Source organism: Oreochromis niloticus, linkage group LG15 (assembly GCF_001858045.2).
Source record: "Oreochromis niloticus isolate F11D_XX linkage group LG15, O_niloticus_UMD_NMBU, whole genome shotgun sequence".
Lineage (NCBI taxonomy): Eukaryota > Metazoa > Chordata > Actinopteri > Cichliformes > Cichlidae > Oreochromis > Oreochromis niloticus.
Window position 1 is genome coordinate 29,794,754 of NC_031980.2, and position 144,179 is coordinate 29,938,932.

A 144,179-nucleotide genomic window follows, 5' to 3' on the forward strand; every position below is an offset into this window, starting at 1 on the left:
GGAATGATGAGTCCAGGTACCGACTAGGAGACAGGAAGAGAGGGGTGAGTAATGCACACTGAAAAATACACAGGAACATAAGGCTGTGAACTAACTGAGGTTAGCAGACGATCTGGCGAACACTCATAGTGTGCGCTGCTCCTAAATACTGCCAGAATAATTGCCTGCAGCTGAGGAACGGGGAGGGGCAGGAAGGGCTCCACCCAGAGGAGGAGAGCTGATGCTGAGGAAAGTTACTCAGGCCCGCCCAGACCATGACACTTGCTGCCGTCCCTGGACCTAACACCATTCAACTCTAAGTACGACTGTTTCCAGTTCTCATGATTTGCTCCACAACCCACTGGTTCCTTGATAGTAAATACCGTCTCCATCTCTCTTGCTCTACTGAGTATCTGTGAATGTGCCATAAGAGGCCCTTGGCCCCACTTTCCCAAACATTACATTTTCATTTATACCCTTGTACTTGTCTTTAAATAAACAAGCTAAGCACGAATCCACTTGCCTGAGTCTGCTTCTCGGGTCCATATTAGGTTGCATTATAACGGGTGGCAGGATAACATCCTTGCAGAGAGGATACTGTTACCGGCTCTGGGTGCAGATGTTAAGATAGCTAGGGTGCAGCTGAGTGACAAGCCAGTGGGGTGAATTCATGGTCATCATGGAGTTTTTTTTTTAAGCTGGATTCACAGTTGATGTTAATAGTGACATCACCACCTGCCACTGTGCTTCCTTTTACCTACTACAGTCCAATTATCAGCAGGCTCAACGTAGGATGTAGAACTGGCTGGGGCCTTAAGTTTTGTTCCTCGGACGATCCGAGACCTGGGCAGCCTCTGAAATTTCAGTGGTAATTGAACTGGATCACCGGATAGTATTTTAACCATCCATCGTGACTGGAGTTGAGTGATTGTCGGGTGAGCAGGTCTTGTTTGTCCTGTCTTGGACATCACATCAGGAGAAACCTGTGACACAAAGATGTTTACTCTGTATACCAGCAAGACCAGAAAACTCCATTACCAGCGTGTTTTTTTTGTTTGAGTCTCCAGCAAAGGATGTCATTCATCAACTTGGACAATGTAATATGGCAAGACTCGCACATAGATCATGAAACAAAGTAAAAAATGAACACTCAAGGAATAAAAAGCTTTCATCCCGTGAAAATCCTGACAAAATTTCTGACAAAAGAATATGATGTAAAATAGTGATAAATTGTATTCAGTAAAAAAAACACAGGCAATAGAGTGTTTCTAAGAAAAGTTTGCAGGCAGGAAATGCAGTGTAGTCAGCTTTGTTCTCTGCTTTACATACATTATATACTTTTGGAATTTGGAAACCTCCCTCTTTCTGTGGTGATCTTTTAATAGCAGTGAGATGCTCCTTTTATTTAAACATCACATTGGATTAAGATATTAATTGATCCCCATAGTTATCAAATGTTCCACCAGGTGCCCTTTTTTTCATTGTTATTTTTCAAAACACAGTAACAATCATCAGTTTCAAGAGGTGTTCTTTGTAATATTTTCCAATTAAATCTGGGCTTTGAGTGATTTGCAAATCACTATTTTCAGTTTTTATTTCCATTTTGCACACTGACCTGACATTTTTGGAAACGAATGGGTACTATTCTACATTGCTTATCACTTTCTGCACTCGCACTGGACATAGCTCTAAATATGTCTTAAGTAACCCCCACTATACCACATGTTTGTTGCCCAAGCCTGAGTTACACGAGCTGCCTGTTTATCTAGTCATAAGACTGAGGATGACCCCTTTAGCTTTATCTGCCATACTTTATGTGTAAGCACATTCAGGAAGCTAGTTTACATTCAATATACCACATCAAGGTCATTAGGAGACATGTAGACTATATATCATAGCTGTTTGCTGTGAGCACTTACTCTGAGGTAGAGGGAAGCACTCACAGACTCCTCCTCCTTTTAAGCAGGAGACTTCTCAGCTGCTATACTATATCAAGATTATTTACAATATTAATTCACCTTTGTGAAACAAGGGGTCAGTGGCTCACCCCTTGTTGCAATGCTAGTAATATAACCTCATTAGGAAGCCTCATTGGGTTTATCTTGGAGACATATGGGCCCTTAGTCTAATGCCACCCCTCTCCATCAAACTCCATCCTCTAAATGTGCATCATCTTTTTCCAATCATGTATTATAGTCAGAGGTGGCAAAAGTACAGACTTTTTTTTAAAAGTAGAAGTACAGATACCCATGTTAAAAAATACTCCAAAAAACGCTGAAGTACTGAAGCAACTTTTTTACTCAACTAAAAGTGAAAAAGTAAAGAAGAAGAAAATAAAGAGAAAAATAAGAAAGTAAGAAGTAGCTTGTTGAAGGACAATTGTGCTAACCATTTTGGTTTTTACAAAGGTAACTGAACCTTGCGTTATATTAATAGAATAATAAAGTAATATTAGAATTTAGATTCAAATATTTGACTACGATGACCTGGATGACTGAGAACCTTCACAGACATTCAAATATTTGTATTATGTACCAATTCTAATGAATGTACTCAGTTTGAATCTGTTGGGACACAAGCAGTGAAAGAGAATTTTAAAAAAGTTTTGTTGTCTACATTGTAGAGGTTAACTTCGCCTCCATGCCTAAATAGTAAAATAGTACAGTCAAAGGTTACATTGGGATTCAGCAGGTGAGGGAACCCTAAGATCTGTGTAGTGTCTCAGCATGGGGAAATGGAAACCTGGCTGATTTCCATTTGCTACACTGATACTATACTGTACATTATCTTTATACTACACAGTATATAATTGGTATAAAGGTGAAATTTAGTGAATGAATCTAACAATCATCATCTTAGATGTAAATCAGTCTACTACAGTTAATGTAAACCAACATTGACCATGGGCACAGCCACTGTTCACCAGTCCAACACGGTGCCTTACAATAAATTTACCACAGTACAGCAAGCTTATCCCAAATAAACTACTGAGTATTTTCATGCTGTTAATATAAGTTAATATAGCTGAGTGTATTTTACAGGAATTCCTGATATGTTATAAAATTATGACATTACATGTAAGCTTTAAATTTGCAGTTTGTCAAACGTCACTGAGCAGTCTTTACTTTTAAATCTAACATCGTTTTTCCTCTCCTGTCTTTTATTACATCTTTCTCCATCTAAAGTTAGCTCTCTTTCTTTTCTCTACCTGTGAAATAAGCAGCTGGACCTTCAGCTAGCAACACACTGTGCAACGAACTGCACACAAACAGGTTGTGTGTTTGCTGAGATGACAGAAATGTTGAATTTGAAATTATCTGCCACTTAAAAAAACTGAAGTACTCTGAACACAACTTAGGGACATCTGCACTAGTACCAGCCCACTTTACCTCCCAAGTATAAAAGCTATAAATAACACAACCATTTTTTAAAATGTTTTTTTTAAATAACAAAGCTAAAGTGTTGTCTATAGTGCATATTCAGCCAGAAAATTGGCTGAAAACATATATTTTAGTTTTACATTTAAAGATTTTAAATTCTCTATCTGCTCTTAAATCCTCCAATAGACTGACCAAGAGTGCTGGGAATTTCCATTTCACAGTAACATCCTTTAGGGTGGCACTGTCACTTGGTGTTCGCTCTCTCTGGGGTAGAATATCACTTCCTGCTCCTGTTCCAACACACAGTGGTGTTTTTGTTTAGCTTATCTGCATAGTAGTGATGTGTGATACCACTAATTTTCCTTTCCGATCCAATACCAAGTAAAATTCAGGGTGGTATTGATGATACTGTTCCGATACCGAAAAACTTATTGTTTTATTGTATTTCAAATTACAGCTTCATAATGATTACAAGACATCAGGCCACTTGTTCTTATTGTTTAATTATAAAGAATTATCATATAGAAATAAAAAAGTTGTTGTTTAATTGATGCTATTTGAACACGTAGTATATCTTGTCATTTAATATATACATACTTGCCTGGACATTTCAACAAAAGCATTTAACTTTCACATTTTTCCTCATTCACAGTAGTGCTACAAATTTTGGTATCGATCCAATACCAAGTAAATACAGGGCCAGTATTGCTTATTCAGGCAGCTAATTGGGGGAGAGTAGTGTGCAATGACTTATGGGATGAATTCTCAATTTGAAAATTCTGAACACATTTTAATCACCACTATATCACTGATTGTTACTTTCCACGATAAGTAATTAACACAATAAAACACACATTTCAGCTTTTCATATGTTTTGAAACTGGGTTTTTGTAGATCTGAAATGTAAATGTTTCTTTCTCTAAAGCACAAAAAAGGTTCACACATTTTTCATAGTGTATGTCTGAGGTTTGATTTTTGGCGCTGTATAAATAAAATTGCAATTGAATTGAATCTGAACCTGAAAAGCTACATGCCAGTTGGTAATGACTGTATTAACAAAATTGATTAAGCTGTAGCTGACAGTTCTTTTACAGCTTTTACTTCCTGTTAGGGCTACTGCATTTTCATGGATAACAAGGGTCTTCAAAGCCCAGGAAACATAATACTCTCTAATTGCATTGTTGCTGAAATCCTGTTACAAACATGTGAATCCATGCTTAGAATCAACACACAATATATTTTCTTTAGCTCTTCTGCTGTGTTAAAACTGACCTTAAATGATATACATAAAGACTAAAGACAACATCTATACATATGCACATTTCACAGCACATGACAACCATTTAACTGTCCCCCACCCAAAAAAAAAAAAAAAAAAATCCATCTAGTGAGTCTAACTTCACAAACATATGTAATCCGAATATGGCTGCATAGTATGCAGATGATTAGGTTATTGAACTTGGCTCCATGTTAGAGAATAAAAACAGGCGATATACTACATTAAGTGAAGACCGAAACATAAGACAGGCTTTTGGTTTTTGATTGAACTTTTGAACACATTCATAAACTAAATCCAAAATTACTGAAAAACAAATAGAGTCACCATAAAGCACAACCAAGCTTTTAACAAAAACTATATCTTAAAAATATATAGATAAAGATATATCTGTAAAACTTAATGTTGTTTGTTCTGTGGCCAAAAATCTGAGTTTTACTTAATGCTCCTAAATTGAGTAAGTTGCAATACATGCTGAGACCAGTTTTTTTTTTTTTTTTTTTGTTAAAGTCTAACTAATGTAGGCCCGTTAGTGGGCTTCCTTCACTAACAGCTGTTAGTGAAGGAGAGGAAAGATAGAAAACAACAGATAACAGCTACAACTAACATAACGTCGACACAAGTGGTCCAGCAGAGTCCACACCAATTGTAGAAGAATGCTTGACACTGAGACTTGTTTTGGACTCTGGTTTGGGTTTTCTGTGGTGATGGGCAAAGCGAGGCTTAGTGAAATACTAAAATGTTTGACACAATTGTGCCAGAACTGTATTGAGGTTTGGACAAAAATTTGAAACCCATCTCTACAGTGACACCTACTAGCTACTTTGCCTATCGCCATAAAAATGTTAATGCTATTCTGTAAAAACAATGGTGCACACAAGTGTTTTGCAAGCTACCTCCCTTGCCTTGGGGAAAAAAACGCTCAAAGTTTGGATGTGTTTGGTTAACTTTTAAGCTATCTTGGAGTTAGTAACATCAGGTTTGTTCTGACTGTCAAAGAAAACTAGAAGCTGCTGTGGTGTTTGTGTGTGGGCCTATATGGCCAGGGCCCATCCACTTGACACACAACTCCAGTCTGAAGGTCTGTGAGAAGTGATTTCCAGTGAGAAGTGTAGGTTTTACTTAAAATTAATTTAAAATATACAGTATATATTTAAATAAACAAAACGGAATGTATCTTCTCTCTATATATGGCAGTATTTATTTAATTACACATGGTATCTCAGTGTTTAATGGATGGCCTGTTGATCTTTACAGTCCACAGCAAAAATGATACTGAGTGTAATGTGCAAGTGTAGTGCAAGAACATTAACTCATTCATTATAAGCCCAATTTACTCTGGTCTGTTCAAAATGGGAATCTTGGCACCAGGTAAGCCACATGCCAAAATTGGGGTGAAATGTGTCAAAACCTCAATTAACCATGGTCACTTTGAACCACACTTTGGAGCAGTGTTTCGAAACATCTACACTTTGTACACTTGACACAGTTTTGAAGTGTTGAAATGTCAGTATTAAGTGTCTCAACTGTAGTTTTCTGCACTAAACAACACTGCATATATTTTTTCACTCATTTACACTACTGATTGTACTGATTACACACACCATGGTTAAGTTAAGTTCTTTCTTGTTTCTCCATGTAAAATAAACAGTTTTTGTTTTAACTGGCATTTGTGTTCGTCTCCCTTTTTGCCATGACTGTGTGGTCTGCTTTGTGACATCTAAATCTGCATTGGTTGTTTGTTTATTTGTTTGTTTTTGTGTCCAGTTGTTTCCAGGGTATTAGGCTTTCTGACAGGAATACAATGTGGAATATTTTCTCTGTAATCTGTGTCCAGGTTACAATTGAATTTTTTGATTTTGTTTGGTTAATGTAGCAGAAAGGACTTGATGCACACAGTGTTGCCAGACAAGAAAATGTTTATTTGTAGTGTTTCTTTGATCTCTCTGCTTTTGCAGCTTTCGAGATCCCTTATTTCAGTGAGGTCCTCGGCATCCCATCCAGATAGGGGAGGTATGATTATATGATGAAGATTGATTGATTGGTTGATTGATTGATTGATTGATTGATTGATTGATTGATTGATTGATATAGTGCCTCAAGGCACTTTATATTGACCCTACAATAATACAGCAGAGAAAACCCAACAATCATATGACCCCCTATGAGCAAGCACTTTGGTGACACTGGGAAGGAAAAACTGCCTTTTAACTAGAAGAAACCTCCTGCAGAACCAGAACCAGGCTCAGAGAGGGGTGGCCAAGTTTTAATCCTTATCTTACAAGTAGAGATAGTGTCTGTCTCCCGAATCCAAACTGGAAGCTGGTTCCACAGAAGAGGGGCCTGAAAACTGAAGGCTCTCCCTCCCATTCTACTTTTAAATACTCTAGGAACAACAAGTAAGCCTGGACTGAGAGAGCGAAGTGCTTTAATGCGGTGATATGGTACTATAAGGTCATTAAGATAATATGGGGCCTGATTATTTAAGACTTGTATGTGAGTAACAAAATTTTGAATTCTGGATTTAACATGGAGCCAATGAAGGGAAGCCAATATAGGAGAAATATGCTCTCTCTTTCTAGTCCCTGTCAGTACTCTTGCTGCAGTATTTTGGAGTAACTGAAGGCTTTTCTGGGAGTTTTTAGGACATCTTGATAATAATAAATTATAGTAGTCCAGCCTTGAAGTAATAAAAGCATGAAGTTTTTCAGCATCACTCTGAGACAGGATATTTCTCATTTTAGAGATGTTGCACAAATGGAAAAAAGCTGTCCTACATATTTGTTTAATATGTGCATTGAAGGACATATCCTGACTAAAAATGAATCCAAGGTTCCTCACAGTGTTACTGGAGGCCAAGGTAATGCCATCCAGAGTAAGATTCTGGTTAGATACCATATTTCTAAGATTTTCTGGGCCGAGTACAATAACCTCAGTTTTATCTGAATTTAGAAACAGAAAATTAGAGGCCATCCAGGTCTTTATGTCTTTCAGACATTCCTGCAGTTTAACCAATTGGTGTGTGTTATCTGGCTTCATGGATAGATAAAGTTGTGTGTCATCTGCATAGCAGTGAAAATTGATGCTATGCCTTCTGATGATACTGGAAGCATGTATAATGTAAACAGAATCGGTCCCAGCACAGAACCCTGTTAACTCCATAATTAACCTTAGTGTGTGAAGAGGACTCTCCATTTGTTCTCATTTTTGCTCCCCTTAGACTAAGTAAGAATACGTGCATACTAATTCCTGTAATGGTTGACAAAGTACTTTTCATTAATTGGTCAAAGAACCAGTAATGGCTTAAAACTAATGGTCCAACTCCAGTTTTTCAGATATGGTTGAAACATACTTATTTCACTTGTAAATTGCCACTAAGAATGGAGCCTTTAGGGTTTTAAGGCTCTGAACAGCTAAAATGGACAATGCAGAATGAAGCAGCAAAGTTCAGTTTGTTATGTCAGAGTCATTTTTCCAGGCATAAAGAAAGATGTTGGATAATTATTCACCTACAGGCGGCTGTTGAAATATTTTAGCAATACCTTCTCAGGGATTATTTGACCAGGTCTCAGATGTTCACTCATTACTTTTTTCTTGTGTTTCTGTGTATTCCATTCAGCCTGGCCTATTTCTCATGACAGTGCCGGTGCTGGTGAAGAGGCTTTTTCCAAAACCCATTCATCCCCACTTTAAGTTAAAATCAAACCCCACACCGAGCGCTCTTAATTACACTGAATATATCAACACAATAACTATTTAGCTTTTCCAGCTGTCAGTGTCTTACTGCCATTCAAGCTAATCTGTGGAACTTTTCCAGATATTGCTCCTTGGTACTACAAAAGTCAATTAGTCATTAAATCAGACCATTAATACAGACTGCTGCCATGCAAGCTGTTGGAAAAGAACAAAGATGAAAGCAGTCGACAAGGACTGGTGTACATGCTGACAATACATCTAGACTTAATGTTCAGTTGGTCTCGCTACTAATTTGCTCTAATGTCTTTGCCTTAAGAGCCCCTCAATATTGTTATTTTGTGGTGCTATTCCTATGCTAAAACACATTTGGTTTATTTCATGTGACTCCTTTTAGTGTTGCTTGAGTGACCTCCAACAAAAAGAAACTTTGGTTTCCACAGAAGAAATTAAAGTTTCCTTTGTTTCCAGCTTCATAGAGGCTCATTCTTAAAACACAAAACAAAAAGAAAACAGAGTAGCTCTTTTGTAATGGTTGTAGTGGTGGCCTCTTATGACTAAGGGAGCAGCTAAGACGAGGTTTTGAGCAGGAAATCAAGCTCACTGCTGCTCTCAGCAAACAGTGAGCTAATGGCAGTAGCACCATCACTCATTCTGCTCCACTGTGTCTTTGAAGAAACCATTGTATCTGCCAAATCCATCAACCTTTCCCACAAAGGCATTTGCCAGCCTGTGAAACTGATCATCTACCTAGGGGATTGCAGCCCACAGCTGGGGGAGCCATATTTTACTGCCTCCCTACTTAATGCAGGAAGGTGCCATAGGCCTGATTATAAAAAAGAACTCCATGAATCCACAGGGCTAGGCCACTCTCAATCAGCCAAAAGTGTCTTGAGACACTCTCAATGCAGACATTTGATTAATCTGACTCCAACTGCAACACTTAATCAGGATCAGGATTTCTTTAGGTGTTTTTCTTTCTTTTTTTTTCAGTAGAAAAGTTGGATGCAAGCTTAGTGTTCTTTAAGGTAAGAAGTTCAGATTTGCAGTAGAATCACATTAACATTTTACTTCATAGAAACAAGTGTCATCAACTTGTGGTGTACTTATTATCAGTTATGAGAAAAGCATTAACTGTAGGGAAATTTACTCATGGGAAATGACTGTGTTACTGTAGATGGGTATACATAGGTTTTATTTACATAATCATTATCGTGACTCAAATGTATTCACCAATCAATTCTTTACCAAATTAAAAAAGAGAAAAAAAGTTGCCTTGCAACTGAAATAGTTTAAGAGAAATTAATGAACACATGGTCCTGAAACAGGAAACTTAGCAGCATAGTTGAAAAGGCATTACACTCCAGCCATGGATTTAGCTGGTAAAAGGTAAGTCTTACATCACCTACCTGATTATCAATCTAATCGAATCTAATCTAATTTCACGTAAAAATAAGAATAAATAAATAAAATAATTGGCTAATCTCAAAATACAAGGACTTTTTACCATATGATGCATACAGCATTGGTTGTCCAGACATTAACATATAGCAATTTTCTATTTAATAGAAAGAATTTCATAGCTTATGTGGTAACTAATAACTTCTTTTTGCAAGATTGTATTTGATGATGTGTCTCCAATGCTCATTATTCACTCGGTTTTTCATAATCTCAATTCAATTTATTTATACAGCGCCAAATAACAACAGTCACCTCAAGGTGCTTTATATTGTAAGGTAGACCCTACAATAATAAAAGCATAGTTGCTGCTCAGGTGGTCTTCAAGCTGTCACACAGGCTCCTTAATTACCTCCAAATTGCATTATATTTCTTCACGTAAATGTACGTGACGTAGGGGTGACATGGGCCGCAAGTGCCCCCCGGGCCGTGAGTTTGAGAACTCTTCTTTAAATAATGAAACCAGAAAGAAGATTCAAATGAGACAGTATGTTTGCTTGTCAGACTATTTTTTGACATCTGACACTGAGTACCTGAATAGCTCTTTATTCAGTATCACTTATATTGCCATTAAAAAGTATTCCTGATTTCTTAGTTTATTGCATATTTGTCACACAGATCATCAAACAATATATTATTTTAATATTTAATATTAGGCAACGGTAACCCGAGTAAATGCAAAATGCAGCTTTTAAATATTGATTTAATTTATTAAGGGGAAAAAAGTTATCCAAACCTTCCTGGCCATGTGACAAAAAAAAGGTAATTACCCAGTAAGGTGTATAGCTCACTGCGCCAAAATCATTGTCCTGCTGCAAAACTCAAATGTGCTTGAGTCTCAAGCACATTTGAGTTTTGCACAACCTATGTTCATATTGTTTTGATTTGTTCTTTTTTTATATTTTACTATGTGCACTACATGATGTTGTGCTATACTATGACACCGTGACAAGTCTGATTTCTCTATATAGGGTTGCTCTTAGAGTTGTAAGATGTATTTTTCTTATCTGAAAAGTGCACAAAGTATTTGCAATTTGGTCTGATCAGCAAAATCACTTTCTACATAATACAAATGAACATAATGAAAATGGAGTGATCTTTTCCTAGTGCTAAGGTCATGAATAAACTTTGATGAAGCACTCACTTTTTTTTAGGAAACAGGGCACCTTTCCCAGAAATTACCTCCATTTTTCTTCAAGAAAAGAGCAGCATATTAGGCATGAGAAGTCTATGTTGTTGCATCTGTAAATACCACATAATATTTCCCCAAAGGCTACACCTAAACTGCGAAAAGCAAAGCTTATGTTTTGCAAATGGTTTGTGATGTATTTTCGTTGTGGAGTCCAGCAGGTAAACCATAAGGCAGGCCTGCATTTTCATCCTCTAATCAATTTATACAGTTTAAGACCATTCATCACCATATCCACGTTTGACTTCTATATTAGATGCAAAATGTCAGATACTGTAATAATGATGAAGCAGAGCTCAGGAATATTGCAGAATTGCCAAATACAAAAGATTTCTTACGGTCTTATCTTTCTCTGGCTGTCTGCCAGTTTCCTCCATTTCTTTATGGCAGTATGTCAGTGTATTGAGAAATGTAGATAAAGACGTTTTGTACTCTGAAATATAAAGATTCAATATATCATGCATTATGGGGGTGACTATGATCTGAGTGGACCTCATCCCCGCCCCCCCCCCATAAAGCACCAGGCTTAGCACAGCAGTGTCATTGGGAGTGTTAGTGACACAAAAGCTCACCACCCCACACCAATGTCACAGTCACCATGAACATATGGTTTCTTTGGTTAGTGCTATTCTTCATTTCTCAGTTTTTTTTGTTATTTGAATCTGTTTCTTGTTTTACATTATTTTGTGTCATTGGTAACTTACAAGAAAGATCCAAACTGGCTTCACCCAAGCTGTAGCTTGTCAGCCATTAAACTGTCCCTGAAAGTTTTAGACAGTGGAAACTAAAAAAATTAGAAAAGTGGGACCAGTGACCAAAGTGACTCCCATTTGATCACAGATTATGAATACGTCTTTTATCCGCTGAAGTATTCATCTTTAGATTTTCTTTTCTCCACATTTCTAAAAATGACCTAAACACTGAAGCTGAATCAGACTGTGTCGCTAACATTCATGGGGACTGAAAAATAGCCACACAGAAAAACACAAAGAGGCATGCTAAAATCATATGAATTCCAGACTTGTACCTCACAGACACAGGCGAGCAGGCTTGGAGACAGCATGGTGAGCCACTACTGGACTTAACAAAATAAATACTAGAACTGCTGAAGATGTGATCAGAAGAAATCCATTCAATCTCCTTTAAAGAACTAGAATTTATGGAAGATTATGATACGAAACAGGGGATGTTTTCAGCAATGTTTGGAGAATTTTGCCTGTCTTATCATGTATGCACATACAAACGAGTTTGCAAGTGTGTCCACACTGTTTCTCATCCCATCTTACACACACAAATCAAAGTGCTTGATAAGTATGAACAGATTTTCTGTCTCTGACTTTTTGGACCAATAACAAGTATTTCTGTCTTGCCTCTGTTCATTTCTAAAATGTTTTGAGAGATCCAGCAGTTAATGTTATCAATACAGTTTATGATATCATCCGAGGAAAGAGATAAGTATATCTGTGTACCATCTGCATAAGTATGCTAAGTTATTATGATTCTTTATGACAGTATGTGGGAGCATGTTGATGTTATACTGTAGTAGACCAAGAATTGGCACTTGAGAAATCCCTGATTACATTTTTATTTGTGCAGATCTAAAACTGCTAATTGAAACATTCAAACCTTAGATATAATGCATTCATTCTAATCCATAAAGCCTTTGTATTATAATGTCATGGTCAACAGTGTTAAAATCAGCAGTGAGGTCAAAGACTAAAACTGAAACTCTCTGTGGCTCACTGTTGCATGACTTTAGTAAGAGCTGTTTCTATGCTATGATTGGTTCTGAACCCTGACTGGTACATATCAGTTTATTTAGATGATTTATTAGTGATTTCCAAAACAAAGAGATACAGATTTAAATAGTTTGGTGGGGATGAGGGTTACAAGACTAACTGATAAGTAACGTCTTCCAGATATTTTGAAATTACAGGTGAGAATATGGACATTGTAATTTGATCATTATGTGAGGTTATGTGCTCGATTGATTTCTAGTAGACTACTTAGGCTAAGATATTACATCTAATATTAGAAACGTTGCTCTTGTTGAAAGATACAAATTCATTACACTTAGTTGCTCAGATTGAAATTCAGATTGTATGGTTTTGGAGAGGTTAAATACTTTATGAATAGATAAAAACAAAAAAGCAGACTGGTTATTGTTGATCAGTTGGGAGATGTCTGGATGATTGGATTTTTGTACCAGTAAATGTACATGTTTATACATTTCAAAATGAATTAGTAGTTTATTTTTGTAGTGTCTTTTTGCCACCTTTACCTTTTTGCTGTTTCTCCAGAGTGCTTTTGGTGGACGGCGTACATTAATAGTTTTGACAGGAGTGATGATGTGATCAATAATTTCATCACATGACGACAATAATGGTAGTGTACACTTTGAAACTCACTGCTAAATGTATTGGAGAGATCAGTTTCTATTGTTTTTGAGATGATGATTGTTTTGAGAGATGAAAAAACTATTTCTAAAATTATGCATTAATGATCAGACACAGCAACATCTAAAACATTTGTAACTGTGGCATTGAGGCCTATGGAAATAGATTGAAGCTGTAACCTTTTGTATTGTATTTTTAACTCAAAACATTAAAATAAACTGTTTGGTGTCAACATTTTTGCTGTTGTCAATATGAATGTGGAAATCACCTAAAATGATAATACAGACTAATTTTGTTGGAACTTTGGAAAAAAGTTCACCAATTTCTTCCAGGAATCCATGTCTCAGTAGTAATACAGGGGAAAAATAGAATTAATTACTAATGTTAAATATTCAGAACTCATTTAGTTTTCAATAGTGTTTAAAACTACAGTTAGTGATGTTTGGATCAACTCTATGTTGCCAGTGTCATCAAGCCAGGCTTCACTAAAGTCCAATTTATTGTTAGCAATGATTTCATTGATAATACAAATCTTATTTGCTAAACATCTGACATTTAGGAGGCCAATTTTTAAATTGCAGGCAGTGATAGCGATATTAGTGGATGGATACAGGGTGGGGTTAATGAGTATAACAGCAGAAAGTCTCTGAGGTCTGCTTATTGGCTTCCTGTTGGTAACTGGTCTGTCCTTAATTGTTACTTTAATATGAGAAGGTGGTTTGGGAAAGTTATATAATGGTGTGTTAGGAACTGTAGAGGATGAGGAGTTACAAGATGATAAGCTCCCATCATCTTTATATTTTTATCTTCATGACTTTATAATGCTAGTGGGGATCAATTAGGGCAAGGACCCAGGTGATGTCAGTAGTAGCGAGACTGGTCAGACCGAATGGATTGAGCTGAACTGATTTCACCTGCTGCAATGAGAGTACCAGAATGGAGAATGGCATAGGAGATGTTTGTAGAAAGAAGTTTTGTTCCAAGTTCATTTGGATCTGATTAGTTAACTGTGTTCCCATAACAGAATGAAATTGATGATGAAGGAGACACTGTGGGTAGCCCAGGCTGATGAGAGCCAGGTGTGCAGTAACAATAACCTCCTGAAACACCCAACACCATGGCAGAAGGGGAGGGATGGGACCAGACACGGAAATGTGACCCACAGGTCTATTTAGTGAGCAGAATAAGTGTTCAAAGTCTCTTTTGAGTAGCTCTGATTGGTGTTTCTGGACATCTTGAGCTCTTTTGTGATACCTGGCCACTTACCAAGGAGTCCAGGATGATTTTCTTCCCCGCCTCCTCTCCCCTTGGACAACAATCGAGGGTTTGGCAGGAGCTAGCAGGGAGCAGGCTTGTACTTTAGGCTTGGCTTTGAGCCTGGGCCACGGGCCCTCATCGTGGATTGAGGTTACCATGCTGGCTGCGGGTGTAAGTTTGCCTTCGATCCAAGTCACAGGAGGCACAACCTCTGCTGGACTTTCTTCTAGACAGACTCTACATGTGAGCTCCACTTGAAATCCTGTGAAAAGGTGGATCCCAGGAATCTAGAGTGATCTAGAGTAGGTACTGTATTGTTGAGGATAGTGGGAGGGGGACAGTGGGAGGGCATCTCCACAATCTTAAGCGGGTTATGCTCCAGGTGATTCTTAGTGCACCAGTGCACCAGTTGGTCCACCTCCTGTCTGTATGCAAACTCGTCATCGTTCTGTATCAGACTGCGGTGTCATCCGTGAACTTCAGGGATTTCATAGATGATTCTCCTGAGGTGCAGTCATTAGTGTAGAGCAGTGGTTCTTAACCTTGTTGAAGGTACCGAACCCCACCAGTTTCATATGCACATTCACCGAACCCCTCTTTAGTGAAAAATAAAATATGATTTTTTTCAAATTCAAGACATATATATGTTTTTTACTGTTGCACAAAATGAGCCGTGCATGTCACGGCGGAGGCTCTGCCGAACCCCTGAGACCAACTCACCGAACCCCTAGGGTTCGATCGAACCCAGGTTAAGAACCACTGGTGTAGAGGAAGGGGAGCAGCAGGGAGAACACAGATGTCAGAGTGACAGGCCTGTAATCATTTAATCCTGTGATGGGGGCCAGTTGGTCAGCACAGACTTTCAGGCAGTAGGGACACCGACCATCAAGTCCTGCAGCCTCCTTAGTCTTCTGTCTCTGGAAGAGGAGACACACATCCTCCTCACAAATTTTTAGTGAAAGGGGTCAGAGGAGAGCGGGTTGGGGAGGCAGTCTTTTACTGTAGGTGTGAGGTGAGAGTGAGCAGATGTAAGACGTGGCGGTATGTTATATGGTAAATCAGAAAATAGGGTAACTAACTCATACTAACTCATACTAGCAAGCTCAGTGAAGTACATGGGTAAATAAACTGCAAAAAACCCCAAATAGTGCTGAGAAACAGACCTTTAATACATTCGAATTTCACTTACAAAAACGGAAGTGCTACTTAAATGGGCTATATTTCCTAGTAAGATATCATAGTTATTAGGGAGTTTCATTAAACTAGCTAACAAAACAATATGTCAATGTCAATAACTTGAATTTAAAAAAGTGAAGCCTAGCAAAGACCTGCCACTTACTATGACTAGTGTCAGCACACCTGTTAATCAGTGTGGTCTTTACTTTTAAGACTTAACAGTACCTAAGTGTATGAGTTAAAAAAAATATCCACTGTTCTTCCACTGTAGACTTGTTATGAAACTTAGGTATAAAGACTAAAAATGTGTTGTCATGCTATGTTACTAGGGTTGGACATCTTAACAAGGGAGTCTGTGGGGATTTTATTTGCTTTTGGAAACAGCTTTAAGTCTCCAATAAAAAAGCTGCATTTTTTAGCACTTTCCTTTTGACCTAATTTTTCAGCCTTGGAGATTTGTTTGGTTAAGGTAGGAAGGTGGGTCTGAATGTAAATTTCTGAATTTACCTCTGCTTTTTAAATAGGGGACTATTAGTGGACTAATAAATTAATCAAGTAATGCTATGACTCCCAGTCTTGGAGTGGCTGTAGCTCAGGAGAAAGACTAGTCATCTACTAATCAGAAGGTTGGTGGTTTGAGCCCTGGCTGTTCTGAGTCTGCATACCAAATATCCTTGGACAAGACACTAGCCCCAAGTTGCTCTCCAATGTATCTATTAGAGAGTGAATGTTAGATAGAAAGTACTTACCTAGAGAAAGCACAGAAAAAGGGTGTGAATGGATGACTTAGGCAAGTTGTATAAAGCAATCTGAGTGCTCAAAGTAGAAAAGCGCTTTGTAAGAACCAGTCCATTCACCATTTACTTGGAGACACCAGGTACTCTGCATGTAGATAGCTATCTAGCATAAAAATGGATGAGAATGTACAAAGGAGATGGTAGTGGGCACATGAACCACAGAACATGCATAGAGAAGCTTCCCCTTTGATTATCTGACAAGTCCCACAATAGTAATGATCACAACAATAGGCTACAGTGTTACTGCATCTATCCATCTATGATATTCAGTTTGATTTGATTTGATTCAATTTAATTAAATTCACTTACATAGGACCAATTCACAAGAACAATCTTGTCAAAGCACTTTATAGTGTTGGGTAAAGATGCTTTATTATTAGAAAGAAACGCAAACACAAAAAGTTTTCAAGTGAATTAAAAGTCAGTCTAGGACTTTCTTTAATTGACAAGCTAGAGAGTAAGATTGCAGGAGCTCCTTGGCATGTGCTTCGAGCATTCTGATAGAGGGTGTTGATTCATTTAAAGTAATATATTCATCCTCCTCTAACCAGGTGAGGCAAACTAAACCATAATGATGATCAGTTATTAAACTTGTTACTAATTGACAGAGACTGACCTATTGTCCACATTTAACTGATTTGCTTGTATGTCCAGTTGAGGGTGTTATATTATGCTTTCTTTGTGAGTTTTTATAATTAAACCATGTTTTGTTGATTTTTTTTTTTATTTGGTTGTTGGTGGCATGGGAGCAGACAGTCTCTGGGAGGATGGAATTTTGGATGACCATCTGTAACCATGGTTTACTTGCAACTACCTCAGTCTTTATTGTAACTGAATATTTAGTTTTCTAAACTAATATTAGGAAATGTAGACTAGTTGAACCTGAACACAAGATATTTCATAATCATACCCTTACCTTTGTCCTACTCCAAAGAGAAATACGCACAATTATTATAGTGAGAATTATCAAAAAGAAAAATAGCTTTGGATGGATCCAGAATTTTGGAAAACTGATGCGTCTGTCAGAAGGGTTGCAGTAGCACACTTTTCAAGGCCTGTAACCAGCTGTACCCTATAGCCTTTTTAGCAAAATCAGAGAAGGAAAAAAAAGTTTGTGTTTAGACTCGCGTGTAGTGTGCTGGACAAGACCTGTGAGGGAATGTAATTCTGAAGCAGGACTGGGAAGGTTCATCACCTGTTGCATCACCTGTTGCACTTAATTTCATACTGAGAAACACAACTTTTCAAAAAGTCATTTTTGATCCTTGGAAACTCTGCAAGTGCAGGAACCATGTGACATTTTCAGAGCCAAAATACATACTTTTTTTTTATTATTAGATTAAATATTAGCTTTACACTTTTTTTAAAGGCTCTCTATGGTCAGTATGATGGCGTAGAGGTTAGCACTACAGACTGATATCAAAGAGGTTCTGGGTTCAAACTTTACTGGAGTCATTGACTGTTGTCTCTTGATGTTGATCAAAGATCAATGAAATCTTAAGTGGTCTGTAAAATCACAAAGGAGAATGAAATTGTTTTCTTTCATTTTGTTATACTCTCTCTGTGTATACCCATGACAGCAGATATCCTCAATATTGTCATTTCAGGTTAACAGCTGTGGCTTTGGAAGAGAAGTTTGTGACTGGAAGTTTGAAGGAAGAACTAAAACACTGTGTCTTAGCCAGAGTTCGAAGAGAAGAGCTGCACAAAGCCACTTTAAGATGAGATCCTTGTTCTTTAAGTAAAACAAGACTGCAAATGCCTGGTGTTTCCATCAAATAAAGACTCAACAGAGAACAATGATGTTGAATACCTGTGTCCACAACTAAAAATGGCAAAAAAAACATAACACAGGATAGGATAAATGGCGTATAAAGAAAAGAAAAAAAAAAACACTGCAAAGGACACTTGAAAATTATATAGATTGTATTATATTTCCAAAAATATATGTACAGTCTATTACAAAGGTTACAAAGCAAAAAGAATTGTCTATGTAACAAGAAACTGTCTAATTAAATGATCTTACAGTTCTGCTTTTGGGGAAAATACTTTTGACCAGTGAATATTCTCAGTACTGTGATCACAGAAAAATAAATAATGAATCAACATTTATATTACTGTACAATAAACTAGAAGGCAAAATCAAAACAGTCAAAGGAAAGATGGGAATCCTATTAGCTGTCTTTGGTCCTAAATGAACAAAATATGTACAACTGAAATCTTGTGGGTGACAATAGTTCATCTGTGAAATAGAAAAATATAGTGCATTTTCAATGTATCCAGAGCTCTCTACTGAGTAATATGTGTAAAAAACCAAAGAAAATCAATATAAATAAAATGTACAAGCTTTACAATTAGACCATATACAAAGATGTCCTCAAACCCAGCTCTTTCTCAAACAATTGACAGTGCTGCACTCTTTGGAAGCATCCACCACCTTGCCAAAGTGGAGAAACAAATTTCCAACTGCTGAACCACAAGATTTAAAAAATATGTTTGTATTCTATCTGCTACTCCTAAATTTCAGCCAGCACTCTATACCCTGCAGGTTCCTTTCTTTTTTTTTCTTCTTTTTTTTTTTTGCCTTTTTTCATTTTTACTTTTTTTCCCCATGAAACAGAGTCACAACAAAACTTTTTTTTTTCTCCTTTTTTTCCAGAGTTGAGCAACCTGAAGTTCAGCATGATTCAAGTTGAAACATTGTATTGATTGCATCCTGGCCTTAATCTCAGTTTGGCTCAAACTGCTGTCTCCCCAGTACAGAAAGAAAAGAGGGACAGTAGGTGTGAGGGGCCTTCTCCAGGGGTCCGCTTTGAAAATCAGAGCAGGGTGTAGGGAGTTGATGGTGAGAGACAGAGCGCTGCCTGTGAACTGGGGAGTTTTGTGCTGACTGAATGACTTCATGCCAGTATTCAATTCAAAGGCCCAAGGTCTGCTATATGGATAAAGGGAGGTTGTGTGTGACATAATGGGCTGGTCAGGGCTAATTTTGGGCATCTCATCCCAAGGTGAATCCCACTGTGAAAATGGATTTAAGCAGTGCATCCACACTAAGCCAGATGACGTTGGTCATTTTAGGACTAAACCACGTTTTTCAAACTGAGAAGGAATTTTCCATCCACACAAGCATGGTTTGAATATGCCAAACTAACAGGTGGAAATACAGCAAACACTTGAGAAAATACACAAAAAATGTGAATTTGAAATGATTTAATTGATTACATAAAGGCAAAGTTGAAGCTCTAAACCCTGTGTGTTGTCCATTGTCAAGACTATATCTTAGCCTTTTTTGGTGAGGCTTAGCATTCAATAATGTCTGAGGAGGCCTTCTTTGTCGTCTTTTCTAGATTTTTGAACCAGTTTCAGTCACAGGCTTAGTGTGGACAGAAGGTCAAAAAAGAACACTTTTTTAATGCTCGTGGCCCAATGTGGACATTTCAAAGATGACAGAGAAAATAAAGAAAGCTTCAGTCGATTTTACTGGCTGTTAGCGAGCTCAAGGTTGATTCCTGATTTGGTTGTACTTTTTTTCTATGGTGAGAAAATAAGTAAAGCTTTGAAAACACAGAGTTATGTTTAAGGTTGGAGCAGCAGTGAGAGAAGAACACCAATTCCCTTAATGTGACAGCTGAATACCTACATTTTCTTATCAAAGGACAGTGCAGTAAAACAAATTCAACATTGAAACTTTTCCTTTTTTTGGGAGTCTTTTTTGTTTGTTTGTTTGTTTGTTTTTGAAGTGGAGACAGATGGCACCAAATAGGTTGATTGGCTTTTAGCACATCCTCTGCACAGCCCCCTCTTCTCTGTTCTCCATACAAAGCCGTATGGAAGAAAAGAAGAGCAATCTTAAGAAACACTTTAATGCATGTTCTGTCACATCTGCTCCTGTGAGGGATGAGCTGCAAAGACGCATGAATAAACAAGAAGGCTGCACGGCTGCCTGCAGAGCCGGGACGGAGGGATTTAACAACACAGTCCGTGTCTGAGAGGAGCTCCATGGTTTGGTCTGGCATTTTCATACCTAGACCCTGGAAGGGGCTTGTTGATTTTTTTTTTTTGGTCAGAAAATGATATCAGCATGGCTAATTGGCACCATTTAAGTGTTTTATCTCTGCAGTCACTCAATTCAGCATTTTCATGCCACATTAGAGTCTCATCACATGTTTAACATATCATAGCGGCAAAATACAACACGATTATTTCATTTGATGAGTTGGCATGGTATTTTTCCCAAACCATTTCAGGTCAAAGAGGTACATTTGTTTCCTTTTGCAGCAGTGACTGAATCTTTCCAAAGGTTTTGTCTCAGAATAGCACACCCATGCTTTCTATGTCATCTAGCACCTTAAAAAGTCTCAGTCGAGGACAATTTCTACCTGGTAATTATTGCTCTTTTTACTCCAACTCTTTCTCACTGACTGTGTCACTTGTGGCATAAAACAGAGTCTGTGCACACAAGTTCAAGATAAAAAGACATCATGCTAAAAACAAACACACAAAAAAGGAAGTAGTACACCACTGAAATGAGCCACAGAAAGCAATGCCATTGAAGTGCCTAAAATAGTGGCAATACTTAAACACATTTTAAGGCAGTATTACGTCTCGTCAATTCTTGAACGCACTCGCAGCTAAACAATTCTTCAAAACAACCACTATGTAAAACATTTTAGGCAAAATGATGGCAAAGCACAGCTGCAACTCCAATACAATCTTTCAAACGTGCTGACACATTCTACTCAACAACCAAGTGAAACTCTGTATCCCATAGTGAACACTCAGATGAAGGATATTGCTACTCTGATAGAAAAAAATTCTGGTGATTTAAAGAACAGTTTGCTTCCTGCATCTCCATCTGTGCTGCACTCATCAAAAAATTGTTTGCTAAAAAAATGCTGAAAATTTGAAACCAGGTCAAAAGCCCACTCCAACAGGCTGCAAACAAGCGCGTGAGGATAATATTTTCACTTCAACAGCACATGAAGGAAAACAAGAGTCATTGCAAACAGACCAGTACAAAAAGTACTTTGAAATCTGCACCTAAAAAGTTCTGTCTGTGTTTGGATAAAAGAGTTACCCTGTTGTCACATCCAAAGAGGAGAGGAAAAAGAACTTTTATATGTGCCAAAACGTGTCATCGTGGCAGACACAAAGAAAAATGAAAAAAAACCCCAAAAAACGAAAAACCCAACTAAAACCGCTTCAAGATGTTGTAGTTCGTGTAAAGGAAATCCTTAGACAACGTGTGCACATAAAGAGAAATATAAGCGGCAAACTCCTTTCCAATGCGCTGTTTGATATGTGGTTTAGTTTGTAAGCGCTTCTACAAAAAGAAGGGAAAAATACATTTGTCTCATCCAGGTAGTTTCTTTTTTGTTGCCGTTTTTTGCCCTTTTCCTCTCTTTAGTGCCCTTTAAAGAGGCGGACCACAATCATTCACTGAGAAACAAAGGAATGATTTCACTCCAGGCACAGCCAGAAGAGTCAGACATCACACATGTCTGTTTGCTTTGACAATTATTCCATTTATGTCCCAAGTCAAGTTTTGTTCTCGCCCTCTCCGAAGGCAGCCAGTCAGAGATCGTCACACCTGGACACCTGTGCCGTGGAGGTGCAGCATCTGGGCTCTCATAGTCTGTATGCTGCTCATGATCTTTTTCTGATGGCCCACCAGAGTGATCCCCAAGCTCATCACATCCCTGGAAGAGAGGACGACATTATGAGTCAGTGCACCATCACAGCCTCAGCTTTTTCATTATTGTGAGTATACAGCTAAACACAGTAGGCTTGTTTATGAATCTCAATAATGAATTTTCACAAGGTGAGATAGCAAAACCCATAATCTAAAGTAGTCTAAATGTTGATTTTTTTTCCCCTTTGGGAAGTTTGGAGCTCTTTTTATGGAAATGTACTTGGTAATGAGTTTATCAAGATCACAGGTAAACAATATGGAAACAAATAAATAGGCTTATTCCCAAGACAATGTGGTTCAGAAAAAGAACTGGTTTCTCTTGGTGAAATAAAAGCTAGTATTAGCTACTTTATGGTGGGTTACAGAAACTCAAAACACATACAATGGCATTGTAGCAACAATTCTACTTCTGAATTAAGCTGAAGCTTTTACTCAAGGACAAACGGAAGTAATAAAGTGTAGATGAGAGCACAGTTTAAGCATAGTTGGTTTTAATGTTCCCTACTAATGCTTAAACCCCTTCGGGTTTCCTATCTACTCACTCGATTGACATCCTGGCCACAGATTCCAAGGAACTGTAGCCAGCTGCTGTGAAGTTGTCTCTGTATCGCTCCATCTTGATGGCTTCCAGCCACTCTCCCACTGAGCGGAAAGAAGTGAAGTCTGGTGTGCTCTGATCTAACAGGGGACTAATTGGTCTGTGGGATGAGCACAGAAAAATGGTTAAGTCTTATGCAAAAAGGAAATGTTGGGCTGAAAACACAATCAAACAAGAGATGAGACAGAGCGGTGACCAAAGGCATCCAGCAGTGCGGTAAATTATAAGCAGGGGAAAAACTTGCTGATTGGAGGCTTCGGTCAATAAGAATATCACAAATAGATGTTGCAATCCATGCTCTGCTTCTGAAAAATGTTTTTGTCAATATCCTTTCGATCTGAATACATTCCCAGGAACATACCCAGTACAGTCTCTGTACAGAAAATGCTTTTTAACCAGTTATAACCTCTGAGCCTCATCTCACAGTGGAAAGCATGTTCTGACTGCGAGAAGAATTCATTTGACAAACGTCAGAGTGAGCTCCGGAGTTCCCACTGCACTCCAAAGTACTAGAAACTCATTATAGAGATTGATTTAAAAGCCCTGCTATTGACCATAAAGGCATGAAAGCTGCTTTGGGCTATCGATCCCCCTGGATTTATCTTTCATCTTTGAACTTGAGAGGCTAAATCATCCATTGGACACTCTAGATCATCTACCAGTGTGATAAGTTGAAGTTCTATAGTTTGTGAAGCCTACATTTTATAATAAATCATTACAGGTCTTATTTCCATACCTTGTACATGTTCCCACTGGGGTTTTCAGTGTGTTAGGATTACGTATCATCTTATCAAGGATGCCAACTATTTGATCAAATTTGGGGCGTTCGGCTCGGTCTTTCTGCCAGCAGTCCAGCATTAGCTGATGTAAACCCGGTGGACAGTCCATGGGGGCTGGAAGACGGTATCCTTCCTCTATTGCCTTAATGACCTGGAAAATGTAAAACAGACGAAGAAAGTAGTATTAGCCTTTGATATCATCCTAAATCCAAAACTTGAGTATCAGTCTTTAGCATCACTCAAACCCATACCTCAAACCCTTCAGTGTCAGCCTAGCTTTTTGCCATTTAACACCAGCTTTTAGCATCAACCTAATCCCAACCTCCTTCCCTGGACTCTTACTAACAGCATTGAGTATCATTTGAAAGCCTTCAGAATCCAGTTTCATGTTAACTCTAAACCCTAACCCACAACCCTTCAGCATTAGTCTATAGTATAATATTACCACAAGCCAAGCTCACTAAGCTCTTGGTATACAGCAGTACTGTACCTCAATTATGTCATGGTTACCTAAAACACTTAGACCCGAGAAAAAATTGTCTATCATGTGCCAGCTTTGTTATAGTCAATGGGATCATGAGGATTTGATGCAAAACAATTTAGAGTAGCTACAAGCTATAAATAGCATCATTCTGCTATATAACCTCTTTCTGGAACGGTTAATGATCTCAAATTCTATCTGTGGCCAAGTGTTTTCAATTATTTGCAGAAGATTGTCACCCAGCTTGAGAGCTAAGATACCGTAAATTTAAAGCAAATATTTTTAAAGCAGTGGGCATCTTGTAGATAGACTTGACCTTTACCAAAGATGCTACATAATTAGTATGTGTATTACTAGGAGATATTTGCATGCAACTTTTATTTTATATATCTTGGCCTCTAAAGCATCAAGGAAGATTATCTTCATTTCAGTCTGTCTCCCCCTCAACTTTATGGAAAAGTGTAATACTAAACTCACTAATTACCCACTGAATAAAGTTGGCCTTATCTTGGTCACATTTTTCACCTGTTTGAACTGAGATCTATGGACACAATGGCACCAATACTAAACAACTATTTAATGTATAATTCAAGCACACACACAGATTAGGTTTGGATTATGGTGGGTGGGGGGTGCTGGATAATGTTATTCAACTTATGAGTACTATTCCTCATATGTCTGAACAAAGACCTCTTGTACAGTATTTACCAATAAACTGAAAAGAACTTCTGCAACGTTTTTTGACCTAATGCACACATATCGTTTAATACAGAGTTAATTAAAAGTCAAGGTTTTTAAAAATTGTAGGTGCAACAGGAACATTATGCAACAAACTCTCCTTCCTTTAATGTGTTGAGATGTTTATATCTCTGCATATATTCATCAGCTATTCTTGTCAGGACTGCTTAGACAAGAATGAGTCATGGAGGGAACCAGTGTCAAAACACTGAAACCGTTGGGAAAAATGCAAATAATGTTCTTCCTGTATCCCTGGAGGATGTTTGCTGACATCTTGACAAAGTGAAAAAATTTCTGACATTGATGTCTGTCAAGCAGCAGATATGGTCAAAACACCACATATCCCAGTTTCACACCCAGCCATCTTGTTTAGCATTTCTAACATCTGATTGTTCAATCAGCAGGCCTCTGCTTTGGAACGCAGCAGAATATTAATCATATTTAGCTACGATGTGGGTGCTAAAACAGGAAGCCATATAGGAATCTTAAAGCCTGAACTCACTCGCCTTTCACTATCAATCAAAATGTGTCAAGTGTCTGAGAATAAGGAACAGCTTCAAATGGTCTGGCGCTGTTGGATTATCTCAGTGGGAGTTGGCAGGAAAGAAGGCAACAGCACTCAGAGAGCTGCGGGTGAGTCAGTCATTATAGCAATTTGTGACATTTGTAAAGAGAAGAGTGGGATTGAAAAAAACAAAACAAATTTGTTCATAAAGGTAGAAAAATGTGGGTAATGTCCGGAGTCAGGAAGATGACTTGGAATTTACTTGATGGTGAGGCTGCAAGATGGGTAAAAGAATGAATCATGATTACATGTCTCTGGTTCATTAGTCAAATAAGTGGTATCCCTCTTTAAAAACACATGTGTTAGGAGTACCCTACAGAGCTTTGTGATCTTTAGCTTTGAGACACTAAGTTGTTTCAGACCGGAGTTCTTGTGGCTTCAGAGCAGTGAAATCTTTTTACTCTACTTCCTCTTTTACTTTGGGATGCTTAAAAATGTGTTCATGTTCACACCTATTTGTTTAAAAAAACAAACAAAAACGGTACAGTGCTCATTTAGTAATTAACGAGGACACCAGTGCATCATATAAATGTGCTTTGATTTAACCTTATAGGTTAATTTTCATCCGTTTTTCCTGGTTGCTCCATAACATTTGAAACATTCAAAGGAAACTTAAGTTGCAAAAGTATTTCTACTTGGATTAAAAAACTGAAACAAATAAGTGTCAAAAATAATTACATAACATAACAATTACAAACAAACATTAATTACATTGCAAAGTTCAGAAGAACAGTCAAAATCACATTATAAGAATATAAGGTGATTGATAAACAGGCACCACTTCAGGTTATGAAAGCACACTTGACTGTCCAGCAGCAACTGTTTTACACATTTGATGTTGCTGTTACTTAGTTCCTTTTGTCACCGTGTTCTAGGTATACACTGGTCTAAGGAGCTTGGAAAGAAAAGCGTCTGGACTTCTTTAAGTTTCTTGAAGACATTTCATGTTTCATCCGAGAAGCGTCTTCAGTTCTAAGAGCAAATGGTGGAGAGTCCCAGATTTTAAGCCCTATGGGAGTGTCCCCCAACAAGGTCACGGACGCCCCCATCTTCAAGAAAGTTAAAGAAGCCCAGACGCTTTTCTTTCCAAGCTCCTTAGACTATGATGACCTGGATGACAGAGAACCTTCACAGACATAGGCATACACTGCTTGATGAGAAAAGGCCGTCTTAGCGGTTGTTATATTCCACTGCATTAACTTTTTATCTAAAAATCATGGTGGCAGTAGATAAATTGATCCTTAATTGATCCTGTGTAAGTGTATTCACAAGTTTTAAAACTTGTTTTGTATTGAGTCACAGACACTTGATGTCTGGGGTGACAAGGTACAAAACCCCGAGTTGCTCATGAGTGTGAGCAGGTTGAATGTTCGATAGATGTAGAAAGACCATGCTTACTTGAATGAGACATGTTATATAAAGCACGTTGAGTGCTCAAGTAGAGCAGAAAAGTGCTATAAGAACCAGTGTGTGTTGTGAATGTATTATTATGCCAATATTTTTCTTTTCACTCACTAATGAGTCATCGTCTTACTACAAAAACATAACTAACTTACAGGGTTTGCAGTATAATATAACCAGGGGACTTAGGAAAGCTAGACAGATGACTGATCATGTAACTTCCACCAGGTCACCAGCAAACCACTTAGTTGGTTGGTTCTATTTTAGCCACACACTTCTCAAGTACAGAAGATATTACATTTCAGCTCAGCTCTCTTACTTGAACTTACTTGTTAACATCTAAAAGGCACAAGCTACCCAAGTATTGCTGCAAACAGAATATAACAGTTTTCACAGTAGTTGTAATACTACTGAGATGAATAGGCATTTATGTTTTTGCAGCAGTTCTTTAAAATTTAAGCAAAGCAAATGTCTTTGCTCTCATTGCTGACTTGTTTGCAGTGTAATTGGTTCAACACTGCTAGTCACATTGGTTCCCATTACCATAAGTCATTATAAACCTTTAAAGACGTTTGAATCAAAAGCATTCTGCATGACAAGTGTTTTCCACTCCTGTTATTTATATTAATAACACTACCAAATCCATGCTCTCAGGGCTTTATTTCAATGCATGTCCCACTTCAGGCTTGTTTCTCCTTCAAATGGATTCAAGCAGCATGATTATAGCAAGACTTCTTGAACTAATTAAGCCCAAGGTTACTGTCATCGCAGAGCTGCTCTCATGAGGATCTTGTAAGAAACCTCAAAAAAGAATTACAAACCAGAATTTCTGTCTGTGATTTTTCAATGTTTTAATGGGAGGACTTTATTAGTCATAATTAAGGGTGAACTTCTGGGGAAACTGTCATACTCTGACAACTCGTGTCTGGCTTCAGATAATATTTTATGAAATAGTAGTTTTCATTCAAGAATCTGATTGGAAGTAATGCACAGCCTTCAGTGCACTGAGACCCTTAACACTGGTTTATAATTTGAGACACTTACATTAATAAGATCTAATTGTGACTATCATTATTATTGTTATTACACGTGAAGTGTTGAAACCAGTGAATGTGTTCTCCTGTCAGTCATGTTATAAACGTACGTCCAGAAGTAACTTACATCTTGGTTGGACATGTCCCAGTAAGGCCGTTCTCCATACGACATAACCTCCCACATGACAACACCGTAACTCCACACGTCACTTGCAGAGGTGAATTTACGGTACTGGATAGCTTCTGGTGCAGTCCACCGGACGGGGATTTTTCCGCCCTGTTCAGTAAAACAGTATCAAAAGATTTTTATGCATTTTTCAGTTATATGCAAAAATACACATAAGACACAAAACAGCTTTAGCAGACTTTTAACGACTTTTAGTTATTAGCCTAGTTATTAGGATTTAATAGCTACTAAATCTTTTATCAATGCCATGAAGATTAGTGTAAATAGTTGGCTGGTCTTGCTCTTTTGCTTCTGAGGACCTTGACTAAAGTGCATCTATTCTTCTTTTTACAATGTAATAAAATGTAAGGCAAACTTAACGTTTCACCATTTTTACTGTTTTGCTGCTTACAAGACCGATATCAGCTGAAAGACTCCACACTTGAAGTACTGGCTTGGCATTTTGTGGAGTTGCAATTGAAGGCCCATCATATTTTCGAACCATCCTAAATATTACATTACACATCGTATCTTTTAGTTGATTACATTTCCAGTCCTTCCCTTCACCATAATGCTAATGAGTAAAATCCATTTTTAGTGTTGCCCTTTTATAATTTTTAAATTAATCAGATTAAATTTAAGGGTCTCTTTATTATTGAAGAATTCAGGTTGTTCCATGTTGTGAATTTATCAGATGGCCACTAATGACAGCATTTCAAACTGCTGATATTTTAATGATTTTCATTTATATAACAGTTAAAATTGAACTGTAAAGCATTAGTAAAAATTTGATTTTAATGATTTACACCTTTAAAGCATTCCAAAAGACCGTCCTGTTAGGAAGTTGTGATAAAATACACAGTTTTACATACTAAAAATGGTGTACAGTAGGCTGGTGCTCACTCTAACATTCACAAACAGTGATTTAATTAGAGAATTCAGACAAGGCTCTTGGTAGGGAGCGCAAGTGCTTTAATTGACTCACGGTTGTTGTGTAGACAGCCTCGGGATCGTCGTCTATCACCCTCGACAGGCCGAAGTCAGACACTTTACACACGAGATTGCAGTTGACCAGGATATTCCGTGCAGCCAGATCACGATGGACATATCCCATATCGGAAAGGTATCTCATTCCCGCCGCTATACCCCGCAACATTCCCACCAGCTGGATGACTGTGAACTGGCCATCGTGTTTCTGTACGGCACAGTAAAACACAGACAGGTCAGCCATTTTCACTGACCATGATGGAAATGTAGGTCACAGCACTGCAGCAGCTTCAGCACAAGATTTATGATATTTATGCACTGCACACATTCTGCTGCAGACTCCCCACTCTCTGAGACACTTTCCAGCAAACTGCAGGGAAAAGTTACAAAAGATGCCGCTCAGAGCCTCCTGCACATCGAAGGTTATACTCACCCTGAGGAAAGCATCTAATGAGCCGTTCTCCATGTACTCGATGACAATCATGACCGGTTTTCCTGGAGAAATAAAAAAGAAAGGGAATTATTAATTAACACCTAAATTTTATTTGCTCACAAAATGCTCCCTAATAAAAAGCAGTTATTTTTAACCATACTTTTCATTGCATTTAATTAAAGCTCACCATCTGCTCCTTTTATTACTGCATCTAAATGAGGAAATGCGGCTAATTTTATGTGATACGTCAGTCGAACTTTGCCAGCTAAATCTATTCTGATGATGCAGGTCTTACAGAATGTTTGAACTCCTTCATTTAGAGTTTTAAACATTGTGTTTACCTCTCGTCACGACTCCCTCCAGATGAACGACATTAGGATGGTCAAATTGTCCCATAATGCTGGCTTCACACAGGAAGTCACGCCTCTGCTTCTCAGTGTAGCCCACTTTGAGTGTCTTGATGGCAACTGACACATCCCGTTTTCCAGGCAGCTTCAGTCGGCCACTGCACACCTCTCCAAACTCTCCTGCGTGAGGTGAAACTTCATGAGTGAGGTGGAGAGTGGGTACAAAAAAACGAAGAAGCAGCACTTCAAGATGACAAATTTATTAGTGTATTTTGAGACGAAGCAGCTGTGCAGAGCAGGAATACAAATTGGAGTGTGACACCTTGTTATACTCAGGGGAATGCAGCCCACACCTATAATAAGACATGCTAGAGATGCATAGATACTGTCATTGACCGCCTCTGTAAAACCCATGTGGCAGCAATTTTTCAGCTGTGGGTAGCGCTGTGATTGCCTCTACGAATGTAGCCCACACATTAATTGCAATGAACTTTTTTCCCCTCTTTGCAATTGCTCCATCAATACACGATGCATAAAACTGTGTCCCCATTCAAGGTGTAAATATTTGGTTGTCAGTGTGATATACGAGAGCACCGACTGACTAAACACAAAGAGCTGAGAGACATGGGATGGACTCACCTGCTCCAATAACCCGCTCGATTTTAATGCAAGAGGCATCCAGCTCCTTGGCAAATTGATGGACAGCCCTGTTCGGGTCCTCATAGGTTTCGGGGTCAATGTAGGTTTTGGTGCCTGGAAATTTAACTGTAGAAAGGTAAGAGGATTACTGTTAATGATTAAATATGCACACTGCGCACCAGCGGGTGCTTGACAGGCAAACGATTGCTAAGGCCAGTGAGTCAGAGGGAATTGCTGAGCAGTCAGCGGCTGGTGTCAAAAAAAGGGAAGCTAAGATTTGAGTAACCTGTGCGTCGTGCTTTTTATGAGGTTGTCGGTTACATTTCACCTCTCTGCAGAGACTCCCTGAAAAATAATCTGTCTTACCAGCTGTATTCAACTTGGTGCTTTTCTATCCTTAATATCATTCTATGAATAGCGGGGTGTTTATATGTGTGACTGAGTGGGTGCGGGGCTATCCCACTCTTAAATCTCCCATCAGTTTGCTCACAACAATAAGCTTTAGAGGCAACAGTGAGCATGTTTTGTTTTGGGTTTTTTTGCATGGATTTGAATTTTTTGACCCATTTTTTACGTTCTGCGGTTGCTTATATTAAATGATATTGGTGTTCAGGGTTCAGGAATTTGTCAAAGAAATTGTATTGTCTTTACTGTGGAATGTATAATTTGCAGACTGATAAGCAAAGGTGTTTATTTATTTATTTATTTTAATTATTTATAAGGAAGCTGGGGCCCAAGCCATGAAGTATAATCTAATAATAATCTAAAGTATAATCTAATAAAGCATTACACAATAAAAAAGTGGATGCAAAAATATCCACATCATTTGGCTCTTATAGCCACACAGTAAGGTTTTGTAATTGTAAAAATATAAGCATGCAAATATCAATAACATTGAGGAACAATACACAAGAATCAAAAACAGGTCACAACACTGGGCTCTTACAATATTTACAATAATTTAAAACTGTGTAAACAGGCTGTTAAAATACTTTTTTTTACATTAGGAATAGTAGCTTGTTCTCTAATTGCATAAGCTCTGAATATCACAGAGTTTTTCAAAACTTTACTTTTGGCTCGAGGAATTACTACATTGCGCTTTTGTTAAAAATTGTGTATTTCATCTGGATACTGCAGCTGAACAGAGAAAGAATGTGGTGTGTTTAACAGTGTTGTTTTCTTTATAAATAAAAGTAAGCGTAGTGTAATTTAGCTTGTACTGGAAGCAAAAAAGTTTATTATGCATTTGATCAATACTGGTATAGTATGAACATCCTAACACTAGTCTGGCTGCCTTATTCTGGATCAACTGAAGTCTGTTAAGGTCTGTCTTATTAGCTGCTGACACTTCTGTTTAGACCTATCACTGTCCTAACGCTGATATCCATGTTAAAACGTTTCATCTTTAATTATGGGATCTCAATTTAGTGAATATTTGAATGACTACTTATTGACTTTACCAGTGACCAAATGGATTTAACACAGAGGTCTAGATTTAGCACTACATATCTCTGTCATAGCCCTAATCCCTAAACCCCCTTAAAGGCCAAAAACTGCATATTCTAGCACAAGGTTACGGATTTGGGATTAGGGCCATCATTAATAATTAGAGTAACAGTAAATTTACCAAACCATATGTTAGCAATATAAAGGATGTTTTGTAAACAAATGTAAATAAATTTGTTTTTGTGGCAAATTTAATAAACTATTTTTTAGAGAAGTACTTGGGTTTAGAGGTACGTCAGGTGATTAAGGAACTTGGATGATTACCCAAATCTAAACCCTTACCACCAGGACTTAAAGAACATACTTAGGTAAGTTACTGAAACTGGACCACTTGAAATAAATATCTGGGTTTTCAAGTAGGTCAAATCAAACTACATATAATGTGTTGTTTCAAACTAGCTTGCTATGAGCTGTCTAATTTCATATAAAGTTCCCATTTCAAATGCAACCATACCATATAAAGGTCACCCAAACTACAGACATACAAAGACGTATTAATATCCTGGAATGAGTCTGCCCACCTGTAGAGATCTTCTAAGAGTCGAGTATGAAAAATGTTGAAATATTGTTTTTAAAAAATGATCATCACCTTGCGCTTACACAGTCTCTCCCTATAACAGTCTTAACGAATTTCTGCTGCTACCCTGACAACTTGTCTCTAGGCTGGAAAATCAGTCGATCAATTTTTGTTTTGATTTGACAATGCACAATGACATGCTTTGAAAAAGACAATAGAAAAGAACATCAAGGAAAGATGAGATGGTAAAGAACTGATGCAAATGAAACATTTTCCATCATAAGAAATGAATGAAGCTAAATGAGATTTTGAGACAGGTTTGCTACTTTTGTTAGACTCTGGCACCCCAGGCATTTGGGAACGTCTAAAAATTAACTCTGTGCAATTTCCAACATCAGCGATAAGGGAACGGTTCATGAATATCCATTAAGTAAGACCAAAAACAGTTTGTTGAAAATAAAGCAAACAAAACAAGGTTAGGGAGAGGACGGGGGCAGGGAGGGGGTTACTATTTCAAACAGCTCTCCAAATTAACAGTAAATTACAATATTATGCACTATTAGGTTAACAGACCACTTTTGGGGGTTGTTACAGTGAGTATTTGAAATTTCCACTGATAACAACATAACCTGTCAACTTTAAAAATTTAATGAGACACTACAGCTATAAGACTCTGGTCAAAAACAACACAGCAGCACAACGAGCACATTCAGTCGGAGAGACAATTATTCTCTGAAAAGCAGTCTATCCAATGCACCAGTGTAAATACAGCTAAAGCATTGTGCTCCGGCAAGGGGACACCAGCAGCTGAGATTTCCCTCGACTTGCTTGGATAATTGCTTCGTCCATCCAAGACGTCTGGGATCTGATAGGAGATGTCTTATCATGACTTCCTCGCCTCTTCATGGCAGACAAATTGGGTCTACATGTTGGATTTATGTGCTATCTAGCTTCTCTGTCACCCTGGAAGTCTCCCGTCATTTGATATTGCACAGCAGATCTGTCCATTAAGCCCAAATCCAGCCTTGTTTGTATTTTCTCCCAGTGCTTTTTCCCCTGGCAGGTTGGGCTGAGCTGTGATCTGTTCAGGTGGATCTATCAGATACTTAGCAGTAGCCAACCTAGAACTGCCTCTGCTCTAGCAATGCACTTAGTGACACCCCTGACCCTTTGTTTCCAAATCAGCAGTTTGCCTACAGCGCGGATCATTATGGTTCCACTTGAGAAAGCTGTCTGCAGCTGGAGCTCCAGGGTTATCATTAGGGGTGGTGTATCAGTTTAAAAAAGATACCTAAATGATAAAAGTAGCAGCTACAACTGTGTGCACACCAGAAACCCTGTCAACCACTAAAACCACCTGCCTTATGGTTACATTTTTAAAGGACTCCCTTTTGTATGCTTGTCAGTCCTTTTATCCCTGCCTGGCAGCTGTCAGATTCATGTGTTTTTGGCCCCCTGACTTCTTTATCTCAACAGGCTGAGTCTAGCCAATCAGCAACAGATTTTGCTTGATAGATGAGTTGGGATGAAACAGTCATGCCTCGAAGTGCTAAAAGATTTTAAGGCCTAGACATCGATGCAATATTTGTATGTGCGTGCGTGCGTGTGTACCATCTACATACAAGTGCTGTAAGTGTGTTTGCGGATAAGGAATGCAGGCACTCACACTGGAAGTAGAGCTCCTCATCTCCCTCCTGATCAGCTTTGCTGTACCCGCAGTGCCTGTACAGGCGGAAGAGGAAGAGAGCAGCAGAATCAACTGATTGTGCAGAGGAAATAAATGCCCTAATTTACAAGAATTTTAATGCAAGACAAATCCCTCAAGAAACCCAGCTGAGCAGCAGGAGCTGTGAACCCAACAGCCTCAACTAGGAAAAGTAGCTCAAGCATCTAATCATGTAAGATATCCAATAATACATGCACTGTAAAGTACTTTTCAACACGTCTTGCAATATTAACGTGTTGAAGGTTCCCTTAAGCAAGTGATTTGCTGGACAAGGCTGGTCTTTGTGAAAAAAGGTGAATGACATAGGAAGATTAAATAAGCCACAAATGATGGACATGCACTTACTGTGGATGAAAATGCTCACGTATGTAGCATGTCTCCTTTGTTCCTACTACATGTTTTAAGATTCCAGAATTTTTTCTGTCTAAAGTGAAGTATTTTGGTTCGTCTGTCTCCAAATTCAAGGAAGACTTTTGATCTTTTTGACATGCTTTATCCAGAAATGGAGTATGCTACTCAGAAATGGTGTTAGATGGTCTTATTCACGTTATGTATGTTGTGAGTAGGTTTAAGTGGAAATTATTTGTCACACATACATAGTAGGACATATGTTGATGGGACATTCTGAGCCTTAGCAGTGTCATAAAGCTTGTATTGTTTGTCGCTTTTTTGAGACGAGAGATATTGAGGGAGCTTACGCACCACATCCCAAAGTAAAAGTACCAATTTATGTTGTGCACATGCCATGTTCAGCAGAGTTCTGTGGAGACTTAACTACTTAACATTCCACATCCACATCATGTCTTTTTTCCTGCCTTCCTCCTCTCTCCCTAACTGGGCACGGCAGATGGCCGCCCCTCCCTGAGCCTGGTTCTGCCGGAGGTTTCTTCCTATTACAAGGGAGTTTTTCCTTCCCACTGCTGCCAAAGGGCTTGCTCATAGGGGGTCATATGATTGGTGGGTTTTTCTCTGTATGTATTATTGTAGGGTCTACCTTACAATATAAAGCGCCTTGAGGCGACTGTTGTTGTGATTTGGCACTATATAAATAAAATGGAATTGAATTGAATTGAATTAACATTTAACAGCAAACCTCTTAGGCCTAGCGGTCAGGCTGCATTTCAGGCAACTACTAAAAAAAACAACACAATTTCCAAAACAACAGTTAGAGCGCCAACACATAAACATTGGTACCTTTTAAATCAAGTTTCAGAGACTTGGAGGTAGGGACCTATTTTACTATCTGCTCCTCAAATAGTTCAAAATTGAAATAATTCATTAATTGCAACAACCCTATAATGATATTTTAGTTAGCATGTGGCAAAGACGCAACTCTGAAGATGGTGTTTTATACAGTGACCTGACGCATTTATGTATTTATTTATTTTATTTTATTTTTTATGCTTTTTCTTATACAAGCAAAAGGAAAAAATAATTATGCTCTGTATCTTGTAAAACACATATTTCTAACAATGTGACTTACTCATCGGTATGTTTTCATATATTGTATATAGTTAAAAGAATGACATATGACTTGACTGAAGATGTATGAACTAACTAACTTCATTAGTACTTAATAGTAGGACCAACAAAGCTATAATAATTAAAAAGATATTTTAAAAAGAAACCTTTAGTTTTGCAAGCAATGGGGAATGCTCTCATGAATATCATTTAAAGGTTTAATTCATTTGCATCACCGATGTGATGCACACAGAAAGGGTGATGTTACCACATCACCCTTTCTGAGCTCAGTCAGAGCTCACTTTATTAATGTCATGTAAAATCATGCTGATTCTACCTGTGCGCACTGAGCCACATTTTTTTTTACACAAAAAGCCCACCTTGGATTAGAATGCTCCGATTCTGATGAATCCATCATGAAAAGCAATTTTGGATGAAATTCTACTTGTATAGATGAAAACAGATGAAATGTGTGAGGGAATGGTGATAATGACAGTGGACTGGGTGCTTTGTGATGGTGGAAAAAAACATCAGCAGCATACTTCATTTTGCCCTCAGGATTTTTCATACACTCACACACAGGAATGCAGAGCCAAAGCTTTCTCATTGTTGAGTGCTTGTTTCATAATGGTACTGCAAAAAATAGCTTAAAATTTTGTTTAGAGTGGAAAAAAAAGAAAAATGATGCCTCACAGCCCATTAGCACAGCATGCCACAAGATGACGGGTGGATGTGTGTGTATGCGTGTGCGTTGTGTGTGCGTGAGTGAGTGATGACTCCACTGGCGTGGAGGCCTTGTGAGTGACAGAAAAGCTAATTGACAAGCGCAGACTCACAGGAGCGGAGAGTCAATGGGGCCCGCGAGAGCGTACCTTCTCCCGATGATGAAGCCAAACACCATGAACACCAGTATGATGGTCCCCGCCACGGCCACCACTGCAATGATGATGACGGGGTTCTGCTCACTAGAGACGATTGCAGCTGATGAAATGGACACACACACCAAAGAAAAACGGAAACACTTTGAGTGAACTTCAGCACATCAGACTACAATCTGCAGGACATTTGGTAATTGAGCCCATTGAGTAGCATGGAGATTGATAACGTGCCCCACCCCCCACCCTTTTCCTAACCTCTGAGAGAGTGGAAGAGGGACGTTTCTATTTTTGAGCTGTCCTTATACACACGGCTCTACTGTTTCAGAAAGTGGGCTTAATAGTCCCAGACGGCGACAGCGATGCCCTTCATCTCAAACAAAGACACATTCAGGTTGAATTGTTTCCCATGCACAGCTCTCACTGTGCTCAGACAGTTTGCACTGACAAACTGGTGAGTGCTCAGGCATCGTAAAAAGTCAATGTAAGTTGTGTATAAGAAGACGATATTTGTACGTTTCAGATGAAGTGGATCTGCACTGTGTAAATACTGAGAAATGTAGTCTCAGGAAAAAAGGGGAGGCTATAAAAAAAAATCTGCCATGTGCCTTTTGCCCAATCAAAAATCAATATTAGCAATCATCTATTTGAAAAGAATTTTACTGTCATATTACACACTTGCAGGTTTTCCTCTGGAAGCTGTGGTTCACTGTCTCGGTCAAGGACACTATCACAACCATGCCTAGACTGCAAACATCTAACCTTGATACAGGACACACTCGGCATGTGGTTATGAGTAATTAACGTGTCCTTTTATGCAGAAATGTTGGATGTAAAATGGGCAAGAGTGTATTTTTGGGTGAACAGGCTGGATGGTAGATCTCAAAACTAAAGAGAAATTAATGCAAACGGAGGATTAAGGTGAAACTTTGGTTTTGGGTACGTTTTTAGGCCAAAAAGGCCAAAAAGAAACAATTCAAGCTTTATTAATGCTAAAAAAAATTAAAAAATATTTATATACTCCAACATTTGTGTTGCCAAGCTGTGAAAAATCCCTTTGGCAGTCTCAAAAAGAACAGTGTGCCTGCTTAATTTCGGGAAACATGTTAAAGATGCGCCAGACCAATATCCATTTATTGTGTTATTCCGTAACAACTCCTTCATTAAAGATTTATTCAAATTCATAACCACTAATAACTTCCAAACTATTGCTGCTGCTGTTTAAAAAGCATATTATTTGTTCTGTAATATTATAATAAATTTATAAATATCACAAAAAGAGAAAAAATGGGCATTAACAGTAACCCGGCAATGTTTCTATGTCAACAGAGGGATTGAGACCTTACCTCGTGTACGCCTTTCACAAAATCGTATAACGCTAGACTTTCTGATCCATAACACAAAAACTCCAAAGCGTCATCCCGCTTTCAATAACACACTTTAAAACTCAGGGTTGAGCTAATGTAATGGGTTTATCCTCTCGACACTACAGCAGTTTGTCCTTGTGCTTAGCGATTTTTCCCATGATGTGTTGTCAGCATAAAGTCAAAGCAATTTGTGTTTGCATTGCTTGAAAGCAACTAATTTCCCTGGGCTATTACTACAGTAGAAGGAAATATTAACAAGTTGTGCCTAAAAATTTGAGTGGGGAAAACTGTGTTACAGCCACAGAGTCCCATCTTTTAAAGCTCACACTGAATATTTTCGTCATTAGGTGTTTTGAAATTGGATGTGTTCGACCCACCCTAAAACATCTTTTTTCACTCTACTAGGGATCTCAGACTTAATCAGATGAAATCATAAACTCACCATGAAACTAGAGATTAAAGGGTGCTGAGGATCATTTTTACTATAGAATTCCATACAATCTGTATAAGATGACCAAAACAAAAAGACAGGAGTTGCCTCCTGCTGGCCGTTAGAGAGAATGCAGGTTTCATACACTTCCACAGCGCCTTCACTTCACACTGAAAACTACATCTATCTTTTGTTTACAGCTAGTGCACTGCTGTGGCCCAGCATCAGGTTAACTGGAGTCATACTACTGCACCTAACTAAACCACATACTGCTTCCACCCACATGGATCAACGCTTAACCACAATTAACTGTAAATGTATTAATTAATTATTTTTTTAATATTAGATTTTTTTTACCTTCATTATACAGGAAAGGAGGGCTGACAGAGAAAGAATGTGGGTGACTGACACATGCTTAAACCCAGGCCTATGCAGTAGTTGTCGGTATGTAGGTCACCTAATCAACCAGGTGAGCTACTGTGGCACCCTATGTGGTTCATCTTGATCAAAAATAAATCAATAAACTGTGCAAACCTAATTGCCATTTTGCCCTACTCTCTTATATCACCCTATAAATGTTGCTAAAGTAACACAGAGAAGATTAGAGTCCTCATTGGTGAGGGCCATAAAGCTAAACCCTATGCTATCAGAATATGTAGTTTTTGTGTTTTTTTATTGTGAAATTGCTCTTCCAAGTCTTGGCAATCAGGGAAAAATAGCCAGTGATACACACATCACCAACTATTTAAATTGTTTCCAAAAAGAAAAAAGTCATGTTTGCATGTCTCCAAAATATTGGTGTAGTCTTATAGTGAGCATTTATCCTTTAGGGTGAGAACTTCACCATAGCTTTGTCGTAATTGCAAACTCCACCACGACATAATCTGATGTGCACCCCCCAAGAAGTGTAACTACAACATAAACAATCATAAACAAAGATTGGGGATCCAGGAGGGAAAAAAGTCCAAGCATTCTATTTGTTTCAGCACCGCACATAAAATACCAGGACACGACCATGACTAGGCCACTTTCATAAATTAGGTCATAGACTCTATAACAATTCACTGCCTTGGACTTAGTGTTAGTCCTTGTGATGACTTGATTAGGAATGGGCAGTCTTACCAACTAAAAAAAAGGTTATGAATTGCCAGAAAGTTTTATTCTAAATTTTAAAGTCAGGTATTCTAAATGGCTACACTTGAGTATCACAAAAAGTGAAATATGGTCAGCCTTTATACTTGAGGAATATGGTGAAATCTAAGGAAGTTGTAGAGGACAGCCTTTGTTTCTACTTGGGATGATTATTACAACAATGCATAAAACTGTAAAGCACGATGACAGAAACACAAAGCCCTACCTGTGGCCTCTTCTTTGGTGGTTATCTCTAGTCTAGGCCCAAAGGTGCCATATCCTGCTTCTGTGAAAGCCCTAATCTGGAACACATAGGCTGTGCTGGGCTTTAGGTTGTTCACCGTGGCTGATGTTGACTTTGACCTCACAGTAGAGTAAATCCGGTCCTTCTGATCCTGCACAGGAAAAAAGATGGTAATTTTACCCACTTTATATAGTATAAGTTGTCTTTATTAGCATTTTGAAATGCTTTCACATTACTGCTGATGACATTTACATTCAAATTTACGTGAGTCACAACTTTTTTAAAATGACAAAGTTGGGGCAAATGAAGCTTATTAATAAGAATAATCAGTGACTGAGTTATATCACTGTAGTTTTAGCCTGGCCTTTGTTACGATTTTTGGAATTTATGTCACGAAAATGGTAAACATAACATTTTTCTGATTGTAGATTCTGGAAGACAAAAAGTTCTAACTGAAATCATTATCTACCATTAGGCAGCATGCCACGGGGAGAACATAAAGGCATCAGAAAATATCTTTTCCATCAAGGAATACATTTGGATTCACAGGCTGCACGCGCTGTGTACTTTGCTGTTGATCTGTAAATGTTTTGCTCAGCAAAAGCCCAAATGGAATGCCAGGCTCTGTTACGGGTGCGGTCATTTCTTCCAACTTTCCACTTTTACAGCTGGGCAGACCACAGCCATAGTACGTGACACAGAAGACTGATTCGTCAGTGTACACAAGAGACTGCGGCCAGTAGGACTGACATCAGCGCTCTGCTACTCTGCCTTTGATTTGCTGGGTTAAATTCACTTCGTTAAACCTCGCAGCAAAAAGCTGATGCGCTCAGTCTTGAAACACAGTGAAGCAGTAGCATAATCTATGCAGAACGGGAAAGGAGATAACAGTAACAGATTACTAATTCTAGCAGAGCAGCAGCCATGGATTGCGCGTGTGCTAACATGTGTGTGGGGGTGGCTGTGAAGGACTATAGCCTGATTAAAATCTTATGAGCATCTCATTCATTATTGCAATTATGAGACAAAGAAGGTACTTGCAGAATCTTGTGCATTGCACTCACAGCCACGTGCAAACAGAATGCAAAATGAGGAGTTGGCAAAAAAAAGAAAAAGAAAAAAAAGAAATGGTGCTTCAGGAAGAGACAAAGACAAAGAAATGTAGCGCAAACTTACTTTTTCATAATATTTGATCTCATATTCTGTGATGACACCGTTGGGTTGCTGGGGCTCCTGCCAGGAGAGGTGGACGCTGTGCTGCTGCACTCTCTCTTTGATGACCTCGCTGACCTGGGATGGAGCTGTTTAGAGAAGAACATGTCAATAAGTGCAGGGCAAACCCTCTCAGCATGCACAGGCATAAGGCCAGCCGCAAATGAGGCGCACCAGCTCCTCCACCAACACTCGCAGGCCCTCTGTACATGATGAATATTCACATGGACGCTTCTAAATGTTTACACCTCATGATCAAAATTTCAATTACACCACCAACAGCAGAAGGTGGCATTATCCCAGCCAGGAGAAAACCACGATTTGTAGCTTGTAAATGACAGTTCAGTTCAATTACTCCCAACATTTCTAGTGGAACAAGCAGACACTTACTATCCCTCATGACAGAGCTGTTCAGAAAGCCTCTCAGAGGGAGAGGGGTGTACCTGTAACCTCCTGACACCAGTCTTATGCACACCAATTATCTCGGGCTCTTTGCATGACTTATTTTAAGTGTCTGGCTGTCACTTACTGCTGCTACATTTAGTTTTGCTAAACAGTGCACAGACATTTTTTCAGTTGTTAATACCAGTAACAAAGGATAAATGATACACACTTATGTAGACAGATTTTAAGCTAACTTGTGGGCCGTGTAAAATCTCTTCACTGCTGCTTTATCAAATAAAACTGCTACTACAAAATCTTCTGCTGTAATTGCTGTATGCCTGCTCTTTCTATATAGTAATGCTGTGGCCTGATCTACTGCTATTGTCCTTCAGGTTTAAAATTCATAAAACCATAGCTCAAACCAGTCAGCTGAAATGTAGCATAAAAAAACGAAAGGGTTTGGGTCAGGTTTTAGAACCGTCATTTCATTAGATCTGTTGATGGGTAAAATATGCTGTGCAAGATGTATCAACACACGCTGACCACTTCACCTTTTCCTTGTCTGGTATTAAACTGCAGTAGAATCGGCTGTGGACACAATTTTTTATCTGTTGAACAAAGTTTTCTGTAACGTCCAACGTCTTCTAGCTCAGCAGCTGTGTTTGCAGCTTCTCGTACAGCTTCCATTACCTTTACAGTACATCATTATCATCATTTTGATTATAATCACCGTAATTTTACAGCACTTTTCATAAAGACCCCAGTGAGGAAAAAAGAGGGCAAGCTTTTTGGATTAGCAAGCTTCACCCGGAGGAGATGATGCTTTCAAAAAATATGCTTTCTGCAAATCTGCACTCTAAACAGCCCCAAAATCCTTTCTGTAAACATACGGTAAAATCTTGATGACTCACACTCCTCTAGGGGCAAAACATATTAATTAACACATCTTTTCAAGTTTGAGAAAGCTGCCCTGGGGAAGACTTGAACTGTAAGGTAAAAGCCACCTGCCAAAAGCTGTGGTTGGATTTCTTTGCTTGGTCTTTAGATCAGCAACAAGCTTTGAAATGAAGGAAAAGTGAATGAATGAAGAACAATGATACAAACTGAAATGTACTTATTGACTTAATTTTTTATCTATGTACAAATGTAATGAAAAACAACAACTGCCTTGCCTTTTGGCTGTTTGGGATATGTAAAAAATGTGTCAAACCTGTAGCCAACAAGAGACAGTCCATTCCTGTGAACAAACAGAAGCTGCTAAGTGTCTCTGTCATGCTCAGTGACCCCATGGGAGTGGACCTCTCTACCCTTAATACAGTCTGACCTTAGATTGTTTTAAGATGACCTGCCACTAATGACTCTTGGTGGATTAAAACCTCATTAGGCCTCATCAGCGCTCCTGACAGTAATGCACAAGACAGCAAACACCCGAGACCTTGTCAAAAACCTGCTGTTGTGACATGTTCCCTCATAATCCACCCAAAACAGAGAAATAATGTGTCTTTTCTCAGCACAGTTAGCCCGTCAAAGGGATGACTGAGCTTTCTCTTACAAGTCACAACAAGCAGTTACTGCTGCCTTAGCTTTGGCTGCTTTCTCTGCCCCCATTCCAATTCTGGTTCAGGTGTATAGGTCTAAAACTAAGTTTCTTGTCTGTTTGATTCATCCCCAAGTGTTTTAAGTCTTTATTTGTGACATATTTCAAGTGCCTCTAACGGTGCTTATTTCTTTCTATGATATTTTGAAATGTAACACTATTTGGGACTTTCGTTTTACTTTTATGTTTAAACGCAATCAATAACAAAGAAAAGATGCAATTTGGAGAAATAAACTGGAAAATGAGCAATGATCCATGACAGTATTGCAGGTGGGATGCTGCTGTATGGCTTTCAAATATAGAGAAAACTTTTTGTTTGATGATAATACATCCATCACTCTACAGTGACAAAAATTGGAGAGGCAAAAGAAAATCACAATTGTTATTCCCTAAACTTCTGTCCAAAAACATCAGACCTAATAACTCCCATGATACACTAGTTACACCACAGAGACCGGGTGTCTTAAACGTTTAAACTCTGTGCTTTGAATATCCTCAGATATCCTTTTGAGGTAAGCTAAAAATAAATTGGAATCCCTTAATTCCCAGTGTTTATTACACAACTTTACTTGAAAGGGCCAAACAGATGTGCTACTGAAGAGTTTCTTCACTCTTATTCTACAAGTTGGTTGGACTTGTGAAATGTCAAAGGTCAGGAAAGGTCAGGAAAATGGTCACAAGCTGGATCTGATTGGCTGCCTGCAAAGGACAACACCTATAAAGAGTCACATGTGGCTAGGGTTAGGGTTAACCATAACCTTATTAATACATACACTCTACGCATTAATTCCTGTCCTAGTTACATCCATCATCAGCACCCATTTCTGTGGATCTTTTTCATCCATCGTTTGGTAGGAGGAGCTAAAATGGCTCTTTTGATGTTGAAAGTGGTCGACCCCTGTGATACTTCAACCATGTGCAAATCTCAGATTTGTCCCAAGGATAGACTGGGCCTTTCTTAATATCAGATGTTATTTACTTTCCCTCTTCTGAAAGGGATATTCTCTAAAATGCACTTTTTCTTATGCAGCTTTGTAATGGTTTTGGTTACGCAAACCAGGCTCTTGTCCTAGGGTACACACCAAAATATCAAACATGTGCATAAGTTTTGAAAATATACAGTTCTTGCTGAGAGACAAAGCATTCTTCTCTTCTGCAACTGTGAACTTGTATGAGAGCTGTGATTCTCATGCAACAGCAGTAATACTGCCTGATCTACAAAGTTAGCTTAAAGCATGATGAGCTACTTTCCCTCACAGCTTCTTCTCCCTCCAGTATGTGATGTGAGCTCAGGCACTAGCTCTGCCCCATTTAGCCCTGTTGGCCTGTGGATGTATTAGCATTCGCTCAGGTCAAGCCCACCTCCTCCTTTACCCCTTCATGGGTGACAGAGAGCTGGGGCCTTATGTTTCCCGAGAGATCATGAGATCAGTGAATAGTATTAGCAAATGTGATGTTCCATGGGCTAAAGGTAATCATTCCACCAGGGTGATTTTCTGAATGATAAAAGAAGTCATTCTGCATTTCTCAGGGATATGAATCCAGACCACAGTTGAACGTTAATTCTAAAGGAAAAAAAATGTTCCTCGGGCTCTCTCTGCCTCCCCCGCGAATCAGTCAGGCGGCACTGTGTGACAGCCATTAATGACTGACTTGATATCATGGAGACTCAAACCAGCCAGCCACTCTCACACTTTTAGCCTACCTGTGGTGCTTAGCACAGTGGAAAATTGTATAATTGTCATGCCAGTCTTAAAGAGACCGTTTTGAAAAGCATTTGTGCATTTATTTTGCAATATTAGAAAATGTGTTAGTGACCCTGAACACCTTCTGTGAAGCTAACTGATCCAGAAGCCAGTCACCACCATGCTCTGAATTTGAATGATCTTATGAATACATTAGACAGTGCATTTCTAATATCCTCTTCTTTCATTCCACTAGCTAACTTTGAATCTGATGCAAAGAACAGAGTGGAGGTAGTTCATTACATAAGCGTCTTTATCTGCCTCTATGCTTGCCTCATGGACCATAGCAATCCTAAAAACTCATATATTAATTACTGCCATTTTCAAGATGTGCTTGTGTATCTTAACGCCTACGGCACCATCTGTGTTGAAATGCAAGAGATTGTTGGTGTTTAACAGTGTTTAAAAGTTTCCAGCAGGTTTTTCTTTTTTTTGAACTGGATATTCTAATGTTGTCTGTAGGGAAAAAGTCTTTTCCTGATTCCACAGAAGACTTTTTTTTTTTTTTAACTTTGTGCACCAACTAATGCTAAATAAAAGCATTTACACATGGGTAAACTTATTTTTTCATCCTTGAAATCTTAGGAATATATGTGACATATACTTTAAAGTACAGTTCAGCTGACTCTGTTCTTCAGCATGTCAAGTGTTTCACACATTGGCAGTAACTGATGACACAATATGTGGGTCTATTCAGTCTCCCCTTTCATCACTGCAGAAACAAATATTTACAGGGCAGCCTTGGTATTACACCAAAGGCTTTTTAACACTTCATCCTCAGCAGCCTGGGAACAAATAACCAGACACAGTTTGGTTTGACACTAACGAGGTATGACATAATCAAGATTAACTCTACTTTATGTTGTGACTCCCGTAACAGAGATAAAAGCGAGTGCCGTTACACGTTAGCAGATAAGGAGAAACCAGCTTTTAAGGGCTGATGTTTGCATAATATAAGAAATATGTCGATTACTTTTTATGGATACAAATCATTAATCTGAAGTGGATTACTGCACATTTAAGATAAATGTTGGCTCTAGCTATTGCTTTACTGTGGCCAAAGTCATCACAATGCTGAGCTCAAATCACACATTTATTGAATATTGTTTGTAGGCTGTGTCAGAAAATAGTGATATATAATGTGGGGTGTGATTGGCTGGAGGGGATGCATTCTCTTTTCATCTATATGTCCCTTCCCTGAGTCGAATTCTTTTTTATCAGCAGTGGGGACAACATTGGGCTCTACTGCTAAATGATTTTTAATGCTCTTTAACTTGAAAACATCTTAAAGTTCAAAGAGTAAGCTCATCAGAAACAGCCTGTCAGTGCTAAGCTCAGCTGAAGGAATGTTATTCTGATGTTAGTATGACATTCTTATTTTTACAAACTTATAACCAAAGCCAATTTATATGGACTCTCCATCAGTCTATTCTTAATTTGGACTTTTTAGACAAATCTTAAGTATTTGATCAGTTGAGTAGTCTGACTTTTTTTCCCCTCTGTACTTAACTAACAGTCTTCAGCATAACGCTCAGTACAAACTCATAGGTCTTCATGTTATGTTATTTCATCTGTTTGCAACTAAACAAACTAAGATCAATCTGATCCCTATAAACAGTTACCTGTTTATGAATATCTGTGGGTAAGTTGTTACCAGATGTCAACATACTAGTTAGAATGAGATAGGAGCCTTTTTTTTAAAATCCAGTGGAATTCTCCTCGAAGGTCAGAGCTAAACATTTGGGTCAAGTTGTCTTCTTGGTTAAATCTGGCATCTGGCTGCACAAAAAATGCTTGCATCGATTGAGAATAGTACACGGGTCACTGAAAGAGGGCCCCACTTTCTGCCACTCTGTTTCTGCATCAGCCTTCTGCCATTTGCTTCTGGCTGTGTCCTCTCCTGGTGGACAATGTCTGCCTCTCCCTGAGAAAAGTTCACAATTTGAATTTTGCCTAATTTCAGGTGACCCCAGCTGATGACATCATCAGCTGCCCAATGTTGTAATGTTGCAACTGCCCACAGACTTGCCCTGCTATAGTACTTTCTACAGCGCCTCCATCTTACAACAAAGCTTACTGCAGACACAGTCCCTGGTGTGGCGTGGACAGCAAACGAACGAGCCAACTCTGATCCACCATAGTAGTCACTTCTCCACAGACTAACTTATCAGATCATTTTCTTGTTTCTGTTTTTTCCTACCGCTTAGCATACACAAGACCACAGATAAACCACATAGTGGTGGAGTTACTCTACAGAATGCTCTATAGATTTAGGGTAGAATAATGTGGTTTAGAGTTAGCGCCAACAATAACTTCAGAAACTCAAGTTGAATGAACGGTATGCCAAAAAAGCCCACAAAAAACAAATGAAATCATCAGCATCTAAATCGAATCACACTGCTGATCAACTTATTGATGTTTAAAGGTTAAATGGTAACTGGAATCTTTTATTCCATCTCATTATCCTAATTTCGGTTCCCTGTCATCTGGATCATCTGGATTTTGGTCTGACATAATTAAAGTTGGAGCATGGTTACTCATCAATGACTAACCATAATATTTCAGGAACATGTTGATGGTCCAATCATTCCTATTCACCGCAGATGGTAAGGTGTAAAAATGTACCCTTCAACTGGATGCGTTTGAAAGCACTTTTAAAGAGTTTGACAGAGGACAGAGTGTTCGCTGCATAACAATGCTGGCTGAGGTAGGGACACCTTTTAGTGACCATGCTGGGAGGTCAAAGGATGCTCTGTTTGAAAGCAGTTAGTTTGGCCTGATGTAAAAGAAACCTAGGCTCTGACAGCTCTGACAGAGAGGGATTATTAACAATGGGAACATTATTAATACATATCAGATGAATTCACTGCTGACAGCCCAAGTAACCATCATGATATTGACCTGCACAATTATTTCCCAGTTCAAGGAGCCACTATCATATTCACAGCTTTTTTTTTTCTTAAAAGTAACAGACAGAGCTGATATGAAATGATGTTGGATGCGTTTGACCATAAAGTGAGCACTTTTGTTTTAAATGAGAAGTTATTCACTTAATAGAATCCCTCCTTGAATTCTCTCTGCACTCAGGCATTTTTCTTTCCTTCTTTTTTTTTTTTTAAGTGTGTGAGTCACTGAGTGCATCACACACCCCTAACAGCTTAAGTATAGCCCTATGTGCTGCTGTGAAGCCAAGAATCGGAATTGCAGTGGAAGGTCAGTGGGGGAAATTGCATTCATGCTACACTGACATGCACACACAAGGCACACTGTGCATGATTACCCCTCCAGTGCCTCCTGACAGGGAGTTCATTTTTACCCACAGTGGAGTTTCATGCTGTTCACTCTCATATAATATCAAAATGCCATTCAGTAGTGTAACAGATGCAGAAATCACTGGTCAGCTTTGTTACATAATTGTTAAACCAGCAGGGACCCCGCTTATTGAAGAAGCACTCAGCTTCCCTGTGTCAGTGTCCAAATTAGGGAGCAAGGCTGGCAGCCTATCATCAGCAGCTCACAGCACTTGATGATTTCTTCAAGTCAGCTAGAATCCGGTTTGCAAGACCCATATTTATTTTTGCTCATGCAAGGCAAAAATAGTGTCATTTTCACTCCATCGTGTGGCATCTGGAATTTGCATGAGCGTACATCTGCAATGGTGAAGTGGCAAACTTAGCCACATGGTGTGATCCTTTCACAAGCCCACATACACACTGGCATGATGTTAAATCATAGTGTAAATAAGACTAGATATGATCATTGTTTTAAAAGATTATTTTGCATTATAGCCAGAAACCAACCAATATTTAAGTCTAAAAAACCTTAGCTACTAATAATGAGACTATTATTTAATATGATGCCTGAGCCTGTTAATATCTTAACTTTATTACAGCTAAAAAATGACAAGTCAATACATAATGCAGTTGGCACTGTTCACAACATCTTCATATGTATATAACGCAAACAGCTAACTATAAACAGAACATCAAACTCTCGTAAAGATGACAGGTTTTGATTGTCAAAGTGTAAATAGCCTCAGCTTGTTTCCGGTGTTTACATGAGGGTCAAGAAAACTTCAAACGGTACTTCGAGTGGCAGTGGCAGAAAATAAAGTTCAAAGTGAAAAACAAACCAGTGAGTCAGAAACCTCTCCTCTCGTGCCTCATAGCTGTAATCTCACTGGACTAATTCAGATTCAAAGGCTGAGGCCAAATTCTCAGGGACACATATGACCAGATATAGCAAAGCCAAAGCAATCCTCTCTGCAACTACAAGTGTGCATTTCTTTTCTTTTTTTCCCATAAGTTCCCATATAAAATATAAGCAGTGAAGCAGATATGATCGCAGGCAATCAAATCAAGACTTGTTTTAATAATGCCAGGTGTGAACAGTAATTTCCTCCTCTGCCTCACAGAAATCAGGTCATGTTTAGAAAGCCATAACGATTAGCTGGAAAGAAAGAAAACGGCAGTGTGACTCAGAGAACATTGACATGGAACATAAACTAAATGTGTACTGCAGCTTGATTGTGCCAAAACCACGTATTTACCACAAGCATAAAACTGTGCTGCTTGATTTCAAATCCTTAGCCACTCACATGTTTGTTGACTTATTTTGGCAATTGCAATTATCGTGACATTACACAGCAGGCTCGCATGTGTGTGCTGGATGTAATGCGACGTAACGTGAGGTGGCGAGGAGTGTTAGGATGCAAACGAACACTGAGAGATGCAGGCTTGTTTCTCGGAGGACGCTGGAAAGACACGACACGGTCAAAAGCAGAAGGAAACACTCAGAGTTTTGTTTCCATCTGAAACCACTTAATCAGTACAAATCCCCAGGAACTGCCTGGCTGCGTGATGTAGAGTCTGATATTCTCATTCTTAATTGTTGAATTTCCTGAGATCAGCAGAATTCATTGCCCAGACAGCCTGATGAAGTCATGAAAATATGCCACGCTTGTCCAAATCCCTTTTCGCTGGTAAGCTGTGTTATAATGATGCTATCTAACTCCAGCCCAGTACATGGACTGTCAGTGACAATATACGGTAAAACAAACAGGCACAGGCCAGATGAGAAATGAAAGCACTGGTACTCGTTATAATGTACAAGCTTGGCTTTGCTTTTCTGCTGCCTCGCTGACCTTTCTGCTACAAGCGGCTGGAAGGCATGTCTTTTCAAATACATGACCAGGCTAAACAGAGATCCACGTTAGCATACACAGTATTTTTATCATTTATCTTAATGAAACAAAGGCTGCTGAGGGAAAAAAGACAGCGTGGTGAATCTGGATGCTTATAGGAGCTGCTAAGCAGCCAAACGGCCTTCCACCTCTTTGCCTTGCTTAAATGTCAAAGCACAGCCTGAGGGCCCTGTGCTCCAATCTGAAAGCCTGATTGGACATCTGAGCTCCACAGGAATTGATAAGTGAGATAAATTACCCAAAAAAATGGTGCTGTAGACTGATGGCACTCACCGGGTCAGAATCCTGAGGCTGTGCTATTATTTTGAGGTTGCAACCCCTATAGTCACACTTATCAGTGGTTTCACACAGAGGCAGCTGCTCCTAACGCTGCTTTCATTTCCTTATCATCTGCAAATAAACCAAATGTTTGGCATCCAGAATGAGAAATATTAAAATTTCAAATTAGACCCACAGCTGCTGTTTTGCAAAATGGGGGGGGGGGGCATATGATTGCTTAGGGCTGGCATCATAAACATCCATCTATTATAGAAATACATCTGTCATTAGGAAAATGATCATATTAATCAGTGCTCATGTGCTCTTTAATCACAGTCTTGGACAGGCACCATCCGAGGGAAATCACATCCAAGGCCCCTCCAGCCACCTCTGTAATTTTTATATGGCGCTCTCTCGCCCTACACACTGCTGATTGCCAGTGGAGCTAGTCCAGGTCTGCAGTTCCCCAAGACACCACACAGTTAAATTAGCATGCAGTGCAATAGAAGTGAAAATAATCCTGCTCCCCTGTTAAGGACAGCGATGTAGGGTGTATGTGTGCTTCCCTGGTGCCCTCGTTGGGTTCCCAAGAACCTTAAGTTCAGTACTCCACGAGATGAAGTGACAGATGCATATTTTATGTCTGGGTATTTCAGCACTGGGCTTCTGTTCGGATATTTCTTTTTGCAAGAGTACAGAAAACAATGTGCCACACAGCAAGTGGAACAAATCTACATGAGTGCTAATGCATGTCATTCAAAGGGGATCACCTTCATCGTGAGAAAAAAAAAAACAACCAGGACAAATAGAAAAAAATAGGCAAATTCTAAATTCTTCAACTCCACCAACCCCTCAGCTCAAGCTCTGCAATCAAGCCTATACAAATGTCTCATATTTTCTTTGAATATCTCAATGATACCAAATATTCCAGTGTGAATGTAAAGGGAATGTGTCTACACATTTCTATTTAATTGAATGTTTTGTGTTGTCAACCAAGTAACTATGACACATCTAGCTTTGAGACTTATCTTTCTAAATTATTAAGTGTTGTTCAGTAAACATAAAATATTGATGGTTTTAGTTTATATTTTCAGGCTTTTTGCTCTTAATTTAAAAGGCAGGAGCATGACAGGCACCAAGTCCTCATCTGGGATCAGCTGCTCAGCCCACACTGTCCCAAACGTGACTATGCGCACCCCTCCCAAAAATCTAACCACTGGTTCCAGCTTTGAAAAAGATGAAACTGCCATTGCTCACCCAATCCACATAGCAGAGAGAGAGAGAGACAAAGCAATACGAGGAGAAACGGCCATGCAAAGCCAAGCTGGACTGCCCATAGATGTTTTGTTAAAGAAAGTGTTAAAGGGTATCAAAGTACAGCAACTGCCAAGTTGCCAATGATGGAGTGAAGTGAAGCACGACGATCACTGCTGTTGTCAGGTCTTGCTGATAAGCTAAGGTTTGTATTGCAAGGACAGAAAATAATACTAGTAGTAGTAATAATAATAGTAAATGGTTGAATATTTCAGTACAGATTGGAAAAACACAAAAATAGATCTTTAGGTTCTTAAAACAACACAAACTATGTAAAAGCTGCAGAGCTCTGCAGCTTGTTCTTCAGTTCCTTTTTCATGTGAAGGTGAAAATAGGGCTTAGATTATTCAATAGATACTGATGTATACATATATGATCAATATGTTGGAAATGATCTGAATTTCTGGTTCTTATCTATATATGACCCCCAGTTCTACAAGCTGTTCCTTCTCGTTTTCGTGCCCCACCCTCCCTCCCTTTTTGCAATTCTTACACTTCTTCCCTTTTCATTAGTACATGGGGATCTGCCAGGCTGGCGCCAATCCCCTCCAAGGCCTTCCCCAAACCGCAGCTCAATTCATGCTTAAGGCGTTCGCCTTTATCTGTCAAACCTAAAACGAGGACGTGAGCCCAGCTAGTGAGTATACATATACATATTGATCCATATATGCAACCCTCCAAAGTATGTATTCCATTTCACACACTGTGCTCACAAGGATGTGGAATATATTTGAATTAGCCAGTCAATGTGTAGCAGAATTATTGAAAAGCCTTAAGGGTAAATAAGAGTAAATCCTAAATGATAACAAATTAATAGAAACTGACATTTCTAATGATGCAGTGACTCCTGATGCCCGTGTCACTGACGTCTCTATTTTAGAACTACCTTGTGTCTGAAGTTATTACTGCATAGGTGCCACATTTAATATGCCAGTATGTGCATTTAATATGAATTTTTTTATGTTAATGTAATCCAATCTACATCTGCCATGTCTGTGTAGCGCCATCTAAATCTGTGTGAGCAACCAGACACTGGATGCTGGCAACAACCTTACGTGGAAAATACAGAACTCATTTGCCTGCACACGCAGTTTCAGTCAAGCAAGTGCATCTGAAGGAAACCGAGTGGTGCAAAGCCTGCGTAAATGCACCTGGTGATAAAGGGATAAGACTGGAACACCCAACCGAGTCAGCGGCAGCCCTGTAATCAAGGGGACGGCCTGATGCTGGCAGCTACGCTCGTGATGAGTAACCCCCGGGCCAGACACTCTACACAGGCCTCCAGCCAGACAGCATGTGGGAGAAAGAAAAAAATAAGATTGCACAAAAGCCTACTTAGCAGTTGACTACAGTTTTAGGGACTGGCTTTTTGTGTCTGTCATCGGGATGAGCTGTTCTATCACTCAACTGTCTGCTATGAGCTCACTTGATGTCTTCTTTATGCTCAGACAAAAAGCAAATGACAGGATGTTAAGGGAACCAGACGGCAGCGCACAAATGCTTATGGCTGGGCGTGTCACTTTGTGCTCAACAAAAACGCATGCCAAGTATATTTGTCCAGAAAGAGTCATTTCTGAACCGATTGCTCATATGCAACAGCGCACAGAACGAGCTGATCTTTTCAATGGCTGACCTCCTGAGCAACTTTTCTTTTACATTTTATGTTAGCTTATGGAAACGGCTAACTGATTATGATTGATGACTTCTAAGAACAGAGACAGACACTATATGTGGGTGTGTTTTCATGCTTTTAAAACAATTTCAAAGTTTGTTTTAATCAAATTTATAACTATGATTTATTATCAAGTGTCATGCTAAAGCCGTTTGTGGTACTAAAAGGTTGCAGAGTCTAAGAAGAGCTGAATATTCCCAGACTGCCCTCTACCCTGAACATTTGAACAGCTTTCAACCAAAACTGTGCTGAGTGATCGGCTGCTTGTGGAAACAAAGCCAGCTCTCAGGTTGCCCAGCTGAACTGGGCACAGATCTGCCCCCAGCTTCTCTGTCTTTGGCTTTCAAAGGCATGGACACTGTCCTTTGTCCCATCTACATCAGCCTTATGTGCAGTAGAGACTGCTTATGCAAAAGGGCCCCAGGTATTTTGAAAAATTGCAAACCATACTATATCAAAGTCCTTACAGGCAAATTTTGTGATTCTGTAGTCCTTTTGATGAGACCATGCACCTTTGTAAAAACCGAGAAAGACCCTAACCCAAAGACCCTAACCTTAAACCCATGTATAACCAGTCAAGTGTGTTTTAAAGATGTGTTTTATTTGTGTTCTTTGCCAATAATAAAATTTAAAAAGCTTTTTTAATCCCATAGGATTATTGTTGCTACATATGAGCAATGTTTCACAACACTAACAAGCTTGCATTAAGTAGCTGCATATCGCGCTTGCTGTGACAGATCAACATCACGACCTTGGGGTGGGAGGGAAAACTGTAGAGACTTCACGCTTATTAGAGCAGCACAACTGATCAAATTTTAATCGCAATCATGATTTTGGCTTCTCATAATAAACGAACACGATCAACCAATACTGAAAACGTGTGCTTCGCCAATTGAATGAAAAGCAAAACTAAATGAAGCACTCCCTAAATCACTGCCTTGCATCCCTCAGGGTGAAGTTTAGTTGACTTAGTCTGAACCACACAAAGCTTACTTTTATGAATTGTCCACCATCAATTCAGACATCCATAAATGTAATCCTGTACAGTGTGCCAACATAACGATCAAGCTCACAAAGACTTCACCAACGAAAATGCATTCCTGTCGTCCAAAGATATATGTCTGATAACGACAGTGAGCAGAAGTGGGAAGTATCAAAGTCCAAATAATTTGTTACTGTACCTAAGTGGAATTTTCAGCTATCTGTACTTGAGTATGTACTAGTGCTGTCAGCGTTAATCTCGGTAAAATGACGTTAACACCATAACCGCATTAACACGGCAAATCTCCGTTAGCGAGTTAACGCGGATAGCCTGTGCGAGGGGCTGCACGGCGCTAACGCATTAATGAGCTAACTGCACTAATGTGTTGACGACGTGCAGCCTAGCACTAAATTATTTTTCTGACAACGATTTTTCTAACAAATAATTATACTTTCTACTCCTTACATTTTCAAAACAGGTTTGTTACTTTTGGTATATATATATATATATATATATATATAAAAAAAAACACCCAGCACGCCCCTGCGGGCGGTTTATCCTTCAAGCTCGGGTCCTCTACCAGAGGCCTGGGAGCTTGAGGGTCCTGCGCAGTATCTTAGCTGTTCCCAGGACTGCGCTCTTCTGGACAGAGATCTCCGATGTTGTTCCCGGGATCTGCTGGAGCCACTCCCCTAGCTTGGGAGTCACCGCACCCAGTGCTCCGATTACCACGGGGACCACCGTTACCTTCACCCTCCACATCCTCTCGAGCTCTTCTCTGAGCCCTTGGTATTTCTCCAGCTTCTCGTGTTCCTTCTTCCTGATATTACTGTCATTCGGAACCGCTACATCGATCACTACGGCCGTCTTCTTCTGTTTGTCTACCACCACTATGTCCGGTTGGTTAGCCACCACCATTTTGTCCGTCTGCATCTGGAAGTCCCACAGGATCTTAGCTCGGTCATTCTCCATCACCCTTGGGGGCATCTCCCATTTTGACCTCGGGACTTCCAGGTTATACTCGGCACAGATGTTCCTGTACACTATGCCGGCCACTTGGTTATGGCGTTCCATGTATGCCTTGCCTGCTAGCATCTTGCACCCTGCTGTTATGTGCTGGATTGTCTCTGGGGCATCTTTACACAGCCTGCACCTGGGGTCTTGCCTGGTGTGATAGACCCCAGCCTCTATGGATCTTGTACTCAGAGCTTGTTCTTGTGCTGCCATGATTAGTGCCTCTGTGCTGTCTTTCAGTCCAGCTTTGTCCAGCCACTGGTAGGATTTCTGGATATCAGCCACCTCCTCTATCTGCCGGTGGTACATACCGTGCAGGGGCCTGTCCTTCCATGATGGTTCCTCCTCTTCCTCCTCTTTCTTGGGTTTCTGCTGCCTGAGGTATTCACTGAGCACGCTGTCAGTTGGGGCCATCTTCGTGATGTATTCGTGGATGTTTCTTGTCTCATCCTGGACTGTGGTGCTGACACTCACCAGTCCCCGGCCCCCTTCCTTCCGCTTAGCGTACAACCTCAGGGTGCTGGACTTGGGGTGAAACCCTCCATGCATGGTCAGGAGCTTTCTTGTCTTTATGTCAGTGGCTTCTATCTCCTCCTCTGGCCAGCCTATTACCCCAGCAGGGTACCTGATCACGGGCAGGGCGTAGGTGTTGATGGCCCGGATCTTGTTCTTACCGTTCAGCTGACTCCTCAGGACTTGCCTGACCCTCTGCAGGTACTTGGTGGTTGCAGCTTTCCTAGCGGCCTCTTCATGGTTCCCATTCGCCTGTGGGATCCCCAGGTACTTGTAACTGTCCTCTATGTCTGCAATGTTGCCTTCTGGTAGTTCAATCCCCTCAGTTCTGACTACCTTCCCTCTCTTTGTTATCATCCGACTACACTTCTCCAGCCCGAACGACATTCCAATGTCATTGCTGTATAGCCTGGTAGTGTGTATCAGTGAATCGATGTCTCGTTCACTCTTGGCATACAGCTTGATGTCATCCATGTACAGGAGGTGGCTGACAACCGCTCCGTTTCGTAGTCGGTATCCGTAGCCAGTCTTGTTAATGATCTCACTGAGGGGGTTCAGGCCACTGCTGTTCAGCCTATGCAGAACAGCAGTGGGGACAGAGCATCTCCTTGGTAGATCCCGCACTTGATGGTGACTTGTGCTATGGGCTTGGAGTTGGCCTCTAGTGTTGTACGCCACATCCCCATTGAGTTCCTGATGAAGGCTCTTAGGGTCCTGTTGATCTTGTACAGTTCTAGGCATTCCAGTATCCAGCTGTGGGGCATTGAGTCATAGGCCTTCTTGTAATCAATCCAGGCTGTGCACAGGTTGGTCAGTCTGGTCTTGCAGTCTCGGCTGACTGTTCTGTCTACCAGTAGCTGGTGTTTTGCGCCCCTGGTATTCTTGCCAATCCCTTTCTGTGCCCCGCTCATGTATTGACCCATGTGCCTGTTCATCTTAGCCGATATGATGCCTGACAGGAGCTTCCATGTAGTACTGAGGCAGGTTATTGGTCGGTAGTTGGATGGGACCGGTCCCTTCTTGGGGTCCTTGGGGATCAGGACCGTCCGACCTTCGGTTAGCCATTCCGGGTGTCTCTCGTTAACTAGCAGCTGGTTCATTTGTGCTGCCAGACGCTCGTGGAGTGCAGTCAGCTTCTTCAGCCAGTAGGCGTGAACCATGTCGGGCCCTGGTGCTGTCCAATTCTTCATACTGGAGACCCTTTCTTGGATGTCTGCCACTGTGATGGTTACTGGACCCTGTTCAGGGAGGTCGCTATGGTCTGCCCTCAGATCCACTAGCCACTGAGTATTGCCGTTATGGGTTGCGTCCTTCTCCCATATGCTCTTCCAGTATTGCTCCGTCTCCAGCCTTGGTGGTGCTGTTCTGTTATTGTTCCCTGGTTTATTCTCCTGCCTTCTATCTCTCTGGTGTACCTCCTCAAGCGGGTGGCCAAGGCTGTGAGTCTTTGCTTGGCAGTTTCCAAGGCCTCAGGTATGGACAGCTTGCTGTATTTCTTATGCACCTTCTTTGTCGCGCCTTTCTGCAACTCCGTTAGTTGGCTAACCTCCCTCCGTGCTACTTTGATCTTGCCCTCTAGCCTCCTTCTCCATGGAAGGGTACTGCCCCTTGTGGCTGTTCAACTTGTAGCCAAGCATCTCACTGATCACTGCTGCCGTAGTGTAGATCAGCTTGTTGTAGGTTGTAGGTATCATCCGTAGTGCTGCATTAACATCATTTAGCAGACCTTCTGAGGGTACTTCACGTAATCTTGGTAACCGGCTAGGAGGGGTCCAGGTTTCAAGCTTGGCCACGATCCTATCTTTCAGGTCAGTTCCTCTCGCACTCAACGATCCTTCTCCTATCGCACTTGGGGCTATGTACCCAATCTCGGGTGGGGGTGATGATATCTCCCCCCTGACCTGGCGTCCTGACTCCTCCTTGCCGTAGCATTTATGTTGTACCTCGTCAATCTCTAGCTGTGAGAGCAGTCCCTTCTTTCGAATGTTGGAACACTGAGCTACTAGTTGTTTCGCCGTCATTGTGGATGTTGGGTATCGAAGAATCCATAGGTCCCTCATCCTATTCATGTAACCCCTTCCGCCAGGGTTACTTGCGTAGTAGCATTCCAACAACGCCCTGTTTTCGTCTCTTGCCCACCGATGCCTTCTTGTTCCAGTAGCCCACTTGTCGTCAGGGTGCCCTGGTTCCTCAACACCTGACGCGGACCTTGTTGATCCGGGCGACGTCCGAGCCGGCATGCCTTCATATTTATCTGTCTCGCTCATGTCTGCGGTAGGCTCACTTAGCATAGGGGGTCTAGCCTTAGGACCCTTACTGGATACAGACGCCCCAGGCAGGAATCGAACTTGCGATCTTCTGCTCCAAAGGCGTGTAGTCTAACCACTACGCTATCCAGCTGCTATATATATATATATATATATATATATTACATGAAATTACAAACTAGCAATGAGACTGTAAACAAAAAAAGCAAACTGTTTACTTAGAAAAATTTCATGTTTCAAGTCAAGTTTCATAAATATGAAAGTCATGTCCAACTCTAATACAGTCTATGGTCAGTGAATCTGGGGTTAAGGGGGGACATATTAGAAGAAAAAATTCCATTTCCCCATTTATTTCTTTTCAGGACACTTCAATTGGCTTGTCTCTAGAAAATTTGTGTTCCGGTAGTTCCATGGCTTATTTTCTTATTCAAACAGAATACAATGGTCTAGTGTGCATATTAACAAATAAGTGTTTCGCTATTCCGCAATAGAATAGGAAGTGGATGCCAGTCTCCCCAGCCACAAAAGAATACAGGAATCTTTCAGTCACTTTTCAGTCGCGGTCATGACGCTTACGTTGTCTTGACTCTTTCTTTCCACCTGTGCACAAAACCTGCAGCTGACAACAAAAAAGTTCTCACAAGCTCTCAGTAAGCTGTCAAAAAGTCTGGGAAGTGAAGGGAACTACTCTGAGCCATGTCCAAAAAAACAAAAAGTGGTAAATATTTTCTAATGTCAAAATTTAGAAATCTGTTTTGTTTTTTTCAGTCATTATCTGTTTAATGATATGGTTTCAGCAGATTAAAACTCTTGTGCAAGGAAGTATGAGTGAGTATTGTGTGAGCAAAGCTCCATTCTTCAACAGCCTGAGCCCTGGCTTCCCATCATTTTAATGATGTCATTATTGCAAGATAATTAGCCTTGAAAATGTATCTTGGGAAACAATCTCATAGTTTGTACTTTCTCCTTCAAGCAAAGTCTCCCTGTTTGCTGCCAACTGTATATTGGACTTGATAATGACTCTCTTCTTCTTTGGATGGTTACAGAAATTTAATTCACAATTTCCACCACGATTTCTCAGTGAGGGTAATACAAATAACAGACACTCTAATGGGATGTCAGAGATCATCAGTGAAGCTGGGGAGAAAATAACAGTGATATTGAAAAGGACTTCAAAACACTACGATGAGCTAAGCAACATAATGCTCCCAGTGCACTCAAGGTGGTACCTCATGGCATTAAGCAATCCAGCGAGGTAGTTTTTCCAACAGCTCTATTAGCTGTATAATGTTTTCTCAATTTGGCTGTTCCGTGGCTTTGTGGTAAGCTCAGCTGCTTAAGATGATAGAAGAAGGGAATGGCCACATAAAAACTGAGAGCAGACAAATTGCTCTCCCTACTGGGTGGAGAAGTCTGCGTGGAAAGCACTGTACCTCCTTGAAGTCGGTGCACTGATTAAGGTTTGAAGATTGGCCAGACACAAAGAAAAAAAAGAGCTCAGTCTGCACCCTAACTGCTTTCTTTCTTTTGCTGGTAATCTTATTTCTGTTTTAGTTGAAAGGGAGAAAAGAAACAGGTACAGGGTAAAGAGATGCTGTCAGGGCAGATCTATGCACAAAAGAAAAAGAAAGGCATTTCTTAATCTGTCCCCGCAGTAAAAAAACGTGCTCCGGTCACATAAATATCTCAGTCTCCACATGGAAATAATCAGCAGTCAATTCCATGAACGCACTGTGTTGTCTCTCAAAATGCCTGGCCTAATACAACTCCTATTAGTCACACAGAGACAATTAAAGAAGCTGGCCCAGCTTTGTAATCTGCCTGAATTGCCTTAATCCTTCACTATTAAACTCAAGAATAAATGGTGAGATCATTTATATCTATATGGGGCGGCTGAGCCGCGCCGTAGCTTAGTGGAGACGTGTGGATTCAAACTCAGAAAGCAGCAGCAGGGGGCGGTGGGGGTGGTGGGAGTGGGGGTGCAGCATGCTTGCTGTTTGTGATGCAGATTCCCTGCTAGAGAAGGACCACCGGCAGTGTAGAGCGCAAACACGCAGACAACACGCCACAGCTCATACAGTATGCCGTTTTATCCCGTGGCCTTGTACTATAAGTCGTACATCAACCAGCCTGCCGATGTGATGGAAGGAGGTTTAGTGTTTTAGGGAACTGCAGAGATGCCAATCTGCCTCAGCCTGCATTAATAAAGTTATGAGAGGGCTGAGTGAATCTTGCTGTAAATTTGGATGGGCTATCGGTGGTCAGAATGGAATCAGTACAAAATGAATCTATCATTTCCTGGTTAAATTCATAAGCCTCCATTCTTTCTTTGACCAGGTACTGTCCAACTGAAATAATATGTTTGACAATTTTGGACAGTTTAACTGACACAATGTCTGACATGTGACACGTACTGCACATCTTGATAAATGATAAGTCGTTTAAGTTAGACCCAATCCTCTGTTTTTGGTCCATTCAAGTCCATTATCACGTAAAACCCATCAGCTGCCAAGCATGTATGATTTAAAGAGAAACCAAAAACCTTTTTTATGGAAAAACTGTAAATACTTTTTTGATGTCAGTTCAGTTGCTTACTGTATGCATGTATATGGTTCTATTTAAACCATATTTTCACCCTAAAGTGATATGAATTACATTACACTAAACCTCACTCACCCTAAACTACCTTAATCCTTAATATACCTTAAAATACTTTCCCCAAAGTATTTAACATTAAGCCCAATAATAATAATACTACTACTTGGCAGCTAACTTAGGAACAAAAGTGTGAAAATAAAAAAAACAAACAAAAGTTTTTAACATGACACTTACACAGTCAGAGTTAATAGCTGTGAATACACACAGCCAAACTGTCTTTAGGGCAGTTTCTCTCATAACAAAGTCCAGAGAAGATAATAGGCCCATGTGAAATTGGGCCAAAGCAGCTTAAAGTCACTTAGCAAAGCAAGTGGCAGAGGCTCTGCAAATTGAGAGATGAAGCCTGACATGTTGATTAAGGCCAGCGAGGTGTCACATCATTGTCAGCTTTTGTGTATCGGCTGCTGGATTTGCCATTACTGTAATTGGTGATTTCTGTGCGATAGGAGGCCAGGGAGACGAGGCTTAAGACTTAGTGGGAGGGTCTGGTAAGAGTTTGCTTTTCAGGGTGCCGAGCTTCTCCCAGACCCCCAACCCAATTACTCCTGGGACAATGAGAGACTGCAAAGGCTTTTGCCTCTTTGTCTCAGACATCTGGCATGTTTACTTAGGGATCCTCCACCCACACTGTCCACAGTTAATTGGAGAGTTAATGAGTTATTCCAAAATAGATGCCATCGCATTCATACAATTAAAAACGAGCCACCTTTAGCTAGCTTAAGGTGGCCAAAAAAAAAAAAAAAACTGTGTTAGCAGTGTTGGGAATAAGTCTTCCCCTACAGCAGCACACCATGCATGTACTCGCTCAGTACGTGGGGTGCTTGCACTTGTCTACAGTGGTTGTCAGATGATGTACACTTTCAGGGCTTCCAGACTGAATTCATCTCATGCTATCAACAGCGATTTCATTTCAGCTAGAAAGCAGAGGATGTTATCTGTAATATGTCAGATTAACAACCCCATACAGCTGAAATACATCAACTCAATGCATTAAATCACTGAATCTCACAAGCTCGATGTAATTTAATTTTGCAAAGCAGGCTAAATCAAATAATGCCGTGACATTAATAAGCGAGTATCTCTCTTCTTAAGAAGTCATTTTATAAAAGCCAAACCTGCTGAAAACACAGGGGTCTCTGCAGGCCGTTAATTTCATCTCTCATCTAAATATCTTCTGCCAGTATACTGGTCTTAACACATTGTGACACGCTTTTTGGCAGCATCGAGTTACCAGCGTGATAGGGAGATGATTTGGGAGGGATTTACAAATTTAATTAGCTCAGTCTCTGAGGATACAGACTCTTCGAACTTTCATTTAGATGTAATCTTTCTTCTGAGAATACACTTCAGCACACAGTTGTCACAGAAGAGCTCTTCTCTGTCTTTACTACTCAATGACAAGAAATAGAACGTGGCTTCTCGCTTCCTGAGAGTGTATATGCAACATAAAGAAAGCTTTCTGCCAGGCGGGCTGTCGAGGCATGCGGTTATTATTATTGTTGAAAGGGTGTATTTTAACCCAACGCATCCTCAAAACCCCTAAACAAGTTGATTTTGGGGTGTGAATGTAACTTAAATAAGATAAAACAATAAAAAGGAAATGTTACAGAAGAAGCTTAGTGATGATATTCAACATTTATGGCTTGTGTTGGAGAGTGTGCTAACAGAATGGGCAACACTGTTCATTTTTCACAGACCAAAAACTTCAGTTAATTGGCAAAAAGAAAGACAAGAAAAAAAATGAGTGTGGCATGATTAAAACACACGGCTTTCTAATATACATTTATCAGTGATTTTCTTTTTCTGAATAATGGCAGGAACATCTTTATTTTGCTCTTCTGTACAACATTAAGGCAAAAGGCCAAATACATTCAGTTTACTATGAAATCAAAAGAAAATAGCAGATGATTGCATTTTGCAGATTTAGAGAAAAGGACTTGACGACAATGAATCCATTTTTCAATTTATTGCCTAATTATTTTCAGTCGATTGACTAATCTGTTCATTAACTAATAACTGCAGCTCTACTGTGTTCTACAAGTGCTAAGAAATTGGCCTAATTAGAGTGTATTGGGCTCACTTGACAGTAATTATTTGCTTCAGAGGGTGTAGTGAACCAAGAAAAAGTCTGCCACACTGAATGTCTTGCACTGACGAATGCTTACACCGTTCCACCCCTAAATAAATCTTCATTAAAAGATAAATATACTTCTGAAGGTTTAACATGGTTAAAAACAGGCCTGGCTGCCCTCGTCCCTTTTTATTTAGTGCTCTATTTTTCTTTTCCTTAAAAATAAATAGCCAACTAGACAATTACACAAGAAAATGCTTCAGTAATCTCAAAGATAAACCCTAAAAACCAAATTATGATTAACAAAAGGTGTGAGGGGGGTTTCTAGACTCTTCGTCCAACTCTGGCGTTCAATTTTATGGGAAGAAATCCAAGAACAGCAGAAACATCTATTTCTACACTCATTATAGCCTTAATAGATCATTAAACTACACACCAAATTAAGTGTTGTGGGAAGATAGGAATACATTAAATGAGGTAAAAGTAAAAAAGCAGGTTAAAGAAAAGAGCCAATAAGTATTACAAATGGCAAAGATGTAGCTCTGGGAAAACGTCCAAATCTATTATAAGCAAATATTCTGCCTAAACACCTGCCCGTGTGCTGTTTCTCTGAAGGTGACTGATCTGTTTCAATCTCTGAAATCACAAGGTTGAATGAGCAATTATTTTCTCCCAGCACTATGACTTCTGTCTCAGGCAGACCCAAAGACTTCTCACAAAGTCTTTGTCTCAGCTGTCCAAGGAAGTAGGAAATCATCTGAGTCAAAGGCACTGGGAAGCTCTTGGACACAACATCCCTCTTGCCCTCGCTAACTTCCCATAGCCCAGATGTGAAGCCCAAGTGTCCTTTCAAATCCTCAGCTGCCACAATCTTTTTTCCTGTTGTTTTATATAAATAATTAAATGCAATATACCAGATGGCTGTCACACACTTCCTCTGCTTTGATAACAAAAAGGTTTTGGTACAGCTCTGGTTTAAAGGCGTACGAGCGCAGACGAGGAAGCTGGCAGGTGTGCGGGTCCACAAGTTTTTGGTCGGGGCCTGAAAGAATTCGAGACGACAGCTTCGGAGGGTTGAAAGGTTGCCTGTAATTGCCGGCAGCTTGTTTGAGCGAAGGCAAATGGACTTTTCGGAATTTTCCCCCTCTTCCTTTCTAAAAGGCAAAGTGGTCTGACACAAACTCATTATGATTTCCAAGTGTGATGATCTGGATAAAAGGGGAGGGGGGTGAAGCAGGGGTTGAAGACATAATTAGTTTTCCTCACTGCAGGAGACAGTATGCTGATGAGACAATGAAAGACGGAAAAAAGCCGAGCTGTCAGTCTCCCACCATTCTTTTTCATCTCACAAAGCACCAGTGAGCAATGCTCACAGACCCCCAAAAAAATCCTCACACACCCACCCTGCAACCACAATGCACGACTGTGTTACACAATGCGGACCTCTGCCAGCACTGCAACCGCAAACTATTTCATAGACCTTATGAAAGAAGGAAAAACAAACATGTTGAAGGGAGTCGACACAAATATAAATGCCCAGCATCTCAAAATAATATCAACTCATTCTACAAAGGCTATGTTTACTTATTCCTACTTACAGACCCAAACGAGTGCTCCACTATTTATTCCTATCCCATTGTCTCTTTCATTATTTCAGTGACGTAATATTCTTCAGCTGTTCACATAACATTTACTTTTAACATGTTCCAAAATGTTCCAGAATGCTCTATAGCTGGATTATTACTGTAACGCCATACCTTAAAAGTAAATTTAAAAATATGCTCAAGTGGATTTCTCTATTATTGTTATGGAACCCAAAACACTGATATTTACACAGGTTCTTGTTTCTCTGCCACAGCTGTGATTCCTACAGGTGATAAATAACTCTGTTTAAAGTAAGTCAGACAAACTACAAACTACATGCTTTGGTCAGTAACACATCTTGGTAATAAAAGTATCACTCTTCAGGTGTTAAATGTGCCATCTTCTTTTGCCAGCCTTTACAGCAGGGGGGATAATGTACAGTAGAAAATCAAAAGAATGAGATGAAAGGTCGTAAACACTCAAAAACTCTAGGAAAAAATAAAATAGGTCCTCCCCAATAAATGCACTAATGCTTTCTATGCAAAAAAAACAACAAAAATGACATTATGATTAAAGTTTAGTTGTTGATGAAAGATTCCCGCTGTGTGTTTGTCCAGTGGGGAGAATTCTTTGCTATGGGCACCTACGGCATGCAATCCCACTTGGCTTTTATTATCCTTGGAAGTCCTTTTAACTCCTTCAGCAGGAAATGAAACACTCAAATGGCTCTATCGCAAAGTGCCGAAGCCATTTGCAGCCAGGGCTGTGACATTCCTGAGCATGTGTTCCATATAAAGAGAGGCTCGAGGAGTCACAGGTGCACACTGACTGGGTGTGTGTGATAGGTTTGTGCACTTCAGCAAGAATGCATATGAGAGAACAGACAGAGTGCAAGCAAGCGAGTGGATGAAGAAAGACAAAGAAGGAAAGTTGGGAAGTTACCGAGGCATTACGGCAACCCACGGGCACTAAACAGAGGGCAGCTGCATTCCACAGTCAAAGCAGGCTGCCTTCACTGGCTGATCAGCACTCGAAAACACAGACGCTTTAAATATAGACACTCCAGTTCACATTTTTAAAACTGGTTGGCTGCACCATTGCCAGTAACCAATCAAATTCTTTCCTGATTACTTGATGAACTGTTTAGTCTACAAAGCCTCAATCATAGGTTGATTCAGCCTAGAGTGAGCTACAAATTGATTGCCGCATGTGGCCGCGGGGTAAACACTGAAGATATGCTTCACTATAAAATCAAAGAGAAAGAAAGCAGTGCATCAACACGTCTTCCAGAATTAGGCTTTGCTCAAATGTTTAATATGTTATCAGAATTAATATAAAATATTGTTTCAGACTGTAATGTTAGAACTTGCAGTATCTGTAACTTTCTATAAAACATAATGCACACAGCAACTAACAGCCAGCAATGTCTGAAAGTGAATTTCCGTGAATTTCCCATCTCTTTTCTTTAATTCCGATGTGTCAACATCTCAGATTTGAAACCACATTAAAGCAGCTAAATCTCATCACAATAAAGGAAATAACAGTAACACGTGGTAGCAATAAAACTCTTTAATAAGAGAGCAAACAATAATAGTCGTAAAAAATGAAAACATCTAACAAAGACCGACGTTTTAAGACAGATTAAGAATATCAGGTGTGTTGCTCCACCACAGCAAAAGGCTTTTTTTTGTCAGCCTGAACACTTTGTGCTCTGGGTGCTTCATAGCTCTGCTAAATATGTATAGTCTCATCACAGCTCTTTTGTTCTCAGGTCACACTGTTATTTGTCCCACGCTTCATCTGCTGCACCAGACTGACTGCCTTAATTAGTAGCACTCACTGAGAGACATTAATAAGTGTCCAACAAACCTGTGATGGAATATATTAGAGTTCCATTTTTGTCGACAGTGACATTTCTCATCAGCTGCCCCTCAGGTCTGTAATTTCACAGAGAGAATACTCTGCTCGTGATCTGTCACCACGGAGGTGGAGGTGGCACAGACAGGGCCGAGGTGACTTAATCTGGAAAATTCAGGCTGAAACATATTTCTGTTGCTCTTATTGATGCTAAATAAGGCTTCTTTAAGCTTGTTTAAATGGATTACTTACTTTACACTTTAATAAAGCATTATATTAAAAATCAGTTTGCTTATGCATCCCCAAATAGGTGAACTGGATATTGTCATCCTCACAGCTTTAACAGTAACATAGTCCTCCATAAATTCACAGTTTTCTAAGACTACTTCCAGTGATGGTACAAGTGGTCTGTACAATCTCTCAGTATGGCTGCTATCACTCCCATGTTCCATGTACTTTCATTTAATAAAAATGCCCGACAAACACTGAATTCAACAAGAAATCATCGCTTCCATGTCACACGCCAAATCTGCCTCTTCCCTGGAATAAATATATATATAAACAGATAGTTTTCCCACAAATAAGGTCATATTATCAATTTCCTTTATCAACTGATTGTTTGCAATTGAAATACCAAAAAATTCACATCTCACATGCAAAAACAAAGCCAAAGAATCTTTCTTTTCCCATGAGAAGATTAGATTTGCTTGACATAAAGACAGAGCTACTGACACAGCGACCATAACAATCTGAGCCTTGCTGACACTTTGAATACTTTGCCTCAATTATCCGCAGCAAGAGAGCAGATTAACCGTTAAAGGCACTTCAAGAGAATATTCTGCGACTTGGATTCACAACCTTTAACTTTGGGGCCTGTCATTTGGCCAGCCCGTCGCCAGAATATAAATGTGCAGCCGAGTCTAGTCAAACATTCTTTCACGTCCAAACTTCCTGCTTTATGCATCCAGATAAATCTTTGTTTGCACAAGGGTTTAAGATATCATAGACTACAGAAGCACAAACGTAATGCCCCCTAAATATTGATAAGTGCGAGTGTACAGAAAGTTGTTTAGTGGCCAAGAAAGAGCTGTCAAATGTTTCAGCGGATAAATGAGAGCAGCCGCCATCTGTGAGAAGAAAAGAAGTGATTCCAGAAAGGTGAGGGTCTAACTGAAAGCCGTGGAAGGTAAACGCAGATAGACTGCCAAAAAATAAACATAAAAACATTGCCTCAATCTCTTTCTGGTGCCTTGCATAGGCCTGAATAATTTAAGGTGTTTCTGTGTCTGCTCCAGGGGAAAGGACCCTATAGGATGAAAATGAATGTGAATCAGCACTCCCTTTTCAACTTCCACATATTCCCAGCTAAACCTGAAACATCAGAATTTTCAGGATGAAGTCATCTCTCTCCCTGTAAATGTACCAAATTAATAATGCTGCATTCGAAAGCACAAGTAGACAGAAAAGCAGACAGAGCTTCTATGGAAACAAAATCGATAAAAAGTAATAACATTTCACAGAAAAACATACTGAAATTTCCTTTCAGTGTAGCTTTTTTGCTAATGTTAATATTGGAAGTGAAATCAAAGATGGTTCTTTCTGGATTTTTGTGATTTCACTGCCATACTATCTATCTATCTATCTATCTATCTATCTATCTATCTATCTATCTTATATATCTATCTTATATATCTATATATCTATCTATCTATATTTTATTTTGATTTTTTTTCTGTCAAACAGAAAATGTAGACAATGATAGGACATTAGCCAGGAATAAAAGCGGACACCTAAGGCTGTGAGCATTATATTTAAGTTCCAGTCGCTCCCCAAAATTCAACGTTTCTCTGAAATTCACTACTGTTCCCCAAGGAATAAAGCCTCTCTATTTCAGACTCTCTGTGACCTTTCCTCTAATGATGCTGTCAAACCAAAACATCCACTTTAACTGGGAAGACTTTTTCCTAACTCGGAGTGAAATTTTGACAAAAAAGCATTAAAAGACAACCACTAGCTGCATGCCAGGCCTCACCTCCAGTAATCTGAGACTCTTGAGCCAGTTTCTATAGAGAGATTTCTATATATTCAGCTGATTCCTTGTTTTAGCCTTGCTCTCAATACGTTACATTTCCTGAGCCCACCAATTGCTTTAAATGCCTGGGTACCACCGATAGAGGGAAAACATTGCAGGAACTACTTTTGGCTCTATATTTGGTGATTCAGTGGTTACTTAAAGCTGCAGCACAGTGTACATGGCACATAGTCCATATATCAAGTGCAGATTGTGCATTCGAGGTAATGTAGAAAGATGTTACCATGATTTGGTTTTATTAGTTTTAGAAAAAAACAATGAAATTCTGTCGCACACAAAAGGAAGATTTAGGAGACTTGTTAAAAGGGTATATTCATTGTTGGGAGTTTTCACGCAATTTGTTGACGGATCCTGAATACCAACATAAAATTGAATCGGCTCACTAAATCCGTTGTGACTGTGGCCAGTTCTTTCAGGCAGCCCTGCATGGATGTGTCTGCTTGTGTCCTTTCCAAGGTGGCGAAACAGCCAGTTGCTCTGACAGGCCGCCTGCTCTGAAAGAAAGAACTGTCCAACGGTTCCGATAGGGACCAAGTGAAGGGGAAAGAGGCGACGCCAGCTTCTGTGAGGGAGGGCTCATTCAAGCACAGCAGATTCGGGGGGGATTTAGGGAGCTCGTCTGCCAGCAATAAAAGGCTGAAACAGGATACTCGGTGAGATTAATTACCTAGATAGGCCACGATAATGCCATTTAAAATGGGAAAGTAATTAAAGTGCACCTTCCATGAAAATTATTCATTGCTGACGGATTGGGTGACAGACAAATCAGGAGGCATTTACAGAAAAGCTACAGGTTAAGTGCTCTGAGCTGCTGCATTGAGACCACCGCAGTTTTATTGCAGCTGTTGAATCTTACTGCTTTGCCTGGCTCTCATCAAATTACTGCAAGCATGTTGGATGCTGAGGGGTGGGGGCGGGGGCCGTGTTTAAAAAGAATGGGTTCCCAGGTAACGTAAAACCGGGGACAAATGCTACAAAGGGGGATCCGCTTAACTAGAAAATTACACTGGCTGGCACTGGTCAGTGGGGACTCCTCAGAATCAATCAATCCTTCTGTTTAAGGCCACCACGGCAGATTAGAACACAAAAAGGGATAAATCAATGCTCTTATTGTTCCCCAAGTGTTACTTTCACAAATGCGCTGAACAATATCCTTTTAGTGATGACTGAATGTGGATAAAATGGACATATAGGTTACCATTGAGTATCGATTCCTTGCACACGAAGCATCACTCATAGCTGTAAACAATTATCAAACCATGTATAAAACAACGCTATCGTCCTTTCTAAACTGCTGGAGGACAGTGAATCAGACTTTAACGAAAACAGCCAAACTAAATGGGAATATTTGCTTCTCACGCAGTGCAAAGGCACAAAGCCTTTTCAGATCAAAGTAAAATGCTCTGCTTACATTCTTATGTGCCTCTTTGCAATTTTTCTTCTTTTTCCTTTTGTGCTGAGAGACTGTACTGAAGGGAATAGCCTGTTGTTCTCTCTGAATGTTTAAGTAGGTTTGTACATGAGGGGGGCTATAACATCATCCTACATTCACACAGTGTTGCACAACAAATGAACCGAAGAATGGCTAAAAATAAACAGAAGATAACCCAGCTTCTCATGTAATGAGAAAAGTGTGATTATTGTAAACTACAAAAAAATGTTAAGACTCAGTCTCATCCGATGTTTTGCAATGATGATCATAATATTCTAGGGATTCAAAGTCAATCTCAAAGCTCCTTTAAGGCATTCGAGCAACAACAGCAACAACAATAATAATAATAATAATAATAATAATATATTATTATTATTATTATTATTATTATTATTATTATTATCATTATCATTATTATTATTATTATTATTATTATTATTATGGATTACAAAACAGAAAAATGAGCACAGTTAAAACAACTAAAAACAATAAGTCAAGCATGGCGAGCTGAAAGCCAAAATCCTCAGTGTCACAAAGCCTTCAGTCCCTTCACCCTGCTATATCACTCTGGCAACCCATGCTTAATGCACAGCCGAACCTGGCCAGGCTCCGAGCCACGGCCCAAAAAAGTGTCATCCACCCATCAATTCCTCTGCCTACTGGAAGAGCGAATCCCATGCATTGTGCCCAGCTGCAAAGCCATAACAGTGTAAACTGTGCACTGCAGAGTCACTAGTTTGTATTTAGTTGATAATGCAGAAAACACCCAGATGTTTTCATGCTTGGCCCCAGTGCTGCCAAAACTACAACCACTAGAGCACAGAGCAGAAATCCCATCATCTGCACCTCATTACAGGCCATTTTTGACATGGAATTAGTAGCATTGCTTAGTACACCAATTTGTAAGTAATGGTTTTTATTCATTGAGAAAACATAAAGAAGTCTGAAAATCAATGTAAAAGCATTCTGAGTGGTCATCTTTATCTTTATCTGGACAGTTGGCAGATAGAGCAATCGGGATCCCAAGGGATGCCTCATTTTGTTGAACTCTTACAGTTACAGAACTGAAATGAACAGAAGTGAAAGTTGTATGCAACATAACATTTCAAGCATCCAGTTCAATTCGATTTTAACAGAATTTTAATATGTTTTATAAAATGCTAATTCAGCAGTTGCTTCCAATTGCCTCTAATTTAGTCTAATAAAAAATAAGTGCTATTGTTTACAAGCCTGTGCTTGTTTTTCCCATCTAAAGATGAGGACAAAATTATTAATCCCCATAATAAATGTTAAGTGTTTTTTTTTTTTCAATATAGCTTTTTGAAACGCACAAATTTTTCAGAAGGCATACACACAATAGCAGAATTTTTTCAGAAAAAAATTATTATTAGCCCCCCTAATAAGCTGACCTTTGTACTGAGCCATAGAACAAACCACTGCTGTATAATGATGTGATTCAACTTTAGCAGTTTTACCTTGAAGGGACTGCATCCGAGCTGACTGACCTGGAGCAGCATATAGCTGTGTCTGAAGTAAAATAGGATTATTTTACTACTTCCATCTCATTCTGTATACAATACTGGCGCACATTTTTGAATTACAAGTGCACTCGTTGCCAAATGCAGTAATCTGATTGGTTATATCTGTTAATTCTACTGTCGAGTAAAATTACGAAGTTGGTGTAAATGGCTGCATTAAGAACAGGGGAGTCCAAAAAAAATATTTTCAATTTTCTGTAAAGGCCTTAAGAGTCAGGCTTTAAAAACTGTCCAGGTCTTTGGCTGACTGATAAGCTAGAGTAAAAGATTGCAGCCACTCCTCATCCTCAACCTGTGCTTCGGGGATTTTGACAGAATGACTTGAAGGTGTTGATTCATTTAAACTAATGCATTAATACTGCTGGGACCTGGTTTCTGTAAGCATTGGGCCCCGTACATAGAAAAGGTAAACTGTTACTTAGCTGTCCGTCCAGTTTACTTAAAAGTAAAGACATGCTGTTGTTAAGGAGGTACGCTAAAAACAAAACCCTTCTAAATCCACATTAATACCAAATACGTATGTCTAAATAAAATGTTATCGAGCATCAAAATAACATGTCTTAATCATTATGTATCTCTGTATCTGCACCAGATATTTGAAATGTTACTTATTAGATGGCATTGAAGGATTTCTAGGTAAAATCACGGCAGTCAAGATTACAGCATTAAGTAGCATTCCCTGTTCCCTGCTATGAATAAACCTGTGAATAGTTTAGAGCACTATTGTAACAGCTTCTGTAAGAGGGTAACAGGCTTTGTGCTGCTGGCAAGCATTCGACATTAAAATCAATTTCCACGGGCTCTTCCTTCCACTCCATAGTGTTTATACAAGTAACTGATTGCACCTAAACCCCATTACAATGGTCTTGTGCTGAACAGGTGTACACATCATGTACACACAAACGCAGGTCCTGCAGCCATTCCCATAACCAATTTTCAATCCTATTTCTGTGCCCCTCTCTACTGTGGATTTTTCTAGTTCAGACATGCGAACACCTCGCTTGAATAAATATTAATGGTAATTCTATGAACAGGGCCAACTTACAAGTGGCTGGTAGAACAAAAGGCCTTGTTTACAAGTGTGCTCGAGGAAAGCTGAGGCACGAAGGACCTCTGCGGGCCTCTGAGGTTGGCTGTGCAGCACCGTCAGCTCACAATGGAGTGCTGATTGAATCACACTCTTAACTTTCAGCATAGAGCAGGCAGCAAAGATGGCAAAAAATCCTCAACTTGACGAATTTCTATTGAAACTGCAAAGACGGAGCTGAAGAAATCAAGCTTACAAACTTACAGCCTCTACTTAAACTCATTTAAGACAGATCTGAGAGGCAATTAGGTTTCTGGGAACAATAAGCACTCAGAATCTTATGTAGCTCCAGCCTTGCTCCAGACACTTCCTTTGGTATAATTACGGGAGGTGTGAATTCCTCATCAGATGGATCACCATCTGTATTCACAGACTCGTTCATTTCCCCAGTCCCTAGCTACGAGTCTATGTGCTTGCTGATTATCATTTAGCAGGAGGCAATGGGAGGAATGAAGAGAGGGCCGTTTCCTTTTCAAGGTTCTTTCACTGATATGGTCCTTCTCTAAAGTTTAGTCGACTCTGAATGATGATTCAGACTCTAATGACTCTAATATCGCAGTGATTCTCTAATAAGTGGCCATGTCTGCTTGCCAGTTATTTTAAGAAGTTCTGACATCTTAAGCATTCCCCAATAGTCCAGAGAGCAGTGGAACTGCGAGTCTGGCAAAAAGGAGCTAACATCTGCTGAAGAGTGTAAATGAGAACGATCAGATCTATATAGGGCCTTCCAGTTAAAGCAAGTGCTGACAGGACGGGCTTCAACTAATGCTAGTTTTGACCCTCTTTTTATTAAACCAAGCAAAAAAAGAGCTTCCATTAAACATCACAGAGACAATAAATTTCACAGAGGATCTAATTTCGACATGAACTTTACTCATGTCCTTAATTAATACTAATTAAGAGAATTAATACTATTTTCTTGCCCCAATCTTTGCAAAATGGCCAGACAAGAGTTAAATAGTTGGGTTTCAATGGTAAAATGAAGTCACGTGACACAAGCAAACCTTAGTCTCAGTCATTGTTAAATTCTATCACTCTGGCATACTTGTTGGAAAAAAGTCATCTGGGGTTAGATAAATGATGGACAAATACTGACTTCTTATTAAATACATCACTCAGTTATGCTGTGAATGAAAAAAAAAACATATTAAACCAGTGCTGATTTTTTCTCTGCAGACTTAATTTATTCTTTTCAGTGCAGTCTTCTGTAATTCCAGCCTTCATATTAAAGGTATTATTCTGTCCTGCTGTCCTACCATTGAACAGATGGAGAGGGTCGTCTTGCCATGAAGAACTGCTAACCCTGAATGAATTTGATTAGTCTGGGTTTCAAAGAAGACTTTTAGTATTTCGTCATGGCTGAAATAAAATTTCAGAGACTTTTCCAAACCCAAGCCATAAAACACAGGCAAAAAAAAGCATTTAATATTAAAACATCGAGAAATTAACCAACAAAAGTCGATACATATAGCCCAAATGCTGTGTTTATAGAGTTAAGGCATGTTAAATGCTGCTACTTACTCAAAATTATGAACATGACAACATCTTGGCAAAGAACACTGCTCTCTTTCACAATAGCTAATGGCCTAATATTCCACCAGGTTAACTGAGTAATTGTGTGTTGTCAACATGCCACGTATAATTACGGGCAAGTCCAAAGGAGCATGTGATTATCCTCCTCCTGGTGTCCTCGTGTCCTTGGCCATTCAACACCCTGGCACATTCTAGCTTAGGTCTCTTTGACAAACCCAGGCACATGCGTTCAGCTGATCACCTCTGTCACTCCTACAGCTTGTATACGGGGACATATTCTGCTTTTGATAGCAGACAACAGCAGGCAGGCATTTACAAAGAGAGAAGTGACAAATATGCAGCATTCCTAAAGACTAAAATGATGGTGATTTAAAAGCAGCAGGACATAACTGATCATAACTGAAGTGCGCAGGTGTAGTTATCCAGAAAAAGACGTTATATTGGCAGCTATAGCATCAACACTGTCTTTGCAGTCTTATTTTTTATTATTACAGTCTTTTGGGCCAACTGTGTTTCACGGATGCTCAAGCATGAAAGAGGAATCTTGTTGAGTGGATCCATAAAAATAATGAATAAAAAAGGCTTAAGAGTTTGTCACTACAAAACACAGCATTTTAATTACGGCTGATTCCCTTGAGAATGAGCTGCAAAGACACGACTAGCTCTTTAGGTACCGCTGGGAGTCAGCATCGTTGCTAAGCTAAAAGCGTTTGCCACTGTAGTGCTGATATACACATTAAACTAATCTTGGTAATATGCATACTGGAAAATATTATGGATCATATCAGACTGGGCCCATTAATGTTAATGGGGAATCATTAATGTAGATTGCATTTGAGAGGTTTTCAGAATTAATACTGTCAATCGTCACGGTACTGATGTCAAATGCACTCTTAGTAGGAGCAAAGGCCGAGCTCTGTGCTAGTGGAAGACAAACACTTTTAACTTGAGTTTAAAAGAAATAGTTTCCACATTTTGGAAAAATAATCAGTCCATTTGTAGAACAAAGACTTTTCAGAGTTTCTACTTGTTATTCTGTGTGTGAATAGACTATAAACAAACAAGATACAATGCTTAAGCATTAGGTGCTTGATGAGTGTATCTTTAAATAAAGGAAACACTAAGAAATATATGTATTTTTTTTAAATCCACAGCATTTCCATACAATTTTAACCAATTAAAACTCACAGTTCAAAGTTGTTTAAATGCAAGACAGCATTATTAAAAATAAAATTCTTTACCTGCTTGGCCAGTAGCAATGCTAACTGCAGCAAACAGCCTCTGCGTGCGGCTGAGGTCAGACACCCCGTTGACAGCCTCCACCTCAAAAGTGTAGTTGGCGTGAGCGAGCAGATCCACAACGGTCACGTAAGTGTCCACTAATCCTGACTGAGCGGGAGAGTATCCCACATTTAGCCCACACGGAACACACTCCTCGGGTTCCCAGCTGCAGCGGCGACATATAACCCTGTAGGTGACGTCGTTGCGACCGCCGGTGTCGGCCGGTGGGCTCCACTCCAAGCTAACTGTGGTCTGGTTGATGTTGTAGACCAGGTTCTGTGGTGCAGAGGGAGGTCCTGTCAGAGGTGGATGCCAAGAAAGCAAGTGAGTGCCAAGGAAAGTGACAGTCAAGCATGTGTATTCACTGGATATGTAATTTAATTGTTCTCTGAAAAAATACATAAATAAATAAATAACAAAGCTAATAGAGGATGGCCAGCTCCAGCCCCAGATCCAAACACTGACACTCAATTATAATAAGACTCAGATCTAGAAAAAGTCATACAGGTATAATGAAAGGAAGTGAAGGTCAGGTCAGTGAGAATCCAAGCAGCAGACGATCGTTTGACAGATTTCTATGTCTTCCTTTTTTCCTCACTACACCGGCAGCAGCCCACACCTACTTCACTTTTATTTCATTATTTCATTAACATTGTTGACTCTGTGAAGTGGCAAGTCCAATCCTGATCAATCCAAATAGATCAGGATATATTACAGCTTTGTTTGCTTGCTGTTTATTTTGTGTGGTTGTGAGGGGGTTTCAAGTCTCCTCTTCCTTTTGCGTTCTCCAGCAATCGAATAAATATGCAATATCAGAAGTTAAAACTATTAGTGTTTTATCTCAAAATATTCAGGAGGCATTTTATTTGCCAAAGATTTTGTGACTGCACCTTAACGAGTTCTGTTTAAATAACTGCTAGTAAGTCTGTTTATAATTAATCAAGTTATTCACCACTTTCCATTGTTAAAAGCTACTAACTTTCTGAAGTTGCCAATGTGTTCATAATGAACTAATTGTCCTATTTTAAATTTGAATCAACCTAAAGCCGTATAGCTGTATTAGCTGTAAAACACACATTCATAGCTGGTGATTCATCCCAGTTAATGCTTTGATTACACAATGATTGTTGGTGACGGCATAAACCTGCTGCTGACATGGAAATGATTGATGCATGGTTTACTCCTCAGACTTAGCAGCCGTGGAGCCAATATCCCAGCCGCGGACAGTGGCTTTCCGGGGTTTCCTTTGAAAAACTATATCACATAGACAGCAGCACAATAAAATTTAGTGGCTTTCAAGAAGCCTGACTCACCCACAACTTTTATTAACGAGATTTAAACCTGGATTATTACCACCCTGTAACTGTCGCATACAATTCAAATTGATATACTAGAATAACGACTACCTCTGCAGCACTCACAGACCATTTGCCCATAAATATTCGCATAACAGCGAAAAGATTAGCTCATCTTGTAAAACAATGAATAACAAACGTCTGCTTTCATCCTCTCACATTCCAGACTGTTGGGTTTTATGGCCCAGGTGTTGACATAAATAAACCCCCCCCGACATAGTAAAGATGATATAATTTGTATTCTTTGTTTATGAATGTTTTAAGGAACATCTTCATTCTGTGCTGTTTTCTTAGGTAGCACTTCAATTCATTCAATTTGTGACATTACCTAACAAAATGGATACGTTCAGTGCAAAACCTATGGACCATCACAAGATTCAAGCTTATTAAATCGGCACTGGGTTGTTTTTCTTTTTTCTACACATTAGAATCAACAGCTCGACTGAGACGTCTATATTCACGGATATCAGGCGAGATAAGAACCAGGCTATGGGCTGTGAAGATGAAAGAGCCACCTGTGGCAGGTGAAGTGGAGAGGAGTGACTGCCAATAGCGCCACTCGACTTCAGCCTTGGCGCTGACACTCGACCCACACTCTCAATCTTCCTTGTGCACAAAAGGAGGGGGTGTGACTCAGCACGCACACCCACACACATGTGCACGCAAACACACTTCCCCAACATTCCTCCAGACCAGTCCTCAGGGATCTTTTATTCTACCATGATAACATCTCATTTTGCTCGTGCCACTCTCTTTCAGGTCTCAGGTGCAAGTGATGATTTTTTCAGCAACAACAAGCAAAAGGAAATTAGATCAGACTCGCCCTGGATCTGTGTAACCTTTCTGTTTTGTCGTCTTGTTCAGATGCACACTACACTAAGAGCTTTGTCTTTCCCTTATAAATGCCTTGCTATATTTCAAATCGAGTAGCAGTGACTAAAACTGTCCCTTCAATAGCTACATTCTGTAAATTTTTTGTAACAGCCAGCCTGTGTGGAGCTATGGAACCAAGCATGCCTTCTATGGGGAGACCCAGTAATAACTTCCTTTGGCTGGCCTGGAAACAGCTCTACTTCATCTGCCCTGGTGTCTCTTTGTTTCTCTGAGTGTACTCTGTCTGCACTCAGAAATACCAAACTCTTCTGGCCTCAGCTTCACCTGCAGCACAGATTTTCACATCGTGAGCCCACCACTGTCAGCCTGTCTGCTCATCCTTACAGCTCAGGGGTTTGTCACTCTCCCTCTTCTTTTTACTCTTTTTTTCTGTCTCTCACTCCCCCACTCTGTCTTATCTTTTCATGTTCTCTCCTCTCACCCCTCCTCCCAGTCAAGTTTCATTTCACGGATTAGCCTGCCACAGCCCCCACAGCCTGAAATGTCTCAATCACTTGCTAGCTGCCCTCCAACTCTGACCAAGCAGCGGTGAGAGTGTTTGTGTGAGTGCGTGTGTGTGTCTTGTTTTGTTGCTGGGTTTTTTTCTTTTTTTGGGGGGGGGCTACATAAATATGTACAAGCACACTTTACATTTCCTCCTACAACATTTGCATGCCAACATGGCGCAGATTTTAAAGCAGAAGCTGACATTTTATAGGATAAACAAAAGCATTTATTTACCATAAACAAAGGCCGCTCACTCTAAAAAGCTGTAAGAGGAAAAAGGCTTCGGTTGTGCAAATGCGTCTACAACAGCTATTAAACTACCATATAGAAAGCACAGGATAGTATTAGATGAATTTAGGTCATGTTTCATCTCCACTTGCCGCAGAGTTGTAAGACCCAAGTAAATCTGGGCTTAGCAGAGAAGAATCTTCCGCTTATCAGCCTTGAGAGGTGCTCTGGGCTAACTTAACCCTCAACAGCTAATAGCACAGCCTATTACCTGGCTGTGCTCTAATTGGGGAGCTGAGGAGAGAGGAACGGCAGGGGTGAGTGGTATTCAAATCACCCATGAGGTATTCGTCACTCTACAAATGTGCGCTATGACCTTCTGACCTTCCATCTAATGATGCGGCTGCAGTAGAACCTGTTTGAGGGGAGACATGCTAAAGAGGAAAAGAGAGGAGGGTTTTTCTGGGCCTCCCACTGCCACTCTTGTACTGAAATTTCAGTGCTACTTCAACTACTGCCAAGAATTCAATATTGGATTTGCTCCTTTTTGGCTTAAGTTTCTGGAGAGTGTATGATGGCATGTCAACATGAATGACAAATGACTAAGTCTGCGTTATAACAATTTATGTTTTGGTGTATCTCAGATGAACAAACATGGAGCTCACAGATTTCACTGTTCAGTTGTTAAAAAGCTTGAACATTTTGTGAGACAAACCTTTCTCTTAGATGTCCTTACACGTGGTAGCGTTTGAGAATATTGTTTTAAGGAAACAGGCTGTATTTACATAGCCTCCTCTAATTACAGCATGGACCCAAACACATACAGAAATTTACATTGAATTTACATGTGCAGAACCAGGATGAGAAAAGTGAATAATGGCACGGAATTTAGACGTGTGTCTCGGTCCGAATTATCGGTTCAGTGAAGTAGATCCAACTCCAATCCTACACATTTTAAAAAAAAATCATCCTCTCTGTTCTAACGGCATTAAATGAAAATTCTAGTTCATTATCTCTCGCCTTTTGTTCTTTGAGTAATGACAAAATTGCACACATAACAATGAAGGGCATTTTACCAAAGCCCCATGCCACTAAATGCCTTTATGCCACATTCAACAATTCAAATTGTGAAACTGTGAGGCTCTGATATCAGGTAACAGCTCTTTCTCTGTCCCCTAGCAACTCTATTTAGAATGGATCCTCAGATGGAATCAACTTGTTGAGGTGGCACATTTAAGAGAAGTGGGTGGGGGGTGGGGGTGGGAGAAGGAAACGAGTCACAAATGCTCCTTTCAGTCCCTGCTTGCACCAGCACCGCTCACAGCTGTTGCATGATTGATGCCCAGTACTCTGACCTGTCAACAACTCCACTGTGTGCTATGCCTCTGGAGAAAAAGGATCCTGATGCTCTTCCACACATATATATATATAGATATAGATATATATCTATATATATATGTATATACGTATATTTGCATATGAATAGCGTGGACAAATATTCAGCAAACAAAAGCATCTCTTTATACCACCCCCCTCTTAGCAAATACCACATGGGAAACAGTGTTTTTGAAGCTATGTTTTTGGAACTTGTTCCCTCATCTTTATTCAACATGGATTTGGCTTTTCATGTCCCCATATTACATCTTTATCTCATTTCCTCTCAAATCCTCATAGACACATCCTTAATCTCTGTGTGCCAGAGATCCATCTCACTGTTTTACCAAGGCCTACAATACGATAGCTTATTATAAGCAAACTCTTATTATAAAAAAAAAAAAATCTGTCAATCAAGCTATTTATTCAGGCAGTGCAAATTCATTTTCAATTACTATTCACTCCTGGTCTGGATAAGGCTTGAAAAAAGAAAATCACAGTGACTATTGGTCACAGTGACTTAATCCAACAATGAACGAGGAAATGCACGTACAGAGCTGTACAAAAATTGCGCTGTGTAAATGAGGAGGAGGAAGTCAAAAATACATATTTACATATAATGGTATGGGGTCACTAAGTGTAGACCCAAAGTTAATGAAAATGAATAATGGAAAGTGTGCAATAGGCAACTTCAGTAATTACTTCGGTACTTGGCCAAGGTGATTGCCCAAATGGGAACAGCCAGAGGACACTCAAAAAAAGTAGGAACTTTCCCCTGTTCTGTGTGTCCTGCTCTCAATCGGTTCAGTCGGGGATGTTAGAGTGAAACATTAACGTCCGATTAGGATGGTTGGAGAATAGAGTAATGGACCTGTCTTTTAGAACAAGATCTATATGGTTGCCTCCGTGCCACATGGAGAGGTTGGTGGTTTGTGGTCACTTGAGCTTGAGTTAAGTCCTTGTCTGTGTCGAGCATTTACAGTGACATGCCTAGTTTAGTTCTTGAGCCCCACCAACACCATACTTCAGATTTGGCCATTATTAGGTTAATGTTGTGCAGTCTTAACCTTACATTTTACTTGACAGCAGGTAGGTAGGTAAGCGTCAGATTTTAGGTGCATTTTGCCTCGTATTCTGTAGCAGTTGGCCTCCTATATCCAATTCTTTTTGAGAATCAAGCTGTGATTGTTATTTCCCTTTTTGAACAAATAGGAAATGACAATTCCCATTTTTACAGGCGAATAAGGGCAAAATTTGCTTGTGGCTCTTATTAACCTCGTGTTCCCACCACCCCCGTCATTGGATTTGGATGTGTGTACTCAAAAACAAATTTGCTATTCATTGTTTGACATCCAAGACACTGAGAGCGGGGATTTATGGGGGGTCTCTAGGAGTTCTGGGGTCCTGAGGCAATTGCAGTAAATCATCCTTGGAAATGACATGAGCCACATACTAATAAAACCAGCGACTTTAAAAGCAACCATTTATAATTTAAGTGTGTCAAATACTTTTATCAGTGACTCAGTATCATTTGTTGTTGATGTTGTAGCTGGTGTCACACCAATTTAGTGTGCAAGAGTAAGAGTGGTATGCAGCAGCTGTAGCCAGTAATATCTAACATGTGATTTTTTTGAGTATTCTAGCTTTTGAAAGTGCAGTTAATTACCACTATATTACTGTATGTACTGCATACTCACACACACCCTCTTGGCAATGTAAATACAGTACTGTATGTTGAAATAGATGGAAAGGCTTTTGCGGCAGGCAGAGACAGAGGCGCTGCTCAATGAGCTGCTTTTAAAGACGCCCATAAATAACAAAGAATCCTTTTGTCATATGGAATTTGCAACATTAAATCTTAACTCCAATCCCTTAAATCCCTGTTTTGATTTTCTGATTTAATACGTAGAGAAGCCAATGCAATGGTATAAAATTCTTTGTATTTGCATAATAACTATCTCTCTCTCTCTCTCTCTCTCTCACTCACACACACACACACACACACACACACACACACACACACAGACACACACACACTTAGATATTAGATATTCTGACTTGGCCTACTTTAGGTGCACAGCAAAAATGCAATGCTGCTCAGGATGTTGACTGGGCATGCAAATTGTCCAACGCATGCACAAAGCATTTTAAAATGTTAACTTATCAGCTCTCCTTAATAGAAACAACAGAAGAAGAACAGCACAAGTGTAAGTCTAACAGCCAGAAGACTGTGAACCTGTGCAGTGATACATTATCAGCAGAAAGAAGGCACACAGATAAGGTGCACAGATTATGTTTAGGGATCCTGTTTACCTCCAGAGATAAAGCATAGTGCTAACATGGCCTTCTCCCATGCACAGTAGCTCAAAGCAAAGGAGAAAAAATAAGAAAATAAATACACATTCAGTACCACTTTGAAGAAAACATGTTTGAGAACAGCTCTGGAAGCAAATGAGCCCCACCCATTCAAACAGCATCCCCCAGCCTGTGTAAATAAGCCATCGATGGCTGTCACAGAGCTGTTACACTGGCCAGGACAAATGAAGATGCAGGTTGCTGCATGGGCTGCCACTGCCGACCGTAATTGCAATCTTTCAGACGGGAAATGGCAAATTGCTCCTGTCATCATTAGCAACCAGCTACGACACAAAACAGACACGCAAGCTTGCAAACATAATTTGCAGAGGAACTGCTATGGAACACATCTGGGGCTTTCATGAGGCCACTGCAGGCTGACTGAACAGGACTAAATCAGGCTCGGGAGTGTGTTGTTTTTCCACTTGCATTAGTAGCTGTTTAAATGCATGTGATCTGCGCTGCGTTTATCCAGCAGCATGGCATACTTACTTGTGCACGCCACAGACGGAGGGTCAGAGAGTGCTCGGTAGTAGCCGTCCTCACAGTCACAGCGCCAGGAGCCTTCGCGGTCATTGAAGCTATGCGCCGGACAGCGAGAGCACTGAAGGTCCTGCGAGGAAGACTTGTAGAAACCCCGACCACATGCTGTGCGGAAGGAAGTGAAAAGGGAAAAAAACACTGAATCAAAAACACAGTGTGAAGTGTAGAAGTCTGGCAATCTGCAGGTTATTTTCTTGATAAACTAATGAATGCATTTCCTGTACAGAATGTCAGGAAACGCTCAGAAAGGTCTTAATAATGCTCTGCTGCCCAGGGCAACAGCTGGAGTGCTTCAGGTGTTTGATTTTGTCCAATCAGCAGTAAAAACAGAGAACAGAGCGTATTGTTATCACATCACATTTAAATAGATAGCAAATATGTGGCTTTAAAAATAACGAGTAATCTAAACAGCTGACAGTTTATTTAATGCCTATTGAATAATCAAATAATGTTTAACTTATTCAAACAAACTAAAACAGGTGACTCGTCAGTAAGGTTAAAAAAGTGTTATATAAATGCAAGTACAGCCTGTGCCTATCTGTTTGTGCCTGTGCTTTGCACATGCAAGCAGATGATGTAAGAACATGTAACAATAAACAATTTATAATCCATTTCCTTCGGGGCTAATTGAGATTAAACCAGAGATTTTTAGGTTTGGGAGGGGTAGTGATAATTGCACCTGAGATGTCTCACACAAATCCCACGCATGCAATGTTTCCTACCTTTGCTTTGAATGCACAGACTAGTTTGCAATAAGTATGTTTTGTGAACAGTATAACCACACTGCATTTTTGCTCACTTGGCTACAAAAATCAGCCCTTTTTCATAATCTTTTCAGTCTTTCTTATTGGATAGGATGTGCTCTCTCACTCTCTCTCTATACATCTCTGCTGTGTGAGCAAACAGTAAAGCTTCAGAGAGTGACAGAGTGGACAGTGGGAGAAGAAAAAGTGAAATGTTTTCTGCTGCTTCTAACTTTTTTCTCTGAGTGATCATTTTACATAGAAACACCCTTCCCCTCCTCTTCGCCCTTCCTCACTTGCAGGTTTGATTATTCGTTGTAGATTACTACTGAAGCTCCAAAGCCTAGAAAATTGTATTTCAAGGCAGTACTAGATATATTATATCTAATATGCAAGACTGCAAAGCAACGGTAGCTACAAATTAATGTAAAAGACTGGGCTTTGCTCTCTGATCTCCTCATCGGACCGATTTCCAACTATATTTACATTTCAAAAACTTCCATATGAATCACAGATGCCAGTTTGGAGTTATGTCTGGGATTACAGTTTTTTTTAATTGGTTTGGCGCAGTTTCCACAAGCAATTGGTACATTTTCAAAACTCTTCGTACTTATATCGCAACAGATCATCAAAAGTGCACCTTTTTCAAACATTTCAGCATATTTCCAATTGTGTTAGTACAATACACATAATGGCAAAATATCCTTTTCACTACACAAAATAAGTGTTTCATCTAAATAAATGTTTCGTTCACAGTTACTGCCTTTCATAATGTTATCCCTATAAAATTTTTGATTTGCATCTCTTATCATTCAGTTTAATACATTTGTCTGTCATTCAATTCAACTGATCTTAATGTTTAATCAATGAATCATTCATTATGTCCATGGATTTTCAACTTGACTGATTGTTGTCTGGTCATTTGTAAGTTACACATTGCTGCAAGAGCTTTCAATCTAGAAATACTAATTGCTAATTGTTTCCCCCTGATGATCACAATTAGTTACCATATAAGTAGAACTGTGTTTGAGACTTTGCACTGTTCAAATATGGAGCAGGATAGACTCGTAGGGAGAGGAAACCTTCATCGAAGAGGTGGTGGTGCTCCTCGACAGAGAGGTGGGCACGGACAAAGAGGAAGAGGTGGTGGTGCTCCTCGACAGAGAGGTGGGCACGGACAAAGAGGAAGAGGTGGTGGTGCTCCTCGACAGAGAGGTGGGCACGGACAAAGAGGAAGAGGTGGTGGTGCTCCTCGACAGAGAGGTGGGCACGGACAAAGAGGAAGAGGTGGTGGTGCTCAACGCACCATCATCTCTAATGAAGTCCGGGCCATCATTGTTGACCATGTGGTTAACAGAGGCTTTACCATGGCTGAGGCTGCCAGGTTGGTACAGCCTAATTTACAAAGGTCAACTGTCAGCTCTATCATCCAAACTTTTCGCCAAGAAAACCGGTATGTCTGCTATAGCAACTTCACTTCTAAAAAATAGTACCCTATTGTATAGATGAACAACATGTAATTGTCAGTTTACAGTAATGTGATTGGTAATACTTCAATATTGACAGTATATGATTGTCCTCAGAATTAACAGGAGACAACCTGGTGGTGGTCGCCCACGTGTTTTGACTGACCAGCAGGAGTTGGCTGTGGTGGACATGGTCAGGGCAAGGAATGACATACGGCTGTCTGAAATCAAACAGGCTATTGAGAACAGCAATGACACCTTTGCCAATGTGCCATCAATTAGCCTTCCAACGATTGCCCGGCTTTTGAAGAAGCACCAAGTTTCCATGAAACAAATTTACTTGGTTCCTTTTGAGAGGAACAATGTCCGGGTGAAACAACTGCGTTCAGAATATATTCAGGTACAACACTAAACTGGCATGCAATTACTGTAACAGTACTGACAACTATTAGTTGTAAAAAAAAACTAACTAAATTATCATTTTAGAGGGTGATGGAGCTGGACGCTGCTGTGAATCATCACAAGTATATTTTCGTTGATGAGGCCGGTTTCAATCTGGCAAAAACTAGACGCAGAGGACGTAACCTTATTGGACAAAGGGCTACCATCCAAGTCCCTGGACAACGTGGGGGAAACATCTCAATGTGTGCAGCTATATCTGAAGATGGTGTGGTAGGCTGTAGACCAGTTCTAGGGTCATACAACACTGAACACCTGATAGTTTTTTTAAATGAACTGGAGCAGGCCTGTCAGGGAGAAGACATCGTCTATGTTGTTGTGTGGGACAATGTCAGCTTCCACCATGCACAGCTGGTTCAGGAATGGTTTCAAACACATCCTCGCTTCATGACCCTCTATCTTCCACCATATTCCCCTTTCCTCAACCCAATTGAGGAATTCTTCTCTACATGGAGGTGGAAGGTGTATGATCGCCATCCCCATGAGCATGTCTCCCTTCTTCAAGCCATGTGTGAAGCTTGTGGTGATATAACTGCTGAGCAATGTCAAGCCTGGATTCGTCATGCCAGGAGATTCTTCCCACGGTGCCTGAACAATGAAGACATCCACTGTGATGTTGATGAAAATTTATGGCCCAATGTTAATGACCGGCTTGATTAATTGTGTAAAAGTGATGAGAATAAAATAAAATGAAAATATATTTTGCTTATGTAAATGACTTGTTTTTTTTCTCCCTTTTTCATGTGTGTGTGTGTGTCTGTGTGTATGTATATGTATATGTATAGTTATATAATTTTTTTTATGTCTGAACATAAGTGTAATATTTGCTGTGTACAGTTTTACAGTTCAGTTACACTCATTCATCACCAAGGACAATTTGAATCGCTTACCTTGTATTATTTTCTCCTGAATGAAATGATTGGTAAAAGTACTAAGTTGAAAAAAGAGCTTACTGTTTTGTTTGGGTGATTAAAGCAAATGTTCTCAAACTATATCACAGTGATCATGTGTTCTGATACAATGATTACGTGGAATGTAAATATGTGCAAATGCTATGAAATCATGACATCTGATTTGAAAGAATGACTAGTGGTGTTACAAATGTGATCAAATGTGAGTTTTGTACTGAGAGATTTGAAAATGCACACTTTAGTTATGAAAATAGTGCCAAACCAATTAAAAAAAACTGTAGGTGATTGATTTTTACCCATCATCACCAAGGTTGTGTGATCAGTTGTAATATCTGATATAGAATAATTATTCAAACTTGACACTACTGAGTTACACCACCACCAGACAAGACATTAAAATGACCACCAACTATAATTCTGCATTGTGCTAATATAGACAGACAGACAGACAGATAGATAGATAGATAGATAGATAGATAGATAGATAGATAGATACTACTTTTTATACAGCACTATATACATATTAAGGGAGACTTAGGCTTCTGAGAGTTAACAGAATCAATTATATGTCTGACAATGCAAACAACTCCTGAGTAACATACTGCATAATCCATTAAAGACGAGGTATGAGATATAACCTGTCACAATCCCCAACCATAAAGTCGACAGCTCTCTGAAATTCTCAGAATTTGATTTGCTATGTCCCAGCTGAGCCAGGATCATATTCACTGATGATCTCAGCAGTCATTACAAATCACTGAATGTCTCGAGGTGATATTAGTCCTGTGCAAACAGAGCCTCAAAGAGTCTTAGCTTCATAGCTGAATTCCCATCATGGAGGGGGCATGACAGAACAAACCACTGCGTTCACATCTCGATGCAGCCAGAATTTGAGCGAGCCTGCCCCCTCGGGCTTCATCAAGCAGGCTTAGCTGTGAAACGGCACTGCAAATCTCAGGTTGAAGCTTTTGCCCAGAGATGAACTCCTACCTGAGAGGGAAATAACAAGACCATTTTTATTCCGATGAATCCACAGGTCAGCGAAGGGGTTTCACTTGTTTACAACGGCTCATATTTGTGAGAGGAAATATTCTTCAGTAGACAGAAAAGCATATGTACTGTATCAAGCTCGAGCAAATTGATCATTTCAGTGCTTTACCTCTGACCGAGTAGGTAAGCAAAGAAGGCTGCTGATATGACTGATCGCTATTTGTGTTGTGGGATATTAAGAATGATGCTCCTAACCCTAACTAATTCACACATACAAATGATTTTCTGGTTCCAAGTAATGCCACCAGATATAGTGACTCATACCAACCCAGTGCGAAACACACAGTAAACGTTTAAGGACTAGCAAAGAGTCAAATCTCTATTCAGGGAAATGCAATTTTAGCCTGGAACTCAGCTAATCCACACTGGCTGGCTGTGCGTGTGCAAAACGCAGCAAAAGCATGGTGAAAAAACTGCAATCTAGGCCACGTGACTTTACAAACAATCTGAAAGAAATCTATACAGCACTGCATACAAACTAACAAATTATACTAAAAATGCATTTTTCATGAGCCACAGGGGGAAATGAGCGATGATTTTCATGCTTGCTGCCCCCTATTCCAAATCTTGATTCTGTTCCGCTAGCTTTTTCTTTCTTTCTTTTAATTTCCTTTGGCCACCTTCTCTTGAGACAGATTTGTAATAAGAAGGACAGATAAATCAGAGTATTCTGGTTTTAACACTTCCAGACCAGCATGAAAAAGAGGCCAAGGCTCAGGGTATCCCCATTTCAGCTACATGAAAGCCCTGTCATTCTCTATTTATCAGGGTGCCACAGTTTTGTGAAACAAAGGTTTTTTTTGTTGTTGTTTTCCCAAGATGAAAAACAACATGATTTTATCTTTAATCTTTTTTTCTTTACCTTTTTTGGCCAGTAATTGAAAACAGAGCCATGGAAAGGCTGTCAGCAGTGGGCCTTTAATGCTGACCAGGCAAAACTTATCAATGGAAGTGTTTAATCTTCATATCTAAGTTCTATATTGTTGTTGTTGTTGATTTAATGCACAGTTTTCATGACAACGCTTGACTTACAGCAGAATAAACCATGTCTAGTACCTGATCCTCAGTGTAAACACTCCCCATAAATGCTGATAATGATGCTTTCTACAGCAGGTTCAAAACTGCTAGATCTCACTGCCTTTGCTCAGCATGCTGGGATTTCTAACATTCTGATAAGCCAGCGTGTCTGTTTGCCTTTGGTTTCTGAGAGCTCAACTGCTGGGTGGCCTGTGTGCAGAGGGGGAAACACCCAGCTTGGACTGAGACCCCCACAGCCACCTCCCTCCCCTCCAGAGTACAGAATAACAATGCGGGCCTTCAAAGAGGACGGCTTTCAAAATTAAACACTGAATAACTCGTTTATTGTAACGTGACTCACATGTTAATGTTACAGTGTTTCTTATCAGTTAGAATTCATGACTGATTCTAGTTCCCAAATTCAAGGTGCTGGTAGTTAAACATGTTCTGATGTTATAACACTGCTTTTCCACATTTTCTGACATATATATTTATATACTGACAGAGTAACACGTCATGCCCATTGTAAAAGTAATCCCTGACTCTTCAGTCTGTGTGATTTCATAGAGAGGGGCTATCGTAAATATAGTCGTGTGAAGCGCAGAGCTCCGTCTGTGAGCGCAGCAGTCTCACTCAGCTGCTGTAACTGTTAGAGGCAAACAAGCACGAAAAAGGCGAGAGGAGCTCAAATGTGAGCAAAAACCATAACGTGTTCCCTCTATACTTACATCTAAACATTTAACTATGTTTAACCTCAGGATGAGATTTTATATAAACTTACAAACCACTTAACCTGTTTGGGTTTCTTCCAAAACTCACATCAAATGCCTCACAATACACTCCTGAATTTCCTTTGTAACCACCGTATAAAAATGTCAGCCCATGTTTATAATCCATCAAAGCTGAAAGTTTTGTTTTAAAAGTCTGTTAAAGTTTCTTAATATTCTTTGAACGGTTTATTAATGTTTTATCAAGGCCTCCAAGTAAATTCCATGGTCAACACACTGGCACTTTGCCAACTGTATCATAGAAATTCCCGTAGAGACTGACCTGAGCGCTTGTGCCTCCAGTCCATCTGCACTGCGTATGCCAGGTTACAAAAAACTGAGAGGTGCATCACAAGGCAAAACAATACCAAGGGACACTGCACCACACCGCACTGATGACAACAGCAAGCATAAACTGCCTGTTAAGCTAGATTTAGACTTCTGGGGGAAATCTATGGCGTAACTGGAAACACCTTTTAACCCTATGCTGCAGCTACACTGTACACCATTCAAGTCATTGCGGGCAGCATCGACCTGACAAGTGGTTACATTTTTCAGGAGGTGCATGTCAGGTTATGTGGAAAGCTATGGCATAGGGTTAAAAGGACTTCCCGGTTACGATTTAAGTTGTAACGTAGACGCCGACAGATGTCCAAATCAAGCATTAATGTATCTCTAAATTCTCTGGATTTAATTCTTATTTCTATTTGCTTCATGCTGAAGTCCAGTGCAATAACCCCCTCCCTTTAGTAGCACTGTGTAAAATGCAGCATTGCCCAATTTGACCTTAACAGAAACTAGAAAATAGAGACTGAATGCTCAAGAAAAAGTTTCCCTTCTCCCTTGCTCGTTGTGAGTATATTTCTACCCATACCTAATGGACTACCTAACCAAGGAAGCAAATGAAGACTCTAAAAATAGCAACTACAGGATGTGAAGAGGACATTAACATTTTAGGTGGACACTACGGTCCTAATGTAGGCTTTTACCAGCCTTCAACAAGTAATTCTGTAGCGCTATCCTCCACATGAAAAAGTAACAGTAAAAGGGTTTAAGTATGTCAAATGTGGACAGAGGAGATCCTGATCAAACTACAAAAATAATTCCCAAATTTTTTATTTTTTTTTTGTAATAAACTCAACTTGCATTTTGTGCTCGGGACTTGGTTCGGTTTCTATGCTTTTGTTTCTTTTCAGTGACAGCCCGTGTGTTTATCAGTGTGCCTGACCGGGTTTGGCACCCAGAAACGTTTACAGAAGCAACAAGGCAGCAAATGAGAATGCCTGTATGACATGGGCAACTAAGTGGTTCTGCAGCTCTTCCCATCACTAGCAGCAAGATGAGTGACAAGTACAAACACAGCCATCCTATCCCAGCATTCCTGTCCCAGCAGCAGCACGGTGACTCACTGCTGGCAAGTTCCCTTTTTCCTGGCACCAGATGCCAAAGAGAGACATTCTTAGTTGGGAAGATAGTAAGCGAGACGTTCTTTCTCCACTGACCATCTAGCAACACTTTCTTTGGAAGGATATAGCTGTGAAGCAATTGTACAGAGTCTGTTCACCCAGTAGCTTTCTTAACTGACAATTTGACTGACACCTTAGTAGCAAACACTGACACCCAAACATGTAAAAACACTGCACAAACTCTGGACTCCGTTCACTTTACAACTTGCAGTGACTTTGACAAGGCGACTCGCAGTCCGTCGTGTAATTACATTTGTAGGGATGAAGTGTTTCGGAGAGACTCTTTGGGGAAGGGCCCATTTATGTAAGTCTGATTTTCTTCTTGTGCAGATAAAGGCTGACTGCCAGCTTGACACAGGGCCTGTTAAAGAAGCTGAGCAGCAGACACAACAGCAAGCCTATTTACGACTCTAAGAAATTAGCGAGTCCTTAGAGAACTGGGCTGAGGTTTAGCACAAAGAAAGAGCGAGAGAGAGAAAAGTCTTACATTCCAGTCGGTTCCTCGGGAGTATACAGAGCCAGCATCTGTAATTTCCCATCCAGTGGTCAAGAAGTTTCATTCACTGATGTGATGGGGGGAGGGGGGCAAGCTGCAGTCAGCAATTTTACACAGAACCAGGAAGAGGGGCATGACAAAGGAGAGGTCCTCAGAGAGGCGGGATGCAGATAATCAAACACTCTTGCGACTTTAGTGTCTCTATCGGGGCAGGCACTGGCCCAGAGAGTAAACCAAAGTCTCCTTATCTTATTCAGACACACATATACAAGAGAAGACAGGGGAACAGATTTCTGTATTCTTCCAAGTTCTCCGTTTATTCCTTTTCCCTTTAAGTTGAGCTTCTTAACATTCCTGAATTACATCCAATTTTTCTCAGGCTTCAGCAGTGTCATGACACTCTGGGTGACAGACGGGGGTGTGGGGGTGGTGGGTGGTATTGGTTCCTTATTCGGCAGCCTGACATATCCCTCTTTGGCCAAAATAGAAAATGGTTATTTTCTTGTTTGGGGGGGGGCATTATTTTTCCCTTCACTTAATCTTCTGACTTTGATGACAAACTGGAATTCAAATTTGGCCCTTTAGTGCTTTTCCTGGGTTTGTTTTTTGTGCTGTGTTTGCATTGGCTGACTGGTAAAGTGCCAACTGAAATGAGTCTCTAAGATCAATAATTAAAAAGAGCAAAGTATCAACAGCTGGTCAAAATCTGACAGAGTTTGGTTTGAGGTAACTTTGGAAGCACAGCATTATATACATGTTGCGTTACTATGCAGGCACTCAGAGTTTCATTTAGGATGAAGTACAAAAACCCATGTGATTGTTTAATTATTGATGCACAAAAAATATTCTGAGCAAAAAAGATCTGAAATGAGGATTTATACAAGAAGACAGAGAGGCAGAGTGTGGTGCAAGAGTTCAAACACTGTTGCATATGATGGTTTGGGTGTGCCCTTAAACTGGACCAGACACCATGACAGGCCTAGACAGAGGCAGATCTTTAGTGCTGTATGTCCTTCTAAGGAATGAGGTAGGTGGCTCTGTGTGTTTGCCTAGATAAATGAGCTATAAATGTCATATTTTGTTTATGATCCATGTATATATAGTATTTAGGACTTACTGTAAAGGCATTGATGACAACTAGTGTGGATATGGATAGAGGAAAAATGGTAACTATACAGATTCGTGTGGCAAAGCAGATCAATGTGAATAGATGGGATCTTTGCATATAAGATATGTATGCCATGCAATAATATGTGATATTTGATTGCTTTCAAAAATATCTTATATTGCCACCAGTATTAGAAAAACCTGCCAATGATAGTCTGTCTTAAAAGAATTGGAAACTGATTTTCTTACTTGCTTACAACCCACAAATCCAATTAAGGTTACAATCCTTGTTCCTACTGAGCAAAGAGGGGACAAGTTGGTCCAAACAGGGCAGCTGGGATATTGAGTTTCCCCCCCATCTGTCTCAATATTCCTGCAGACAGGTCTAAAAGTGAGCTGGAGTGTGGGAATGTGGGAGACTCTGTCTGTTTTTTGCACACTGCCAGAGCCAAAGTGAGAATGACTAGTGCGGGCCTTTCTGTCTCCACGGTCTTCGCATGATGAGTCCTGTCAGGGCCAGGCCTTCCCCCTTTCTTCTTCGACTGCCCTCCCGTCCAGCCTGATTATGTGTTAAATCCGCCCGTGTGTCAGGATGGATGTGGAAAGAATGTATGCTGAAGTGAGCCGAGCTGGGCTGCGGAGACCCGGAGAGAGCAGCCTGGAGATAGCACCCCATTAGAGTGATAAAAGAGCCAGAGGGAGGAAAGCAGCCGACAGGACCAACATGCACAGCCACTGATGAATGCCAGGTGGAACGGGTCAAGTGTGATAAGGGAAACTGTTTATTTTCTTATTTAAAAAAAACACACTGTTTTCTGTGGCCGAAGCCACAGCGATAGGGAAATGTCTTTATAAATATCGACTCTAAACACAGGCACGGTATGGTACCATATGTGGCGCCTTTCGCCTCTGGTTTATGACTCTGTTTCCTCCCAGTGTCTTTTCCATTGTCTGCATGATTCTGACATTCACTGTCAGTTGGCACACAAGGCTGTGTATTGCTGGAAGTTTTATTTATATTCTGCAGCTGATTACAGAGTTTGGGGGATAATTGTAAACCTAACCCTAACCCTAAATAGGTGGCCTGTTCACACCTTTCTTAAGGATATGGCTTGAAATCTGTTTTCAAGGCCCTTATTTCATAAGAGTTGTGGATACAAGATTTGTATTCCTAAATGGGTGTGCTAAAATATTTAAGGACAGAAACACCAGACATGTTTCCAAGATAGTGTGAGGAACTGGGTTTAATATAAGACTGACTGCTCATTTTTTCTCCATGGCAGTTTAATCTACCCATGCTTACATGTTAAATGTTCCCTAAACACAATATATTTGCTGATGAAAAACTACCGACTCTCCAAGTAATGTAATAACATGTTTTAAGTAAAAGACATTTTTCAGGCACTGAATCCTTGGACTAACCTTGTCCTACAGACGTATTTTGGGTGGTCCGATGCCAAGAGCCACCTGTAAAACAAATTCTTCTTCTCTCTCAAATGTTTCTGATCGCTTCTATCACGCTGCACTACTGTTGCTAACATTAATACTGTCAGAAACATGGTCTGTTAGCTATTTCAGCTGCATATTCAGGGAACCATAAAATGCTATTTAAAAACCCAAATCCAACTACACGTTTTTAAGTTTTACTTTCGAGGCATGCAATTAGGATGATGACATGTTCTGAAAACCGAGCGGGCCGATGACGTCCTTCTCTGAGCTTATTTCTTATGCACTGATATAGCTCAGGGTCTACGTGCATTGTTGTGATTAGATGTGACTTATGTTCCTTGCCTCAATAAATAGTAGGCCTCGGCGTGGACATTCATCAGGCTCTGTTTTTCATCAGACGCTTTATGCATGCTGAACTATGGCTGCATCTCTTTTATGGACTAAAGCCTGTGGTGTTTTCCGCCGCAGTGTAAGAGGTAGTATATCTTTAGAGTAATCTGAGAGCTACACAGACATGTAGACCTGGAAAAATCCAAGCACAGTGTATTTCGTCTACTTTAAAAGCCAAAGGACAGCTCAATTGATCTCATCGCAGGGGTAATGTGTGGATTTTTATAGCTGCAAAGATTTTGGAAAAATCGAGTGCACCTTCAAGGATGACATACGTTATTTATTAGGTATGAGGTAGCCAAAGTCCTCTAATAAAACACTGCAGAATTTTTTGGGTCTGTAATTTTATTGTATTTTTTCCCAGTTCAAACATGATTTTGGTTTTGAGTGTGATCACAGGAATAACAAGCAGAGCAGCAAGCATTTGTTGAATTTTTTCTTCTTTCCTCTGAGTCCAGTGCACCACTCTACACCTCAGTGATTTATAAGTTAAAAAGAGACGCTCAGCAGCTGGGTTTTGCCCACAGACATGTTAATCTCACACCTATGAGAGGCAAGGCAGTTGCCCAGCCTAGGGAAACAGTGGCAGAAATACACAGAAAAGGATGAGAACAAAGTCTATTGTAAAAAAAAAAAAATCTCTTCATGGGGCAGAGATAGAGTTTCAATGTCAAACCCTTTTCAAACAAGCTAATTTTGAACAGCGACACCTCCCAAAGGCTTTGGAGGAAGCAGGGAAGCAAGGGCATTCAACAATCGGAGCCAAAAAAGAATGAATAGGAGCCACCGAAACACATACGAAATGGTTAAAGAATATGATGTCATGTTATGATGGTTCTCCCCCACCAACCCTCCCCACCCCAGCATACTTGGAATGATTATGTCTGGCTGCTGCTGCTCTCAACACATCTGCACAACCAGCCCATTCATCCGAGGTACCTGTGCTTAGTGGGAGATAAGTAGCTTTCCACGAGAAACAAAAAGAAGATTAGCTCTGCCGTACACTGTGTTGGAGGGCATGCAGCTTTGCCCTGTAAGCAGAGAAAACCTGAAGAAAGTGCCTGCTTTGGTTGTTCACATCAAAGATCAAAGCCAGAAGCTGATTAAGTCACAAAAATCAAAGTTAAAAAGTGCAGGAGACATCTAAGCCAATTCTCCTACAGTGGCAGTTAAAGAAATGCTTTTACAAAGTTTAAACTCATTAATATTTGTTTTAGATCACTCTTAGTAAAATTCCCCCTTTGAGCAGCTGAGCACGAGAAATAACATTCATTTGTTGTCATTTTATAAGACAGGGGACAATATCCCCAAAATAGAAAGAATGTAGTTGGTTTTGTTTTGCTGAAGAGAAAACATAGAATTACATTTTCAGATTAACTCTAAGCTGAACCTCACAGAGGAATTGACTTCATCAGAGCCCTCACTGACAGCTATACAAATGGCAAACAACAAACTCAATCACCTGTTTTCTCCTTCATTGCAACTGCTAATTTATTTCGTGGTCTTGGTAGAAAAAAAAGTATTTGAAGATTAAACGCATTACATCAGTGAATGGTCTCTCACACTGCCTGGCCTGCATCGTGAGTCTGCACACAGTCCTCCTAAGAGGCCTCTGCTTCTTTAAGTTATCATGCGGAGTAAGCTTTTGAAATGGATTCTCAGTGACATGGAAAATGTCCCTGCCTAATCGTCTTTTGTTTAGTTCATTTAACTCACATGGAAACAAGAGAGTGGGTCCTTAAGCCCAGCCGTGCAGGCTACCTTTACGAAGGAGGCGGCCACCTCTAAAAAGGAGCTGTGCTAAAAGACACTGCAGATGAGATGAAGACTTTGCATTCTCAGGATGAATACATGGGGTCTAGAGGTCTGACCCATCCAAAGCCCCCCTGGAGCCCAAGCGAAATCAGCACCTAAAATGTCCCCAGTCAGCAACTGAGCATTATCTACCGTTCTAACCTGCCCCCACCCACCCCTCTCCAATTCCAGAGCTATGACAGAAAGGAATGAAACACTAGTCTGTGGCCAAAGCGTTCCCTTGAAACAGAAAGGGAGTAGCTTGGCCAGTGCTTGTAGAGATCTACTCCTACAGGGCTGGTTCACTTTTGTATCAACAGTTGGAAAATGAATCACGACTATTTTCTGACCCTTTTTTGTAAACCACACAATTAATCAGGTAATCTGAGTAATTATCAGATAATTTAGTAATGAACATAATTAGCAGTTGCATTCCTAAACATGTCAACTCCTGTTTCACAGAGAATGGTTTATTTTCAGACAACGATCCAAAAGAAACAGCTGAATTTCCTGAAACAGAGCCCTCCTCAGCACATCTTAAGTTCTTCTTCCTCTGGGTGTAAGTGGGGGAAAAAGTGAGAAGTTATGTAATAAGTTATTGATTTTCCTCTTAAAGGGAGACTGAACCAAAGAGCCAGTGGTCTGAAGCCTCCCAGAGGAGCAGCCCCACTGATAACACTGCCCTCCCTGCTGCCTCTTAAGATGGCAAGACCCCAGGCCTCGTCACATATCACTTTCACCCTCATGCCACGGGGACACAACAGAGAACAACAAAGACAATGTCTTCCGACATGGACTTCTCCTGTCTGATCACATCCCTCTCTAGCAGTCAGCACCAAGCAATTACAAAAAAAAGACATCTGTGCCACAGTTTGGGTAGATAAGCAGGACAACAGCATGGAAGAGCGAGAGAAGATGAAGGGCGCTGCACTGCGAGGGGGGGGCTCTTTTGCCATGCAGGGGGAGGGAAGCCAGAGAGGTGACTCTGCTGGTGAGCAGAGGTCAACTGTGCAAACATCCATCTTCTTCTTGACAGGATCCTGTCAGCCTGGGTGCTCACGTTACTAAACACAACAGGCAGGCCTCCATTGTGGTGCTGTGCTGGTCTGCAGCCATGTGTAAATGAAGTTAATATTCCCTGACCTCACGCATGGCCAAATGTGGACCCCAGTGTCACCTTGGAAATAACGCTATCTGTCGCAAAATCACAAAGCGCTCCCTTTCTGGTGGTTACAAAGTCTTTAACTGACCATATGCTTTTGTTTGTGTGAGAATGAGGAATGTTTATTCGGATTCTATTCATGCAGTGCAACGCAGGGTCTCAAATTTGAACTGGCAGGTCAGATTTTTTTTCTTTCCCTTGCTGACTTGAAATAGCCGGTTGGTCCAGTTTGCACTTATAATCACACGTCTTCCATTCAGAATGGTGAGCCAGTAAAACTAGAAAATCCGTCCTGTTTGCATCAATACTAGAGGTAAATAAAAAAAAGAAGAATTCAGTATCAAAAGGGATCCAGCTGCATCTGTTTTTAAATGAAACAATGTGATCAAATTAATTAATTAATTCCTTTTTCTTATGTCAATCTATCACTTTCCTGCAGTTGTTTGCCTGCCAAGTGTTGATAACCTTTACATGTTCTAGGATGAGCAGTTCATGAAAAATGTCTGAATTTCTGTGGTAGAGTACAACTGGCATTCCATCTGGTCCTGTGTCTACAGAGACTAAATTAGGCTAAAAATGTATGGCATGTCTGGCTAAGACAAGCTGTGAAAATGGCATAAACCTGAGCTGAGAAGAATGGAAAAGAAACAAAAACTGCCCAGGGCGTCTATAAAGCTTAAATATCTTCATGAAACTTGTTTTTAATGCTGCTCAAAGAGTCTAATGCATCAGTACCGCTAGTCTACAGATGTGAAAAAGGCAGCCTCCTGGCTTTCTCTAAACTCAGTTTTCAGGATGTGTGAATAAGATGTTAAGTAATAGGAATATTAATGTTCAAAGTAATATTTACTAAATCAAACAATGCAGTCAAGCCTCCAAGTTTTGTATGTAAAAAGAAGCATTTGTGTTTAATCTGATATGTTGACCCCCCCCCAGAAAGCCCTGCTGGCAGGCTCTCACTTCTCATGTTGTAGTGGATATTTAAAAATTAAGCTCTGGATCTGAAAGTAATATAAGTCTCATTTATTCCAGCTTGGCAAATCATGATTTTCAAACATAGTTTCCTTACCCATGCCTTAGCTGCGGTTTAGTCTCTACTACTGAGCAGGAATTAAAACAGAACATCTGCATAGGAATTGTCAGGAAGTGAATTCTACATCTGTTTTCAGCAGTGTAACTTTAGCTGAAATGTAGCACAATATTACCCTTTTTATTGACCTGAAGCACTGTTTTCTTTTCTACGGAACCTGCAATTCCTATTTGTATTGTTTTATCCACCTATATAAAGCACACAGAAGCAGAGTTTGGAGGTAATACTGAAGATCCTCAAAATGCTAGAAATTAGAAATGAGGAACAGAGTGTTCATGCAAAAAAAAAAGAAATGCAATGAATTTGGTTAAAGTAAGAAGCACAACACCTCCAGACATGGTCTAATTTGATTATTAGATCATTTTTTCTGTCATTTTTCAAAATTACCTTGCATTAAAAAAATATATTTTCTTTTTCAATCAAAAGTTCAGAAATGGCTCCACCTGCGATTGTATGAAATCAGCTATTCTATCGATGTCTAGCTTTTTACTTGATAAATGACTTTAATTATTACGTTATTATTGGGCGCAGCGCTGAACGCTTTTGTTTTTGTCTTGGGGTCCTTCCCTAAGTGATCACTTTTAAGGTAGTGCCAACAGGATTGGTGGAAACATTCTGAGCAGAAAATAATACATCTTATCTCAGACTGCTACCTGCCAGGCCAAAACAACAAGTAGGAAAAAGCCCTAGGCTGAGAAAGAATGCTACTACTCACAGGAAACAGGGACTGGCAGTGACAGCATGCAATCCCATCCATCACCAATTTATTTCAATCTTGAGTGATTTAGGCCCATTTGGGTCTCTTGTGATATTCGACACATACCTATCATTTGCATAATTAAGCTCCGGAGCAGTGGCAAAAGACAGCCATTTGGTGTATTAAATTCACACCTTATCAATCAAGGGAGCATCAAGATGTATGAGGACCTCCTGACTCCTTGGCTTCATTTGAAATGCTAAATACAGCCTTTTCTCCAAGCCTGGAGCTAGACCTGGCTGCCTGGTGGCTTCCATACACGTAAGCTGTCGCGGTCAGATCCCAGCCCTTTCCCTCAGGGGGCTTAATCATCAATCAGTCTCCTACTAACTTCTGTCTAACTCCCTGACAGTCAAGATGGATGGTGCCAGCATCTACAGGATGCTGTATCCTCTCATTAGTTCTCTAGTTAGCATGCACCGATAGCAGTGAGATATGGCCCGTTTTATCTGTTTTCCACCAGACAGCAGTCTCTCCCTTTTCTGGGACAGGGTCAACAGTTAATCATTTCTCAGGCACTGGTTACTTAGTACCACAATGATGCGATGTGTCAAAATTGGACAACATACATTCCCGGGATTGAACGAAACAAAGACACCAGTGTCCTCCCACAAGGGCCCTCTTTCTGTTTAAACGACTCAGTGGCTCCATTGCCACCAGTGGCCAGCGCTAAACAGAACCAGCAGATGAATGGGCGCTATTTTCACAACACGCACTTCTTTGCAAAATGAAGCCTTCGCAGGCTGCGGGGACACTTCAACTGGCCTTTTTCAACAGCCATTACGCTGAGATCACTGAACGAACACGGCGCAGATTGCCACAAAAGAGTTAACAACGGACCGGGAGGGGGGGATTTTGTGTGTGTATGTGTGTGGGTGTGGGTGGGGTGGGGTGGGGGGCAGAGATGATGAATGAGTGGATCACAACAACTTTTGGAGAAGGCCTTTGCATCCACACAGAGGCTCCTCAAATTACATGAGTGACAGCTCAACTCGCTTAGGCCTACCCCCACCCTCCCAGTGCCCGCTTTATAATCATAGCACAGTTGCTCGTTCTAAAACAGACCAGTTAAGAAGTGTGTTAAGGAGTCAGTTTGCTTTACAATAAGTGCTTGTCAGATAACTACAACACATCTTAAATCACCTTTTGGTTGTCATTATTCAAGGCAACACATGTTCAGCAAAGATTGAATGTAATGGAAATTATTTTCACGTGTTTACAAGACCACTGTAATCCTGGCTAGATCCTTAAGTGGCTTTAACCCGTTAGGAACAACTAGAATGTCAACTACCCATTAACGGTTAGGTGTAGGGTCAGTCAGTTTTTATGTAATCTGTCCCTATCTAACATACCCAAATGGAAAGATTATAGCAGAATAAAAGTAAAGCCAAAATACATGTATGAGACTTTAATTGAAGGATAACATTATTTCAAACATGTATCCTTTTCACAAATGGGGCTTTGTGTCAGCCAAAAACAATAACTTGAAAGATCTTCAGAGATCACAGGGTTCGGGATTAAGACTGGTTGACCTTGACAGGCAAAGTGTGTTTCACTAAACTGCAGAATCATTTAGATTTGCAAAAATCATTAAAACTTTCCAAAACACTAAAATGAACGAGCACTCAGATGTTTGCTCTGTCAGGAGTTGGGAAAGCAAAACTGAACCCATTAGTAGTACAACACAGAAAATACTTAAATACTAAAATTCCCTGTGCTTTGCCCCTCTGTATAATACATTTTCCAATGTACCAAATATATAAACAGACATATGTTGGCAATGCTTCATTTTAACTCTTCACATTAAAAGTCCAGGAGTTAACATATCAACAGAAAAAAAAATCTTCTCAGTCAAAAGATATAGTAGGCTACTTTTACGGCACTAAGACAAACTGGTTTCAAGGATCTCACTTATTATATACGGTCACAGATACTTGGACTTATTGCTCTGCTGTTGAGCTGATAGAAATACTTTGAATAGCTCTTAGATTGTTCTAGGTGGAAACTACTGAATGGACAATTTAATGTCAGTGGAGCCACTGGAAGAAGTGCTGATGGTGCACTGTGATTCTCATTTTATTTAGATTAACTACCCCTTAATACAAAAGCATCTCATGCCTCAGTAGAGATAAAGCTCATAAAGGTGCAGTGTCAAGACTGGAATCTTGATCGGCACACGCATTCAGGCGCCTGCATCCCTCGGGTTTTTAACGACTAAAGGATAGACTCATTGTGCTGTTGCCCACATCTGCAGGTTATTTGTTGTAGTTGACACATTAACAGATTAATTAATAGAGACATGCAACCATCTTTTGTTGTGAGGGCTCTGTACCAAGATGTAATAAAAGGTAGTTAAAATGACTCTGACAACCCGGAGCAGTTGGTTGTTCCGCTGCACCACACTCCCCGTGGAAATAAATTGTGTGCTTTCTTTCAACCTGAGTGCACAATCGGACCTTATGTGTGCGTATAAGAACAAAAGAACAATAAGAAGGGGTTTTGAGGGGTCGGATAAGCGATAGCCTCCTAACATTAGCACAACTTGAGGCAGGCTGTGTTGCTCTAAATTACATGGTCTAATATATTTCATTAGCACACCTCCCTCAGAGGGGTCCCTAATGGATGACAGCATGGCATAAAAGCTTGTCTGCCAGGGACACTAATTTGTTCTTAGACGCATTCCGTTCAATTATTACTGGCTGCTGCTCCTTATAAGCTGCTTAGATTGAGGTTGCTCGCTTTGCAAAAAAGAAAAAGTTTGGCTAATAAGGGGCGCTGCTTAGGTTCCATGACCCAAGTACCTAAGTCGACCCCTTTTAATCTGCAGTGATTTCTATCGCTCAAGTCAGGTGTCTACTGGAAGTAATCCTCTGGGAGTTCAGAGTGACAGAAAGCACATTATCAGTAATTGTAGTGGAACACTCGGCACCACAACAATCCAAAAACCAGCCTCCCTTCATAAATATCCCGAGGCCAAAATGCCACAGTACAGCGGCAATTTGTTTTCCCACTCTGTCTGGGTCATTTGGCCGGGTCACAGAGAATACTGAGTGACTGGATGGACTTCCTCTAGACCTGTATATTCTGCTAGTGATTGTCTTGGCTTCCAGCCAGTAACACAGAGAGACGTGTTGGGAACTGCGGAGCTAAACTCGAGATATTATTTAATCCCAGTGTCAACAGAATCATGTCAATAAATTAAGACCTTCATAATCGCTTAATACAAAATCAAATTATTAGACTTTATGCAAGTTTACTGCTGTCAAACCAGCTCCTGTAATCCTACTTTCACACACAACTATACGTCCACTGGTGCCTAAATTGTCATTCACCTGTTTTGCATAATCAAATCATTACCTTTTTTTTTTTTTTTGTTAAATTCATAATGCAACTGAATTATTTATAAAATGTTGTTAAATAAAAAAGAGTCTGAGAATTTCTCCCAAAAATTAGATAAAAAATAAATCAATAAATGAGTGAAAGTGACTCACGTTCACATGCGTCTCCCTTCTGATGAAATCCAGCTTTGCATATACATTTCCCAATGGGCACTAGCCATTCCCCCTCAGCACTGCAGTGCATCTTAGGAGAGTTATCGGCTTCCTCCTCGGCATCACTCACGCACATACCCTCGACCTCCACCAGCGAGGAGAACTCTGATCCCGTCACGGTGTCTGGGAACGTGGCCAGGTTCTCGATGATAGACCAACACTTCTTGTAATAAACTTTGACAGAGACCAGGGCGATGCACGCCCCTACATCCTGGAAGGCCAGGTAGAAGCCCCGCCTGGATAGGGGGCCAATTATGCGCACTTCGGTGTTCAGCTTCATCTTCCTCTCGCCTAGGTCACCCTGAGTGAAGCTTTCATCTGCTGCAATTGTGTCTATTTTCACGTACTGGTTCTCCCGTAAGCTTCGTCCTACCTCTGAATCTGTTTCCTGGTAATACAAGTTGAACGTCTCCTTGCAAGTGCCCACCACACCAGGTAGGCTGTTACAATCCCTCAAGGTGAATTTCAGTTCCACAAAAATTCTCTGGGCATCGCCCTTCTCTATCCAGTTAGTCCGTAGCCAGTTATTCTGATTGGGTTCCATGACTTGGCAAACCTGGTATGTTCGGATGGGTGTATAGTTCTCATCCAAGCCGCTTATCTCTTCCCACTGAAAGAACACAACACAGATTTGTACATGAATGCATCCGCACGAAAACAAACTTGAATGTCAAAGTAATAACACAGAGATAGCTGTCTAATGAGGAAACTTAAACCACAGGTGATTACACTGCAACGAATATGACAAAGGTTTATGAAATATAGTCATTTCAGACAGCTTTGTATACAAAAAACTGCAGAGAAGGTAGATTATCCGTTTATCGCACAAGCACATCTTTAAAGAATGATGGTGCTCAGTTTATCTGCTTGTGCTCACATTATTTATTTAAAAAGTCCCCCCCACACACATACACTTTAATCAGCAAGTTAGAAGTGGTTTGCTTGAGGCCTTTGTGCTCTGAATGCCAAGAGCAGGCAGAGTTTAGCCGCAGAAAACAGCCTCTTGCATTCTTCATCTTTCCTCAGGACAGAGCTCTCTGAGCAGAGGACTATAGCACATACATATTATTATTCCTATCACATATGTGAGACATCACAGATAGCAGGGGGAAAAAATCCAGATATATGGAGCACATCCGCATGCACTCGATGCGGAGGTTCTGCAGACTTACCCCACTGGGAGGATAGGAGATCCACTCCAGTTCTGTCTGCTGTGCCTTGGAGTCCAGCAGAATCACTAGTGACAGGAAACCAAGAAGCAGGTGGTTAAATCTCACCGGGGCATCGGGCCTTGGAATTACTGATAGGCCACACATCTATACAGCACAAACCCGCGACCTAATTTCTGCCAGCAGCAAAAAAAAAACGCAGAAACGAAGGTACACACTGCAGCAGACAGGTCCTCATGCTTGGAACTTTATAGCTGACTATCAAAAACAGTAACGAAGAATATGTAATAGGAATCACTACAAAAAAAAATATGCATTTGTCTCTAATTTATATATTTTCCTTTTTTTAATTAAAAGTAATTTTAGCATGAAAGTTGTTGCCTTACGAAGAAAGTAGCTCTTATTACCCTGGACTTACAAGTGCAAAAAGATGAAGGCTATTTTGAGCTCCAGACGGCCACAAAACTACAGCGAAACAATGTGTGACATGCGGCGTCTCCGCAGTTTTAAAGGACGGCCGCGACGAAGAAGGCAGCTGGGACGCGTGCGAGAGCGCAGAGCAGCACAACGGCGGCTTCCCGAAAAATGGAGGAAGTTGTTTCAATTGTATTTAATATTAGCAGACATCTACATCACGACGGGTACGGGAAGCGGTCACGATGCACCGCCGGGGAAAAAAAAATCAATCAATAAAATCAATATTTACTTATTTGTTTATTTTTTACATGTTTAAAAAAAATAAATAATACGTCTGATGGAGGTGTACGAAATCCCGCATTCACCTGTGATTTACAATTCCTCACACCATTCCAGCCTCTACGGTTATTACATTATACTTTCCGCTACGAACACCAGTTCCTGCGGGTGACTTTATGCTTTTACTAACACGATCGTAAAATGTCATTTAACTCAATTCTGGCTAAATGAAGGCGCCAATTATCAGCTGTTATCATGTATCTGAATTCCCTTCCATTTTAGTCTTCGATTTCTTTGACTCTGGACGACTTGAAAGTCTAAGGGAGATCATGTCTCCGCATCGTTTCACTGGATTTTCCTTCCAAGAAACAAGAACAGACACGACTGTCAAAAGCCGAGGATACTTTGGAGGAAATAACGCTCCGAAACTGCGTCCTGATAGAAGGCTTACTCACTTCAAGCGAGGCGAGACTGCTGCTGAGATATAAACCCACTTACGCCTGACAGACCGTTAATCTATAACGAGCAGGTTATTTGTGCCGATTACCCACTGATGCTGGAACAAAAATAAAAAACTGGAGCCTCTGCGCCTAATCTACAGCGTTTAGTTGCCGTGCGTAAAAACACCAAGAGACCGCTTACACTAAAGCCTGGTAGCAGACAGTCCTGTTATCCCTGCTCAGTTATAACCTGACATTAAAATTCCGAGTAATTAAAAAGCAAAAAGAGATATTTTTTCTTTCAATGTCAGGACGGGCAGGATGTGCTGATTTTTAACATATTTATGTTAATGTCGTCTCCAACTGCAGTGGGGTGGAAGAGAGGAAAACTTTAGGAACTTACCTTCCTTCGCATTCTGTGCTTCTCCGCTGTCTACATAAAAACATAAATGAAGGCAAAACGTAATCCACAGACACGGGAGAGACCTGGAGAGCATGGTGCAGCTGTGGATTTCAATCTAGACCGTAACTAGCTTTGCCACCGTCTCGCGTGCTTCCCATTGACGACACTGAATCGGCTCTATGTACAACAATCCAGTGGTCTCCACTCAAATATCGTCTGCTGCCGCTGGGAGGAGACTAAAGCTCCACTCGTGTCAGTTAAAAAGACAGACAGAGGCATTATCCAACAGCAGCGCGAAGAAGGGAACGCAACAGACCTGCAGAGCCAATACGAAGATGGAGGTGGAGTTTAAGGGGGATGAGCAGACTGGAGGTCCACGGCTGTGGAAATGTTGTCAGGAAAAGGGCAAGGGATTTTTTTAGTATAGTGGATGTCTCAGCTGAAGTCTACACGCACTCACACAATACAGCTCTAGTGAAAAACACAGACTTCCGCGGCGTTTGAGGATTTCAACTTTTATTAATTTTTTCGGATGATGTCACGGTTGATTTTGTTTTTAATTAAAGGTCCTCTGGAAATCAGTTCAGACACTGTGGAAAGGAGACAGTCAAACATCTAAACTGTAAACTCCTAATAAATCTTCACCTAAAGTTAAAAGCTGTTATTTTGTGTTGTTTTTTAGCTTCTGCGAAGCACTTTGCAGTTTTTATCTTGAACGGTGCTATACAAATAAAATTTTACTTACTTACTTCAATTAAAAACATTAATATGATTAAAAGTGAATTTCATCGCTCTCCCTGGGTCTGAACCAACCTCACCACAAATAAATATCTGAAGCAACCACAGCCTCTGAACAAGTGCTGACACATAATGTGTTAAAGTACTAGTAATCCTTCATCATGATGTTATTCAAGTGAAGAAAAGATAAGTGGATGAAGTCAAGAGCATTTATAATGTAGTTTAATTGTTATGTTACTGATTTTCAACAGATTGCCTTTCCCAGTGTGCTTTCATCTCCAGCTGTGTGTATTGATTAGCCCATATATCCGAGTGCACAACTGTATGCCTTTTCCATGAGATAATGCAGTTAGAGTGTGTGTCTCTGTAAAAGTCGTTTTTCCTGGTTTTTCCTAGTGTGTGAATTATATGTGATTGCAATGTTTTGTTTCAGCTCAGCTTCATTCAGTTAGAATTTTATTAGAGTCTGATAGCACCACATTTGTGTTCAAACAAGATTTTGTATGACTATGTGAATGCTGGATGTATCACAAACAACACAAAAAGGCTTCAGCATTGTGTGTGTGTGACGTGGCCAAATTTACATGTTAAACCAACAGCACTGTATATGGTGTATATTGTATATTACTGTGCTTTGTTAAATGCACCTCTGGATGAATCACTATTTTATTTTTTGGCCATTTACTGTTTCATACTGCTAAACCAAAGAGGACATCCGCTTCTTAACTCTAGATTTGTCATTATTGGACTCATCCAGACAAGCTTCGCGTGATCCACAGTTCAGTCTTATAATAGGTCTGGGCACAGCTCCATCAGTTAATCCTCTGCCCCAAACAAATAGTTTTAATTCCATATTCCACGTGTGACTAAAATGACCATATCTGTTCTCTGTGACATCGTACACAGCCAAAAGTAGAAAAACACTATCTGAGCATTTAGAGCAGTCCAAAGTCTGAACTTTTAGTTCATGTGTTTCCTTGTTCATGCTTTGACCCCATTATTTTAAACATTGGATATGATTACTGAGAACATCCACAATTGTAATATAAATAAAAGAACAGAGGGAGGGTGGCTTTTCCAGCCTGTGATAAATGTGCTATGTACAGATGTGGAGGAGGAAAACAGAATGACTACATTAAAAGAAAATCAAAGTATAATTAAAAAGTTGCATTTCAGGCTGAGTGGAAGTGGCTTTCCATTGTTTCCTGGGTTCTTATAGGTGAAGGAGTCTTTAATGTTTGAGCCAAATATAGCATTTGATGGAGAGACATTAAATGGCGTTTTTAATCTGTGGAAGGTCACCTTAAGAAAGTCCCACAGAGACAGGCCACTCACACAACAGGACCTGTTTCATTACTGCTCCCGTGCTTCAGAGACTTTCAGCTTAAAGATGGACCCACCAGGGGACTTTAAGTAACAAACAACCATAAACAACGAATAAAGCACAATTAAAAAGTCTAAAGTTAATTTCCCACTTTCTCAGATGACTTGGCATATCACTTAAAAATTAAAGCATAAAGCGGCACTCATTATCCCTTTATACATACAGCATTTGTTGCAGGTCACTAATTAATCTCCATTACCTCCCAACAAGCAAACCAACTGTAATTATGCCCCACAAATATTGATTAATAAACTGTGTACATAAAAATGGACAGAAGCAGACAAGGACTCACTTCAAGGTTTATTTACATTTGCTTTTTTTGTATGTTTGTTTTGTTTGTTTATTATGCAAATTGCAGCTAATCCATTTTGTCCTTGATACACAATGGAGTCCTGCATGTATGTGTTTCACAGAAGATTGTTTGAATTCATCTGGATTAATGTTACCTTTTTTCATATACACAGACACACACACACACACACACACACACACACACACACATACAGTGTGTGTGTGCGTGTAACACTCAGCAGTCTGAATTCAGTGTGAAACAAGATGTGTGATTCCAAAAGTTTTTTTGTTTTTCAGTCATGAGTATTCACATATTTTCTGTGTTTTCTGAGTGCTTTGTTCAGGAGATATTTTTTTCATTTAAAATATGTTGGGCTAATGCCAGACACACCAGAAAAGAAATTTATAATCTCAAACATGTACAGGTTAAGATAAAAGAACACCAAAGAAAAGAATCATTTAAGGCAGAGTCTAAGCTCATTACATATATTAGCGGCTGAATCCTCATACTATACTTCAACTTCTTTTGTGCCCATCTATTCATTCACAGCAGTTTTCAAAGTAATCTTGACTGATGTCCAAGGAATGCGATCCCAATCAGGCATCTACCAGCCATAAGATGGATAACATGGACAGCATCACCACAGTCCTGCAAACAGCTCATTTCACAACAAGGTTCATGAAAAGACTGGAACAGCTCCTTAGATGGGCAAGGATGAAAATCAAACCAGTCAGGCTTGTCAGTAAGGAAAGGGATCAGGACTGATAACATCTCCTTCTTCAGTGAAAAGGAAAAGATCCCACTGCTGATAGGGCAGCCAGTGAAGAGTCTTTGGCGCTCTCAGCCAAGCACATGACTTCCTCAGTCATTACATAATTTTATGAAGGCCTGGAGAAAATCAATCAATCAATCTTTATTTATAAAGCACTTGTCATACAAAAAAAAATGTAGCACAAAGTGCTTTACATGGTTAAAAGCAGCCCACCCCACCCCACCCTCCCACTCACTCCCCACACTCTCATTAACATAAACGATCACGAATACACACATCCCCCCCCCCCCCCCCCCCCACACACACACACACACTTAAAATTGGGCTATTAAAAATAGACTGAAGACCTTCACAGTTAAATTAAGCTCTGGTCCTACCTGTTTACTCTGATGCCAACAAATATGTCTGCAAGTAAGTTCTCCCTCCATGCCCTGTTTGGAAAACACATTCTCCAACTACAACTAGAATCAACCAACATATGCTATTAGGAGAAGTGTTGGGCTCAGCTGAGCAACAACTCCCCAAAAGTCAAAACAAATGAGAGGAAACAACTTGAGGTCTCAGAAGTCACTAGAATGGAGGACGAGATGTTCACAATTACGGTTGTAAGCCAGTGGCATTAGAAAAAATACATAAACCCGAGGTATATTTACTAGCAGGGCCATGCCATGGGCCAACATATGGAAGATTTAACAAGAAAGTCTGAGATTCCTTAATAGAGCAATGTATGTATTTATGTATCTTAAGTCCATGTAACTTTGATCTTTTGAGTGACTCAGAAATGAACTGCCACCATGAACTGCATCCATGACCCTAGTTTACTCTTATAATAGAGGACAAATCAGGTATGATACAGATGACATCATGATTGGTTCTGTGCAAGCTGGCAGAGGTTTTGGAATCACATAGAGCAGAACTAAATAACACCAGTGCATCAACATCCCAATCACAGAGTCAATTAATCAGGTAAGCTGTTGGGATACAGAAGCAGGGTGAAACGCCTTCTCCTATCCAATGGAAAGTGGCTACAGAGGTGTCACTGGAAAATCCATGCAACAACTAAGGCTCTTGGCATTAGCGGAGCCATGCAGAGTATGACAGTGAAAGAATGGCTAAAGAGTCCGGACAAGGCAGTTTCTGGCTGTGGCTCAGGAATAAATGCAAAGTGGGACAGGAAAGGATCTATACAGCAAGCTGCAGGAAATAGTAGAGCGAAATCCCTACTGCTGCAAAACAACATGGAGACGCTCTAGGATTAAAGGGGCCAAACATCTGCAAGCATCTGCATCATGTGGCTCACAGCTGATGACCCTGTAGCTGACTTACCAGCATCGGTGGAGTCGCATCATGATTATCCATTTTCATGTTCAGTCCAGGGTCATGAGTGGGCTGGAGTCTATCCCAGGTGACACTGGGCAACAATCCATCCATTTGTGCTTTTATAATAAGAGAAAATATATTTATATATACTGATAAACCTTTCATGAATTCATTTGCATGGGAATCATTTGCAATGTCCTATAGAATGCAGCGTGTCGATTCATGCTGCACTCCTGTTCATAGAAATAAGCTGTAGACACAGTATGTTATGAAACAAACACTGATCACATTACCGCAGCTAACTTTTAATCTCTTTCACCTTGTGAGTCTAACTGAATCTTTCACTGTGGCCATCTTTCATCTGAGCCAGCCCGGCATAGCACAGTGTACGCCGTCAGTATCTTTGCATGTCCGGTGGAAGCAGTCAGTATCTGGGATAAGATTTCCTATCATTTCTAAATACACATAGATTTTTTTTTAAGTTTTTTTAAAAAAAAAGTGAAATTAACATTACATTATGGCACTCACAGAGTGATTGGTAAATTCCATTGGGAGTTCACATGGAAACTAAAAAATCTTGTGCCTTGCTTGTACATATTGCAAAGCCATATTTTGATATCTGGCATCACATTCTTCTAGAACCTGATAGGTTCATAAACATGGCAGCTGTGGCCACCTGTGACAAAACATGAAGTGTGTAATATGTCCATTCACCAACCCAGGATTCTTTTTCTTACCTCCTCCTTGTAAGCCAATGCTTCTTTCTCTCCCTACAGTTTTTATACATAGATACAGACCCTGTGCTGGTTTCACAGCGAAAGCGAGATTTTAATGCAATGCTTAAGATCCGACTGTATAATTGGGGTAGGTCTTGTGAATATCCTTAATTATCATGTAATTTAAATGATATTTCTAATTTGCATTAAATTCAATTTTATTTATATAGCACCAACTAACAACAACAATTGCCTCAAGGCGCTTGATATTGTAATGATTATGGGAAGGAAAAAGTCCCTTTTAACAGGAGGAAACCTGGAGCAGAATCACAGTCAGGGAGGCGTGGCTATCTGCTTCGACTAGTTGGGGGTGAGGGGAGGAAGACAGGAAGTCTTCTGATGTCCATTCTGAGCATGAGACATTTGTGTTCTATTAAGCACTTTCATTATGTAATGTCCAGAAAAGTTCAGGGCTCCAATGTGTTTGGGAGAAAGGGCTCTAAAATGACTGACATGATTGGAGCTCATTACCCTGCAGCTGCTTGTCATTCTTTCCACTTTCAAACTTTTATCATGAGATATTAAAGTATGATCCAAGTACACTCTCAGAAATAAAGTTAAAAGTCTTTGTACTTTTCTTGATCTTTTGAAGTTGCAGATATGGGGCATGTAAACCACCTGATTGTGGGATAAGTGTGTAAGTTATATTAAGTTGCATTAAAGATTGAAGGCTTGCTCTCTGAAACTAAGTGTAACAGTTAGAAATCAGATGCATGCATTTGTCTTGCTGTAACAGTCTGGCTATCTAGCTGCATGCAACACTGCAAGAGCCTGACTAATGAGATATATCTCCCTAAACTGGAAGGTGTCTGTTTCACCTCATTGTACCTAACCTAAGCATGTTCACTGTTGCCATGGCGTCTGTTAATTAAAAGGTTCCCATTATCCTCAAGTGGAAGTGACACTATGCATCAGATGTATTATGTGACAGTAATGAAGCTGTTGTCTTCTGGCCTTGTTTCTGACAAAATCATAGTCTAACAGAAAAGAAGTGAACGTCCGCGATGAATCAAAAGGTTATTCTTAGGCAGTTAGTGCTGTGAGACTTTGCGTGACTGCATGCACCAGCTCTTTGTTAGCAGAGCCTTTTAAACTAATTTAGGTTCAGTAGGTGCTCTGCCACAACAGGCAACAATGACTTGTTGGAGGGAGTGGCTGCAAGAACACACAGCTGTTGCAACATGATGTACTGAGACAAACTGCTGCTGCAGACTGTGGACTGACAAATCTAATGAAGTCAGTAAGTGTTTTCTGTGATATAGTATTTACAGCTGTAAATATTTTAATGACAATGAATACAACTTTAAGCATGGCCAGCAAACAGGTTTACCTTTTTTTGGCTACTGAACAACAAGAACCTGTTGCAGAGTTCACATTGAGCTAAACCACAGTATGCTTCTTTGTTGTTTGTTTCCTCTGTGTTTGACTGGTCAGAGAAACACTATAATCCTAATTATCTTATCCTAATCAAGTTGCACAGGATGAGCCACTCTGTATCAGTGCTCCTTTGGAAAGAGTCTTAGGTACGTATATATCAGGACAATTCAATTACGTCTGCACACGGAAAAACACAAAACAATGTAACTTATGCAGTTAAACAGAAAACAGGAAATATGTGCATAATATATTATATGATTCTGCACGGTAGTAGCATAACAAGACAGTGAACTGGTAAAAGAAAGCACATTAATATTACACACTGTGTCAGTGAAATCTGCTATGCTGGCTTAAATTTCTATCACTCAAAAGTGCAGTCTGCTAATTGAGATCAGCTCGGCTAATGGATGTCCGAGTTTTTATCTCTGTGCACGGTATATTATTAGTAAAGTTAATACAGCTCTGTCTAAAAGACATGCTGCAGAAGAGAGCCAGAGATCAAAAACAAATTTTCTACTCCACTTGAGCACTCAGTGCTTACCTCATTCACCCATTCACACAAGCATTTTTTTGTGTGTTTTCTCTGTAATGGTCACACATGAGTGCACTGGAAAACAACTTGGGGTTCAGTATGTTGCCCAAGGATACTTTGGCATGCTGAGTGGAGCAGGTCATCTATTAACTTTCCGATTAGTAGATGACCTGGTCTGCCTCCTGAGCTACGGTCACATAGATGTCATTTCAAGGCAAATGTAAACATGTCTGTCTGAAAATGAATAAACATATATATGTAAAAGTTGTGAAAAGTGTTCTAAATAAAAGGCAGTGTCAGCCAAAAGCCAACAATTCAGAGACTAAAGTCGAAGTTCAGCGTCTGCATCACTCAGATGATGTTAGGAGTAATGCAAATGGATAACTGTCCACCTCGACTGGAGCTGGAAGGCTTTCAAGGATTATTGTGATTATTTACTGTGTTTACAGCAAAAAATTGGAAAATTGAAAGTGATGATATATACAATAATTATATCACATAATTCAGATTCAAATATCCTTCTAGATGCAGTCTTTGGAGGAATGCAGTCTTGGACTGCTCTCGACAGTGGATTTTTTATTTTTTATTGAAGCATCTAAACAAAAATTACAAAGCTTTTTTTTCGGTGGGTGATTGTCCATTACTTCTCTTAGGGTGGGTGCAGTACACTGGTATTTGGACACACATATTTTCAAAATCCTGGCTCTAATCCCTCACACTGTACCTCTGAAGTGCTACGGTACCAATAACCTGCTTCATGGTATTGCTAACCAACCATAAACAATGTTGTCACGCCTGCGGTCAGTGGAAAGTTTTAGTGCCCCATATTGTTCCAAATTGTTTAAGGCTATTTTCATTCCCCAAATCACATTAGGCGAGGAAACGTGAATGAAGGATAAAAGCACAACCTGTATTCCATTCCAGAGAAATCTGTTAAACATTCGCCAAGCGTCCTCATCAGCAGGCAGCACTTAACTCCTCTCCCAGTGTTTCCTCCCTCCAGGCTCGAATTACACATCTTACACAGACTGCTGAGATGTGTAAAGAAGTTGGTACTTCTGTACACTCTTGTTTCCGTGCACCTCTCAGGCTTTGTCAGTAAGTAGCAAACAAGCCTTCCAGATCCAGCAGCAGTGTGCTCCTGGCATTGAGAAAGCTGGGTGGAGGCAGTCTGAAGTCTGCCTGTCAGGACCCTAGAGGAAAACACCACCCAGAGCTTTAATAGCGACCATAAGAAGCAGCCCAGAGGCCCTGTCAAGTGGCAGTTTGGTTGTGCAAGCAGGCAATTTGCTTCTTTTTATAGATCGGTAATATGGAATAGTTCTCTCGGAGGAAATCTCAAGTGTTGAAAATTCAGCTGGTATTGTTGTGGAGCAGCTCAAAACCATTTGCACCTGACACCTTTTGTTGATATGATCACATTCTGGCTGGAGTCTGTCTGTGACTGTAGTCAACTTTTTAAAATGCAAACCACCAGAGAAAGTGCATCATCAAAAGCAAATCACTGCACACAAGACCCCCACCCCCCAGAGGTGCCGTGGGTCACAATTATGAAAATGGGTTCATCAGGAAGCAAGGAAGTACAATAGAAATCTGCATTTCTTTTTGATCCAATTAGGAGATTCAAAGAGAGAAGTCTGGACTTTTATTTGTTAAGCACATTTCTGTCTTGCTCTATTTTTTTAGTTGCGTAGATACAGCAGAAGTTTGAGGTGTTGCATCTTAGTTAGTGGGTTACAGCGTGTGTGATATTGGAGCTTCAGAATGAACCAAGTACTCATTTTTGCCACAGTACAGATGAATTACTTTTTTTCTATAATTACAGGAAGAACAAGAGCCCGAGTGCAATATGAGACACAAACAGGGCCAATGGAGCCTCAAATGACTCAACGTTCTCACTATTCATAAAACACAACTGTAGTAATTGAAATATCCACATTAAACGGAGCCACATGTAAAGACAACCCTTTTAAATTCAGTTTGGTATTATCATTGAAACTGAATTTAATTAAAGTGCTAATTAACAAGCCTGCTGACATAAGAAGCTGTTTTTATAGTCCAATTTCAAATTATCCCAAGATCACAGCTCTTTATTCACTTTAAATACAACGGCTTTACACGAAAATTACTCTCAGCGAATGAAATGTGAAAAAGACACCACAGTGTGCTGCTCTGATCACTGCCAGTGTCAGTGCTCTTTTCATTACAATTATGAGCTTGCTGAAATCGCCTTTGACAAATGAAGACATCCAGACGTCTGCATTCACGAGAAACATGTGGACGCTTTCACTCCGTATCATTCATGCACGTGTGACGAGACTGGTGCTTCCACTATCGTCGTGTCATTTGTTTATTTAGGAGTGATTAAAAAGGCTTCCCTTTAGCTTCCTCACAGTCCCGCAGTTGAGACGTCTGAAAATAAACAGAGAAACCTGAGCATTAGTGTTGGTGTGCACTGCTTGCCCATAATTTAAATATATATATTATATAGTTTCTTTGCAATCCTTAATCCATGCCTACCAACCATTTATATATCGCACTATAGTTTACTATTGTTTTTAATTGCTTTGAGTTTAACAGATGCAAATATAACCATGAACTCTCAACAGCACTTGATCAGCTTTGGCTAATTTACTTATTATATCTAGACATGAATTTTGGTAACTAACTTAGCACACCCTTACCCCTTCCCACTGGGCTCTGGCAGTTCTAGTGTTAAGTGACCCATTTGCTGTATTGGTAAATTGTAAACATACTGCTCCACTGCATTATGTCTTCATGCACAAAGACAGTTATAGATCCCTTGTGCAAATTACAGGTTTTTTTCTATGCTCAAAAAGCCATTAGGTGTCCTAGAAATTCAGAGAACGGGCAGATTAAGTGATAGATTGTTTTAAGGTATATCTTCCTTCAGGAGTTCTTTCATAGTTGGTTTCAGATGGTAATAACAAAAGAAACCTCAATATAGTTTCTTTCAGTAATCACTTTTTACATTTCTTTTAGGTTTTAGATGGTCATTTTGGAATACTGGAGACGTCAAGACACAACTGGCAATGCAGTTTAGCAAAAAGACTTTTTCAGCTGCTCATTCAACTATAAATCTCTTTTTAGGATGTGAAATAGGATTAACAGGGCCCCATAGGGCTGCTATCACCCTGCTCAGGTACTGAACACATTAGACTGTTAGGAATACTCTATATCACCGACATCCAAATGTAGCAGCAGTGTCAAGTTACTGAAGTGCCTACAGTAAATGAAGCCCAGCGTCAGGGTCCAGGGTGTTGGAGCCAGTTAGGGTTTCCAGTGGTATGAAAGAGAAGAAGGTGGCCCCCATGATTCTGAAGGATGGGCAACAGAAAAGTGTTTTATTTCACTGTTTCTCCAGCTGCCTGTGCTGCAATGCTGACAGCATCCAGTTTGGCCCGCGTCTCCCCAGGGCAGTCTGTCGAACGGCTGTTCTCCACCAAGACACAGCCTTTAGCCATGCGCCATGCTGCCTGTCTGGCACTCACCACCCCTGAGAAATAGACGTCCTCTTTTTTTCCCCCTACAATTGCTCTTTAATCAGCTGCCTGCACAATAGGCTGACCAGTTTAACATGCAGCTGAAGCTGTTGTTGGTATGGGAAAATTAAATTCTGTGTCCAAGTCTGTTGTCTAACGTCCAAGTGATTTTTAAAAAAAAATTTTTTTTGCTGCAATTCTCCTCTGGATGAAAAGTTAATTTTAGTCTCTCCTCTGAAATATCTAGCAGACAAAGGCCATTTGGAAATGACTTCATTGTGCACAAAATTACCATAGCTAACGGCATGCAACTTTATTAATATCTCTGCAAATATCAAAAACACCTAAAGTTCATGCCTTGTGTTTGTTCGGCTCTATACACATCTACAAATATTACCCAAAAAAAGCATTTAAAAAAGAAAATGTAAGACTTATCATTTTTAAGCATAATAAGACAGTAAAAACAGAGTAAAAACATTTATAAAGGCATAGGTCTGTTTAAGGATGTGCTTAAACTTAATCCTTATTCCAACAAGTCTGGAGTTTAAGCAAAAACCCTTTGGTACAATCTAGACAAATTGTAGCTAATGGTGTGGGCTGTATGTTTGTTCTTACATGTAACCAGAACCCAAAAAAGGTCACTGAGTTGCTGGTGGATATTAACAGGATTAATTAAATATTCTTCATATATATAATAGAAAAAATCACTATATTCTAAGCTATATATGAATACCTGGTTAAACAAGGCACACACAAAAGAATAAACTCACTGAAGAGTTTTACCATGATATTAGTATAAACACTATGCCCGAGTATTACTTTACATGCCTGTTAGTGGTATGTGAGGAATTTAGCCTTCTTCATCTTCTAAGTCAGAGAAAATGTGTTTAGTACTCAGCAGGTTTCTGCCAGGCCTACAGCTTTGCTGCAGCGAGGCAGGAGCCCTGGGAGGAAACCCACTATCATTATAACATCAATCGCCACTTGTCTCTTTCTACTCCTTCCTCATCACCACTCATTTCAGCTGCAGTACATCAACACTGACTGAGGTGGAATATGGGAGCAGGTAGCCATCCTTTAACACTGACTCCAGCCTGTGTGTATATATTAATGAGATGCCACTGGCTAGCTCCAAAGTTTTCAGCTCCTCTCTGTCATTAAAACACCCAATGTGCACTTTTGACTCCACATGCATTTCTTTTTGCCCTTTAGGGAAACAAAGGGGATTATGTAAATTTTATAGGGATCAACCCACATCTTGCCCTAGACCGTCCACTTCTTCTCATCATCTGATTGGGGTAATTATTGGCCAGAGGAGGGAGGATTAGGATCACGGCTTTGAAGCATGGCAGCTCCCATACAAAGTTAAGAAGAGTACCTCACAATTTTAGGTTTTATATCTACACATTTTGCAGTTGGTGACCTATTTTGTCATACAGTGTTTTTTGTCTGCTTTGTTTAGCTCATTTGCAGCACTGTAGTTGCAATATTTCAATTAAAGGAACAAATGTTGGGTGAGTTTATTAAGGGATATCTTTTAGAGAGCAGGATGCGAAAAATCATTAATTTGATTTACATAGGTCTATAAGTTAAGTGCAAAACTAGTGTCTGTTTGTTGTTAGCCTAGATTATTTCAATTCAGCTCATCTTTATTTATGTAGCACCAAATGACAACAAGAGTTGCCTCGAGGTGCTTTTTTCCTTTGTTGATTCATGGTGTGTATAGATTCATACACACTTAATGGACTTATTTTGTCAGTTTGGCTGTAAAATGAAAAGCAAAATCCTAATCTTTCAGGATTCAACGGAATTTTCTCTCTTGGTTGAAGAGGATGGTGATGTGACGCACACATGGTAGCATCTAGATGGAGCTGATTCTTTCTGTCCATGTTTGGACAGCAATACCTTTTGAATCCCTCGTGCTACCATGAAACACTAAATATCCCCATAAAGCTCACCTTCCTTCCAAAACCATTTGAATTTTGTCTTGAGCACAAACTGTGATGGAGTTTTGGTTATTTAAAAAGTGCTTATAAAATGAACCCACTGGCAGGCCCCTGGTAAATAAAGAGATATGTAAGGTAAAGAACCTGCAGTAATACAGAGAAAACCCCAACAATCCGATGAACCCCTTTGAACAAGCACTTGGCGACAGTGGGAACAAAAATCTCCTTTAACAGGAAGAAGCCTGTAGTGGAGACAGTTTAAGGAGGGGACAGATATCTGAGGGGTAACAGAGCACAGATTAATAATAACTTTGCATAAAGCCCAAGAAAGCAGACAGAAGCAGCAAGCCAAAAAAACCCACAAATAACTTTAATGCTTACTTATTGAACTTTCTCTATTGCCTCTTTGATTTATAGATGAAGATATGAGTTTGTGGTCTAGTTATGTGTCTTCTGTTAAAATTAAAACCTTTATTTTTAGCAACTATTTAACATTAGCACTTTTACTAATTGCTCCTACATGTTGGATCATTTTCATGAGATTCAAAAGCTACCAAGCTAATATATGGGAAACCAATAGCTTATTTAATACTAACCATAGTTATAGTCATAATGGTAGTAATTGGTATGGCATTGGCATAATGGTAATGCAACATTTGTGCTCTGAGCACTCAAAGCAGTTTCAGGTTTACTTAGGGCTTTGAAATTTTTTTTCAATTGTCACACATACATTTACACTGCCAGGACTGTATCAGGGGCAATTTGTGAGCCTTCAACATACAGATTGGAGGAGTCAGAGATCAATCCATCCATTCTTCTTATTATTAGAAAAGTTGCTTGAGACCCGCCATCTGTTACAATCACAATGTTGTCTGAAGTCACGATTCATTTTAGAGGAAGGTTAAGTTTATTTATTTTGTAAAATTCTGAATTGTAATTTATGATAAATAGACTAGTATTTATAGAGCAATTTTCTACTCTAATTGAGAACTCAAAACATTCTGTTTGTTTGTTTGAACTTGAACTTGAACTAAGTTCAAGCCTCATTTACACAGTCACAAACACTTTCATACAAGTAGTTTTTTTGGTTTGCAAATGGATGTATTAGCAGAAACCCAGGGTTCAGTATCTTGATCAAGATCGGTGTCAGTTAGTGGTAGCGTGAGGTGATACCTGGACCCTACTGAGGTCGCACAGCTAGTCCAACTCCTCCAGGATGGCACATCAAGAAATGCCATTGCCAGAGGTTTGCTATGTCTCCTGGCACAATCTGAAGAGCAAGGAGGAGATTTCAGCAGACAAGCAGTTATTGTAGGAGAGCTCGACTGGGCCGTAGATGACCCTTAATCCATCAGCAGGAGCTGTATCTGCTCCTTTGTGCAAAGAAGATATGACCTGAGAAACTGATATTGTCTAGAGTGTTCTGTGCTCACTGCCTGGCACCATGAAGCCTGACTGGTATTTGCCATAGAATACCAGAATTGGCAGGTCTACTACTGGTGCCCTGTGCTGTGAGCAGGTTCACCCCAAGCACATGTGACAGACGTCTGGAGGGTCTGAAGAAGCCATGGGAAGCATTATGCTTCCTGTAACATTGTTTAGATTGACTGGTTTGGTGGTGGGGATGGTCTGGGGAGGCTTGGTTCAAAAGTAGTATCCACAATAGATTGACAGAGGTGCCTCCAGCACTTTTTTTCATAGGGGTGGCCATATGGGGGCCACTAAAAGCATTAGGGTGGCATACCAAAAACAGAACAGTGCAGGGGGATAGAGGAGCATGACTACGGCAAATCATGAGGGACATACAAACTGACACAACATGAATAACAAAAATTGCATATGCATAAATAAATAACAAGTTAATGTTTCAACTCATTATAAGGAGTCTTCCTCTTTCTCTTGTGCCCATGTTTATTAAAATTATTACCAACATAGGTCAGTGTTGCCAGGGGGTGCCACTGAGGGGCCCAGTGCCTCCCTTTTTTGGTGTCTGAAGCATCTGGGACTCCTGAGAGTCCTCCTAGGCACTGTTTCAGCAAAGCAGCACTGAGTCTACTAGCCTACAATTAGCTTACTGAGCCTACAAATGTAACATTTGTTGTATGAGTTAGAGAACTTTATTTTTAGAAACCCTGACAGAAATGGAAAATTTACCCTCGAGTGTATTATTATGAAATGATGGCTTGGACTGACCACAGTGATCTTTTAGAACGCTCACCCCTGAAAACAAATATAAAAATTGATCAGTGCATAATTTTGATTAAAATGTAGAGGATTCAGTTTCAGCACTGTTGGCCATGTTAACATCCCAACTGAATGGAAATAGCATGTAGAAACATGCCACTTGTTAACTTGGGTGGCTTTGTTTTCTGTATGGTCGTCAGAAGCACAGAAGCAAGACTTGTTTGTTTTTCTGTGATGCTGATAAAGGAGGAGCAGAGGTGTTCTTAAAGACACAATAAGGAGTTGGTCTGAGCTCAAGCTGATTAATGTTAGAAAAGGGTAAAACATTAAAGGTGATGAAATAGGGCATGGCTTGCCCTTGGCTGACACAATAAAAGCTTAAGAGGCTGCAGTATTCAGACAGAGCTGCAGGTCTTGACATAATGTTTCAGAAGTGAATTTTGTAATGGTAAATTACTTTTATACTGAAGCAAGAAGTCCCTAGTCACATATTGCAATGCAGGAGGGTCATAGGAATTTGCAGCTTTGCTTGTTTATTTCATTTGCAGTGGAGCAAAGAAATGAACACGGTGTGGGTAAGAAACAGAAACATCAATGGTTTTTTTTGAGCTAGAAACAAGAAAAATTCAAGAGAGATATTAAAAAAATAGAAAAATAATGTTCATAATAATGTATTCTTTTGGGGGATTGAAAAAGTGATAAGCAGTTTATGAGTAAATGGTGAATGGTAAATGGACTGATTCTTATATAGCGCTTTTCTACTCTCCCGGAGTACTCAAAGCACTGTATACAACATGCCTCATTCACCCAAGCACTTCTAAACACAAGTGCAAACTAAACTACATTCACACTCCAATGAACGCATCAGAGGGAAACTTGGGGTTAGTATCTTGCCCAAGGATATTTGGCATACAGACTGGGGAAGCCAAGGATTGAACCACCAACCTTCCAATTAGTAGCTGATCTGCTCTACCACCTGAGCCACAGCCAGATGGCAGAGTGAGGAGGTGTGAATGGATGTTTTTATATAGTCAATAAAATATTGACAAAAAGATAAACTAACACAAAGACTTGTTACACAAATGAACTTCATGACAGTAAAATAGAAACTTTCTGATAAATATTAAAGTGTACCTGAAAAACCTGCAGCCACATTTTTAATGTGTTTTGTAGAAAGTGAGGATTGAAACTGCACATTTGTGATTATGTGAAATCTTTCTTAGATAGAAATGTCTGTTCATCTGCCGGGGTCTGGAGCTGGGCCACACACACTCCCCCAGAAAGAAGAGGCCAACAAGTTTTATTACTACCATAAAGTAAATCCATATGGATTTGCACCTTTCAGTCCATTACAGCTCGCCGTCACCAAACATATCTAGTGTGAAATAGTGTGAACCGCACAACCTTCCATGTTACATGCACAAATCCCTCCACTATCCCAATAAGCATTTCATGAGGAACCTGTAATGGGTTTATTAAAGGCTGTTATGCGATGTTAAGGAGGAAGACTCAGTCAGACACTCAGGGAACAAGGAAAACGTTAGACTGAGACTGTTAATCTAAAATGCCAAATTCACTTTTTGAACGTTGCAGCACTTTGTTTGATCCAGCATGGAAATATGAGAATTTCATTTAAATGTTGAGTCCCTTGTAACCCCGTCTATTCATGGCACAGACAGAAAAAAACACCTTATATGAGATGAAACCTCTCCAACAAACAGCAGGGCTGTGACTGACTCGCAAACTGAAAGTAATACCTATTCTCATCTATGTGGTAAATTTTAATGAATAGAGGCCTTTTAGACCATTTCCACACTGCTGTGAATAACATTGGAAACTCATCATTTTATGTATCGGCTTCATTCATAGTATTGCAAAATGTCTCTAACAACTAAAATACAGGTTTTGGGCAACAGTTGGATATGTTTTAAGATTTTGTGCAAGTGTAACCAGTTTGTGTGCGTTACGCCTGCCAATGTGTTGTGTTTTGGCTTTTAAGTAAGACGATGGAGACAGTACTGGATCTCTGGCTCTTTACTGTCATTTCTTTAATAAACAGGAATACAAAAAAACCATGAGCTGTGTGTGTTGTGCATCTGCCAGGCCTGGCTATCCCATGGTCATGCTGGAAGGAGCTGTGACCATTTTATAGCTTTATAGAACATACGATAATGTAATAAATTAAATTAAATTAAAATATCAGTTCTCAGAAGTCAACAAAAGGCTAAATCACAACAACAGTTTCCTCAAGGCACTTTATATGTTAAGGTAGACCCTACTAATACATACAGAGAAAAACCCAACAATCATGACTCCCTATGAGTAAGCACTTTGGCGACAGTGGGAAGGAAAAATTTCCTTTTAACAGGAAGAAACCTCCAGCAGAACCAGGCTCAGGGAGGGGCGGCCAACTGCTGCAACCGGTTGGGGTGAGAGAAGGATGACAGGATAAAAGACATGCTGTGGAAGAGAGCCAGAGATTAATAACAAGTATGATCCAGTGCAGAGAGGTCTATTAACACATAGTGAGAAAGGTGACTGAAGAAGAAATACTCAGTGCATCATGGGAATCCCCCAGCAGCCTGCACCTATTCGAGCATAACTAAGGGAGGATTCAGACAAATCAGACAAACAAATACAAATTAAGAACCAGGATCCAAAGTTTTGGTACTTTGAAATATCACAAAAATTCACAATTCAACCCTCAAATTCAAATTCAATAAAATTATATTAATAGGCACTATTTAATGGGTAATATAGGAAGTCCTCCTGTAGCACAAAAGCAAAAATTAAGAAATCAAATTTCCAGAACATAAAACTATCTCTATACCTGTAATATATAGAAAGAGCTGTTTGTGTTGTGTGGTAGGAAATTTAAAAAAAAAATATATATATTTCGGTGAAACTGAATGTTTTGGCCTTTAAAATGATGCACACAGTAGCCATTGTGGCAACAAAAGCTTATTAACTTAACTGCAAGTTAAAAAGTTGCACTATCAGCCTCTGTGTTAAGAATTACACATAAAAATGTATATCAGGGTGAAGGGCTCACAGCAGTTTTCCAAAAGTATTCATTTTCACATGACTACAGGTAAACACCGTATTAAGCTGCCTAGAACAGCCAATAAGAGCATTAGGCATCTAAAGGGTCCATCATCCGTTAAATTCACTGGTACAGTTTCCAGAAAGTCAGCAGCTTATGGGGTGAAGAAAAAGGTTTGGGTACAATTGTTGGACAAAATGTCTTTTGTTTTTTCTTTTTTCTTTTTTTCGCCACCTAACTAAAGCAAAACCTGACATTGACATGGCATGCTCAGGTGAACTAACAGGTCTATTGAAGATGTTGACATGATACAGGCCTCAAATACACCATCCAAGAATTTACATGCACTTACTCGCCTAACTGCAAGAGTTCACCTACATCATCTGGGTTACTTTGGGTTAATCAGTGAGCAGAATGAATGATACACACCTCACTGGTTTCTGTACAGTTTGTCCCTTGTGAGACATCATTTTGGGAGTTGTGACAACTCAAAAAGACCTTGAAATGGGTTGGTAACAATTATGAAACATTTATGAAACTGTTAGTTCATAAAAAACCCATTCAAAGATATACTTAAAATTATCAACAGAATGTGAGGATTAGATAGTTATGGCAATCAAGTTAACACTCAAGCTTTTGTTGCAGAGATATTGAATAAAGTTAGCTTTCAGATCTTCTTTGCACTGCACTTATAATATCCAAGTTCCTGGTGCCCACAGTAAGCTGAGGTCATATAGTCTGGCGCTGGTGATTATGGTGCTGTGTCTAGCGTTGGTGGTTGTGATCACCGCTGGTGTCAATGTTCATGTGGTGAAAAGAATAAGCAAAATCTGGAAAAACCGGCACCACTTGGAGCTGCTGTTTGGTTCTACGTTCTACTATAAGCCATAGTAGCATCTTTTACATATTCTCAAAAGTAGTTTAATGTGTAACAGTGGTTGTGCAACCTTAGATCTCTAAACAACCCTTTCTGAAAGAGTCAAACACAAGAACTGTAGCATACACAGTAGGTCAGAGAGGTTGCTCGTGTGTACATTGCATGAATAGCTCTTGTCTGTGTGACTCAGATCAAGTATATAGATCATTGTCGTATTTCAAAGAAAGGGAGCACACAATATACAATCAAAAGATAAAAGCAATACAAAAGTCTCTGTGTGATTTGTGACTAAGAGGATAAGTATAAAAATGCACATGGCAGGCACAAGATGAGATAAAGACATTGATCAGAGGATGATTCAAAAGATCCTCAGAGAAGGCTGAGAAAGCTCGACCAGGTTGAGAATAACAAGACAGAGCAATTCACTTGAATTTACAATAAATGGAAAAGCCATACTTAATACAATGGTATCAGATAATTAAATCTCAAAACAATCTTGATCTTCACATTTTCTGCAGTACCATGTATCCCCTCCTTCGTGATTTCTGAAACAGTTCTGAAATATGTTTGATGATCTGAAACTGATTTCATTAATAGAAAAAAAGCTTTCCAAACCTACCTACTGCCCTTGGCCAGGAAGAACTGCAATCAAGCGTTTGCAATAACTGACAATGATTCTTTCACATTATTGTGGAGGAATTTTGGCCAACTCTTTGCAGAATTGTTTTAATTCAGACACACTGGGCGGTTTTCCAGGATAATTTTCCTGTTTAAGGTCATGCCAAAGCATCTCATCCAAGTCCGGACTTTGATTAGACTACACCAAAACCTTCATTTGGTTTTATTTATTTAGTTATTCTTATTTTTTGTATTTTTTTAGACTTTCAGAGGTGGACTTGCTGTTCTGTTTGTTCGATCATTGTCTTACTGCAAAACCCAAGTGTGTTTGAGCTTCAGTGTGTAAACTGGTGGATGGGCATTCTCAGTTATGGAAAGATGTCCATGTCCTGAAGCAGCAAAGCAGTCCCAGCCCATTGCACTACCATCACAACTTGACTGTTGGCATGATGCTCTTTTTATGAAATGCTGTGTGTGTTTTACACCAGATGTAATGGGACTCAAACCTTCCAAAATGTTCAGCTTTTGTCTCGTCAGTCCACAGAAGATTTTCCCAAAAATCTTGGGGAACTTCAAGATGGGTTTTTGGCTAAAATGACTTTCACATTGTTGAGTCATGAACAAATGGACTGATTCTTATATAGCACTTTTATACTCTCCTGGAGTGCTCAAAGCTCTTTATACAATGTGCCACATTCACCCATTCACACAAGCACTATTTTCTATGCTTTTTAAGTGCTTTCTAACTAACTTTTGTTACGACCCGGCTCAAAAGCCGCAACATAAAAGGAGATGAACACCAGATTGTGGGTGAGAAGAGGTTTAATCTTAAAATGGAATACCAGGTAGGCTAAAATGGCCGGTGCCACCAAGGCAAAAACAAGTGAGCTCCCCGGAAGCTTGCCTCAGGTATGGTTTTATCCACACCTGACTAGGTGTGGCCAATTAGCACCAGCTGAACACATTACGATTAGGGGCTGCAGAGGGACGTAACACCTCCTCCCTCAAAAGGGTTCCTCTAGGAGCCCTAAATTTATTAAAAGCCCCTCTGAAGCCTTCAGGTCCTTGACCCACAAACCTGAAATAAAAGTAAAAGCTAACAGAAGCACAGTGTTCACATTATAGTTGGCATCTTTAAGCATGGATGCCCCTGCATGAGGGTTTGAAGTTGCCACACTGAACACACACACACACAAAAAGTAACATGTGACCAACACAAAGGAGCACAACAGTCACCAACCCAAAACGATTACCTGACCTACAACACAAAACCAAAAGTAGGAACAAATAATCACAACTAAGTGATCTGTTGTCTCCACCACACAAACAGTCACATACAAGTGGCCCTATACCATAACAAGTTACTTTAATCCAAAAAGTTCAGTAAAGCAAGCACACTAGTGACCAACCACAAAATGGAGAGCTATGGCCACACAATGATCACATCAAGGGTGACTCAGCACCCCTCAGTGTTATTGCCATCACCTGGCCAACAACACTCACAAGTGATCCAACAAAAGTAGCCATATTCCCCACAACACTAAAAGTCACAGCACAAAACACTCACCTCATGAGGATCTCATTAGCATCCATCAACACTGACATATGCACACACAGTACACACTATGCCAACTTAAAAATGGTCTACCTGCCTCAGCTACAGACCATAATTATTGAATGGTCTCAAACCTCCTGCCAAGTTCACTGCCACTGATTTACTATGAGCAACTCCCAGCCTAAAACGCTAAAAACAAAACTTGACCTGTCTAGTCTTCAGTGGTGTACCGGGCTCGAGGCAACTTTAAACGCAAACTCAAGGGTAGGCAGCAGACCAGGGGTACAGCCTCCCACCAAACCCTGAAGCGTACCCCCACCCAGGATAACCACCAAACACAATAAACTAAAACAATAAAGCAAAAAAACAAACAAGTGCTTCGATGGAAGGGCAGCACAGCCACCCAGCCGAAACACACTAACTAAAGAGAGTTTGCTCAATTACAGTGAACACCATCACTCACCCACCTAAAAGCAATACAAAAAACTGATATTCAGTCTCCACTAAAATGTCCAAAAATCCCGGACGAGCCCCCACTTATGTTACGACCCGGCTCAAAAGCCGCAACATAAAAGGAGATGAACACCAGATTGTGGGTGAGAAGAGGTTTAATCTTAAAATGGAATACCAGGTAGGCTAAAATGGCCGGTGCCACCAAGGCAAAAACAAGTGAGCTCCCCGGAAGCTTGCCTCAGGTATGGTTTTATCCACACCTGACTAGGTGTGGCCAATTAGCACCAGCTGAACACATTACGATTAGGGGCTGCAGAGGGACGTAACACTTTATATACATTCATACTTCAGTCGATTCATCAGTCGAATCCCATTCACCTTGGGATTAATATCTTGCCCAAGGACATTTGACATACAGACTGGGGGAGCCAGGGATCAAACCACCAACATTACAATCAGTAGATGATTGGTAGATGCTCTGCCTACTGAACTACCTTAATTGAGACAAGTTATTTAGATGTTGTTCTGGGTTCTTTTGTGATTTCCTGGATGAGTCATTTATGGACTAGGTAGTCAAGCCACTCCTGGGAAGTCTCACTACTGCTCCAGGTTTTCTCCACATGTGGATAATGGCTCTCACCATTATTTGCTGGAGTCTCAAAGCCTTATAAATAGCTTCGTAACCCATTCCAGACTGATAGATGCCAATGACTTTCTCATCTGTTCTTGAGTTTCTTTAGATTGTGGAATATTTCTTTTTTTTTAAGTCTACTTCAGACTCTTTCTTTTAAGTGATGTTTTAATGAACAGGTCTGGCAGTAATCAGGTCTGGGTGTGGCTAGTGAAATTGATTTCAGCTTTCCAAAAAATGTATCTAATCACTGTTAACTCATGATTAAACAAGGGGTTCAATTACTTTTTCACACAGGGTCAGAGAGGGTAAAATTCCTCCACCGTTGTGTGAAAAATTCTTTGCCAGTTATCACAAATGCTTGAATGTAGTTTTGGTGCCAACGGTGGCAGCAAGGTGGTAAACTTTGTTTGATGTGAGCATGAAAAATATGCAAAATTTTTAAAAAGCAGGAAGGGGGCACATCATTTTCGCCACACTGTACATATGGAGTTAATCATCTGGCACACAAAAGACTGAGAAGAGACTTTATTTCGAGACATATTACAACATCAAGGAATTGTAAAGAACAAGGAGAGCAACTACTTCTCATTTCAGAAGACTACCTTAATAATAGCCACCATATAACCGAGGAAGTGTGAAAAATGCACTTTATGGCCTGAGGATACTGTAAAGTTATATTTGCCGTTAAATTGAAATCCCATTCCTTTGACATATAAGATAAGGCATCTGAAATCATAATATAGGCCCTTAAAAGCTCATCAGCTTTGCAGTAACTGCAAGCCAGAACACTGCTCAACACTTTTATGGCTCGAGGGATGATGTTTGAGCCGTCAGAAGTGCTGAAACATGAGTGACATCACACGACAGCTATTAAAACACAGTGGCTCCCAAGAATCACTCTATATGCTGGTTTATGAAAATGAATAGGGGACGATAGGCATTGCTTTTGTAAATGCTTCCTTTTTTCCCCTTGGTGGCTTTGCAAAATAATTGTTTTTCCACACCCTTGGGCTAGTCATCAGTGTAGCTGCCACATCACCACATGATATTCATGATAATCCCATTAGTCTCTTGGATACACAGTCCAAAACTTTGATGCAGAATGCGAAACAGCAGATACAGTGTTTTTAAATGTGCTGATTGCCTTGCTGGTTTCTTGTTGGAGCTTGATGATCTTTCTAGATTTACATTTTTTTTCTTTTTTTTTCAGTGACTTAAGGCAACAGTCAGACAAGTTTGAATCCAAGTCCTCCCACTGTGGTGAAGCATGTTTTCAAATGTAATGTATGTACACAGGGAACATCCATTCAGTAATCACACAGAGCTGCATATCATGTCTCATACAAGCGGCAGTACTTCCTTGCTATATTTGTTGGCTCCACAAATATGCGACTACTTGAGGTAGTACTGGAAGTGGTGCTGTGGTTAATTAATACTGCAGCTAAAGTGTCAGGACTGACCACTGCCAGAGGGGGCTTTCTACTTTGTATTATAACATGTTTTGATATCATAATTTCATATTCAGATGTATCATAACAAAAAAGTCTCATGATATACTATATTATACAATTTATGAAAATGAATGGAGAACAAAATGTATCACTTTTGAAAACGGTTGCTCTTTTCTTGTCAGATTGTTGAGTGAGATTTAAAAAAAAATATCTGGACTACTCTATCTTGGACTAGACTAGATTAAGTGCACTCAATTTACATGCCTTTCAGCACATTTGCTTCTTTAATTGTCTTTATTGGCTATTCCCTCTCCATATATAGTTCTCCAAGTATAGAAACAGCCTGGAGAACAAGACTATATTTTTTTATTACTTTCAAACAGCATGAACTGGGATTTTAAATCTTCTAGAAACTCTTCTAACTTTATCACACATATCAGTGGAGATCTCATCTTACCTATTTATTCAACTGGCTTATTTCCCTGTACATTCATTCCCAAAAATAAGTCTGTGTTGCTAGAAAAAACAATGAAAAAATGCTCCACCAGTTCTTTTTTTTAAAAAAAAATCTGGAAATGGACAACCTACCCTGTGGTGCCGATTATAAATGTTTGAGTATTCGTTGTGATTTTAAAACTCGATCTGGCCTTGATATTTTCCATCTAAATGTTAGATTTTCTCAAAAACTGCATTTGGGGAAAATTTCAGCGAAAGCATCAGATACTGATGTTCATACTTTATACTAAACTTTTGTTTTGTATAAAAACAAAGACTTTGCAATTACTGGTTATAATGACTTTCACAGAGACTGCCCCAGAAAAGGATGGTGGTGTTGCACTTTATGTAAAAAACTAATTCCATGCTATTATCCAGCTGTCAGTATCTGCTGAATTTCTTGCCCTCAAATTTTTGTTTTTCAAGGTCCATTTGATCACCATTGTAGGTTTTTATAGCCTCCTTCAGCAAACAGGGAGACTTTAATTTCATGGAGTAACCAGCTACCTACCTTAGATTTTAATTTAAGTAGATTTTGACTGGAGATTTTATCTGAGACTGGTTGTCTGCTAGTGTCACACGAGATTAACAGTCCAACTCATCTAAATCTTAAATGTGGAGAAAAATAATTAATATTGATTTATTTTTAACCAATACTCAACTCAATATTCTCATATTAATGTTTTTGCAGATGATGTCAGTGACCACTTTGTGGGAGCTACTGTCAGACAATCTAAGCTCCCAAAATGAAGATGTTAAATAGTTTTTAAATGAGGTTTTAACCATTGTGGTAAGGTTTTTTTTAATGATATATCGGACTGTGTTTAGAATAGCCTTTATCTTATTAAATGAACTCCTGTGGAAATACTTTTTTTTAATCAAAATTATAAATAAAAATGCCACCTTCCAGATTCCTGCATGCATCCCCATCATTAGGAGAGACGCCATCACCACTGTAGAGGATACAACCTGCTATCCTTTTTTGTAGATGGGTTTTGTATTGTTAGTCCAGTCCAGTGTATTGGTCAGGTGAACACCCATGAGAAAAATAGATCAATTTTCTATACTTTCTGTTGTTCTCATTGGTAATGAGACCAATAAGTCTTCAGAGAACTTTTGAACAAATGCTGGCATCACCATGATGGGTAAGGGTGATTCTGTACTCACAGAAAGGCTGAACTGCTTCTTTGCACAGACCCAAGGAAGCTGCAACTTGTACACTAAAATGTAGTAGCTCAAGTCTCATGGTCCAGGACCATGAGGTGAGCATCACTGTCCCAGTTCTTCATCCCACCATCCTGAAATCGGCCGCTGTCGTCCCGCTGCCCAAAAAGACCAACATTAGCTGCCTTAAGAACTACCAACCTAACCCTACCAACAGACTAGATATCAATTATAATTAGGTGTTTTGAGAAACTGGTCTGATGCCACACCATGTCCTGCCTCCCACCCACTTCAGTTCCCATACAGAGCTAACAGATGAACAGATTATTATGCTAATACTCCCAGAAAGAATTACAGTAAAACTTCTCTATACTGGACTTCCTTTAACCACCTGCTCTTTGATTAGAGGCTTTCTATCTGTATACAGAGAGCCAAAATGGGACAGTCCTTAGCCTTAATATTCACTCCCCACAAAGTTGTGTGCTAAGCCCTGTACTGTACACTGTCTGGGTAGAATTGTCTGGGTCAGTACCGACCCAGACAGTGCCATCATTAAGTATGTATTTTGTAGGTTTTATGACACTTGTTTTGGAGAAAAACAATTTGCTAACACTCATGTTCTGTTTTACATAAATAATGAAAACATAACAGCTGTAAAGATTTAATTTGTTTTATTAAAAGTTAAAATGGCACAAAAATGTTATAACTTTTTATTATATAACCACATATAACGATTACAATCATAAAACGGTGCACAAAATTTGCTTATTCCAAACTAGTCTGTGCCTGCAAAACGGTGATAGGAAAACTTTTGATGTGGGATTTGTACATATTTCATGCACTCACTGAAACAGCAACTCAGGTGCCATTCAAATCTTATGACCCTCAGCCTCTTTTGATCTCTGTTTTAATCTGAGTTAACTCTAAATTACCATAATCCCAACTAGTTCAGAATAAACAGATTTTCATCTGTTTATCATTAGATTATTTTCTCACATTGTAGGTATTAAAGATTGCAGTTGCAAAGCACGAGCACCAAAAGATAGGCACATTACTGACCACATAAAGAGCTTTTAATGAAAAGTCACACTTTGTATATATATATTCATACACCAATTTATTCTATACACTTCAAGCTTTTTATCTTCACCACTTCCATGGCAAATTTAGAATAACTGAGATGTCAACTGACCTAGGACTCTGCAGTGGACCAAACATGAAGAAAGTCCCCAGCCTTTCACACATGTGAATAAACCTTCTTGTGTAGCACCTGTAAATGAAAAGTAAAAACCATTTAGTGTGTTTTTCCTGCTTTGAAATGTCAAACCTGAACAGTTTGTAAGAATTAATCTGATACCTGCCTTTATTTTCCCTCTTTTGAAATGAGGTGATCATTCAGTTCATGATTCAATAGCTACATTGTATATTTAAGAAAAAGTTATTGAAAAGCTTATTAGCAAAGAAATAACAAATTTTTTGACAAAAACTGTGTTTTTTTTTATGAACATCATTTAACTTTCTATTGTGCCTTTAAAGTGGTAAATAACATTATCGATGCAATAGACTGCAAAAAATATTGTCTTGTCATCTTTGGAAACAGACGATACAACACTGGCTAATTTGTAAATGACATGAGTTGATTCTCAAATTGCTTGACAGTTACAACTGTGTGTCCACTTTGCTGGCTCTTTTTTGCTAGAATTCAAAGGAGTTCTGCAGGGATCCACATAGGACAACTGGTCTTCTCTACAGCGTGAATTTCATGAATGGACCTCGGGGGTACAGTCCCAACCATAAAGGTCTCCTCTCACTTGAATTCTACTGATATCCTAGTCTGCCAGAGAAAAGCTCTGTTTGACATAAGTGGTTCCTCTTATACTTAACTACATGTAGCATAGTTAATCAGTTTTAATGGCAGATGGTACACACTACCAGTCAAAAGTTTGGACATGCCTTCTCATTTAATGTTTTTTTTCTCTTTTTTTCCATGACTGAAAAACTAATCAAAACATCAAAACTATCAATGAACACATTTGGAATTATGTAGTAGACACAAAAATGTCAAACAACTCAAAACATGTTTGATATTTTAGATTCTTTAAAATAGCCATCCTTTGCTTTGATTACTGCACACTTATGGCGTTCTCTCAATGAGCTTCATGAGATGAACTGAAATGGTTTTCACACAGTCTTGAAGGAGTTCTCAGAGATGCTGAGCACTTGTTGGCCCTTTTGTCTTCACTCTGCAGTCCATCGCATCCCAAACCATCTCCATTGGGTTTAAGTCAGGTGACTGTTGGAGGCCAGGCCACTCAATCACTCTCCTTCTTGGTCACATAGAAAATTCAATTTTGAATACATCCCTAACAGTGTCACCAGCAAAGCACCCCCACACCATCATACCTCCTCCATGCTTCATGGTGGGAACCATGCATGTAGAGACCATCCGTTCACCATTCACCATCCGTTTCTGCATCGCACAAAGACATGGCAGATGAAAAGAAAGATCTCAAATTTGGACTCATCAGACCAAAGCACAGATTTCCACTGGTCTAATGTCCATTCCTTGTGTTTCTTGGCCCCAACAAATCTCTTATTCTTGTTGCTTTTCCTTAGTAGTGGTTTCTTAGATTTGTGCAGTCTCCTCTGAACAGCTGAAGTAGAGATGTGGAGAAAGAAGAATGAAAGAGATGTTGGAAAAGGATTAACAGAAGCAGAAGGTAGGAAAAATAGAGGAGAAGAGAGAGAAAAGAGTGAAAATCTACACCTGCTGAAAAAAAGAAGACAACATCGTAGGGAAACCACAGCAACAACCAACATAAGCACAAGTTAAAGTAAATAATAAATATTGACTGTTACTGAGCAGTACTAGTAATACTTAATATGTTTAGAGGCAGCAGCCTACCAGGATTGTGTGTGTCTGAGTACCTGTTTGTACACCTGTGTGAACACTTGTGTGTACAACTATGTGCACACCTGTGTGTGTGAGCGCGCTTGCATTCATAAGGTTTCTCCATGTAAGTGTCTAATAGTGGGTGTGGGGAGCCATAGCCCTGCCACCCAGGAGAAGAAACAGGCATGGAGGAGATCCAGGCCCCAAACATCTAGAGGCCCCCCAGAGCACGAGGGCCCAAGGAGGACCAGGACCTGTAGTATGGCAGGGTTTTTCTAAATGGTTGTATGTTTGCATGGGATTAATGAAGTCTCAGACTCATACTCAGTTATTATTATATACCAACCCGACTTCTGCACAACACAACTGATGGTCCCAACCCCATTAAGAAGGCAAGAAATTCCACAAATGAACCCTGACAAGGCACACCTGTGAAGTGAAAACCATTTCAGGTGACTACATCATGAAGAGATGGCCAAGGGTTTGCAATGCTGTAAACAAAGCAAAGGGTGACTACTTTCTGAAGTCTAAAATCTTTGCTACATTATTCTATATACCTTGCTTCATGTATTTGATGTCATCATTATGTATCTACAATGTAGAAAGTAGAAAAAATAAAGAAAAACCGTTAAATGAGAAGGTGTGTCCAAACTTTTGACTGGTAGTGTATTTTAAAAGAACACAAAATGTGTCCTTACAACTTTGTTGTTATTTTGAAAGTCACAACATACTGCAAACACACTGCTACATTCGCAGTGTTGTCCCACTTATTGGGGTTGTAGCCTACTTTTTGCTATGCCAGCTGTAGGCTTGATAATATGTTATGTTAGCGTTGCTATTAGCAGCACAAAGCTGTATGTAGCTCCCAGGGGAGCACTCAAGTCAGTTAGGCAGTTACCCAGAAGTCTTTGTTCCAAAAGCACCTACAGTGATGACAAAGAACCATTCCTCCAGACTGAAAAATTCCACTTGCCTCTTGTTTCTACCACTTGAATATTACCCTGATGAGTGTCTCTTGTATCACCAACCTTTTTGTTAACACAGAAATACTCTTTTTTCCCCCCCCTCTTTTTGGTTTAGGCAAGGAAGGAGCCAGCTTTGGCCTTACCTATTACAAAAACACTGTGCTCGATTCCAAGATGTTACCTAAGGTCAAGGTCGTAAAGTGATTGTGGTTAAAAGAACTAAAAAGGAAACTGAAAGAGGAAAAACCCAGTTTTTCTGTTTGTTTGACTCCTCCATCCACCCCCACCTCCTACCTTTGTGACTCTGCTTCACCTAATTTATTTCTGTTCTCTCACCATCATCATTACATACAACAGGAACTGGATTATGGCCTGAGGTAACTTTGTAATAGATGTTTTAAATACAAGAGCAAAAAAAAAAATCTTTATTAATAATTTCCAACTTTGTTGTCACCTGTTTGTCTCATAAACCTATTGCTACTTGTTTTACTTCCTCCTAGTCCTTTTAACCAAACCTGTTGCTGTCCATTGTTGTTCTTTTCAGTCCTTGTTGTTATCATTTCATGTCTTTTCAGATCCTGATAAGAATCTTTCTCAGCATTATTTCCTTTCATGACCCATCACTGAAACTCAGCCACAGAAGTGTGAGCTTCTGTGACCCACCCCGTGCATTTACTCAAACAGACACATTTTCCTCCTCACTCTGTCCCCACTTATCTCCCATTGCAATGCACACTCATTTCTTTAGAATACCACATATCCCACACCGACATCTGTCACACACAATCATTTGTCTTTTTGATGTCTCGGAGTACTAAGCAGCACAGACATCCCATCAGATCCCTGTCAACTTTATTTCTACCTGCAGTTTGTCATCACTAGAATTAGAGCACCCACAGATGCTGATGTTGTGGCTTCCCTTTTTTTTAACCCATTGGATTTTATTCCACATCTGTTTTCAAGAAAAATACTAAAAACTCACTCAAAGGTTTATTGACTTACACATAGAGCCACAAGGTCCAGAATCTCCATGTAGGTTATTGTGCGGTTGTCCTCGTCTACAAACACCACTTTTAGAAAATACAACTAAACTGTGACAGCATATATGTGTTGTAGTAAACAGTGTTCTAGTGGCCCATTTGGCTGGAATATCTAAGACACAAGTTTCTGTAGTTCCCAATTTAGCTTTAAATCTCCAAACACTATAAACTTTCTAGTAAAACAGACTTTTAAAAAAATAAAAACAAACCCATCTTGGCAGGTTTTTTTTTTATCCTGTTTGGGCCATAGCCTCTGAAGAAATATCAAATAGTGGACAGATTTAAAGAAAGGGATATTTGTCACTGCTGGCTGATGAGCTGGTCTGTCCATCCAACTTTTTCTTCCAGTATCGCTCAACTACAGACTAGCCTACGTCCAGATGAATAGAATCAACTTTTTAGGATTTCCTTACCTTGATGATTGGTGCATCAAGAGAACTACAGACCAGATTGCTATGAAAGATGATATGGCTTTTTAACGATCCCCAGAGGACCATTGTCAGTGATGTTGATACCCCCCAACCCTTGCACCACGATCAGGTAACTCTGTGGTAGATAATAAGATGTTACTGAGCACATTCATGCTCCCCAGAGAGTCAGCCCCGAGGGGCTTATCGTAGCATGATGACTGTTTGACTTCAGTGACTCTGGCTTTTCCTAGCAGTAATCTGATGAGAAACCTTCTATTCTGGCCTACTGACTGTAAAGTTTAGGTAGAAGAAAATCTTCAACATTCTGTTGATTCTATCCTATTTTATGTATCACTCGGTAATGCCAGTCTAAATAATAGTTTCACATACCCAAACACCAAAATCAGCTCCTGTGTCTTTTCTTTTTATAAGGGGGAAATAAAACACATTAGGTAAAAAATACATGGCTTTTGAGATTAAGGAACTGACCTCACAGCCCATTGTTCCTTCAGTGGGCTGGTTTCAGTCATTATGCAAATGTACTGTTTATAAGGTTTGGGGAAACCTGCAGTCAGCTGAGACTGAAGAAGTCACTTGGATGAGTGACGAAACGTTTCTCCCACAAAACGCTACGTCCAGATGAACAGATTCAACTTTTGGAGATACATGGCTTTTATTTTTGTGCCTTCATTACTTTTTATGAACAGAAGCCACAGATGTTACACCTTACAGTCACATTCACTTCATGTACATTTAGTGGTTGGTTGGCATGGATTGCTGATATCTGAAGTGCTTGACTCTCATTATATGGATAGTAACACATATGACATATGCAAATGCTATAATAGCTCTGGGATATCCTCTACAATATGGGGCCCAAAGGTTGCAGGTCCACCATGTGGTTAATAATTTGTGCTTATTTCACTGATTGTATTTTGGTTTGCAAATACAATATAAATTAATTAATTAATAAGCATCTGTACTGAACTAAGATGTGCTTAAAACAATGCAATATGGCATGATGTTACTATTTTCCTACAAAGACCAGAGAGATGATGATTGACTTCGGAAGGAAGGGGACAGCTACAAGTTCTGTATCTTCCCTGGGACAGGATGTTAATGTGGTGGAGCTGTACAAATACCTGGGTGTCCACGTATCTTATTTCATCTCATCTATTTTTTTGTTTTTCAGCCAATTGATAGCCTCCTTTTCTTAGACTTAAAATGCTTTAATTACCTATTGCCAAACGCTAATGATAACTTAACAGGTGGAATTGATTGATATTCAGATCTTTTATCTCTGCACTATAATTTGTTAATAACAGGGAAATAACTCACACCAAGCCATGAAGTTACTTGTCAGTAAAATGTGAAATCTTTGAACCATTTGGGAAAAAAGAGACATTAAAAAAATCTGTCAGTTGATGAACCGCTTTTGTTAAAACCCCATTGTTGATTTATTATTTCAAATCCCTCAGAGGTGGCATGCAGAGGCAAAATTGTGTAAACTGTCAAAGTCCTGGCTTTAAATCTTTAAAGAACTACAAGTAATTTCTATATGTATTTATATGCATATATGCTAACTGTATTTACCTTGTTAATATTAATATTTGATCTTTTATTCTCCAGGTACTTGCTCTAAAATACAAAACCTGCAGCTTATACTGTCTTGCTTCTTAAACCCAGGATTTCTGAATTCTTGGAGTTATTATTCTGATCGTATCTTCTTATTTTTTCATATTCTGTTTTGTGCCTTGTATTATGTGTAATTTATCTTTTTGTTTTTCTTAGTAGTTATCACTAGTGCTTAGTGTCAGTTTCTGTTTGTAGTTGAATTTGGTCGTTTCTTGTAGTTTAATTTCCTTTTATTCATTAGTATCTATGGTTTCTTAGTTCCAGGTGTTGAGTCTTTTACTATTTTTTGTATTCTAGGTTCCTATTAGGTTTTGAGTCTTGGTTACATTTTTTTTTTCTATGAGCTCTTGTTCCGCTTCTAGTATGAAATTCTCTATATTCTGTATTCTATGCACTTCCTCTTTTACTTTGTTAGTCATTCATCTCTCTTGCCTTGTGTTTAATTTTACTTCCTTGTCTTGTGTTGATTAGTTTCAGCTCTGTTTCATCACCCTCCTGTGTCCACTTCCTTTGATTACTCCGAGAATGTATTTAAAGCCTCAGCCTGCCTCAGGTCTTTATTACGTGTACCTGCTCTGTTTTCCTAGTGTGTTCTCCATGTGGCTACCGTAGTTACTCCTGGAACTCAGAGGTTCAGTGTTTCTTTTAGTCTTTGTTTACCTCTGTTTTTGGATTTATTGTTTTTGACTTAATCATCCTTAATAAAAGATCACCTTACAAGTTCTCCTTTGGGTTCCTCACTCCACATCACATGACATACTTTTATGTTGTTGTTGTTGTTTTGAGCTTTAAGGCAATGGATTATTGATTGCTGTTTTATGTTATGGCTATGGATAATTTTATTAATGCCTTAGCGTTAATTCAGCTCTGTTATCAAATTGGTCTAGGAATCAGTCTTCTTATATGTGTAACGCATAGTGAGGCTCAAGTTAAACCGTGCTTTCAATTTAAAATAAGACAAATAAAACAATCCAAATTTGACATTTACTAAAGTGCTGGCTTTCATGGGTTTGATTGGTTGTTACAAATCTAAAAACAAAGTAATAGAAATGCAGTGGATGGTAGAAAATGGGGGTTGAAAGTCAGTGACTATTATAACCATTGCCTGCTACTGTTGGGTGATTATGACTTACAATAATTTCATTTCTCTTAATTGCTGCCATAAGGAACAGACAATCATTTTTATTCAGATCCTGCTATTTTTGCAAATGTGCTTAGAACTAATGAATGAGCTGGCACCTGCAAAATCACAGCATTCCCTCAGCAATTTCCTGTTCTTCTATAATGTATAAATACATCAGTTATCATTAGTCAGTCATCTTTATCTATTGATAAAAAGGAGTCTGACTAGTTATACGTTTTCAAATGTCTTTGCCTACATTCTTGTTGCTGCGAGGTGTTCAGGAAGTCCTACAGTCAGGAAATCTGTGTGTGTCTGAGAGTAAGCATGCAGCTCCTCCTCCCACAGCACTTCCTTTGTTTGTTTGGGCTGGTGCAGCCTGACCTATAGAAACTGGCCGCCTGAAGGTTGAGAGCTGTTTACGGAACATTTTCTGCAGCAAGTAAAGGAAAAGTTCACTTCTCCCAGGACTTCCCTACCCAACAAATCCACATTAAGCTGGGCAAATTTGCAAATGCATTTTCCCCCTCAGTTTCTCCCCAAACTAAAATGATTTTCAGAACTGAACTTTTTTAAAACACAACTTTTACCAGTCAGTCTCCCCAAATTGAAAAAAAAAACAAAAAAAAAAACTCCCCAAAACATCAGCTTGGTGTTTTACAGTAAAGTAGGCACAGCATGAAAGGAAGAATTTCTCTTGACTGACATGCCATAAATGGTCATAACATTTCTAGATAGAGTGACCTTCAACCTCAAAGTGGATCTCCAGAGGAAAAGACAAACTACTATTGCTTTCTGCATTTGAAAACAGGAGAGCTTGAGTATTACCGTCTGTGGGCTAACATTCTGTTTGGAAGCAGCTTAATGATATTGAGGATGGCCACAACAGCAACCTTCTCATCCAATGACTTAGTATAGAAAGCATCACATAATAAGTACCTAAAGAAACTTCTTTTGTCTACTCCCTTATTCACATATTTGATTTGTCAGATTTTTATGTTGGATGCTGTTCCTGACATAACCTGAAACTCCTTTTATCTTTACACAAAAACCTGCACTTTTCACTCCTTACATTTTCATAACAGGCTTGTTACTTTAGGTTCTGTGGGAAGTTTTTATTTCCCAGCTCTGCATGGGTTTATCATATGCAATGAGATAATAGGACCAAAACCATATCATTTATGCATCATTCATAATGCTATATTAAATTAAAGTTGATTAAAGTGGGTCGGAACAATCTGGAACAGTACTAGTAATGCAAAAGTCTGTAAACTGTGGTCACACGACCATAAAGTGAGTGTTGTAGCAGATAATATTAAACTCAACATTTCTAAATACTTGAAGGTATAGCTGCGGTATAGAAAAGAATATGAGATAACTTTACTCATAAATTGAGAAAAATGCAAGAAAGACAAGGCAGGAATGGAAGAACAGAGGTTATATTTAAAGGTAAGAACTGCTAGGTGGCATCTGATAAACTGGAGTTTTAAAATTTAAAGCTCCCATGTAATGACCTAGTTTTATTAAAATCAGATATTACATCTGTGTATGATATGAAGTTAGTTTTTTTTGTTTTGAATAATTTGGAACTTTAACTACAAAACAAAGTATACTATGATACTAAAAGATTGCATGAAAATACTCTGTGGTTTAGTGAAGGATAAACAAGTTAATATGTGGTAAGTATGTGGTGAAACCTACTACAGTCTCAGAGTTTCCACTTTAACACTTGCTTATACTTGTTTTCCTGTTAAGGTGTTGAGGCAGAGTCACGCATCAACAACTTTTTCTGTGCTCATACTCCACCCAACAGTGTTCAAGCTGAGGATTTAGATTGAAGTAAAGTTTGTATTGCCATGTACTAATATTGTTTTATTAGTAGTACATTTAGTTAACAAAAATAGTTAGTAGAAACATCCTCCAAAGAGCTACTTTTTGCTTCTTACTTTGAGTACATTTCAGAGTCTGTCCTTTTTTTTAACTTTACTTGAGTAAAAAAGTTTTATATTTTTATTAATTTTAGTATTTGTATTCATACCTAAGTAGATAATTTTTACACTTTTGCCAACTCTGCAATCGTGAAACTAAGACAAAAACTGCTATGTTGGCAAAACTGCATTGCAGACGCAGACTAGTCTGATGAAAGCGACAATGTCTGCATGTTCAGAGAAGAACTGAAACATCTCAGATTGATGGATTTAGTTTTTGTTTATGATCTAATCATGATCAAATGATCAGGCCACTACTAAAAAAAATTCTCTCTCTCTCTGTTATTGTTATCGTTTTCCTTCAAAGAAGTTACCAAAGTAGAAACAGATATTTACAACATATGGATCTGTAAGTATGCATTATAAACATTCTACTGTCAGGCAACATCCCAACCATGAAATAAGATTTTGTTCTTTTCCACACCTTACCAGATGTTTACTGTGCTGCAGCTTTGTTGTTTGACTGTAAATAGGACAAAAAGGGGAAGATGCAGCCATTTTCAGTTGACCTGAAAATGATAATGTGGAACATTTTCACAGCTTAATGCACACCTAGTTATTTATCCCAGTTCACTGCTCTTTTTACCTGTGGTTTCCGCTCCTTCCGCCATATCCATGTGTGTGCTCCCTGTGGATACAGTAGTATATTTAAATATACTACTTGGAGTGTGTGTGTTAAGAATCAGTACTCAGCAGAGCATCGCATAACCTGTCATCATGAGCAGACTTGTGCACCCTGTTTATCTGAGTAATGCAAAACGCCATGATGTCCTTTTTTCCCCCCACAACATGGAATCAATCATAAAAGTCTGATTTTTTTCCCCTTTTATTTTAGACCAGTCCAAACCTGTATTTGAAATGTAACAGTGGCTGATTCACTTGTGATGCATCTCTACACCCTTACTCACTTGTCTGCTCTGACTCAAATCCATCTGTTGCTTTTAAGTGGTGTTTATCCCTGTTTGTAAAGTATGTAACAGGAAAACCGGGGCGGACACTTCCTTCATTTGGTTCTAGATGTGACTCACCACTTAGGTTGCAGAGGTGTTAACACTGTAGATCCTCAACAGCTGGGATGAGGTATTGACATATTTGCTTAGTCATTAGCACATAATAGTATTTCACAGCTAAGGTGGGGACAACAAGAGACTGTAATTAATGACGTGTTCCAGACACCTTGGAGAGAGCCTTGTCAGCGCTCTGCGCAGAATTAGGGCCTGTAATGATTACAAAATCATGTAGGCCTATTAATGATTTAAACTGTACAACAATTATACATTAATTCAGTGGACAACTGAGTGTTATAGTTGTAGCAACATCAATGCAACTGTAATAACAGTTTGGTAATAATTATCTACTGCACCCAACAAATCAGCTTTTACTCTCTTCATATATTCAGTATTGTTCAGTATTCTTATTCTATTATTCTTATTCTTTGTTTCAAAAAGCCTAATGACACCACACTGTATTTCAAATGATAGTCTCATTTGAAGCTTATTCACAGGGAGGAATAATAAAAATCAGTTATTGGTTCTTAACCATTAAAGGTTCTTATTGATAAATCTATGGCTACTGCTTAGTAAGGAGGTTTTTAAGTGCTAAAATACTAAAATAAGTGCTAAAATACATTCTAATAACCACCAGTTTATTTTAAAATACAATAGAAAGTTGAGTCACTCTTATTTTTTGGCACATCCCATCAGCATTAGAGCCAGGAGTTGGCGATTTCTCTGAGTCTCAAGTCTGACCTTGAGGTAAATTTACTGGGACATCTGCTACTGGGAAGATTGTAGCATTCTGTTAACACACAGTAGGATGTACCAGATCAGCAAAATATAAAAATGTCTGCTTTTATGAAGGTGGTCAAACTTGCTGATGATCAATTAATAAAGTGCATTTGATTAGTAGTATATGGCTACTACTTAACCTCCTAATTCCAGAGTACATAGTAAGGATGTACTTAGCCTTGATAGGAGTCTATGCAAAGTCCAGTGAAAGACTGTTTTTCACATGACTGTACTTACCACTCCCTCATATGTCAATCAGCAATAAATTTTGCCATACTTAGTTCAAAGGATTTCCAAGATTCCAAAACTTCCAAGAATGCCAACAACTAACGTTGCATGAATACTGATGGCAGCTCTGTTTAGTCCTCGGCAAACATTTCAATACCTGCATCACTTCATGAGGAAAGGAACTAAAGCAGTTCTGGGGTTCATCTCCTTTTTTATCTTTAAGGTTGATGTATTTGGCTCCATGTATTTATAATCCTATTCTTTCCTTCAAAACACAAAGCTCATAACCATAGGTAAAGGATGTGAGGCAGATCGAATGGCAAATTGAAAGCTTTGCAAGTCTGCCACAGTGTTGAGTGCCATCACTACTCGTGACACTCCATCAGTCTACCTGTCAATGTCATATTTTACCCTTAGTTGTAAACAACAATTTGAAATACCTGAGCTTCTACACATTGGGCAGCAAATCACTTTCCAAGCAGGTGGGAACGATCCACCATGTCTGCTTTTCAAACCATTCATAGCGAGACAGATAAACTGGATTCACAGGATACATGTAGAGAGCCGTGGAATTCAAGGCTACCCAGCAGTCTGCATCCTCATACTATTCTTGAAGTATATATCTTTTGTTACTGTAGTTATAAGGTAAAAATAAATATGGTTTATTTTTAACATCATATTTATTCCCCATGTGGAAATTGGGCATACTAGCTGCTTTTTGTTGTGCATGATGACAGTACACAACCCTGCATAAAAAACTGCATGGACAGCTCAGTTACATAATATAAGGGATACATGTTCAAGCAGACACAAAGGCCTTACTAATAAACATAATGCTGAGAAGGATGATTTTAAACTACAAAACAAAAGTGACTCTGTGCCAACACGCTAGCAATTTAAGAGCCTGCATGCTGATTTGATGATTTTTATGCCATTTACACAATGTCAAAAATGAATCACCGTCAAACTAAACAGGGTTGTTGCAATCCAAATAAAGCATGCCAGGCTTTCAGCCCACTGCAGCAGTGAAAATATACAGCTGGAAGGATGTTGTGCATTTGTCAGCTAATGAATTAAATTACCCACTATTATTTTAAACACTATAATTGGCTTTTAATTCTGATTATGTAAGAGTAACTTAAACTTTGACCCAGTTCTCCGAATGGGATTGCATTTGATATTATTATTTCACTAAATGTGATTACCCAAAATTCTGTGGAAAGAACAAATGCAGAAAAAAGAAGAACACTAATAATTTTGCACACATTTCTGTCAATAATGTTGAACTCTGCAAAAGCAAATCAGTGATGTTTAGTTACTGAAGGCCTCATTTCTCTGTATTGAATGAATTCATACTCATCATGTGCACTGAGAGAATAATTGCATTTTCATGTTCCATTATTCACAATTTGGTGCAAAACGGAAAGAAAAACACCAGAGCTATTCAGGTTGAAATAAACACGATCAAATAATAAGAAGAAGGGTGTATTGTCGTGTAGAGAAGATATTACAGTAATGAGCGTGTCATCTGGGAGTTACATTATATAAGCCAAAGGGTTGGCCAGTACTAATTTATGCACTTCAGAGACCCCAGTGATGTCTGCTGGAACAGGCACTCCACTATGAACTCCCATTGGTCACATAGCACTTATCTCAGAGAGGATTATCATTAACCTCTGCATACTGGACAAATTCCCAACACAGCTCCCTCATTGTCTCCACCTAATTATCCCCAAGTTTAATTGGTTAAATAAATCACTGCTTTGCCTTAACAACTTTGGCATTGGCTGCATGTCTTGAACTAAATAGGCAAATAAGGATATTAAATCCTGAGGTCATCTGCGCATATTGGAGAAACCACAGGGTTAGCTGAGATTGGATACAGTAGTTCTTCCGTAAGCTCTTACAGACCAGACTAGTTGCAGCAGTCCCAAAGTCCCTGTATAGCTTTCAAAAAGCCAAGTCAGGGCTTGCTGAGGTTGTGCTTGGAGCAAGGGAGAATTCAAATAGAGACATGTTTATGGTGAACTTATTGTGCTTTGATACAGAGTTGGAGGATAATACTAGGTGGTCTGAAAGCTCTCACTTAGGTATAATTAGGGGCGAAAAACAAAAGTTTAGTCACCTCTCCAAAACTTCTCACAATGTAACATCTAACCACCACCCTGTCCTTATTCAGCATAAAATAATATAGAATACATGGGCCTATAAGCAAAAGTTTTAAAGTGTTTAAATGACTTTCGGGACAATTTGCAGGGAAGTGACATTTTAAAAGTTGATACGTATCGTAGCAGCTTTGACTCCAAATAAGTAGTACTTGGGATCTTGCGATTAACAACAGAAACAGACAAACAGACACATCAGAGAGC

General features: G+C 39.7%; 2 protein-coding genes and 1 long non-coding RNA gene across 11 annotated transcripts in view; 1 reads left to right on the forward strand and 2 right to left on the reverse strand.

Moving 5' to 3' along the window:
* Nucleotides 1-237, reverse strand: part of LOC106098803 (uncharacterized) — a 674-nt gene extending 437 nt beyond the window's left edge. Inside the window, exons 1-2 of the long non-coding RNA XR_001225121.3 lie at nt 96-237; nt 1-23 (exon numbers count right to left, since the gene is read on the reverse strand). The exon at nt 1-23 is cut by the window's left edge and continues 167 nt beyond it. This is a non-coding gene — a long non-coding RNA (uncharacterized LOC106098803). The remainder of the gene's footprint in view (nt 24-95) is intronic.
* An 18,277-nt stretch (nt 238-18,514) lies between these two features.
* Nucleotides 18,515-104,839, reverse strand: epha7 (eph receptor A7). Of its 4 annotated transcripts, none has more exons than XM_025899309.1 (17): nt 104,631-104,839; nt 103,095-103,159; nt 101,863-102,532; nt 82,197-82,352; nt 74,973-75,308; nt 40,895-41,019; nt 39,701-39,869; nt 36,544-36,652; nt 34,151-34,206; nt 30,462-30,575; nt 29,817-30,002; nt 29,476-29,537; nt 29,041-29,250; nt 28,017-28,166; nt 23,628-23,821; nt 22,836-22,991; nt 18,515-22,300 (listed from the first exon to the last, which is right to left on the reverse strand). In XM_025899309.1, exons 1-17 carry the CDS (start codon nt 104,722-104,724, stop codon nt 22,186-22,188), a joined length of 2,967 nt encoding a protein of 988 aa, XP_025755094.1. In that variant the 5' UTR covers nt 104,725-104,839; the 3' UTR covers nt 18,515-22,185. The 4 variants fall into 4 exon arrangements, with proteins under 4 accessions (XP_025755094.1, XP_025755093.1, XP_013131670.1 ...); XM_025899308.1 differs by having other exon boundaries at nt 36,508-36,652; XM_013276216.3 differs by having other exon boundaries at nt 30,462-30,587; nt 36,508-36,652.
* On the forward strand, nt 83,531-85,904 carry LOC109194838 (uncharacterized). 6 transcript variants are annotated; one of them, XM_025899311.1, is made up of 4 exons: nt 83,531-84,181; nt 84,278-84,443; nt 84,574-84,856; nt 84,943-85,904. In XM_025899311.1, exons 1-4 carry the CDS (start codon nt 83,857-83,859, stop codon nt 85,573-85,575), a joined length of 1,407 nt encoding a protein of 468 aa, XP_025755096.1. In that variant the 5' UTR covers nt 83,531-83,856; the 3' UTR covers nt 85,576-85,904. The 6 variants fall into 6 exon arrangements, with proteins under 6 accessions (XP_025755096.1, XP_019201308.1, XP_025755095.1 ...); XM_019345763.2 differs by having other exon boundaries at nt 83,531-84,085; nt 84,134-84,443; XM_025899310.1 differs by having other exon boundaries at nt 83,531-84,085; nt 84,182-84,443.
* Nucleotides 104,840-144,179: the final 39,340 nt, after the last annotated feature.

Bases quoted from the DNA above. Each gene is read 5' to 3' on its own strand.
- LOC109194838 (XM_019345762.2), top strand. From the start codon at position 83,857: ATGAATCATTCATTATGTCCATGGATTTTCAACTTGACTGATTGTTGT. The intron at 84,444-84,573 runs GTATGTCTGCTA...GATTGTCCTCAG, and splicing joins ACTTTTCGCCAAGAAAACCG to AATTAACAGGAGACAACCTG. The intron at 84,857-84,942 runs GTACAACACTAA...TTATCATTTTAG, and splicing joins TGCGTTCAGAATATATTCAG to AGGGTGATGGAGCTGGACGC.
- epha7 (XM_013276216.3), bottom strand. From the start codon at position 104,724: ATGCTCTCCAGGTCTCTCCCGTGTCTGTGGATTACGTTTTGCCTTCAT. The intron at 29,251-29,475 runs GTGAGTATAACC...TGTGCCGTACAG, and splicing joins CATTAGATGCTTTCCTCAGG to AAACACGATGGCCAGTTCAC. The intron at 22,992-23,627 runs GTATGGAAATAA...CTCATCCCACAG, and splicing joins CCAGTGGGAACATGTACAAG to ACCAATTAGTCCCCTGTTAG.